The 121,896-nt window shown below is 46.4% G+C and overlaps 2 protein-coding genes, 1 long non-coding RNA gene and 1 other non-coding gene across 6 annotated transcripts; all 4 read right to left on the reverse strand.

The window, feature by feature from the left end:
- Positions 1-40,968: 40,968 nt before the first annotated feature.
- On the reverse strand, positions 40,969-54,382 carry HTR3A (5-hydroxytryptamine receptor 3A). 3 transcript variants are annotated; one of them, XM_044929039.2, is made up of 9 exons: positions 54,200-54,382; positions 51,777-51,943; positions 50,375-50,419; positions 49,139-49,248; positions 47,587-47,756; positions 44,651-44,811; positions 44,134-44,344; positions 43,810-44,031; positions 40,969-41,268 (listed from the first exon to the last, which is right to left on the reverse strand). In XM_044929039.2, exons 1-9 carry the CDS (start codon positions 54,267-54,269, stop codon positions 41,252-41,254), a joined length of 1,173 nt encoding a protein of 390 aa, XP_044784974.1. In that variant the 5' UTR covers positions 54,270-54,382; the 3' UTR covers positions 40,969-41,251. The 3 variants fall into 3 exon arrangements, with proteins under 3 accessions (XP_044784974.1, XP_006060266.2, XP_044784973.2); XM_006060204.4 differs by having other exon boundaries at positions 40,969-41,807; XM_044929038.2 differs by having other exon boundaries at positions 40,969-41,807; positions 43,810-44,344.
- A 6,038-nt stretch (positions 54,383-60,420) lies between these two features.
- Positions 60,421-65,679, reverse strand: LOC123329663. Its single transcript, XR_006545174.2, has 3 exons — positions 65,476-65,679; positions 61,568-61,766; positions 60,421-60,564 (listed from the first exon to the last, which is right to left on the reverse strand). It is a non-coding gene; the product is annotated as an uncharacterized LOC123329663 (long non-coding RNA).
- A 9,680-nt stretch (positions 65,680-75,359) lies between these two features.
- Positions 75,360-118,560, reverse strand: HTR3B (5-hydroxytryptamine receptor 3B). Its single transcript, XM_006060203.4, has 9 exons — positions 118,521-118,560; positions 112,422-112,582; positions 94,258-94,302; positions 93,681-93,790; positions 91,150-91,319; positions 90,484-90,641; positions 79,475-79,685; positions 78,905-79,087; positions 75,360-77,751 (listed from the first exon to the last, which is right to left on the reverse strand). Exons 1-9 carry the CDS (start codon positions 118,558-118,560, stop codon positions 77,519-77,521), a joined length of 1,311 nt encoding a protein of 436 aa, XP_006060265.3. The 3' UTR covers positions 75,360-77,518.
- On the reverse strand, positions 78,448-78,551 carry LOC112579785. The gene has a single exon (XR_003104116.3). It is a non-coding gene; the product is annotated as a U6 spliceosomal RNA (small nuclear RNA).
- Positions 118,561-121,896: the final 3,336 nt, after the last annotated feature.

Raw genomic sequence — 121,896 nt, forward strand, 5'->3', positions numbered from 1 at the left:
ATTGGGAGATATGCCCAAAGGCACACAGTAAGTGGGGGACCTGGAACGTGAAATGTGAGCCCTGGAAATCTGACGACTTTTCCTGGGAGAATGTATCACTGGGTTGTGCCCAGACTGAGGTATAATGTTTGCTTGTCTCTGCGTGTGAGAGTGTGTGCACACCCCTACACATGCACACCCACACATATGCAAACACAATATGCATACATACATGCACACAATGTAATATATGCACACATGTATATAAACACACAACAACACATTCATGTGCACATATGTGCATCATGTATACGCACATGTACACATACACACGTCTTTGCACGTTGCCACTGCATAACCAGAGACCCAGCACCTTTCCTCCTAGAAGGAGTTTCCCTCAGGGAGCCACCTCTTGGAGAAGTAAAGGGGAAACCACTGGAGCTAGAAGGAGAAAACTAGCAGGACAGGAAGCCAAGTGCCTTTGGACAGAGGGAGAGATTATCCAGGAACCAACTGGGCCACCCACACCTCAGATTGTGAAACCAACTCATGGGAACAGAACCAGGCTTCCTGTGATGCTATCCTTGCCCAGATGAGCCTGCTTCTTTCCAGGGCCTCTGGGGCCCAGCTCTTTGAGGGACAGCGCTCATGGCGTTGCCATGCTGCAGTGAGCTCATCCCAGAGTGAGCTTCATCCACTCATTCCAACAGGGGGCCTGATCCTTTCTGTGCTTTGCATGTAATTGACACTTAATGGAATTTGTTCAGTTTCAAGTTCTCCTCTGCTGCACTCTGGTCCCTTCCTCACTGGTCTGCAGCATGGAGCTGGGGGTGGGGACTGAGACTAGGGACTTGCTTGCACCCTTTTCTAGCTGTACAACTGTGACCATGTCGTTACCTTCTCTGGTCAGCTCTAAGGTCCCATCCGGCCTAACTTTCTCAGTCTAATAAGATTCTACTCAGGTGTCCATCAGCCGTGGTCCACTGTGGTTGGTAGCGGGTAACATGAGCAGGGTGTTCAGGGAGGTCACTGCATTTGTGAGCCTCAGAGGACATCGTGTCATCACAGCGGAGGAAATGGTGTGTGAATGGGAGCAAATGCCATCCTGGCAATGCCCCTGTCCACGAGGCTTGATCTCAGGGTCAGAATCAGGGTTTGGGGATAATGCAGTGTGACCATGGAGTTATTTTCTTTCCAATACCTCAAAGGAGTAAAAGGAAATATGAGAACAAAGAATGAAGATAGATAACCCAAGAGAATGGTTCCGAATCACAGCTGCCCCTGCATAGCACTTGGGTGCCAGCCACTGTCCTGACCCTTCGAGAAACCAACTCATTGAGTTTTTTGGAGCAACACTGTGGGGGTGGGCACTAATATAACCCCTATTTTACAGATGAAGGCATTGAGCCCCTAAAGGTTTACGCAGCTGGTTGATGGCAGCGCTAGAATTCAAGACTTAGGGAATCTGGCTCCAGTGTTTATAATATTAGTCATTAAATTATATTGCTTCCCAAAGAACATCTTCATCCAGGATGAAGGAGCCTTTTGGGAGAAGGTGAATCACCAAGTCATCTCTGGTACCCTGATTGGTTACTGCCCACTTCAGAGACAGACCAAGGCCAGGAAGAGGGAGCCCGGACCGCTGAGCGCCTGCTTTGTGCACACTGAAGAATGGGCAGGGAGTGTCCCCTCTGATTTTTGCTAGTCGCCCGCAGGCATCTGCCTTGTACTTCCACATCCAGAGCCTAAGGAACAGCGGAATGCTTTGCCCTCTGAGGCACCTCTCTCCTATCTTCCTGAGGTTTCATTTCCTGCCACCCCCGTCCGTGCCTGCCCACCTTCCCCAGGAGGATGACTGGCAAGACCTCGGCCGCAGAATGTTTTTGCATAAGGGGCCAACACTGGCACATGTGTCAACTTCCCTATTTCTGCTGGAAACACTCGCCAAAGATCGAAGTGGGAGATGAAGGCCCGAGATGGGGTTCGAGCAGAAAAGGCAGCTAGCTACATCCAGGTGGCTGAGCTTCGATAGAGCGTGAAATCGGGTGAGTCATGGGACAATCCCACGTGCAACCCTCGCGGCTGGGGCAGCTCACCCCCTCGCCTTGGGGGGTGCAGGCCAGAGCTGGCTTCATGCCGTGGAAGTAGAAAAGGAAAAAGGGGAACCACAGAAGGGAAAACAGCCCCAAAAGAGAGTGGAGATGAAGATGAGTGAAAGTTCTAGCCAAGGCAAATATTGACTTAACCATTACGGAAGTAAATAAAACTCCCATTTATGTTATGCAAGTGCTATATTCTTTGAATACTTCTGTCTGGAGGAATTTTTTATTTCGCCATAGAAGAAAAATGTTTTCATATTCTCTCCCGCCGCTCAGACCCACAACCCAGCGAGGCCTCGTGCCCCCGAGAGCCATAATATTATTTGTTAACATTTTTATGATGCCAAATGGTCTGTAGGAGAACGGGCGCCATTCTTTAGCTGGGAAACCATATGGCACGACGAGTAATAAATAAGGTATTGTGATAGTTAATGAACCTAATTGCCAGCAAAGGCTTTAATACAGAGACTGTGCTGCTGAGAATTTAGCACCACATTAGGGATGCTACGGAGCTCCCCTGACTTCTGAGGCTTAATTTAAGTTCTATATTGCAAACTCCAGAAAATAATTCCAAACCCTCCTGCTGGAAGAGCAACCTGCTGGTAGACTGTGATTATACCGAATTACTAAAATCGCAATCAATTTTATACACACAGTTAACCCTTGCCGGGAAGGATGCACAGGGAGGAGAGGGATCAAGATTGCAACCCGTTCTACCTGTGGCTCTGGATGGAGGAAGACGGCGAGAGGCAGGTGGTACCCAAAGAAAGGGACCAGAGCCGAGGATCCTGGTCCACGAAGACAGGGAGCTGGGGAGATGCTGCGAGGAGACCTGGGCACAGGTGCAGGGTGTTGGAACTCTCCAGTCTTGCAGGGTCCCCTTCCCTGTGGGACAAGAAGACAGAGGGTCGTGGAGAGAGGGGTCTGTGCTCACCAGCAGCGGGAATCCTGGCAGGAAAAGGAGCTGAGCCATTGCTGCCGTTATTCCATAAGTCAAGGTTATTAACTAGAAAAGATCAAATCGTGGCAGTCAAATAACCTTGCATTGTGGAAGATGTAAATGCCGAACAGCTGCCGCTGAACTTTCAGTGGTGTCTGGTCCCTGGGCGACAGAGGTACACGGCAACAGGAGAGGAGCCGGAGGGGAGGCGCCCACCCCTCCAAAGCCCCCCTCACCCACCCCCGCTTGTTGGAGCTTGCAACAGTCTCACCCACCCACCCACCCTGGCCAGGATGGAGGAGAAGGATCAGGCATAGAAAGAGTCTCGCAGAGCAGGTCAAGCCCGGTGTGTGGGGAGAGAATGCTCCAAGGCCGCGGTCCCCCCATCCACAGCCTACATCCCACTGTAGATGCCCAGGCTATGGTTTGCAGAGCAGCTCAGAAATGTCCTTTCCAGGAGAGCACTCTGCCAGGAGAAACCTAGAATGGCTGTGTGTGCCGGTCCCTCCTGTGTTCAGAGAGAGTGAATGTGGCGGGCTGAGAGGTGGGAGTCGGTATTAAGGATAAGGAGTCTTCCCATAAATCAGGAAGACAGTGGAGGACTTCCTTGGAGGTCCAGTGGTTAAGAATCCACCTGCCAGCGCAGGGGACGTGAGTTCGATCCCTGGTCTGGGAAGATGCCTCATGCCACAGGGGAACTAAGCCTGTGTGCCACAACTACTGAGCCATGCACCACGACTACTGAAGCCCCCCCACCCCCCGCCCTAGGACCAAGAGAGGCCACTGCAATGAGAAGCCCGCACACCACTTCTAGGGAGTAGCCCCCACTCGCCGCAACTAGAGAAAGCCCAGGCACAGAAATGAATATCCGGCACAGCCAAAAATAAATAAATAAACAAATAAGAAAACAGTGGAAGAAGCTTGGGACGGTGAAGCTGGGAAAACCAAAAATGTACCGAAGAATCTGGAAGGTCATTAAGACCAACCAGGGCACAGAGGCAGGCCTGGCCTCAGATGTGAGACCTCTGAAGTGATGACCATGGATGGCCACGCGGATCCTTCCCAAGGGACTTAGGACAAAGCCCATTTTCCTGCTGTGGACTAAACTAGCTTCAGCCTCCTCTGGGTTGTTGGGTGGGCTCTGGAATCCCAGAGGTAGGGCTTATGGGACAAGTCTCCTGAGCTGTGGCTTCAGGAAATTCCGTGCATGCAGCAGAGTTCATGGCTTGTGGGTGACATGGAGGATGAGACGTTACCATCAGGGTTAAGTTTCTGGAGGGCAAGAAGACTGATCTTTGCGGCACCCTGCACACACTTAGGAAGCTGAGTGAGTTAATTCTCAGAGGAGTAAACTGCACGAGTGACCAGGAGAGAAAGTACACGTGTCCATCCACCAGCCAGGTGGTCAGTCTGGGTGACAGGTCCTCCTGGCAGCACTGGTAGGGTCTGAGACCCTCATGATCTGCTGGAGAGGGCAGGACCAGCCTCACGTTCAGCCCTTCTCCTGGTGCAGCCCTTCTGTACTGCCCGGGCTTGTCTCGGGTCTGTGATGCTCAGCCATGGTTGTGGTCCTGAAGTGGAAGCTGTCAGCTGCCTTCTCTATGAATCCTGCCTCCCAGGGTCAGTGATAGAAGCTGAACCCCCAGAGGCTTTCCCCTGTAGGGGTAAGGAATTGAGGAAGGGCCATAGGAACCCCTCAGGCCTTCTCTAACCCTGATGGAACTTCAGAATCAACTAGGGAGACCCCACCATAAAGACCCTAATCTGGCCAATCTAAGAGTAGGTGTTGAAGTTGCTCAGGGGATCCTGACACAGCAGTGAATAGAAAACCATTTCCCTGGATGGCTCTGCACCCTGACTTCATGCTTGCTCTAACCTTCCCACTCAGCTCCAGACTGTAGAAGGAGAAATACCACACTGTCCTTGGTAAGCAGTCGACAGAACACTTGAGAATCTGCTTAAACAGGGAGCAAGATGGAGAAGCAGAAGGAAGGTATTCTTCACTCTGGGGTGGTTAGCCAATCCCTGGGTCAAGGGCCCAAGTAAGGCTGTTGAATTTCCATCTCTGGTGGCCTCTTCAGTTAGACAGATAGACATCTGGAGGCAGAGAGATGACAGTGGCCTTCCGATCTTTCGTTTCTGTAACTTGATGGCATTTCCATATTTATAGATGAGGAAAATGAAAGCCAGAAAGGTTCTGTGACTCTTCCTCAGAAGGGTGGCGTCAAAACTGACTGGACCCCAGGTGTCTTGACTCAGTGTACTCTTTCTAGAGAGAACTTTTTTTAAAAATTTCAAGTTATATATTCTGGGCACTGGGAAGATAAAACAAGAGCAAAAGAAGATCTAGAATTTGTGTTCATATAGTGGATACGAAGGGGCTGGGGGCCCCCAGAGGAGACTCACAGTTCTGAAGGAATAAGATGCTACAGGAGCTTGCCATCTAGTTGGAGATACTCACAAAATTATAAAGCTGTTTATTAAAGTTATTATAGCATAAGATTCGTGGAAGAAAGGACCTTATCAGAGAATGTTTCCTAGAAAAGGACTGGAAGCAATAAGTGCTTCCTGTTAATTGTGAGCTGATCACCCAGCTGTGTGCTAGAGGCTTGGGGAAAAAAAACAAGGATATTGTGCCTGCCCGCAGGGAGCTATCAGTCGAGTTAAAGAAGCGGTGTGCACCTGAGAGGCATGGAGAATCCTGGGGCAAGCAGGCCCCTGAGCCCTAGCAGGGGACCCAGACACTCAGCTCCCCCAGTGGTCCCCCAGTGAGCCTCGCTTTCTCCAGACTCTGAGAAGTGGGGAAAGTTGGACCAAGGTTCCCAGTGGCACAGGGGACTCCCTAGGGGTCCTGGGCAAAGATCCACAGGCCCTGGGGGATAGGCTACATCCTCCAGGTCAGGGGGTGCAGCTGAACATAGGCTCATTTAAAAATATATATATATATATATATGTCCATTTACTTATTTATTTGGCTGTGCCGGGTTGCGGCACGCAGGATCCTCGATTTTCATTGCACCCTGGGGGATCTTAAGAACAAGCATGTGAACCCTTAGCTGCAGTTTGTGGGATCTAGTTCCCTGACCAGGGATTGAACCCGGGCCCCCTGCCATGGGAGTGTGGAATCTTAGCCACTGGACCACCAGGGAAGTCCCTGGATATAAGCTCTTGACCTGGCTTCTCCATGCCACTGCGGCAGGTAGGCAGAGCCCAGGTCTTCTCCCAACAGAAGGTGGTGGGAACCCACCTCAGGCCCTGAGCCCTGTCTGACCCAGCAAGTGCCGAGGAAGAGCTGCCGGGTGCAGATTTACCACTGTACATAAATACACTTTACAATCACAGGGAAGGCTTTCTGAGGAGGCCGTCGAATATTTTATAGTGATGCAGATCCAGTGAAAAGAAGGAGAATAAATAAAAGGGAAGATAATTATTTGATGGAGTTCTCTTAGGATATGCCACAGCAGGGAATACTCGCAAAGAATACAGATGACTAGAGAGACACAGCTATGCAAGAATCAGACTAACCTATAAATTGTCAGAAGCGAGGATGGGAGGAAAGGAATGTGAGCGCTCCGGGTTCCCATCACGCCATCAGCGCTGGGTACCTCACTCCACCTTGCTGGCAGCGGTCTCTGCGCCAGCCACAGCACAGGCCCGCAGAAGGGAGACGCCACCTAATAACTGTCTCTGGAAAATTACGACTGTACTGCTACAGTAGAAGGATGGCGCCGTTTATCTCAGCGCCATCTGCACAGGCTCATTTGTTGCTCCCGAGGCAGCCCACACGCACCCAGCAAGTTTGCAACTCTCCACCACTTGGAGTGCTTTCCTCACGAGGATGCTCGGGGACCCGGGGTGCTCATTCCTCTTCCGGCTCTAGGCGGTCAGCAGGAGAGATGCCAAAAGAGGCTTGCAAGTGGATGCTGCAACATCGGATCTGGACCTCGGGGTGGGGGCCTGGAGTCCAGCACCCTTCCCACGTAGGGGAAGAGGAGCACTGAGCGTCGTTCATTGTTCATCCATCCATTCATCTATTTAGCAAAGCGTACAGAGGGTCTGCTTTCTGCCGGGTGTTGTGATGGACATTAGGGCCACCTGGGTAGTTTGCTTGCTCTTCCTGAAGGATGTGATTCAAATGTCATCAGTGAAGTCATCCCTGGGTTTTTCATCTAATACAGCAGCCCCTCTTTGGTAGCGGACTCGGACCCCAGTAGGAGTAGCCCATAACCAATGACTGGTGGACACAAACCCATGAGCCCCTGGCTTCCTTGCCTCCAGTGGCTACTGCATTGCAATGTGTTTGGTGTTGTTGAAACATAAAACCTTGAGGATGGAGGAGGTCGCTATAAAGCCAGGAATATGTACGTACTTGGTGCTTCTCTAGTGGTTCAGACAGTAAAGGATGGGCCTGCCATGCAGGAGATCTGAGTTCAGTTCCTGGGTCAGGAAGATCCCCTGGAGAAGGGCATGGTTACCCACTCTAGTATTCTTGCCTGGAGAATTCCATGGACAGAGGAGGGTGGCGGGCTACAGTCTGTGGGGTCACAAAGGGTTGGACATGGGCGAGTGACTTTCACCATCATCATGTACGTACTGATGGATCTGTGGGCTTTTAAACTGTGTGTTGAGCTGTTTCCAATGGGTTAGAGGTGGCTTTGCTGAAAGCTTGTGAATGAAAGAGACAATATACAGACATGGAAGGATGCAGTCGTGGTCTTTGCTTGCATCCCAGTCCATTTCTTCATCCGTGTGAAAACAGGCTGCTCTGGCAGCTCTGGGAATCTCAGCACAGCCCCAGCCAAGTCCATCAAGACCATGATTCTGAGAAGGTTGGAGACGCCTCCCTTCCCTCCTGCCTCTGAGTCCTCTACCGACACTGAAATGGAAAACCTCTCTCTTCTCCCTCCTCCCTCCCCTCGTGTCTCTGTACAACCAGCCCAGGAACCTCAACTTCACATGTAATAACCCTCTTTTATTCAGGATAAGGAGAAGGCAATGGCACCCTACTCCAGTGTTCTTGACTGGAAAATCCTAGGGACGGGGGAGCCTGGTCGGCTGCCATCTATGGGGTCGCACATAGTCGGACACGACTGAAGCGACGCAGCAGAAGCACTCAGGATAAAGCATCACTGTTCTTTCCGTTGTGTGCAGAAGCACTTGTAGACTTTCAATTGGGACTTAGTGAGACCACTGGCGGGGAATTGAAGTTGAGGAAATAGGGACCAGAGTATGATGATCCTTTAGTTGGGCTTTTTTCAGTAGGTGATGCAGATACAGTGATGGTGTGAATCAGGGGCTGGAGTGAATCAGAGCTGCCCAGTGAGGAGAATGAACCAGCCGGAGCCCATCCCCGAGGTGGCAAATCCAGCAAGGGGGCCCTTGGAATAATCAGGGTGTGGGTGATGATGGTGCAACCCAGGAGCCTTGGAAGCCACACCGGAGAGGAGGGAACTGCTGACGGATATTCAGGAAGTTTAATTAAGAGAATTCAGTGACTGATTAGGTGTTTACATGTGGGGAGGAGAAATCTGGAAGGAGAGCAGATTTTTTGTGGGAAGGAGAAATGAAGGGCAGAAACAGAGACTAAGAAAGGGAAATGGGCAGGGAGGAAAGGCAAGGAGATAGTTAAAAAGGACCATAGAAAGACGTAGAAAATGACAGAGGCCAAAAGAGAGATGGAAAAGAAGCAATCGGTGAAACGCCTAATAAGACTTCCTTCTTTTCTAAACTTATTTCCAACCAACATTAGACTTACAGAAAAGGTAAAGAAAAAATAGTACAAAGACTTCCCACATACCAACTTCCCCTGATGTTAAGCTTTTATACAACCATGGCACAGCTATCCAGGACAGGACCTAACACTGCCATTGTTGCTACTTAACATTGTTGTTCAGTCACTCAGTCGTGTTCACCTCTTTGGGACTCCATGGCCTGCAGCACTTCAGGCTTCCCTGTCCTTCACTATCTCCTGGAGTTTGCTCAAACTCAAGTCCACTGAGTCAATGATGCCATCCAGCCATCTCATCTCCATTGCCCACTTCTCCTCCTGCCCTCAGTCTTTCCCAGCACCAGGGTCTTTTCCAATGATTCGGCTTTTCGAATCAGGTGGCCAAAGTATGGACTTGACATTGGTACAATGCTAATTGCCAAACTGTAGACTTTATTGGAATTTTGCCAATTTCCTAGTGATTTCTGGAGAGGGAGAAGCATAAACCACAGAACCAGAGAGGGAGATGGGTTTAGACAAAAGAACCCAAGGTCCTCTTCCTAGAGAAAGTTTAGAGGGTGGCCCCATCAGATCGCAGAGGCAGGGACTATCTTAGGGACCTGTATTTGGTGCCTCATAAGTAGTTACTTAATGAAGGGATTCAAGTGCCCTAGGCACAGACCAGTCATTGCCACAGCTATCCACACAAGCAACCAGTCCTCAGTCTTTCTGAAGCTTCTGCAGTGATCAGGATCTGTGGCTTCCACCATAGGCATTTTTAAGGGGCCAAATGCTGAGGGCTTCTTCTAAAGTCAGGCTCCTAGCTTCACTCTCCAGAGAGAGGTTCCTCGGCTAATGCCCTCTGCTCATCTCTTTCCTTAAATGCTTCCACTGGGGCACAATCATGACACCCAAGATCTCAATCCTGTTCCTTTTGAACTTATAATTTAGGGGCTTAGGGAAGTTTATTACTGTTATGGAGCAAAGAAAGGAGTCTTTTACCCTTCACTGGGGTCCAAAGTAAAATCACCCCCTTCATTTGGAAGTCAGGTGGCCTAGGGATGGGTGGCTGCCAATCACCAGAAGGTTCTCCACTCCTGGGCTCCTCAGACATGGAGGGAAGCCAGCCTCAGCAGACAGCAGCTGTGTGAAATGGCAACCCAAACAGGGCTCCCAGGACCCTCTTCTCCATCAACTCAAAAAGCCTGTGAAACTGCCCATGCCCAAGCAGCCTGTTCCATAACAACGGCATATTTGAAGTCTTTGCTACAAAGCCTATTGCTATAGTTCTTTTTGCATTAAAGGGGACCAATCTGCCATACTGTCTCCTCTTGATTTACTTATTTTTCCCGAGGTGACTGAGAAGACCTTAGAATCTCTCGAAGGTCAAGGACAATCCTTATGGAGTGGTGCCAGGGAAGTGCAAAACTTGGATTGGCAGCAGGTATCAGGGAAAGCTGTCACTTGTCTCCAGAACCAAGAGACCATCGACTGCAGGCAGATATTGATGGCCCTTGTGGAAGTTCCAGTCCATCTCAGAACAAACTCTCCCCATTTTCTCTCTTTCTTTCCTTTGCAGGATCTAGAAAGGGAAGGGATTGGGAGCACCTGTTAGCTGAGGAATATTTAGATAAACTTGGATAACCATCCAGATGTTCCACATGTTCAAGCTGGATTTAGAAAAGGCAGAAGAACAAGAGCTCAAATTGCCAACATCCGCTGATCATAGGAAAAGCAAGAGAGTTCCAGAAAAACATCTACTTCTGCTTTATTAACTATGCCAAAGCCCTTGACTGTGTGAATCACAACAAGCTGTGGAAAATTCCTCAAGAGATGGGAATACCAGACCACCTGACCTACGTCTTGAGAAATCTGTATCCAGGTCAAGAAGCAACAGTTAGAACTGGACATGGAACAACAGACTGGTTCCACATTGGGAAAGGAGTACATCTGGGCTGTATATTGTCACCCTGCTTATTTAACTTAAATGCAGAATACATCATGTGAAATGCCAGACTGGATGAAGTGCAAGCTGGAATCAAGACTGCCAGGAGAAATATCAATAACCTCAGAATCACAGATCACCACCTTTATGGCAGAAAGTGAAGAAGAACTAAAGAGCCTCTTGATGAAAGTGAAAGAGGGGAGTGAAAAAGCTGGCTTAAAACTCAACATTCAGAAAACTAAGATCATGGCATCTGATCCCATCACTTCATGGCAAATAGATGGGGAAACAATGGAAACAGTGACAGACTTTATTTTGTGGGGTTCCAAAATCACTGCAGATGGTGACTGCAGCCATGAAATTAAAAGACGCTTGCTCCTTGAAAAAAAAAAAAAAAAAAGCTATGACCAACCTACACAGCATATTAAAAAGCAGAGACATTACTTTGCCAACAAAGGTCCATCTAGTCAAAGCTATGGTTTTTCCAATAGTCATGTATGGATGTGAGAGTTGGACCATAAAAAAAGTTGAGCACCGAAGAACTGATGCTTTTAAACTGTGGTGTTGGAGAAGACTCTTGAGAGTCCCTTGGAAAGCAAGGTGATCCAACCAGTCAATTCTAAAGAAAATCAGTTCTGAATATTCATTGGAGGGACTGATGCTGAAGCTGAAGCTCCAATACTTTGGCCACCTGATGCGAAGAACTGACTTTTTGAAAAGACCCTGATGCTGGGAAAGATTGAAGGCAAGAGAAGGGGATGACAGAGGATGAGATGGTTGGATGGCATCATCTACTCAAAGGACATGAGTTTGAGCAAGCTGTGGGAGTTGGTGATGGACAGGGAAGCCTGGCGTGCTGCGGTCCATGGGGTCGCAAAGAGTCAGACACGATTGAGTAACTGAACTGACTGAACTGAGATAACCATCTCACTTCCAAACACTAGGAGTATGCCCTGTACAGCACCCTCTCATCCTTGCCCTTGAAGACTTCCCATGGTTCCCCCTTTTTTTTTTTCATAAATAACTCTGATCTGCCCTCTCAAGCTGGTGGAAAGCTGTGTGGGAACAACAAGCAAGAGAGAATTAAGGGCCTAAAGCACCTTATTTGGATTTGTCATGTTTCCACGTTTGCTGGGGAAGATTGAAGGCAAAAGGAGAAGGGGGTGGCAGAGGATGAGATGGTTAGCTAGCATCACCAACTCAATGGACATGGATTTGAGCAAACTCTGGGAGATAGTAGAGGACAGAGGAGCCTGGTGTGCTGCAGTCCATGGGGTCGCAAAGAGTTGGACAGGACTTAGGAACAACACCAGCATATTTGACTCACCCCCCAAATAATCACTCGTTGATCAATCTGCATCTTTTTCCCTAATAACAAGGGTAAATAAGAGCTAGTTTATATAAAAATAGAAGTAATTCCATTTAGCTGTTCTGCTGGCACAATGCTTGGCATAAAGCAGGTGCTCAAAAATATTTGTTAACTGAATGAATTCATGAGTGATAAGACAGGGAAAGTTTTACAGTTGGGCAATACTGTGGAAAGAGCATTGGAATTAGAGAGTATCAGGTTCAAACTCTGAACCTACTCCTTCTCATGTGCCCTAGGGCAGGTAATGTGACCCCTCTCAGCTTTAGTTTTTCTCACTGAGAAAAACAAAGATGAATGGCTCCACTCTTCAGTGCAATGGTGAGAAAAACAGATTATGTGTATGCAAGACCATACACATAGCTCAGTGGATTAAAAATAGTAGCGACTTTTATGATTATTTTTTGGTAAAATGGACCACTCAAACTCAGAAGGTTATGGAGAACATTATCAAAAAGAATGGACAATTCTTTCTTAGGATTATCTGAAGACTGTCCTGCCTAGAGGCAAAAGGATGGATAGACAAAAATGTAAGTTGCCTGCCTGCCCTGGGATCCCAGGATTCTGGATTCCCACTGCCTCTGAAATGTGGTTGTTACCTGATGTCTGGGAGAGCCAGGTGTGTGTGTGTGCTAAGTCGCTTCAGTCGTGTCCGACTCTTTGCGACCCCATGGACTGTGGCCCACCAGGCACCTCTATCTGTGGGATTCTCCAGGCAAGAGTACTGGAGTGGGTTGCCATGCCCTCCTCCAGGGGGTCTTCCTGACCCAGGGATCAAAGCTGCAGCTCTTGCATCTCCTGCATTGGCAGGCGGGTTCCTTACCACTAGCACCAGGTGCTGAAGCATAAGAGAAGCTGATATGTCACACGGTCTTCCAGGAGAGGTGGGGTCTGCAGCCCACTCCCTTCTCTCCTCCTCTTTCTCACAGATATATAAAGACAGTCCCCCAGGACCACACCCAACCCAACAGATACCCTGTGGCCAGTGCAGCTTCTGGTAAGGGCTATGGGTCGTCTTAGATGCCAGAACATATTTTTCTTCCAAAGTTACCAGCCAAGTAATCCCTTAGAGGGCAGAGAACATGTCACCTCCCTTTAAAAATACCTCGTTGGCATCCTACATAGAGAAGATGCTTAGGAAGCACTTTCCTGATGACAAAGATGGGGAGCAGGGTGTTTCAACCCAGCGGCAGGTAACATGGGAGGTTGCGGCAGGACGGGATGCACACTGGGCTGTGTGGAGGCAGTGAGTGACACACGAGGCCTTTCTACTTGGTGACTGCTCTAGGACCACAGGTGTTTTTCTTTTTCTTTCCTAAAATTTGTTTTATTGGCTGAGCCAGGTCTTAGCTGCAGCACACAGGATCATCGATGATCGTTGCAGCATTCAGGAGTTTTACTTGTGACATGTGGGATCCAGTTCCCTGACCAGGGATCGCACTGGGGCACCTGCATTGGAAGTGCAGAGTCTTAGCCATTGGACCACCAGGGAAGTTCCCCACAAGTATTTTTCCAAATGAGTGACCATTGGCACCAAAGCCAACCAAATGAGTGTGACATCTCACACTTACCAGCACAACTTCTCTGTTTTACTCACACCTTCTCTTGTTCTCTTTGGATCTCTAACTCCATTGTGTCTCTTCTTGTGCCTTCTTGTTATTTCCAGCCTGTAACTTTGCTAGACCTTTGGTGTCAGCTGCTCACTCAGTCCCACTGATGGTTCATGAGATGAGGTCTGACTTGAGAATCCCTCAGAGCCAAGGCCAAGTGAGAGGCAGCCTCCTGCATCGAGTGTGGATGGGGGCTCGGATGCCAGCAATATCCCACATCCCCAGCCCTCCGGCAGCAACGCTTGTGGGCGTCTTCTCTGTGACAAGGAGATGCTTGTCTGTCATGTACCATAATCTCGTTAACTACAACACCTGGAAAACGTTATGTCTTCTTCCCATTTTCCAGACTAGGAAAGTGAGTCTCAGACAAAGGAAATGAGTTAAGACAGTGGTTGGAGCTTCAGCGAGTACCGGCGTCACTTGGAGGACTTGTTAAAACTCAGATGGCGGGGCTCCAGCTTAAGTTTCCGACTCAGTGGGTCTGGAGTGGGGCCTGTTGACTGGTGTTTCAAGAAGTTCCTAAGCGATGCAGATGCTGCTGCTCAGGCACCAGAGTTTGAGGACCATTGATTTCGCTGCCAGGAGGCAGCAGGCCCGGGATTGAAACCCGAGACTTCTGATCCCAAGGGTGTTCTTTCCTGTCCACCTCAGCTGGCTTTTCTCTGCCCAGTGTCTGGGTAGGATCTCCATCAGCACCCTGAGATCGCTCCACCTGAAAGTGAAGTAGGCCAGCTGGGCCACCATAAATCTTCAAGGCTTCCGGGAAATGGAGTGAAGCAAAAAGCAAGCTCCGGTGAAACCGAGAAGGCGTGGGGGCAGGACGTGGCCCCAGTCGTGGTCCTGGCCCACTGGCCCCTGGGGCATCTTTTACAGAGTGTTTTCTGAGTCAGTTTCCAGTGCCAATATCAGGCTGGGTGGGGAGCCCAGGCCCGCCAGAGCCAACAGCAGCCTGGGCAGGCAGGCGGGGTGGTTTTAAACTGCTACTGTATTTAACTGTTAGCTACGCTCTTCCATTGGCTGCCTGATGGAGAAGGGGGAGGCGGGCAGGGCCCAGAATGAGCTGTGAGAAGTTGTATTTCTCTCCATTTGGGACTCACTGGGGATTCCGCACAGAGCAGCGCCTTGGGGCTCAACCCTGGAGTTTATGTCAACCTCTGTGCTTGATGGGTTCGAGGTTCGTGCCTCGCGGTTAGTGGGACCCAGGAGGCTGGGGAACCCAGCTGCTTCCCACACGCGTCTTGTCATTCCTGCAGGCAGGGATTGACTTTGACCTTTGTGGGTCCCGAAATAGAAGTCACAGCTAGTGTGAGGCACCATAAAGCTTCTTGGCAGCCACACGCTGTCACCCAGCTCTTCAAGACCTCGTCCTAGCAGAGGATATACAAAAGGGCTGCCTGGAGGCAGAGGGATGGCCACAGAAATCTCTGCAGACACCGCCAGCTGGAAACCCCAAGGCCCTTGTGTCTCCTGGCTCTAAGGTGAGGGCAAGTGTCATTACGCCTGAGATCAGGGCCTAATCCAGACGCCCATCCATCTCAGCCTCTGCTTTCCCTCCCACAAGCCTCCAACAGGAATCCAGGCCCACTCCTGCCTCAGAGCAATGTCACTCAACAGAACATGGAGAATACCAGACTGAGGAAACCTCATCCCTAGAAAACGATAGTCACGATCATCATTGCGGTCACTCATTCACGGCGTACTAAGTGCTGGCTGCTGTTCACATACTGACTCATCTAACTGACTCAGTAAATGATGATGTGGGTACAGTTATTATCACCATTTTACAGATGGGAAAACTGAGGCACTGAGGGGTTGAGTAACTTGGCCGAGACCACAGGGTCAGAGAATGAGTGAACCCGGATTTGAACCTAGATGGTTTGGCTCCAAGATCCAGACCCTTGGCCTCTCCTTTATCCTGCAGCCTCACCTCCGCCCCTGCCAACCACTGCGGCTGCCTAGACTGGCCTTGGAACTCCAGATCCCGGGTCCTCCAGTTATGTGGCCCTGACCACCCGTGTTCATGTGGCACATAGAGATATGTCACTTTGTAGGAAATGAAACGGTGGGAAAATGACAATGGGAACAGAGGGTTCTTAGAGAAGCCCAGGGAACAGAGACTGTGGGTGGAACAGAAATCAGCAGGACTTGGGGTCAGAAGACCTTACTTCTCAACCTGCTGCCTGAGTGACCATGGCAAGTGCTTTAGACTCTGACCCCCAAATTCATATGTTGAAGCCTAGTTTGCTTTTTGGAAGTGGGGCCTTTGGGAGGTAATTAGATGGTGGAGGGTGGAGACCTCATGAATGGGACTAGGGCCCTCATAAGAAGAAACATGAGACACTGCCCCTCTCTTGGCCCTGTGAGGACATCGAGAAAGCAGCTATCTTTGGACATGTATCTGCAGACGACTTGATCTTGAACTTCCCAAGCTTCCAGAATTCTGAAAAATGAATTATTGTTGTTGAAACCACCCAGTCTATGCTACCTCTGTTATAGCAGCTCACACAGTAACAGAGAGTTACTTAAGCCCTTTGGGTATCAGTTTCCTTATACATAAAATGAAGAAAACTCGGTTACATGGCTGAATAATGCCCCTCCCACCAAAGTCATATGTTGAATGCTAATCCCTAGGAGAAGGAAATGGCAACCCACTCCAGTGTTCTTGCCTGGAGAATCCCAGGGATGGCGGAGCCTGGTGGCCTGCAGTCTATGGGGTCTCACAGAGTCGGACACGACTAAAGCGACTTAGCAGCAGCAGCAGTACCTCAGAATGTTACTTTACTTGAAGGGTTTGTAAATGGGGGTCTTTAAAGAGATAATTATAGTAAAATGAGCCCTAAGCCAGTATGACTGGTATCTTTATAAGGAGAGAGATTAATACATGGACATGCACAGAGGGAGGAGCATGTGAAGACAGAGGGAGGAGCATGTGAAGACATAGGGAGGAGAATTCGCCATCTGTAAGCCAAGGACAGAGGCCTCAGAAGAAATCAACCTTGCTGACATCTTGACCTTGAACTTCTAGTCTCCAGAACTGTAAATAAACCTCAGTTGCTTGGGTCACCCTATCTGTGGCACTTGGTTCTGGTAGCTCCAGCAAACAAACACAGCTCTAGCAAAAACATAAAAACAGCTCATGGAGGTGCTGGGGGACCTGGATGGCAGACCGGAAGTGAAGTCTCCTGCCACAGTAAGTGCCCAGGTCAGGAGCTGTAAGAGAGGAGGTCAAGTGTGAATACAGAAAAAGAAACCACCTTTATCTGGAGGCATCAGGAATGGGAGATTCAGGATGCTGGGCAAGGAGCAATCCAGAAAGCAGAGGAAAAGGGGCATTGCTGGACATGGAAGGCCTGGATTCCATAGGAGCCAACCAAAAAGGAGTGATTTTTCTAGGGCCAGAGAGGGATCATTTGATGGATCAGCTTCATTCATTTATTTGTTCATTCATTCAACTAACCATTATTGAAGCTCCCAGGAGACAGCAGCTCCTGATTTGAATCTGAAAGAATAAGGAGGAAGCCAGATGAAAGAAGCGGGTGACGACTGTGTCCACGTTAGGTTTGGACTGAGAGGAAGACCAGGTGCAGACCCCACTTGGGTAGGTAAATCAAACAGGGTGTCCTTGCTCATCAGCTAGGAAGGAAGTCAGGACACACAGCAGAGACACCAAAAACCTTCTGTAGGGCAATGGCCCAGAGTTATAGGGGAGGACTTCTGTGTAAATAAGGGTTCCATTGGATTTTCTGGAAGCCTGTCTCATTCCAGACAAGTACATATCTCTAAGTTTTATGGGTTTGAAACGTGGAAGTTTGGAAGGGCTCTCTTTGAGAAAAATAATGCAATTATAAATACATGATTAGGTGCACAGCGAATATTAGAATGAAAAAAAATCAGAGAAAATTATGCATTTTAAAAAGCCAGCATATTAAGCAAACATTAATCTTTGCCTGGTTCTTGTGCAAAAATGAAGTCCTGGAATTCAGCTTCCAATAAGTCACATATCCGTATCTAGACCCAAGACTAGAGCATCGGCTTGTAACCTACACAGCATTCTCACAGGAGATTCCCTTTGCCTGGACCAAGTGCATCTCAAACAGTGGCTACTACATGTACACAGGACACTGAGGCACAGTCTACACTTGATTCAGAGTCTCCAGCTTAGCCTGGTCATGTGTATTCCTGGGCTCTGTGCATGGAACTGGAACATGGAGCTAGCAGGACCTGAATCAGCTAGCAAGCCTTAGACCTGCAGGGCATTTGGGGAACTTTGTGCAAAGACCTAGGGAAGTGGTGGCACAGTCCTTTTGAAGGACAACCAGGGCAAAGAGGTAAGAGCAGGTATGACAAAGTAGTGGAGGGATGAATCGTAAAGGATTTTGAATAAATACTAAAGAGTTTTAATTTTATCCTGAAGACAATGGGAAGTTATTGAAGAAAGCTAAACATGTAAAAGACATACTCAGATTATGTTTGGGAAAATCACTCAGAAAATAGTATGGAAGGTCAAGGAAGTAATCAAAGTTCTCCAGATAACTCTCCCTCTATCTATAAACGGACTTCCCTGGTGGCTCAGACAGTAAAGCGTCTGTCTACAATGCGGGAGACCCGGGTTCGATCCCTGGGTCAGGAAGATCCCCTGGAGAAGGAAATGGCAATCCACTCCAGTACTATTGCCTGGAAAATCCCATGGACAGAGGAGCTTGGTAGGCTACAGCCCATGGGGTTGCAAAGAGTCAGACGACTATACTCTTTCTGTGTAAAGAGATTTATCTTAAGGTGTTGGTTGATAGGATTAGAGAAGCTGAGAATTTCTAACATCTACAGTTGCCGTGCTGGAGATCCAGAAGAGTCAGTGTGCAGATCTGATTGGAAAGCCAGCAGACTTAAGATCCAGGAAGAGCTGATGTTTCAGTCTGCGTTCTGAAGACCAGACAAAACAATATCCCAGCTCATGCACTCAGGCAGGAGTTCCCTTTTACCCACGGAAGTGTCAGCCTTTTGGTCTATTCAAACCTTCAACTGATTGGATGAGGCTCACCCACAGTAGAGAGGGCAATCCACTTTACTCAGATCTAACAATTCAAAAGTTAATCTCATCCAGAAGCATCTTCACAGACACACCCAAAATAGTATTTGCCCAAATGGATAGGCACTCTGTGATCCAGTTCATTGACACATAAAATTAATCATCTCACAAAGAGAAATGACAGAGGCTTGGATGAGAACAGTGGCTACAGCAATACAGAGGAAATTATGGATCAGAAAATTGTTAACAAGTTGAATGGGATTTGGTGGCCAGTTAGTTTTGAAAGATGGAGGAGAGGGTCTGTGATAACACCTGGGTTTTGGTTTGGGGAGCCTAAGTGAAAGGTAGTTCTTTTTACTGTGATAATGTCATCTGGTTGTCCCTTAGCTTCACCAGTTCATTGGGACAAATGCTATCACATTAACAGGATAACGATCAATTTCACTAACTCAAAGTCCCACCTACAGATGGTTGCAAAGTTTCCCCAAAGAACTCCTGGCATCGTAAAAAGTCTGACCCACATTCATGAATCCATCTGAGTCACTAGACATGGACACTACCTCTGCAGAACACAGATCCATTGTGCCTGCCCTCTCATTGGCACCAGCAGCCTCATGGAGCTCTGCCCAGGTATGCAAAAGCTGTAGGGGGTTCATGGCCATGTGGCCCCCTGCTGGGAGGTCAGAGGGGAGCGCTCCTTCCCCTTTGACAATGAGACTGTCATAGACCATATAGCTTTCACAGTGAGATTCTTTTTTTTTTGACTTCCATAGCAGATTTATTCATAGCTCAGAGTGGATATAGCCCAATGTTCATCACCAGAAGAATGGAAAGCAAATCACGGTGTGTCCTTCCAATGGAATACAATGTTTTACATACAAAAGTACAAATTGCTGGGAGTCCCTGGGAGTCTAGTGGTTAAGATTCCAGGCTTTCACTGCCGTGGCCTGGGTTCAACCCCTGGTCGGGGATCTGAGATCCTGCTAGCTGTGTGGTGCTTGCGGCATAAGGAAAAAAAGTACAAGTAGCTGACACACGTGATGCTATAGACTACAGTCACATATGGTATGTGGACTAAAAGAGTCCAGACAGCTCATATTGTATGATTCCATTCATAGAAGTTTCAAGGGCAGGCAAAACTAATCTATGGTTCTAGAAATCAGAATAGTAATCACCTGGGTCAGGGGGCAAAGAGATGGACAGGAGAAAGAGGGACTTTTCTGGGATGCTAGAAAAGGTCTGTGTATCTTAGTCTGGTTGATGATTACATGGGTAACAATTCAAGCTGTGCCTGAAGTTTAGAGAAGTTTAAGTACTTCGTGTTATGTTATACCCTGAGAAAAATAATAATGTCACCCTTGGAGCCCTTGTTCCCCGGATACATACCTACCATCCCCTAGTTTCTGGGGGCTCCTCCAAACCAGCTGCCCTGCAGCACCCAGATCAGTACCTAGATCACTCCCTTCCTATGACCACTGGGCACTTTTGGCAGATGTCCCACTTTTGACATCGTACTGTCTCCATATGTGGTGAATTCCCTCCCAGAGGCCCAGAAGTTCTGATTTGGCCCCTGCTAGCTGCCCCCAACCTCCCACCCCACCCCACCCACTGCACCTGACATGCCTCTATGTGGTTGGAATCCAAATGTGGATGGATTCTCTGTCCACACACACAAGCGGTCCTCAACCGAATGGGTCAGTGCATGGAGGGCGATGCTCAAAGACAGAGTCTTGTTCAAATCTTAGGGTTGGTACTTTTGCGGTCTGGACTTTGTGTTTGCTTGCTTGCTTTGTTGTGCTTGTTTACCCTTTGATTTTGCTTTGGGACCTCAGATGTGGGGGCTCGAGGTAACCACAATCCTCATTCTGTGTCATCACCACCAAATCTGCATACGATCTCACTCTTGTTTATTTCTTCCCCTTATTTCCATACCTAGAGTGACCGTTTATCACACAAGCGAGAACACTTTCGAGAAGAAAAAGAGGGACTTTAATAATCATTATGCTGGGACCTCAGGGGTAAACCAGGATGGCTGCGGGCAAACCAGGATATATGGCCCATGCTCACTCCTGTGTCCATTCTTGTATCCCTCTAACAGCCATTCTGTTTTGTTTAATTTGTGTTTTGCTTTGATATGTTTCTATACAATTGTGTGTTTTTGTTTTGTGAGCATGCATCTTTAATTTATATAACTGATACTTTGCAATAGATCTATTTCTGTTTCTTACCTTTTTCACTGAGCACCATTCCTGTCTACCTCGACGCTGTTTCTTCTAGGGAATGCAATAATCCTCCGTGTCATGCAGCCTCCACAGGTACCCATGCACACACCTGGTGATGGATGCCCAGGTGCCCAGCCTCACCCCATCACAGGACATGCCGTCATGATTCCCCTCATTCAGGAAACCTCAAGGGCTGCTGGGAGAATTACTTTGGGATCTCAGGAACAGAATTGCCAGGTTGTTATTTAAGTAAGTAGTACCAGATTGCTTTCCAAAATTTGCCTGGCTCTTCGTGACTGACGTACACATTTCAGCTCCAGCCCAGCTGGGACGCCCCTGGGGAGAGAAGGCTGAGAACAGAAACCAAAGAAGCACCAGAATTTGGGGAATGAGCAGAGGGGGTGCATATGATGGTGAAGACTGTGACCAAAGTGGTCACAGAGGAAGGAGGGAAAGCAGAAAATGAGATGGGGAGTCATGGTGATGGGGTGTCATGAGACGGGGTGTCATGGTGGCCTGGAACTCTGGCTCTGAGGGCAGACACACTTGACTTTGACCTCAGCTCAGCCACCAACTAGTTATACGACTTTGGTTTTCTCATAAGCACTCAGCCTTGGTTTCCCCACAAGTCAACTGGGTACGACAAGTCCCTGCTTGGACAGGTTGTAACTTAGTCTGTATCTGGCACATAAGCATCCAGGAAATGTTAGGAATGTGGTCTTCTAACAGTTTCTCATCCAAGCACTTATCAGAGTTTGTGGCTATGTTGTCATTTGTAGGATTATTTGATTAATATCTGTATCTTCTATCAAATTGTATGCTGCCTTGGGACTGGAACCCTGTCTATTTGGTGATGACTTTATCCTTAGTAGTACCACAGTAGATGGTGGGGTTTCCCCAGTGGCTCAGTAGTAAAGAATCCACCTGCCAATGCAGGAGACGCAGGTTCAATCCCTGGGTTGGGAAGATCTCCTGGATAAGGAAATGGCAAGCCATTCCAGTATTTGTCCCTAGAAAACTCCATGGACGGAGGAGTCTGGTGGGCTACAGTCCATGGAGTCGCAAAGAGCTGGACATGACTGAGTGACTAATCAACAGCAACAAACCGTGCCTGGTACAGAGGAGACATGATAGATATTTATTGCATTGATGAACCAATGTAAGTAGAATACAGAAGTTAATCACTGGTTGTGATAAGTGCCATGAAGGAAAAGACATCATGAATATTGGAGAATAATTGGACTAAGGGAAGAACACAGATAGGGTAGGGAAATCTCCTCTGAGGAGATGACGTGAGCTGAGGGAGACAGGTAGAGAATGGATGGTCCATATGGAGAGTTGAGGGAAGAGCATTTCAGGTGGAAGGACAGCCTGTTCAAGGGTCCTGAGGCAGGTCAGGGCTTGCCATGTGTTGGGAAGTCAGTGAGGAATCTTAATCGGGAAAGTAACATATTGAGTGAGCACGCAGAGAAGTTAGGAAGCTGTTGCCATGGAAAGATTATGATGACTTGTAGGGTGAATAGATGAAAAAGAGTGGGTGGGTTTGGGTGCACTTTGGAAGTACAAGATGCTGAGTGATCAGGTATAGGGCAGGAGGAAAATACATATATTAAGGTTGACTTGGGCAATTGTGTGACTGGTGGTATCATTTACTGGGACTAGAAAACCTAGGAGGAAATAGGGTTGGTGGTGGAGTGGGAAACTGAGAATATGAAGCTTATATCTCAACATACTAAGTTTGAGATAGCTTCAGATCACAAAAGGGAAATAGTGAATAAGCAGTTAGAGAAATCTGGGGAGAGGTTCTGATTTATTTGGAGTCATTGGCTGATGCGATGGCATTTAAAGTCATGCCATGGTCATTTAAAGTCATGGGAGAGACCTCCCTAGTGTGCAGTGGTTAAGATTCTGTGCTTTCAAGGCAGGGGTCGCAGGCTCCATCCCAGGTCGGGGAACTAAGATCCCACATGCTGCGAGGCTTGACCCAAAAGTAAAAATTAATAAAATAAATTTATGGGAGAGGATTGAATAAACTCCAAAAGGAATAAAGTATTAATAGAGATGGTAAGAAGGCCCTTTGCAAAGCCTTGGGCCTCCAGCATTCAGAGGCTGGTGGAGAAGCCAGCAAAGGAGACTGAGCAGGCATGGTGAGTGACACGAGAGAACCCGGAGCGGGTGATGTCATGAAAGGCAAGAGGAGGGAATGGGCAGCTGTCAGGCTGCTGAGAAGCCAAGCCAGAGTGGGAGAGGGAACAGCGGCCTTTGGAATTGGCAGCTTGAAGGCTGGCAACAGGTTTTGCAGCATGCGGGACCTTTAGTTCCTTGACCAGGTGGAGTCTTAACCACTGAACTGCCAGAGAAGTCCCTGACAATATGGTTTTTAATGACTTAAAAAAAAAACAAACAGGTTTACTGAGATACCATTCGTATGCCACAGAAATTGTCCCATTTTAAGTACACAGTGCAGATTTTTCCTATAATCACTGAATGGAGCAACCACCAACATGATCTAATTTTTGAACCCTTCCATCACACCTGTTAGCAGTCGCTTTTCTTTCCCCTTCCTACCCTCTACCCAATCCTAACTCCAAGCAGCAACTAATCTGCTTTCTGTCTATAGATCTGTCCGTTCTGGATATTTCATGTAAATGGAATCAAACAAATGTGGTCTTTGTTTGTTTCACTTAGTGTGATGTTTCCAAGTTTCATCTGTGTTGTAGCATGTGTGAGTACTTCATTTCTTTTTTTTTTTTGGCCGCCCCATGAAGCATATGGGATCTTAGTTCCCTGACCAGGGATCAAACCAGTGCCCTCTTCAGTGGAAGCACAGTGGTCTTAACCACTGGACCACCAGGGACATCCTCCATATATCATTCCTTTTATGACGAACATTCATATTATTCGCTTGTATGGATATGCCACCTTTACTGATCATGCATCGGTTGGTTGAAATTTGGATTGTTTCCACTTTTTAGCTATTATAAATAAGGCTGCTGTGAACATTGTGTACTAATTTTTCTACGAACATACGTTTTCATCTGTCTTGGGTATATACCTAGGGTGGAATTTCTAGGTCATGTTAAACCTAAGTCATACTATGTTTAACATCTTGAGAAGCTTCCAAACCCTTTTCCAAAGTGGCTGAACCATTTTATATCCTCACCAACACTGTCTGAAGGCTCTAATTTTGTCACATGCTCACCATAACTTGTTACTATCTTTCTTTTATTTTAGCCATCCCGGTGGAGGTAACATGGCATTTCACTGTGGTTTTTTTAAAATGTGTTTTATTGACGTATAGTTGATTTATCGTTGCTGTTCAGTTGCCCCGTCATGTCCCACTCTTTGCGACCCCATGGACTGCAGCACGCCAGGCCTCCCTGTCCCTCACCACATCCTGGAGTTTGCCCAAGTTCATGTTCATTGCATCGGTGATGTGGTCCAGCCATCTCATCCCCTCACACCCTCTTCTCCTCTGCCCTCAATCTTTCCCAGTGTCAAGAACCTTTCCAATGAGTTGTCTTTTCGCATCAGATGACCAAAATACTGGAGCTTCAGCTTCAGCATCAGTCCTTCCAGTGAATATTCAGGGTTGATCTCCCTTAAGATTGACTGGTTGATCTCCTTGCAGTCCAAAGGACGTTCAGGGCTCTTCTCCAGCACCACAGTTCAAAGTTGATTTATAATGTGCTAATTTCTGCTTCAGCTATACATGTATGCATACATTCTTTTTCATATTTTTCCATTATGATTTATCACAGGGTATTGACTACAGTTCCCTGTGCTATACACTAGGCTCTTGTTGTTTATCCGTCCTGCATATAATATAGGTTTGCTTTTGCTCATCCCAAAGTTCCAATCCACTCCTCCCCTCCCCTTCCCCTTGGCAACCACAAAGATCCTTCTTTTACCATTGCTTTGTCATCGTTGCCATAAACCAAGTGTCCATATATATTTGTGTTTATTTCTGGAGTTTCTATTTTGTTCCCTTAGTCTATGTTCCTATGGTTGCCCCTATTCCAATCTGTCTTTATTACTATAATTATGTAAGAAATCTTGAAAAAAAAAACAGTGTTGGAAATCTTCCAGTTTTGTTATTCTTATAAGATTTTCTTCGCTTTTAGCATTTTTACAAGTGCATTAAAATATAATCAGATAATGAAGGCCAGGGACTTCCCTGGAGATCCATTAACACTCTGTTGCTGCCAGTGCAGGGGGCACAGGTTCAGTTCCTGGTTGGGGAACTAAGATCCCACATGCCGTGCAGCTTAGCCAGAAATTTTTTTAAAAAGTAGAATAATAAAAGGATAATTAGTCTGCTGTGGATTGAATTATGCCCTCCCCCAATTATATATAGAAGTTCTAACTCCCAGTGCCTCAGAATCTGACCTTATTTAGAAATAGGGTCTTTGCAGATGTAATCAGGTTAAGATAAGGTTATGCTGGAGTAGGGTGCGCCAATATGTTGGGTGGGGTTCGATTCCAATATGAATAGGGTTCTTATAAGAAGAGAAATCAGACACAGAAAGAGATGGTCATGTGACAATGGAGGCAGAGACTAGAGTGATGCGGTGGCAAGTCAAGGGATACGAAAGGGCAATGACCACCACCATAAACTAGGAAGGGTAAGAAAGGAGTCTCCTCTATGGGTTTCAGAGGAGCATGGACCTGTTGACACCTTGATTTCCAACTTCCAGCCTCCAGACTGCGAGACAGTAAATTTCTGTTGTTTTAAGCCACCCAGTTTGTGAGATTTTGGTAGAGCAGCCCCAGGAAACTAATACAAAGATGTTGTAACAGGCAATTTTATTCTAACGCATTCAAAAATTTACATGAAATAGACAAATACCTAGGGAAACACACTTAGAAATTGATAAAAAAAGAAATAAATGTTTTGAAATCCTCATATCAATTAAAGAAATTGAATCTGTAATTTAAAAAACTTTTCTCCACGCAAAAACACTATAGCCCCAGATGACTTCACTAGGGATTTTACCAAACTTTCAAAGATGCAGTTTTAAACCCTCGGTAATGTGGAGAACTGGCCAACGTCATAAATAGATGTTATAAGATCCCAGGGGAAAATGATGGAGACTTAACATTCTTTCAGTGAAAATGGGATGGCAAAGACAGGATGGATAGAAGAGATTTTAGGGAGAAAAGGCAGAATCAACAGAATTTGTGGATGTTCTGGACATGAAGGAAAGATGATGGACTGACATCCTTGCTCAGGTGTCCTCCTTGGACATCTGAGTCAACAGTTGTAACATTAGCTGAAACAGAGAACATGGAAGGTACAGCTGAAGGAGGGGGTTGGTAGGGATCAAAACTTGACCCATTGAGTTTGAGGGGAATGTTCGAGGATGGAAGTTAGCTAGATGGTGGATATGTAGTTCAGGCATACAGTGTGGGTTGGGGGATACAGAGTTAGGAGCCCACTGTGTGATATTTGAAGCTGTGAGAATGGCTGAGATCTCCCCAGGAAGGATTGTTGTCCGGAGAAGAGGTTAAGGACAGCAGCCCGAGGAATATAAAGACCTAATGGTTGTCAGTCCAGAAACTATTGCAATTAAAAAACAAAGTCAGGACTTCCCAGGTGGTGCAGCGGATAATAATCCACCTGCCAGTGTAGGGGACATGGGTTCAATCCCTGGGCTGGGGAGAGTCCACATGCCTCCGGGCAACTGAGCCCCAGCACCACAATTTCTGAGCCCGTGCTCTAGAGCCTGTGCTCTGCAAGAGGAGACGCTGTGATGATAAGCCTGTGTGCTGCAACTAGAGAGCAACCCCTGCTCACCACAACTAGAGAAAGCCCGCGCACAGCAACGAAGACCCAGAGCAACCAAAAATAAATAAATAACATGTAAAAGGCTGAAAACAAACAAAAAGCCCTCTCCAACTAGGTGGAATGATAAAGAAAAAATGCAATTATGTATAATGCGTAACAAGTGGTCTCAAGGTAGGGTTGGTGGATAGGTGGAAAGGACCTGGATTCACTTCCTAGGGCTGTCATTAAAAAATCACACCCATTGGATGGCTCCAAAGAATAGACACTTATTGTCTTATAGTTCTGGAGGCTAGAAGTCCAAAATCAATTGTCAGCAGAGCCACATTCCCACTGAGGCCACGGGAGAGACACCAGTCTCTGCCTCCATCGTCACATGGCCATCTTCTTTCTGTGTCTCCTCTTCTTACAAGGACACCAGTCAGATTGGATTAAAGGCGCATCCTACTTGAGTATAACCTTAACTAATTACATCTGCAGCCCACGACAGACCCTTTCCATCTTTCTGCTCTGCCTTTCTCAACCTACTGGCTTGGCTTGAGTCTGCTTTCCTCACGATCAAACCTGTCAACGACAGTCCCAGGCCCCACCTCCAGCACAATAATCAGTTCCTAGAATTGGCTGATTTTCCTGGAATCCAGGTAACTAGTGAGTGATAAGAGGGGGCAGTGGGTTTTGATTTACTGCTGAGCAGTGAGAACAGGTTTACCGAGACAGAACTCAGTGTTCCGAGCTCAAGTTCAAACCCAGCCACATCCTGAGCTCTGAGTTACAGATAGGCGGTCATGACTGTGGCGGAAAGCTTAGTACATCCTCATGTATTTTCTGGTCCACACATCTGTCTCCCCATATGTTCAGATGTGCCTAGGGACCATCCCTTTCCACCTACTTCTCTCTCTGCACATTTATTGTGTAGCTTCACGTATACACATAGCGATCTAGAGCCAAGTCCATGTTCTGGCGTTTGCTACTGGAAGACCTCTCTCGGCCCCCATTGTCACAGACGTGAAACACAGATAGCAATTGCACCTCTCACAGGATTGTTGTGAGATCTGAGATCATTGTATAAATAAAAAAGGGCGTATGGAATTGTTATTATGGCTACACTCTCTCTACACATCACATCGTCGGGCCAACTGACAGTTGATTCCCAAGTGTTGGATGAGTACAGTTTTAAAGGTATATTTATATTGAATGATTCCATCTATATGACATTCTGGAAAAGGCAAAACTATGGACACATTAAAAGATCAGTGGTTGCCAGGGCTTGTGGAGGGATGGGGGTGCGGGTGAGGAGCAGGCAGAGCACTGAGGGTTTTTCGGACAGTGAATCTACTCTGTAGGACATTCAGTGATCGATACGTCTGTCCAAACCCATAGAAGCTGCAGCAGCAAGAGCAAAGCCTGATGCAAACTACGAGCTGTGGGTGAAGGATGTGCCAGTGTGAGTTCATCATTTGTAACAAACATACCAATCTGATGGGGGATGTTGATCATGGGGAAGGCTATGTCTGGGGGTGGTTAGAGGGGTACATGGGAAATCTGTGCCTTCCACTTAATTTCACCATGAATCTAAAACTGCTCTAAAATGTCTTAAAAAAAAAGTATATTTATAGCCTTCAACTTATACCCACCTACATATGTCTATACCTAGAGAAACACTTGCTTCTAACATTGCATATAAACGTACACATCTTTCCACGTGTCTACCTGTCTTTCCAGCAGCTACTGCATAAACAACAAGTTCTGCACAAAATCTCCATAGGCAACACTGATATATACAACTTTCTCTTCTTATGTAAATGAGAGGTGTGCCAGTCCTGGGCCTCTAAGAATCAGATGCCCATGTGGAATTAAATGGGCAAGGATTTTACTAAGAGGAATGCCTGTGATGGGGTCTGGAGAGGGAGCAGGGAAGGTAAGGAGAGCTGTCAGACTGCTAGGTGGGAAGTTTGGTCTGAAGTGAAGGAGAGAGAAGGAACGAGGGAAGGAGTCTTCCTGGACTGCCATGCAGTGGAGAAAAGTTTTGGCAAGGCTGTCGGGGAGTCCTATAGCTGGTCGCTCATCAGAGGGGTCCCCGTCTCCCAGGAACAGGTCTTTCTTAGCATCCCTGCCAGGATCGGTCTCTGGTCTGGAGCAGTCCTTGGGAGGTGTGGCCTTGACACCAGCCTCCTCCTCCCGCCACCCCCGCCTGGGGATTTCAGAGCTGCATCTGGAGCCCTTGATCTATTACCCTCGGTGCAGCCCAGGGACGGGGCATTCTCACGGCCGCCCTAGGAGGTGCCGTTTATTTTTGCAGTTGATCCAAATACTCCAGAATAAAAAACCAGATTAAACAGTTCAAACATGGAGAATTCACCTGGGGACTGTACCGGCTGTGTGGTCCTCTCTGCCACCATGGCTTTTCTAGATGGAGCCTCTGCTCAGAGAGGCTCTTCAGGATGGCCTCCGGAGGGCCAGGGCTGTCCAAGAACTAGGTGTGTGTTCTGCTCCAGGCGTGCCTTGGGGAGCTCTGACTGAGCTGCCTCTGCTGCTTCCTGGCTGCCTTCAGGGGGAAGATTCCTTACCCAGGGCAGAGGCCAGGACACTCTTGGGTGGTTTCTTCCAGGACCCAAACCTCAGATCAGGAACAGGGGGAATGGGTAGCACCCCCTAAGGGATTCCCATCATGTCTCGCTCTCCCTGCCCTCCTTTGAGACCGGGCTGCCCATCCAGCCCTGATTAGAGGACAAGGGACCAGGGGAGGCCAACCAGGCCAGTGACATGGCATGAATCACCTTTGCGTCCAAGGCTGGGTCCCACTTATGAAAGCGCAGAGCCACAGTGGCCCAAGCCCAGTAGTGTACAGATGGAAGTCTTATTTATGTGAAAGATATATCTACAGAGGGAGCAATAAACTGCGAAGCAAAGTATGAAGGTTTGCAGCAAATGCTGTAAAGTTTTATATTCCTGAAAACTAGGGGTAAAAGATATAACCATTTAAAGCAAAGTGGATGAAAGGGGCTTCCATGTGATTGTAAAGCATCCTTACAATAGTTAATTGCTAGTTTCTTATTACAGCGGAGAGAGTCAAAATAACCTTTAAAATAGCCATCGTTGGAAAGTGAGAGGGAGAGGGGTCAAGGACAGGAGGGAGTGCTCTGCCAGAAAGAGGGTTGGGGCCCCAAGTGGTCTCAGAGGAAGGACCACTGTCGTTCCTGCAAGGCAGTCCTGCCCCCAGTACTAAGGGACTGGTCGCTGCTCACTCACTGCTGCAGAGAACTTGAGTCATTTCGCCACCCTGGACCACAGCATGTATTTCAGAAGTTAAAGAGTGCATAGTGACCTCCCGGGTCCTCCCAGCTCCAGCGCTGTCCACCAGTGCCCCCACATTCCAGGCACTGTGTTAGGAAGGTGGAGGGGGGAAGGCTAAGATTCTGGGAATGGTGGCGATCATTGCCATTCCTATGTAATATGCTGTGCAACAGGGGTATGCGTGGGTGTTATGGACACTCAGAACTCTCAGAGAAGATGACATCTGAGCTGCATCTTGGGATGGGTAGGGACTTGCCAGGATGACATCTAGGCAGGGGGACTAGCATGTGTAAAAGGCCCAGGATCAGAGCTTCCCGAGTGGTTCTTGAGGTCTGTGTAAGTGTTCCTTCTGGGGTTGTACGGTGCACAACCCGTGCAGCCTGACACAGCCACCCCATGAAGCAGGGGCCCAGGTGCCTGCAGGGGATGGTCGGGCTGGTCCCAAACCCTGTGTGCACCACAGCAGACCTTCGGGGTTGGACCTTTCACCTCCACCCCCACTTCCCACCAGTTCCCTTATACCAGGCCCCTTACAGGTGCTACTGCTAAAATGTGGGCTGGCCTCAGGGGATTTCTGCTTTACTCCCAAACTCTGGGGAAGCCCCAGAGAACTGTCAGGAAGCTAGGGAAAGGCCCAAATCCATTTTCCCCTTTAGCAAAACAATTGCCCTTTCTCTCTACTCTGCAGGAGGGCATATGGGTTTCCTCCTCCACAAAAGGGATTATTAACAAAAAGTAAACTTTTAAGACAATGGTTTGCCTTGGGATTCCTTGTCAATCCAGCCCCAACTTTCAACCCCATGGGGCACATCTCCTGCTAGCAGTGCCCGCTCCACAGTGCACCCCACCCCCACGTTCAAGCTCAAGCATCTCTGAGGGGAAGGCACCCCCACGACCATGTCCTTCGGATGAGGGGGTGCAGGGAATGGGAGCCTCAGAGCCCCTCCCTGCCTGCCTCCCTGCCCCGCCCCCATCCCCTACTTCCTGCTCAAGAATCAGCCCATCCTTCTTCCTGGGGGCAGGGGGCAGAGGCCCAGGGAGGACTCCGTGCAGCTAGCTCTACTGAGGACATGCGGCATTTGACCTGTGACCCCCAACAGGAAATCCTTCCAACCTCTGAGACCAACCTCAGGAGGGAAACCATGACCCCGGAATGGACAGAGGGCAGTGCAGAGGCCTCTCCTCCCCTCCCCCAGCCCACGATGGCTCAACTCTCAAAACTGCAGGCGTGGAGGCTCTCACAGCCAACCAGCCCGCTTAGGTCTCAGCCTTGGCAGAGGACCAGGGGACCCAGAAAAGGGGAGTAAGTTGCCTGCACACCGCCTGCTTGGGACAGCCCATATGTAATTATTAATGTCATGATCTGCGTGCGGGTTGGAAAAGAATTCCCATACATGAGGCAGAATGAGAGGAGAATAAAGTTTATTAGAGAGGGAGATGCTGTTAGAATAGCGGGCTGGCTCAAGGGAGAGCCAAACCCTTTCATAGGCTAGTAGCCAATTTTTATAGCTTCAAGACAGAGACAATTCCTACTGGAACAGTGGCATTAAGTGGTGGTTAGGATGCTATAGGGTGGGCATATTACCTAATATGGGGTCAGGGAACTGTCTGGTTTAGAGCCAAGGCTCATGGCAACAGTTGCTATGGGGCTTGGTCAGTTCCAGAGACTTTTATCCTGTGACCTTGGTACAGGGCTCCACATCTGTGACCTTGATATGCGTGCTGTGCTTAGTCGCTCAGTCGTGTCCAGCTCTTTGTGACCCCATGGACTGTAGCCCACCAGGGGCTCCATAATTAATTGTGCCTCCATTTCCAGTACAGAAACGCTCTGGTCTGGCTGGTAATTACCAGATCATCCTGGCAGAAGGGGACTCACATGGAATCCACATCACCAGCCCCTTCATTCATTCGAATATTGAGCTCCCGCCCTGAGTCTGGCACAGATCTGGTCCTGGAGACACAGAGCTGAGTAAGAGGCAGACAGTCCTGATCTCGGGTGCCCTCAGCCTGCAACAGCTTGGAGTGGGGCTTGGGTTCCCAGCTGGAGATTGAGGCCCAGTTAACGGCAGTGAAAGCACCAGATCCTAGCCCCTAGACCAGTGGTCAGTGACAAGGGCTTGGCCCTTTGGCTTTGCAGAAAAGAATTTCCACAAAAATGGAAAGTAGTGAAGCAAGCAAAGTATTTATTAAAAGGAAAAAAGAGTACAGTGCGTGTGGACAGGCACACAGGCAGACTCAGATGGAGAGTCCCTGAGTCGCACCCTAGTGGTAGTTTAAATCACTTATATGAGGCATTTCTTCTGGTTTTTCTTTGGCCAATCATTTTGATTTCCCTGGGTCACAGTCCATATTTGGTATATCTCAGGATCCTTCCAATTGTGTGTGCCCATCTCTTAGCCAAGATGGAGCCTACCGCTAAGGTTTGTGGGTAGCTCACCTTTCACCTCCAAGGAGCCTTTCCGCACATGCACATGCGTGGTCAGAGAGGTCTCCTGACTTTGAGAATGAGAAATATGTGGTCTGGGCAGGGCCCAGCCTCCTCCCTTAATTGTCTTGCTGTTCTCATCTTGGAGTTTCTCAGTCCATAGGGAATGAATCTCCAATTGCTTTACTCTAGGGGGGCCCACCCGCCTTCTGCCTGAGTCTGGGCTATGGGAGCTCACAGATTCTGGCTGCTACAGCCCCAAACCGACTATGGCACAGCGTGGAGGTGCTGGGCGAAAGTGCTTCACTCTCTTCATTCCCCACCTCCAGATTCCCCAGTGCTGTTTTGGCTGCCTGGGTCTCTCTTCTACCTTACTCCCTGCTCCTTACCCCAACTGGCATTGACAGGGAGGTGAAGAGTAGATTAGAGGAGGGGTTGCAGATAAGGGCTCCCCTTTGCACACCAGATGTCTCTTTCTCCAACCATAGCTCATTCACTCATTTGCCCACTAAATGCCAAGCATGGACTATGTGCCAGCCCTGGGTGAGTGGTGAACAAAACGAGAAATAACCTGCCTTGGGGACCTTATGGGCTGGGAGTCAGGATAAATGCTAAAGAAATCACCCGACAATAAATAAATGAATTACAGTCCTGGAGAGAGTAAAGAAACAGGGTGGGTGTTGAAACAGACATACTGAGTGAGGCCAAAGCAGGGAGAGAAACGCACCGCTCACCTTCATGTGACTTTAGAAGGGGGAACTTCTCGTGGGAATTTGAAGCCCAGTGACAAACCCATCTGGTGGCTAGATTCGAGTTTCACGAGTGAGAGCAGAAAGATGAGTCCTTGGGTGGAAAGGGCAGGGGGTGGATATGCCAGCAAAGAGAAAAGGAGAGAGCACAGAGCTGGCACCTTGGATGAAGTGTCACCAAGCAGAAAGGCACCATTTCCTGGCTCCTAACCTCGGAAGGTCCTCCAGGGGCTGTTCTATCCACCCTGTACTGTGGTCTGAAAGAGGGCAGATCAGGAGAAGGGAGGTGTTTATGAAAGTCTTCGTAGGGAGGTGATTTTGCACCCCATTCTATGTTTAACACCTGTTGCCTCAAGAAGCCCTAAGGCGACTACCTTGGTGGTCCAATGGTTAAGACTTCGCCTTCCAATGCTGGGGGTGTGGGTTCGATTCCTGGTCAGGGAACTAAGATCCCACATGTTTCTCAGCCATGTTTGATTTTAACCAAAACATAAAACAGAAACAATATTGTAACAGATTCAATAAAGACTTTAAAAATGGCAGAATGATGCCCTGCTCCAAGATAACTTCGCCCTAACACCCAGAACCTGTGATTATGTTGCATTACAAGTCAAAGGGTCTTTGCAGATGTGATTAATTGAAAGATCTTGAGGTGGGACTTAATTCTGGATCATCTGGGTGAGTCCATCAGATTCACAAAGGTCATTATAAGTGAAGAGGGAGGCAAGACAGAGACATGTAAGAAAGAAAGATCTGAAAGATATTATACTCCTGGCTTTGAGACTGGGGAAAGGGGCCATGGCCAAGGAATAGAGGCTACCTCTAGACTACAGAAAAGGCAAGGAAACACAGTCTCTCCTGGAACTTCCAGAAAGAACAGAGCCCTGCCAATTCACGTTGGACTGCAAGATAAGGAATTTGTGTTTTTAAGTTGGCAATTTGTTATTTGCAAAACAGAAACAGCACTACAGACATAGAGAATAAATGTATTGACACCAAGTGGAGGAAAGGGAGTGGGATGAATTTGGAGATGGGGACTGACATCTATACACTATTGACACTGTGTATAAACTAGATAACTGATGGAAACTGTGGTACAGCTCAGGGAACTCCAGTGCTCTGTGGTGACCTAATGGAAAGGAAATCCAAAAAAGAAGGGATATATGTACATGTGTAGGGGATCCACTTTGCGGTACAGCAGAGACTAACACAGCATTGTAAAGCAACTATATTACAATAAAAATTAATTTTAAAAAGAATCCACAGGGGAAATGAATAAATAAATTGGTAATTTGTTGCAGCAGCAGCAGCAGACTAATACATACAGCTAGCATGCTGCAAGAGCAAAAAGGTATGGTTGCTGCCCTGGAATGGGTGAAGAAGTCATGCCATTAACTCTGCTTAAGACCAATATCATCTCTGGTTCTTACCCCAGAGCCATTGGATGAGTGTCTCCCAGGGTGCACCTTCTCTAACTACTGACCTCCACCCCCACCTTCCCGGCTCCTGCTCTGGGCAGCCCCTCACTCTCACTTTTCTCTTCCTAGGACCATCGAGGATCATCTCAGAGCCTGTGTGATGTGGGCTGGAGTTGGGGCCCTAGAGACACGGGCAGAAGAGAAACGTGGGGAGTCCTCCACGGACCTGTGTGTGCACGGGTTTTAGCTAAAACAGCTCCTTTCACCATGAGGCACCGATATCTTCATCACACAAGCAGAAAGGGGGAAATAAGCTAGGTGCGCAGCGTGGTGTGTGCTCGAGGCCCGAGCACAGAAACAAAAGAGGCTGCTGCTGAGGGATCAGTATGGGCACAGCCTCTGCCCAGAGCATCAGAACAGGGCACCGAGCTCTCTGAAACATGATCCTTGGTGCTGGCCAAAAGTAAGGGGCTTGCCTTGAGAAGAGGTGACTCAGAGACTCCCAAGGAGATGGGGCATTTGGGGGGAAGTGGGGTGAAGTGGGGGCAAAAAGTGTTTCGTAGGCCCCTCCATAGAACTTCTGGACTTTGCCGCCACCTTGTGGACAGAGTCTAGAAGGACAGGGTTGTGGCTGCCCTTGGCTGAAGTCTCACACCAGGCCCTATAGGATGGTACTTCTTTCTGAGCTTTGAGTCGGGGGTTCTGCAGGGCACATGGAAGTGAATCCTAGGTTCCCATGATTCCGAATGTCTTACTCATGTTGTGTCCCTCTGCCAAGAATCTAGTTATCTTTGCAGACAGGGACACAGGAGGTGGAATTGAAAAGAAAAGATCCAACTCGAATCAGGATAATCCACCCAAGTGTTGCCCAGTATCCACAGGCTTTCCCAGAGAACTTGAAGCTGTGGTTTTAGGAAGGAACTCTGTACAAAGGAGCCTGGGAGTGCTCAAGGGCAAGGCAGAGGGGGTAATGGAGAAAAAGGGACAGGAAGGAACAGGACATAGAGATGTGGCTTCAGCCTGGTGTGGACAGAGCTGGCCTTATACTGAGTGAGTGACCAGCTCACTTTGTTCTGCCCGTTTCTAAAATGGAGACAACAGGAAATGGGAGAAGTTCTCACCCATTCAGAATGTGATGTGAGCAGATCAAGGAAGGGTCTATATGCCACTCAACATCCCTCTACTCCAGCCTCACGACCTCCCTGGGCTTTTTCACAAAGCTGGGAGTGTGAAAATCAGCTTTCTATGAGCCGGTACTAATGTGTGCCCATTTTTCAGATGAGAAGATCAAGGCACAGAAGAGCGAAGTGCCTGTCCAAGGTTTCACAGTGAGCATGTGATGGGGCCAAAATTCCAGCGTGGGGTAGTCCACTCCACACAGCATGCTCATATTGTACCAAATAAATATACAGCAAAAGGAATTGGGCGACCACACTTCTGGTGTCCTAGCTCTGGGTCTCTCCCAACTTGAGCTCTGACAGAAAAATGATGCAGTTTTCTCCCTGGTTTGCCCCTTCCCAACCTAGATAAAGGTCTCTCTTCAAAGGCTTCTAGGAAACGAGGTTCCATTCTTCCCTTTCAGACTCCCAGTCTCAAGCATGTCAGGAATATGGCTCTCAGGAAGTTTCTCCTGCAGTCTAACCTTCACCCATCTTCCTTCAGGTCAAGTCCAGATAGAAGGTCCCAGATAGGAGAGAGAGAGCACGTGGACAGGCTTCTGTCTCAGAGAAGGGTATTCTTGGTCTCTAAAAGCACGGTTTAATTCTCTAACCGTGACAGTCAGGGCCGGCCAATCACAGGCCTTAATGGGAGAGCTTAAATTATAGAGGACCAAGTTAGAGGAAAGAAAAAAAAATCAACAAAACCCACCCAACTCCCAGCCCCTGGTACTGCAGCTGATAGGTAATTATCCGCTGTTAGTGCGCGCTGTTCGGGTTCCAGCCACGACTACCCGGGATGGACAGTGTGGGGACCAGGCCATTGGGTTGGTGTCAGGCCAAGACAATTGAGAGGGGCCCCGGCCAGACCCTTCTCGACGTCTTCCCCCGTCTCCCACCCCTCCACTCCCCTCCAATCAGGGGAGGAGCTGCCCTCTCTTGCCCAACACCCTCCCTGCAAACCCTGGGAGGAGAGAGGGAGTGATTAGCATGGGGCATTGTCCCCAGATAATGGGCCCCAGCTGCCGCTTGCAAGAAGAGACAAAGCGCCCGGCCGCTCCACAAGCATTATCCCCTCGTTAAATCTCTGTTATTAGATTAGATTCAAAATGTATTGATTCAGAGTCTGGTGGGGGCGGGGCGGGTGCTGAGGACGAGGATGTGGCTGCGGAGTGCGGAACCACACCTCTCCAGGGGCGCGCCCTTCCCCTCCCCCTCCCCGCAGCAGGCAACTCTCCCTCCCGGTCTCTGAGCGGAATCTCCCCTAAGCCCAAACCCTGACTCTGAGTTTTGCTGCTCGCCTGGACCCTCGCCAGAGCTGCGGAATGTCCACTCTTGCGGGGATGGGTGGGGGGAGGGGGCTGGGGTCGTGGAGCGCAGATGAACCCCGCCGCACGGGAAAGGCAGCCTCGCTGAGATGCAGCGGTGAGCTCCACGGCTGGGAGCCCTAGACAGGGCTGGGTCGCCCAGGCTGGGCGCTTTCAAGTCCTTTAAGGCAATCTTTTGAGTAGAAATGATAGGTTTGGAAAACAGTGCGGATGGGAAAGGAGGTGAGAACTGGGACTGTTGGTAGGTGAGTGGAGAAGGCTGCAGCAGAGGAGTGGAGTTGAGCTATAGAGAACCTGTCTAGTCAAGGCTATGGTTTTTCCAGTAGTCATGTATGGATGTGAGAGTTGGACTATAAAGAAAGCTGAGCGCGGAAGAACTGATGCTTTTGAACTGTGGTGTTGAAGGAAACTTTTGAGAGTCCCTTGGACTGCAAGGAGACCCAACCAGTCCATCCTAAAGGAAATCAGTCCTGAATATCCATTGAAAGGACTGATGCTGAAGCTGAAACTCCAATACTTTGGCCACCTGATTCGGAGAACTGACTCATTTGAAAAGACCCTGATGCTGGGAAAGATTGAAGGCAGGAGAAGGGGATGACAAAGGATGAGATGGTTGAATGGCATCACTGACTCAATGGACATGAGTTGAATAATCTCTGGGAGTTGGTGATAGACAGGGAGGCCTGGCATGCTACAGTCCATGGGGTCACAAAGAGTCCGACACAACTGAACTGAACTGAATTGGGCTCTTCTCAGAAGCACTTCGGAGAAGGCAATGGCACCCCACTCCAGTACTCTTGCCTGGAAAATCCCATGGATGGAGGAGCCTGGTGGGCTGCCGTGTCTGGGGTCACTACGAGTCGGACACGACTGAGCGACTTCACTTTCACTTTTCACTTTCATGCATTGGAGAAGGAAATGGCAACCCACTCCAGTGTTCTTGCCTGGAGAATCCCAGGGACGGGGGAGCCTGGTGGGCTGCCGTGTCTGGGGTCGCACAGAGTCGGACACGACTGAAGTGACTTAGCAGCAGCAGCAGCAGCAGAAGCACTTGTTTTTAAAGACTTGGGTGGAGAATGAGAAATATCATATGATATCACTTATATGTGGAATCTAGAAAGAAATTATACAAATGAACTTATTTACAAAATAGAAACAGATTCACGGACTTAAGAGAAGGAACATTGTGGTTACCGGGGGAAGAGACAGTTAGGGATTTGGGGACGGCCATATACATGTTGCTATATTTAAAAATGGATAAACACCAGGGACCTACTGAATAGCACAGGGAACTCTGCTCAATGTTATACGGTAGCCTGGATGGGAGGAGAGTTTGGGGGAGAATGGATACACGTATATGTCTGGCTGAGTCCCTTTGCTGTCCACCTGAAACTATCACACCATTGTTGACTATACTCCAATATAAAATTAAAAGTTTAAAAAAAGAGACAATTGGCTTAAGTAAGAAAAAAATAAAGATAAAAATAGAAAAGAGAAAAAAAAAAGACATGGGTAGTTTCTGGTTTTCTCTCTCTGCCTAGCACAGAAAAAGAGGGAAGGAGCAGAAGTGGCTGAGGAAGGAAAAAGGGAAGTTCTGGGAGAGATACAGGTGGAGGGAGCTTCCACGTGTTCTCATATCCCAGGCAGGGTAAAGGTCTGCTTGGGTGGTGCCCAAGATCGATACTGATGGACAGGAGTGAGTAAACCAGGGGATTCTCAGCCCGGGCCTCAGTTTCCCATCCCTGGGCAGCACAGCCTGGTTGCTGGATCGATGAGCTGATAGGCTGTGGCCAGTGGAGCAGGGGATGTTACACGTGGCGGCTCATTCTCCAGGTGGTTAATTGGCTGCCTCAATGCTGGGCTCTGTTGCTCCATTGATTGTGGGTGAAGAGTGGGGAGGAGGAGATGGGGAATCAATAGGTTGATGAGTGTCTTAGTAGCTGTTTGGTTGGACACTTTGTCAATAGCCACCCACTTACTGATCAGCGGCGCATGGACAGTGCCAGACCGTCCAGCTTTCTTTCTCTGTCTCTCTGGCCTGAGACATGAGACCCATGACTGGCCCATGACTGCATGACTTGGCCCAGCAAGTCCAAGTGGAAAGTGGAGTGGAACAGCTTTGATCCCAAGATCAGGCTCCCAAGCATAGGCTGCCAGGACCATCCTGAGAAAGTCAGGATAAACAGGAGCAGCAGGGTCAAGATAAACATCTTTAGCCCAATCTTTGCTCAGCAGAAGCCAACTATTGTGTGCTTGTGTGTGTGCTTAGTCGGTCAGTCATGTCCCACTCTTTGCGACCCCTTGGACTGTAGCCCACCAGGCTTCTCTGCCCATGGAATTCTCCAGGCAAGAAGACAGGAGCGGGTCGTCATTTCCTCCTGCAGGGGATCTTCCCAACCCAGGGATCCAACCAGCGCCTCTTACGTCTCCTGCATTGGCAGGCGGATTCTTTACCACTGTGTCACCTGGGAAGCCCGTCGTGAATGGGAGCCACTCTCCAGCCCCACAGTCTCCTGCTTTTTTTCTGGAAAACCTACGTATCAACAAAACAAAGTAAAATCCTTTACAATATCAAGAGCACATATGTCTGAGGTGGAAGTAGCAGATGAAACTCATCCCAGCTTATATTAGGAACAAACAACTGGTTAGATAATATTTCATGAGTTCCTTCTGCTGGGGAAGCTGGTTAAGAAGCAGCTCCAGGAATCTAAACCAGACAAGCCTGCTTCCTCAGCCTCTAGGCTTTTTCAAACAGGAAGTTCTCAAGGCTCTGCCTTCCATCCAGCCTCCTTGGATGGTCTGAAAACTGGAGATGCAAGAGCTTGGGGTCAAGGGAAGGTGTCGGCTCAGGTATTCTGCAATGAACCCCTTATAGTTGGGCAGCCTGGAACAGCTCATCCTAGATATTTTAAGAAGTCCTTTTCATTTAGCCTGGAAGACTTCAGTTCCTAAGAGACAGGCAGCCCAAGACAGGGAGACTGATAAGACTTGAATGAGAAATGAAGAACCAGAGACAGTCTCAGGCAAACACAGCAGACTCTAAGCCATCATTCTTAGTGGGTTCTAGCATTTCTCTCCTCTGAATACTTGTTAGGTGGAGGGAGTGATGGAGTCTGGATGTTCCTTGTGCATGCCTGCACGCTCAGCTGCTTCAGTCGTGTCCTCCTCTTTGCGACCCAATGGACTGTAGCCCTCTAGGCTCCTCGGTCCATGGGATTCTCCAGGCAAGAATACTGGAGTGGGTTACCATGCCCTTCTCCAGGGGATCTTCCTCACCCAGTGATCGAACCCGTGTGTCCTGCATTACAGGCAGTTTCTTTACTGCTGAGCCACTGAGAAACCCTGTGATGTTCCTTAGCATATCTTTAAACCCTGAAGTGTGATAGAGGGGCCAGGATCTGATATGTAAGATCAGAGACCATGCCTTGGACTCTCCCTCCCTCATGGTCCTGTTTTCTGGTGGCTATGCCAGGGGCTGGCTGCTAAGAGTTCCCAAAGGAGCTAGGTAAGTGCAAGACTTAGCATTCTCTGCTTTCAAACATCAAACCAGTGGGTGCTGGCCGTGGTGCTGATGTTCTTGCTGGAGGAGAGCGGCTCCCAGCTTCCCCAAGAGGCCATGAGCCCACAATAATAACAGGACTATGTAGACCCTTCCATCATCTTTCCAGGGGATTACAGAACTGAGCATCATTCTCCCCACCTCCCCACTGCTAAGTTCATGGTTCTGATCCCCAGACCTTGAATCCCACCTCCAATCGTCTCCTTCAGAACAGCCACCATTTGGTCACCTCTTAATTCCTTGGGCCAGAAAGCACCAAACATCTGAAACCACAGATAATTCCCCAACCTCATTACCACCAGTAACTTCAGACCTCATCTTCCATCCGCCCGGATGCTGACATAGGGTCAATAGGAGAGTTTAGGGATTCATCACATTTTATTATCTCCTTCATCTGATGAGTGTTCAGGGAAGTGGCCACTGGTGAGCAGGGAGACCTTAGGGTTGGATGAACCTAATGCAGAGTAATGAGGCCCATGTGGCAGAGAGCTGGCTTACCTTCCACCTCAAAACAAGGCTGAGGGGGTGAGCAGAATTCCAAAGTGCCAGTTCAGGGAAATGCCCGTGGGGAAACTGAGGCTTGATGTTTAGACAGAGTGAAGTCAGGCCATGTGTGTGTTTCTTCTGATCCAAGAGTGTGTTTTAAAGCCATAATGGGCCTGTAGGGGAGTGGATGAGGGTGGAAGAATCTTAAACACCAAGTTTGGGGGAGGGAGAGTGAAGGCCCTGGTTTGGGACTGCTGAGATGCATTGGCACTGGAAACAGGCAGGAACTGTATATGTGCCTTGAGAACATCACTGGTGCCCCTTGGCCCTGAAATTCCCCCATCCCCATCCCCATCCTAACAAGCGCCATCACCCCCCACTCCCCCCGTGGCCAGGCGCTGGGCTGGACCCACTCAGGAATACTGCCAAATGGACCAGAGTGTGACCAGGGTGATGCTGTAGGCCAGCACCGCCAGCAGGTAGATGCGGAAGAGCAGCCGGTCCAGCACGGAGCCCACACGCAGCCAGTCCCGGGCCACCTCTCGGCTCCCCTCCCGCTTTTCCAGGAAGTGCCGGATGGAGGTTAGCTCCTGCAGCAGCCCGCGCACCGCCAGGGAGGCCTCCCGAGGCGGCGGGGGAGGGCTGCCTGTGCCCCTCGGGGTCTTCTCCAAGTCCCGGGGTCCCCCCAGATGGCTGCAGTGGTTTCCCATGTCTAGAAGAAGGACAGAGCATTGGCAAAGGAGGGAGGCCTGGCAGGCTCGTGTGAACACTGGCCTTTACATTTCTAAGGCCTCAGACATTTTTACAATGTATGATTTCAGACCTAGAGTACGGAGAATAACTTACATCTTTGGGTACCCACCGTCCAACTTAAGCAAATAAAGAAAGCCAATGCAGTTGAAGATCACTGTATATCCTTCCACCTTAGTCACATCCTTCATCCCTTCCCAGGTCAGCAAGACCATGAATTTGATGTTTATCCTTCACACACACATTTTTTTTTTAACCCAAGGGCTTTCCCCAGCCATTTGATATCCATTATATCATTTGAACCTCCTGGCAGCCCCATGGAGAGGCAGACTTAGAGTGATTATTAACCACACTCTTCACATGAAGATGTGAAAGCTCAGAGAGGTTAAGTGACTAGCCTGCAGTGACCCAGCCAGAGCATCATTTAATGGTGAGGCCGCCGAGGTCCAGGTATCTGGACTCCAAATCCTCTGCCTTGTCCACTGCATCATATCACCTCCCTGCACTCCTCTCCATGACTTTGAATCCTTCTGGACCAGAAAATACACCTTCGGATCATTGCCTTCACCAGATGAAGAATAGAATTAGGCATTAGTTTATGGCACGAGCTCATGATGAGATGGTCTTAGGTTAACCAAACATCTTCTACAAAAGGCCAGGCCCCAGCCAGGAGGAGGACCCAAAGGAGGGGAGAAAGGTGGAGGGTTTAAAACACCAGCTTGGAGTCAGATGAGCCTGGGTTCAAATCATGCCTTTGCCAGGTCCTGGCTCTGTGACTTAGGGCAAGCTCTTTGGCCTCTCTATGCTTCTGTTTCCTCATTTAAAAAATGAAAATGAGGATCCTATTGGGTCACCATGAGAATGACCTGTGATAATGCACAGAAAATGCTTTGCACACATCTGGTAAAGTGCTCAAGAAATCAACAAACCTATCACTACCACCACCACCGACAGAAGCATGAGGAATTTAGTATCCCTCTGTGCCCTGTCTCTGCCTCACAGGCGTTTGAAATTCTAAAGGGCCTGGTCTTTGGCTGATTCTAATGAGAGAGCGTTAGGAACCAGGCTGCAGAGTTGAACTACAGGAGGGTAGTTGTCCCATAAGTGCCTGTTGTCATTGTTTAGTTGCTAAGTCATGTCCAACTCTTTTGGTACCTGAGGGACTGTAGCCCACCAGCCTCCTCTGTACACCCCATGGAATATCCCAGGTAAGAATAGTGGAGTGGGTTGCCACTTCCTTCTCCAGGGAATCTTTCCGACCCAGGGATCAGACTCGCGTCTCCTGCATTGCAGGTAGATTCTTTAATGCTGATCCACCAGGAAAGCACTATAAGTGCCTGAGGGGCATCTACTTGACCTCCCTTGGGATCCATCTCAGGTGAGGTCACCCTAAGCCCAGAGGTCTTAGGTTCTGACACACTCAGTCTCTAGGACTCCTAAACCCTCTTCCCCTCCACCCAGGCTGCTGCTGCTTCTGCTGCTGCTGTTAAGTCACGTCAGTCATGTGCAACTCTGTGCGACCCCATAGATGGCAGCCCACCAGGCTCCCCATCCCTGGGATTCTCCAGGCAAGAACACTGGAGTGGGTTGCCATTTCCTTCTCCAATGCATGAAAGTGAAAAGTGAAAGTGAAGTCACTCAGCTGTGTCTGACTCTTAGTGACCCCATGGACTGCAGCCCACCAGGCTCCTCCGCCCATGGGACTTTCCAGGCAAGAGTACTGGAGTGGGTTGCCAGTGCCTTCTCCACCCAGGCTGATGCGTGAATACAAAGTGAGGAAGGGGTTTGACTGATGTCTTTGGCTGAAGTCTGCCATGAATTCTTGGTGCAGGACGGTACCCAGTTTGCAGGCCCTGCCCAGGCTCTCTGGCCTGGCGAGCCCTCCAGAGCCTCCCCCACCGCCAAGTCCCTGCCTCCAGGTCAGAAGTTCCCTTCCACTTGGGACTCTCCCGTTCCTGTCTCACCTGAGCAGTCATCGGTCTTGGCGGCTTGGGAGGTGGCTGCGGGCCTCCGGGCTGTCGACTGCTCCCCTAGGCAGAGGAGCAGGGTGACTCTCTCAAGAACCAGGTGGCGCAGCCAGGCGGGCACCGGCTGCTGCAGGTCCTGTTTGTGTACCAGCCGCACGATGAGGATCGTCTCGGCCAAGCTGATCACCAGGAGAGCCATGCACACGACGAAGTAGACACCTATGCGCCCCAGGATGGGGCGGGGTGGGGGACACACATGGGAGGTAGGAGAGGCGCGGGTCCCTCGGCCCCAGGGAGCTCTCCCCCAGGAGCCGGCCTTACCGATGAGCGGCGTGCCGATGGCCGTGGCGGGCAGCGTGTCGGACACGATGATCAGGAAGACCGAGTAGCCCAGGAGGAGCGTGATCTTGAAGGAAACTCTCTCACCACTGTCCGGAGGCAGATAGAAGCCCACGATGTCCACGACCATGAGGAAGATACTGGGCAGAAGCAGGCTGACCGCATAGAAGAGGGGCCGTCGGCGGATGACCACCTGGATCGAGAGAGGAGCTCAGGGGAGTGGGGGCAGACAGGTTCTGGGCCCAGGAACCCCCTTCTCCCCATCCCAGATCCTCTTGCTTCATGGAGCTTTCAGCCTGGACTGCTGAAAGATGTAGACAAACCCCATATACTGTCTCTGGATCAAAGCTTGTGGCTGTTCAGGAAAAGTGAAGAGACACCGCAGCTGTGTTTCCCCAACCACTTCGTTGAGGATGCAGGGCACCCTGGAGCTGGGAAAGGGCTGCGGAGGTTCTTCCCCATTCGCCTCCTGAAGCCTGCCGGGGTGTGCCCCACTCACATAGAACTTCATCTCTGCGTAGCTGTCACTGCTTTCTATACTGAACTCCTGGAACTGGGTCAGCACCCCCAGCAGCTCCCACTCGCCCTGGTTCATGAAGACGCTCCTGTCGAACTTCACCTTTTCAGGCAGGCGCCACAGGGAGATGTTGATGTCCTGGACTGAGACAGGAGAAACGGGGCAGCTTTGGAGCCCAGGCCAGGGGCATGCCAGACCCTGTGAGGGTGGGGCAGCACCCACGTGGCGTGGCTCAAGTCTCAGCTCGTAATCTTCAGCCTGTTTCTTGGCTGTAAGATGAGGTCATAGTGCACCCTGTACCTGTCTGTGCAGGGGGGCTGTACAGAGGGGACAGGTCCTGGATGGAGACACAGCAAAATGCAAACAGCCGGACAAACTATTACCATGCCTTCTCCTCTTTCTGTCTCTGTCTCTCTCTCTCACATGCACACTCATACTTTCAAGCATTCCTCTAGGTTTCCTGTTAGAATTTCTCCTGTAGGCAATGAGCAAGAGGCAGCTTTTCTCATCCTTGCCTTGATAGAGCTGCCTGCCTTCATATTTATTTATTTATGCAGCTACGCCGTGTCTTTGTTTTGGCATGTGAGAGATCTCACACATGGCTGTGGCAGGCAGGATCTAGTTCCCTGATCAGGGATCGAACCCAGGCCTCCTGCTTTGGGAGTGTGAAGTCTTAGTCACTGGCCCACCAGAGAAGTCCCTGAGCTGCCTGTCTTTCAAGGTGAATTAGGAAAATAAGCAAAATCCTCCCTTACAGAATAACGGTTATACTGCTCCACATTTATACTAGCGAAACAGATATACATGTGCGGCAGAAGACAGCAGTATCCATTGCAGCAAAATGCTGTGAAAGATCTAAATTCCCACCAATCAGGGAAATGCTTAATAAAGTTTATGCAGCCCAAACCTTGAACTCTTCTACAGCAGTCAACATTGATGAGGAAGAACTAAATCTGTACTAACTGGAAAAATGCCCAAGACTGGTTGTTAAGTAAAAAGACTCAGGTACAAGTATATATTGGAACACAGAACATTTTACATTTATGTAAAATAAAAACCCATAAAACATTTCTGGACACTTTCCATAGATGTGTATGTATGTGTATGTATTCAAAGGCTGGAGAAGGATCTAGAAGAACATATTATATAAAATATATATCAGTATATATATATGTATATCATGATACTGATAAAAATTAAGTCTCGGTGTAGGGAGTTGTTGGTAAGAGTTTGGGATTGAGAGTAGAGGTCAAGATTATTTGCAATTATGACTTTTGTTCAAGGGAGTTACGTATTACATTTGTCATTACAGTTAATAAAATCAGGATAGCACTGCAGGATGCCTTTATGCAGCAGAGAGAGGCTCACTTCACTAGACCCTGAAGGCACCTAGCATGCGTCCACTCGGTGGAAGTTTGCCAAGCATCTTCCTTTGTGCTAGGCACTGCCCTGGGGAGCTAATCATGGCCAGAAATCCTGTCCCTGCCCTCTCTAAGTTTCCATCTAGTGGAGGAGTAGACGTTGAAATAAGTCTTTACAAATGAACAGAAGTAGAGAGAAAACAAGAGCCTATAAAATTGGGTGATGGAGGTGCCTTGTTTGGGGGACGAACGGGGGTTTACTGAGTAACTGACATGGACACTGTGATTAGAAGTTCTGTAGAGCGACTTAGCAACAGCAGAGGCAGAGGGACTTTGGGCTTCTCTCTGGTTCAGACGGTGAAGAATCTGCCTGTAATGCGGGAGACCTGGGTTCAATCCCTGAACAGGGAAGATCCTCTGGAGAAAGGAATGGACAGAAGGGAATGGTTACCCACTCCAGGACTCTTGCCTGGAGAAGTCCATGGACAGAGGAGCCTGGTGGGCTGCAGTTCATGGGGTTGCAAAGAGTCGGACATGAGTGAGTGACTTCACTTTCACTTTCTTTCACTGAAGGCCTTCACTGGAGGTCCAGTGGTTACGACGCCACGCTTCCAATGCAGGGGCCATGAGTTCCATCCCTAGTCGGGGAACCATCCCTAGTCCTGCCGCAGGTGTCAGAGGGCAGGAGGGGCGCCAGAAGGAGAAAAGGAGAGGGAGGGGCAAGGTGTCCAAGGAGAAGCAGCAGCATGTGAGTAAGGGAAAAAACAAGGGGTGCTGGGGCCGGGAAAGCAGGCAGCTGGGCTGGGGACTGAGTGGCAGGGGAAGCCCGAGTGGTGTCTGTGCGCAGAGGCCTGTAGACCAGGTAAGAGATCTGGATCATGTCTCAGGAGGGCTGGTGAAACCCTGAGAGTTTTAAGTAGATAGAGACGTGATCAGATTTGTATGACTTTTCAATTTAAAAAACTGGGGGGAGGGGGGCCACACACATGGGATATTACTTCCCCAACAAGGGATGGAACCTGAGTTCCCTGCATTGGAAGCTCTGAGCTTTAACCACTGGACTGCCAGGGAAGTCCCCAGATTTGCGTTTGCATAAGATCTCTCTGGCTGCTGTGAGAAGCATGAATTGGTGTGGGGGTGGGGACCGGAGGGGATGAGAATGAATGGGGACCGACTGCTGGGAGCTACTGCAGTAACCTGGGCAGGAGATGAGGGTAGCTGGCACTGGGGGGGAGGGTCCATCAGTGAAGAAGTGGGTAGATTTGAAAGACACTTCCTGCCAGATCCTACTTGTGACTTGGGAAAAGCATCATCCCTGACCAAGCATCTTGGCCTCAGTTTACACCGTCTCATTCCATCCTTAGGACAGCTGAGGGAGGCTGACAAGGGTTACATGGTCAGTGCCATTTAGAGGATGGGGAAACAGAGGCTGAGCAACATGAACAAATAAGAGGTGAGCGAACTGGAGAAGGGAGACTACATCCCCAGGGGTGCTCCTCATGCAGGCATCCCTGGGCCCCCACCTGTTCTCCCACCTCCCAAAGCCCCTGGACTCACTGGTGTGCAGCCAGCTGGTGAAGGTCAGCGAGCAGTTCTGTACGTCGAAGGGGAAGTTGTAGATGTCCAGGGTACAGGCGGTCATCACCTGGAGGGGCTTGTAGTTCTGGACCTCGCCATGATGCCGGACATAGACATACGGGATGTTTGGAGACTTCCCCACGTCCACACTGGCCAGGGAAGAGGGGTGGGTTTGGGGCTCAAGAAGCAGGCCAAGCCCTGGGTGTCAGAAGGTCTCTGAGCAGTTCGGCAGGGGAAGAGATGCAGAGAGGGTCCAGACAACAGGACAGCCTGGCAGTTTTGTCTGGCCTTGGCGTGTCCAAGCTTCTTATCTTAGGCTTCCTTACCTGCCATCACCAAGGCCACTTTTCAAGCAGTTAAAGAGCATTTCTCCTTTATTCCCCTGGCAATCTAGCCACAAAACGCAAGCCAGGAGTCCATGGACCCCAAAGCCCCGGGCCATAAGGGGAACACCCAGCTGTCCCCCATGTGCCGCCCACCCGGGGTGGGCAGAGCTCAGCTCCCAGGATCGACAGTCTGGTGGCAACAGGCAGGCTTGGTGGGAGAGCAGACCCTTGGGTTCCATCCCTAGGAATCCTTGAAATTAAAACAATCATTTCCAGGGGTGGGGGGTGAAGAATTAGGGCAAGTAACAAAGTCCTGTATGAGCTCATCCCACTCTCTTTGGGCAGACCCCAGGCCAAGCTCCCCCAAGGGAGCCCTGGAGCTAAGCCTGGGGTCCTGAGCCTATGGCGTTCTGTGGCATCAGGCTGAGAGACAAGAAGTCAAGGCCAAGGCTACTTCAGTGTTGAAAATGGAGATCCAGCCTGAAACTAGAGATCCCCAGTCCCTCCAGACTCAGCTCTGCAGGGAGTGAGGCTCTCAGTCAGCTGCCTCCCTGAATTGTGAGCAGCAACCCCTGGACATGGGCGATGCAGTGGGTACTGGGTGGAGGACAGCTGGCCCCCACCACCTTCTCCTTCCATCTGTCTCCCCAGCCATCTTCCCAGACCTTGGATTCAGAAGCCCAGGCAGTGGAGCCTGAAGGATGGGGAGAAGGAATGTTGGCTGCTGGAAATAAAGGCTGGTGGGACCTACTTCATCCCAGGGTGCAATCTGTGCCCACTCAGGCACGTGTGTGGCTTGAAAGTTTGAGTTTCTCCTGGCCCCAAGTCTCCTCTGCCAACCATCGCTGGCACTTTATTCCTTTCAGAAATATTCCTGTCCCCTTTAAAAACACTGTTCCCCACTAGACTATTATGACAATGTGGATTCATTCACTGGCCTCCTTTCTCCCTGAAAAGGGATCCTTGGGTCAAGGAGAAGAGCAAAGTTTCAGCATCAGACATAGAAAAAGGGGAGTTTTGAAAAGAAAAGAAAGGGAGAAAAAGATAAAGGGGAACGAGGGCCCAGTGCAACTTTACCTCCATTTCTGCAGGTCTGGTGGAGCATCTCATATACAACAGCGGTGATCTTGTCTCCTGCCCGCCTGCCGTCCCCAGCGCCCCCCACCCCCGCCCCTGGCTGCCACGCGTCTGATGACAGTACTCACAACTCATTGATAAGGATGTCTGGGACCCAGATGCTGTCTGTGGGGATGGACAATTTGGTGATGTTGTCAAAGTCCTCAGGGTTCCACTGGAGAAACTCATCGGTCCAGTACTAGGAGAGGAGCAGGAATGATCACGGGTGACCCAGTCCATCATGGGCAGGGCGGTCCGCAACTCAGGCCAACTTCACCGCTCAGAGCCCAAGCAACAAGGGGGGCATCTTCTTGGGAGAATCTGGGTGTCAGTGGCACCCAGGTTACTCAGTGGTACCTAAGAATCCCTTCCCCTCTGCACTCACACATCCCTACATGCGAATATATACAACACAGGCAGATGTAGCCTCTCCCTGGGGAAGGTATCCAGTCATTTCTAATGTATAAACCACCTAGCCATCAACTGAGGTATGTGTGCTAAGTCACTTCAGTCATGTCCGACTCCTTGCAACCCTATGGCCTGTAGCCCACCAGACTCCTCTGTTCATGGGGTTTTCCAGGCAAGAATACTGGAGTGGGTTGTCATTTTCTCTTAGACAAATCCCTTCTTGGGTCTTGATGTACACATACATAGACAGGGATAATGGTATGCACCTCACAGGGTAAGGTATGGCTATAGCTAAATTTTGATCACTGCCTCCCCCACTCTCTTGCCAGAATGACTGGTCTAAAATGTAAATGCCACCGTGTCGCTCCTTTGCCTCTGAGTCCTCCTTGCACCCTGCCTGAGCGGTGCCCATCAGAAGCTGGAGGAGTGGGGAAGTGGCTGGGGATAGGAAGACTAAGTGATGGGATCAGCCTGTTTCAATCACCCGGTTTGGTCGTCATCCAATTTGGCTTTCATAGAGGGAAGAACTTTCTAGCAATCAGAGCTGTTTGAAAGCCAAGTGGCTGCCTTCTGAGCTGCCAGTCACCGAGGTGTTTGATCAGGAGAAGCGGGACAAGCGCTTGCTGGAGAGGCTGTGAAAAACCTTGGAAACCGGGGAGGTTGGGGGATTTCTCCTCTGCTGATCTTTAAGCCGCCTCCCGTTTGCAGTCCTGAGGTTAGAGGGGCCCAGATTCAGGAGACCCCAGATCTCATGAGCATGCCTCTCCCCTTCCCTCCTCTCCCCTTTCTTCCCCTCCTTCCCTTGCCCAAGGCCTCTGAGATTCCCAGCTCCTCTGAGACAGAGGTGCGCCCTCAGGAAGGGTTGCCCGCCCCCCAGTCCCAGGAAATGGGGATGGGGGAGGGGCTGGTTTGCTCACCTGCCGATACCAGATGTACGTGGTCAGGATCTGGTTCTTCTCATCCTGCGGAAGGAACGGGAGCTCGGCAAAGGCGGCCCTGTGGGCTGGGAGCCCGCCTTGCACATGCCAACCCCAACAGGAGCTGCTGCTCTGTGTGCCTGCTCCCTTGAGAATGAGGAAATGGGGTGGGGAAAGGGGCCAGCCGGGAAAAAATCGGCCTTTTACTAGGAGACACCTAGGAGACATCAAGGATTTCTTTTTTACCATATGTGTGTGTGTGTTCACACATATATGTGTTCTATTATCTTCTATTCGGTTGTGTATATTTCACATAAACATATATAATATAGTAACATAATAAAAGATAATAATAGAAGACATATTTAATGACCATGAAGAAGGCTGAGCACCAAGGAATCGATGCTTTTGAATTGTGATGTTGGAGAAGACTTCTGAGAGTCCCTTGGACTGCAAGGAGATCAAAGAAGTCAATCTTAAAGGATATCAACCCTAAATATTCACTGGAAGGACTGATGCTTTAGCCACCTGATGCAAATAGCTGACTCTGGAAAATACCCTGATGCTGGGAAAGACTGAGGGCAGGAGAAGGGCATAACAGAAGATGAGATGGTTGGATGGCATCACCGACTCAATGGACATGAGTTTGAGCAAACTCTTGGAGGTGGTGAAGGACAGGGAAGCCTGGTGTGCTGCAGTCTGTGGGGTTGCAGAGTCAGACACAACTTAGCGACTAAACAACAACATAACAACATCATATATATGTATGTCTGTACAATTATATCTGTACGTATGTATCTACACCTATTTCCTATGTTAGCATGACGTCAAAAGGTACAGACCCACATAAAATGAAGAATTCATCACTCTCCCTCCCTTCCATCCAATTCCCAATCTCCCTTCCAGAAACAGCCAGCTGACTCCAGTAGAGATGGCCAGAGAAGTCAGTTCTGCCCACCCTACCCCAGGGCAGCACCTGCATCTCTGAAGTTGCCTTCTTCTTTATCTCAGCCCAGCATCCAACCCCCTACTTCAGCAATTGATTAACTGCTTTATTTATGATTAATTCTTCAACCACGATTTAGTAACACCCGCCATGTACCAGGGACGTGTGTAAGACACTGAGGGTATAGAGGTGAATAGGATGGTCTGCACCCTCACCCAGCTCACCCAGGGAGGTGCAATGTGTGAAGAACCACACGTACGCACAACCCATAGGCCGTAGGGTATGGGAGAGGCAGCCATGCAGGTGACTCCAGTTTTCAGTTTGGGGAGCATCCTGAGCTGTGGTATCAGGGCTCAGGGGCTATGGGCACCCAAAAGCCCACCATGGACTGGGTCTCACATGGTCTCCCACTCAGAAGGTCCACCCTGGAGCAGGGCAGTGGGGCCGGGTGCTCACCACGCTGAGGATGGCGTAGACGATGACGTCGATGGACACAGTGGTCGGTGTCCTCCAGTCCCGCACGGGCCGCACGCCCTTCTTGTAGTTGGCCAGCAGGTGATCTGACAGCCGCAGCAGAGCCGGCCTGGAGGCGTTGGGGGGCTGGGGGTCCCCCCTGTGCTTGGCTGGGAAGGACAGACAGAGCAGCCTGAGTTTGCCCCAGATCTCTGGCCCTGGTTTCAAAGCTAGTAAATGTGTCCCCACTTAATCCCACCTCCCAGAACTCCCAGATACCCCCACAGACTGAAATTCCCATCTCCGGAGAATTTTTTGCCTACAGAGGTTCCTGCCAAAACCCAAAGGTATTCATCAGGGTAGCCCCAACCTCCGTTTATATGAGAAAGGAAGGTGGGCTGTGAGAGCAGGTGGCACGAGGCAGGTGAGGTCTCGAGTCGGCCAAGGATGAGAAGGGTTGAGAGTCGCTGCCCGCCCAGAGGAGGTGGGCCTCTGGGGCCTGGACGAGGGGCTCTGGGAGCCCAGGGAAGCTGGCCCTAGCAGGAGATCCTAGAGAGTATGGCCCCAAGTGCACAGATTCTAAGCCCAGCGGTCTGCAGGGTGTCAGCCTCAGCGGAGGTCAGAGCTCAGTGTCTGCACAGCTCACGGTCCCTGGGACCCCAGCCCTCAGCTGACGAGGAGAGAAGGGTGGGCACCCAGCGAATGCCCTCTCCGACCTGCAAAGCCCACCCCAGGGAGAGCCCGCCCGTCTGCACGCTCATGCAAACTCCCGAGGAGTCCTTGCTGGGCCTCCTTCTTAGTCTAGCTTTCTGGGCTGGTTTGATGGGGTTGGGAAGAGGGCTGGGGTGGGGTGTGGAGGAAGCCAGTAGAAACCAAGCTGCTCCCAGAGCCAGAGGCCTGCAAGGATAAAATCGTGAAACCCCACACCTAGGCCCTCGCCCCATTCTGCGGGGATTTCACAGGAGCACCTCAGCTGTCTCTCTGGGAAACAGTAAGAGCATTTCCTGAAAGATGCCAGAAACACAAAGGGGAAAGACAGGGTTGGGGGGCTCCCTGGAGTACACAGGGCGCTGCTGGGGGCGGCAGGGGGCGGGGCCTTTCACAGCCCAGAGCCCGGTAGGCTGGGCTTTCCCTAGACAAGCCTGCCTCTTCTCCCACCTCATCTACCGTGCGTGTAATCCCTACAGCAAATTGGTCCTGCAGGTTCCCTTTCCTGCCCACCCCCGCCCCCCACTCCCCAATAAACTTTCAGAAAAACAACAGCAGAGAGAGAGGGGAAGATGAGAGGATGTTTACTGAGCGTCCCCTTTGGGAATAATACCAATGAGCACATCGTTCATTTCAGTATCAGCCCCCTGGGCTGCCTGCTACCAGAGCCCACATTACTGATAAAGATGCCCGAGGCTCAGACAGGCAAGTACTGTGCCCTGCAGGCAAGGGAGCTGGGATTCAGACCCAGGTCCCTGCGTATCTTCACTGCACCAGCAACAGCCCAGGTCTTATCGTCTGGGATTCTGACCAGACTGGGCGCCGCAGACCTCAGGGCCAAGGACCAGTGCTGGGAGAGACAGAGCTCCCCCTCAACCAGAGAAGCCCCAGACCACAGTCGTAACTCACAGCCCGGGCCTGCTCGTCCCACTGAGCTACTCCCAACGGCATGAGGAAAACCATCGTGCCCCTAAGCCCTTCAGAGCTGTCCATTTAACCACAACCTAAACTGTGCCCGCCCTGGCTTCAAAGAGCTCTGGCTGGAGAGAAAACCTTTCCACGAAGGGTGGAGGTGGGGGATGACTATTGTCTGCAACAAAGGAAATGGATTCTTTTGTGGCTAAAACTCGTAGTATCCCCAGGAGGCGGGAAAGGATGGGTGAGGGAATGCAGAGAGAAGTTGGGTGCTATCTGAGCTGAGCCCTGGAAGGAACTTTTCTAGAAGACAAAGGCCCAGAGAGCTCGTGCAATGAAAGCAGTGAAGTCAGGGAAGATGACATCTGTCCTGGTCTCTAGTGCTGTGGAGCTGTGTGACCCTGGGTAAAATCTACCCACCCTGGACCACAGCATTCCCGTTTATAATAAGAGAGAGGGGATCAAGACAGCTCCAACTTCCCTTACATCTGCCCTTCAATGAGTCTGGGGGCCAAAGCAAAGAGGAGAGGAGCCCACTAAGCATTTCCCACACAGCAGGCTGTGCCACGCCCCACTCTGCAAGCTCTGCTCTCACCCTTCACTCGAGATGCCCAACTTTCTAGCTATATCCCCAGGGCGTGGAAATTCCCTCTTGCCCACATACGGTAAGGTCCCTGACTTTCCTGTTGCCTCACCCACTCCAAAACCCTCCTTCCTTCAAATTTTGGAGGCGCTAAGCATCCCCTGCGCCACCTCTGTCCGCTGCCTCCCAGGTGCTGCGTGCTGTCCCACCGTCTCCTTACCTTCTCCCCGTGGTGCCAGCAGCGTGGGCAGAAGCAAGCCAAGCAGAGCCCGCGGCACCCAGGGCAGCATAGTCGCTTCTCTCGGAGCGGCCTTCAGGGTGAGCGCTGCAGAGGACCAGCCTGCCCACTGCGTTCCACCAGCCTCATATCAGCCAGCCTCCCACACCTCCTGAGGCTGCAGCCTTACGCTGCCTCTGGCCACCAGGGCTGGGAAGCCGCCAAGTTTTCCTGCAATCAATCCTTCCGCTGGATCAGGTTTCAGGGCGGGGAGGGCAGGGGAGGAAGCCCGCCAGGCTGATGTCACGGGGCCAATGGAGCTTAGTCCTCCCGTTCAGCCAGGTGGCCTGGCTGAGTTCCCCAAGGAGTAACTTGGGGACAGAGGGCTGAAGGAGCCCCTGGAGCAAGGGGACAGTCTGTCTGTTGAGAGGCGCTCTGGGCTGCTGCCTTCGCTTATGCCCCTCGCTAGCATTGAGCCGGGGCTTTTCTGGTGGCTCAGCTGTAAAGAATCCACCTACAATGCAGGAGACCCGGGGTCGAGCCATAAGTCAGGAAGATCCCCTGGAGGAGGGCATGGCAACTCACTCCAGTGTTCTTGCCTGGGAAATCCCATGGACAGAGAAGCCTGGTGGGCTACAGTCCATAGAGTCGCACAGAGTTGGACACGACTGAAGCGACTTAGCAGCAGCAGCATTGAACTGGGGCAGAATGGGGTGAGGTAGGAGAAGCAGGAGGACCATGCTCTTCCTCCACAGGTGACACCGTGTCCCCAGCTAAACAGGTGACTGCGCATCATCAGTAAAGACCAAATATACATTTAACTGCTCTCCAGACACACCTAACCATTGTCCCTAAATGTCCCATTCTGTGTCCTTGGGGCTCCCTGTATGAATCAGTGAGGCACCCCCACTCCCCTGTTTCTTGCTCCAAGTCCTGGCCTGTATGTCCTGGGGGCCTGTGCCTTCCACCGAGCCAGGCACCCCCACCGCCCGCCCCCGGAGACAGAGCTGGGAAGGTAGGAGCATCAAACACTAAACTTGTTCTACAAGGGGCAGCGCCAAAGCTGGAGGGAAAATACGGCAAGAGGAAGATGAAAAGAAGCAGAAGGTAAAACTGTAGAAAAGACCTGGAGAAGAAGGGGGAAAAGGAAGGAGAAAAGGAAAAGATGGGGAAATTTGTAGGAAACAGAAGGAAGAGGAAAATAGAATTAAAAGGCAAGAAGGAGGGGGACAAAAAGAGGAAAAGAAAAAAAGGAGGAGGAGGAGGAAGAATCAGACGCAGCAGGAAGATGCTGAGCCCTGAGCCCGGGGGGGCTGAGTGTAGCTGTTCCTTCCGGAATGGGACCCTGGCTCTTGAGGGTTGGGTGTGGATCACCTCGGGACAGTGAAGAAGCCTGGAGACCCCGTCCCACGAGCCCACGTTGCTGCTGGGACCCTCTGAGACTGCCCTATTGTGTTGGGAGCGGGGGAGAGCATGTCATGGGCACAGTGTGTGGATTTGAAAATTAGCTTCTTAGGTAACAGGATTAGAGCGAGCTGGGCAGGCCACAGTCTCCGATGGAGATGTATTGCCGTGCGTCTCTCTCTGATGGAGCAGCAATCAGGTTTCCCCTGAAGAAATTTCCTATTAATGGATTTGATGGCGCACCAGACAAAGGGAGTTGGAGCCGTGGCCAGTGGCGGGGTGTAAATTGCCTCCGATGAAACCGTGGAGTCACTTTTGCCCCTTTTAAACAAGATAAGAATTAGTGCAAGGCCTTGATGAACTCTCCTTGGCCGGTGGGGATGAGGGAAAAGCAGAGGCCTGGCTAATTTGATTCCTGAGCTCTGCCAGTAGACGGCCAGGCTCCTCCCAGGGAGGGGAGGCAGACACGCAGATGGCAGCCGGCCAGTGTGGGTCATGAAAAGCTCAGAGGCTGCAGGGCCCAAAGCCCCGGGCTTCCTTTGAGTCCGGCAGCTCCATGCACCATGGGAAGGAGGACTGTTTGCACACATGTGTCTGGAGCTTCCCACCCTTTGTTGTACCGTCTCATGACACACCCCTGATCGCTTTTCTTGCTCTCAGTTTCCAGGTTCAAACATTCCAGAGCCCAGAGCCCCTCCAGGACTTGCCTCAGCTTCTAAAACTAGTTACGGATAGAGCTGAGATTCAGCTTTTCCCATTACAGCTGCATGTTTCCCATCTTCCCCAGTAGATTTTTTACTGGTCTGTAAAACTTTTACCACCAAAGAGCCTGATCTTTTAACACCTATAAACCTATAAAAATTCTGCAACCCACCATAACATCTGGCCCCATTAGGGGCCCACCTGCTAGAGAAGGGCTGGGGCAATCGTGTGGCTTCTCACCATCGTCCTAAGTGGGAGATACAGCTTCTTACTCCCCATAGCCATGAGGAGAGAGATTCAGGAAGCCCTGCGGTTGGTTGGACACTCAGGCTTGGCACTTTACCGAGTCCCTGCGAGACCCACCCCTCTCTCCTCTGGGGGAGCATTGAAATGAGCGGAACCCTATGGGCCTTGCCCACCATGTCCTCAGTCTGCGTTTTGACTGTGAAAAAGCTTCAGCCAGAGAATAAATTTAATCAAAAAAGCGAGAAAATGCAGAAACAAGGGAAAATAGTCTAAGAATAAGTAGTCATAGCTTAGTCGTTAAGCATAGTCAATGACCTTTCGTTCCTCCTCAAGGGCTATAGCAACGGAACAACAACGATAACAAGAGCTATGGATATGAGCCATATCCATGAGCTGGCTTATAGCTACTGAAACCCCCACCAGGTGGAAGAAGCTAACTACACGATGACCAGACTGCTGGCTGTACTGCCGCAACTCTGAGAACTGGCCTCAAGGAAATGGGAACAAACGGACCCTAGAAGTGAAGATTAATTGTACTTAAAACAATCAAGATGATGCTGGTCAGACTACCGATGACCAATTTCAAGATGACCGTCAGAGCTGGCTGTACGGTTTCTACTTGTAGCCCCCACCCCAGCCTATAAAAACTCTTGCCCATTGGTTGCGGTGGCTGGGGAGGGGGTGCTCAGCCTTTGAACAGAAGTCTGCCCTTCTCCCCAGGTGCCACATCCAAAATAAAGCAAACTTTCCTCTCCACCAGTCTTGCCTCTTTATTGGCTTTTGAGTGGTGAACAGCTGAATCCCACTTTTGGTTATAGCATGGGGGCAGCCTTTCTACTACCCAGTTCTGGGGACCTGACATACTTTGGCATGGAGGCTGGGCCACTTAGGGGTTGTCTGCTCATGGGAAGAGTGGAAGCCAGGAGGATGGGAAGATGCCTGCCTCAGTTTCCCTAGTCCCCCTGCCCAAAGAGGCAGCAGTGGCCTTTATAGGGAGGAGAGTAGAGGAATCGCATCCTCAGACACTGGAGGGTCTCTTCTGTCTTGGTCTTTCTTTCCTTGATGTCCCATCCCATCCCGCCATGACCCGTTCCCTAATAAGGACCCGATCTGATCCTTGGAATGGCTTGGGCCTGGCCGCCAGCATACCTGCTATTTATCAAGCATTCTATGTGCTAGGCACTATGCTAAGCTCTTTATCATATTTAATCCTTACTTCCTGGGAAGAAAATATTACTCCCATACTGCAGGTGAGGAAACTGAGGCACAGAGAAGTTAAGCAACCTTACATAGCGATTAAATGGAGAGTGTGGTATTAAGTCTTATAGACTCCAAAGCCTGAGCATTTAACCACCTGCTTGCACAGGGTCCCAGAGCATCTCTTTGAGATCCAGGCTGATGGGACTCTGGCTCCAATCCCTGGAATGGATGGGGATCCTCATTCTTACCTTGATGAGTTTTGTTGAAAAGCTAAGCTCCAGAGTCTACTAATTAAAGAAATTTTTATTGAGGAGTATCATAAGTAAGAATATATGATGACTTAATGGACTGTGAAGTGTACCATTTTCACCACTACAAAATGGATTCAGAAATACCACACACTACCATTCAGGTCCCGGCAAAGCCCATTTCTGCAAATGTCAGGTATGGGCTGCACAGTGAATGTGGGACTAGCGACTTCTGCAGTCCCTCCTCACGGTATGAACGTGATGCTAGAGAATTTTACATATAGATAGTTTTAGTTATTTTGGCTGTGCTGGGTCTTCATTGCTGCTCGGGCTTTTCTCCAGTTGTGGCTGCTGCTGCTAAGTCGCTTCAGTCATGTCCGACTCTGTGCGACCCCATAGACGGCAGCCCACCAGGCTCCCCCGTCCCTGGGGTTCTCCAGGCAAGAACACTGGAGTGGGTTGCCATTTCCTTCTCCAATGCATGAAAGTGAGAAGTGAAAGTGAAGTCGCTCAGTCGTGTCCGACTGTTCTTGACCCCATGGACTGCAGCCCACCAGGCTCCTCCGTCCATGGGGCTACTCTCTAGTTGCCGTGTGTGGGTTTCTCACTGTGGTGGCTTCTCTTGTTGCGGAGCATGGGCTCTGGGGCTTGTGGGGTTCAGTAGTTGGGGTGCACAGTCTCAGTACCTGCAGCTCCCTAGCTCTAGAGCACAGGCTCAACAGTTGTGGTGCATGGGTTAGTTGCTCTGCAGCATGGGGGATCTTCCCGGATCAGGGATTGAACCCGTGTCTCCTGCACTGGCAGGTGGATTTTTTACCACTGAGCTTCCCAGGAAGCCCAATGCTAGAGTTTTTAAATTTATTTTTACTTATTTATTTGGTCAAGCCATATGGCATGGGGGAGTTTAGTTCCCTGACCAGGGGTCAAACCTGTGCCCCCTTCAGTAGAAGCACAGATTCATAACCACTGGACCTCCAGGGAAGTCTCTAGAATTCTTAGAGTCTAATATTATTCTGTGGATTATGGGCAAATGGGAGTGAGGCTTCATTAGAAGGATGCGGTTATTACTTGGGTCCTGCCACCTGGGGAAGAGGCTTTTTCTAGCCCTCCAGTCAGACAGGATGGAGATATTGAAGTAAATGCACACTGGGGATTTTTTCTGTTTTGATCCCCGAAGGTCAAGATGAACAAGGAGTGAAGTGTACCATTTACCTGACACTTCTCTCCCCTTTGTTCCTAGGAGGTGGCTGCTTGTATTTGCCACCTTCCACATGCAGACGGGCAAGAAATAGGAATGAAGAAACCAGGCAAGAGGCCTATGAAGTTTAGTGTTTCTCTGGGACCCTGTGAAGCTATTGCAGGGCACTAGGTCTGGGAGGACTGAGCACCCTGTGCCCACAGCACAGTGTCTCAGGCTTCACGCACCCATTTGCTCACCTCCCGCATCCCTTCCCTTAATACGCACTCATCTGGGACTCCTCCACGCTAAGAGGAGGAGAAGGAAGGGACTTTGCTCCGTGTGCGTGGTGGCAGCAGCAATGGCCTGAGAAGGAAGCACCGGGTGCAGTCAAGCCCAAGGGACCACGACGGACTGCTTGAGTCCCCTGCCTGGAGACCTTTCTGCTTCTCGTCTTCGGAGATCAGTGACTCGTTTTCACAAGGGAGCTGGTAACCCTTCCCACAAGCCTTGGTGGGGGAGTGGGTCGTGGGTGTGAGAAACAGCAGAGCAGGCAGCGTCGTCTGGCACAGAAGGATGGAGGTCTCTCTCAAGTCCTTGCGAGGATCCAAGAAGGGGATGGCCCAGCCTCTTGAATATGTCTCCTACCTAAAGATGAAACTTTCCCACTTCTCCTCTCCCCAAACCTCCATCAAATTCCAGCCTTTTTACTTCCTTGAGCTCAAAGCGCATCTTCTGTACCCGCCCCCTCTGCCCCCCACCCCCCCGCAAATATAGTCATTTCTAGGGTGGTCTCCAGGGTAGAAGGTCATCCTGAAAAGGGCATCTAGAATTAGCAAGCTGATAGCAAAGGCAAGCCTTAATGGAGATGGTGATGGGTCATTAGTCCACCTGGCCACCCCAGAACCAGACCTGGGACAGAGGCTTAAGTTTGGCTTCAATTTCTCTCTCACTCAAAAGAAGGAATAATTCCAGGGAGGAAGGAACCAGAGAGCACATCTTATTCCTAGTGAATGGCCATTCATCCATCTGGCCACCCCAGAGCTTGACCTGGGGACAAAAGATGATTTGGCTTAAATTTCTCCCTTACTTGAATTCCTATCCAGGAAGGAATTTGATAAGAGTGGCCAGGAGTGGCCTTTTTATCCATGCCTTTGTTTTTTGGAAAATTAGAGTCTTAATATGTTATTAGCATTTTCTGAGAAATTTTCAAAGAAATCTCACAAACCCCTTTGGGATTCCGAAACTTAGTTTCTTCTAATATCTTACTTTAATTGCACTTCGTACAGTTTGTATCATTTCCTTCCATCCTGTAGAAATGAGTTGCATCTCTATCCATCTTCTCCATTGTCTCTGAGAGGTAGTGAGAACACAGTGGTCATTTCCAGACTCTTCCAGAGAAAAGAAAGCAGAGGCAGAGAATACCAACCATTGTACCACACTGCATGGATTACAATGTGCTTTGATGCACAGTCTCGTTCCCTTTGAAATGCACTTGATCTCTTTGAAATAGGTGACATTATCCCCATTTAATAAATGAAGAACTACCATACCAAGATATTTAGCAATTTGTCCAAGATCACTCAGCTAATAGGCAGCCAGTTCTGCTTGGGAACCTAAGCCAAGCTAGGCTGACACTCATGAAAAATGGGTGCTGTCTTGCATCTTTTCTACTGAAGTAAGAAGCAAAGAAAGAACCCCAACCCACTGTAATGCTTGTCGCCTCTAGGGCAAGTGGAATGTGGATCTAGAAATAGGATAGGCTGGGTGGGGAGGTAGATTTTTCTGTATCTACCTGTTATGCCGTTAAATTTTGTACTATGTAAATATATTACCTATTTTAAAAATGTGGTTTTAAAAAGAAGCTATGGGAAGAATGGAATATAAGCTGGGTAGTCATGGCTCCATCATGACTGTGTGACCTTGGGTAAGCCAGCTAAACTGTCTATACTTCAGTTTCAGCACCTATCAATGAGGATAAGGAATAATTGTCCTGACTACTACATTCACCAGTCTATCGAGTTCACAGGCTTTTTTTATTGGAGTATAGTTGCTTTACAATGCTGCATTAGTTTCGGCTGTACAGCAAAGGGAATCAGCCACACGCATACATATATCTCCTCTTCCTTGGACTTCCTCCCCATTTAGATCACCACTGAGCATTGAGTAGAGTTCCCTGGGTTATAGAGAAGGTCCTCATTAGCTATCTATTTTATACCCAGTAGTGTATACATGTCATTCCCAACCTCCCAATCCATCCCACTCCCCCTTCCCCAGCCTTGGTTCTGTATGAATGTGACTCTATTTCTGCTTTGCAAATAAGTTCATCTGTACAGTTTTTCTAGATTCCACATATATGCATTAATTCATAATATTTTTCTCTTTTTGACTTACTTCACTCTATGTGAAAGTCTCTAGATCCATCCACCTCTCTGTAAATGACACAATTTTGTTCCTTCTTATGGCTGAGCAATATTTCACTGTATATATATGCCACATCTTCTTTATCCATTCCTCTCTTGATGGACATTTAGTTGCTCCCATGTCCACACAGGACTTTTTTGGAGAATAATGGAGTTCAGTAACTATTAATCTGGAATGGGAAAGGCAGTATCAGCATCACTTGGCTGAAACTGTGCCTGCCTCCTCTCCCAGATATTCTGATACCTACTCCCCACTTCCCCATTACACAATCAGGAAAACCATAATTTATAACCAGTCTGAGTTAGAAAAACCATGGATGCTGAAGGCAAGCTTATCTTGAGCTCAGATGTCAGTTGCTCAGCTGACTAGTTGTACGATCCTGGCCAAGATACCTAATCCTCATTTTTCTCATATCTAACTTAGGCACAACCATATTTGTCCTCATAGGCTGTTGTGAGCATTAAATGAGACGGTGGATGTAACGCATGTAGCACAGTGCCCCGGACCTCATATGTACTCAAAAGCTGTATAGTTTCCTTCTCATTACAAATAAAAGGGATCAATAGAATTAATAGCCACCATCCATTCTACTCTCTGTTTATATGAATTCAACTTGTTAAAAAAGATGATTCTACCTATAGGTGATACCATACAGTATATCTTTCTCTTATGGCTTATTTCACTAAGTATGATGGTTTCAAGTTCATCCATGTTGTCACAAATGGCAGGATTTCCTCATTTATGGGTGAACAATAAATATTCCATGTGTCTATATGCCACATATTATTTATATCTTGGCTGTTTCCATATCTTGGTTATTAGACATGGGAGTGCAGATATCTTTCTGAGAGTCTGATTTCATTTTCTTTGGATACATAACTCAGAAGTGGGATCGCTAGATCTTACCACATGTGTGTGCGTGCTAAGTCATTTCAGTCATGTCTAGCTCTTTGCGACCCTATGGACCGTAGCCCACCAGGCCCCTCTGTCCATGGGACTCTCCAGGCAAGAATACTGGAGTGGGTTGCCATGCCCTCCTCCAAGGGATCTTCCCGACCCAGGGATCAAAGCTGCGTCTCTTAGTTCTCCTGCATTGGCTGGCGGGTTCTTTACCACTAGTGCCACCTGTGAAGCCCCAGATCTTACCATTCAGTTCAGTTCAGTTCAGTTGCTCAGTCGTGTCCAACTCTTTGCGATCCCATGGACTGCAGCACACCAGGCTTCCCTGTCCATCACCAACTCCCGGAGCTTACTCAAACCCATGTCCATTAAGTCAGTGATGCCATCCAACCATCTCATCCTCTATTGTCCCCTTCTCCTCCTGCCTTCAATCTTTCCCAGCATCAGGGTCTTTTCCAATGAGTCAGTTTTTCACATCAGGAGACCAAAGTATTGGAGTTTCCGCTTCAGCATCAGTCCCTCCAGTGAATAATCAGGACTGATCTCCTTTAGGATGGACTGGTTGGATCTCCTTGCTGTCCAAGGTTTACCGTAGTTGTTTTAATTTTTTTTTCCCCCATGGACTGTAGCATGCCAGGCTTCCCTGTCCTTCACCATCTCCCAGAGCTTGCTCAATCTCATGTTCATTGAGTCAGTGATGCCATGGACATGAGTTTGAGCAAGCTGTTCTAATTTTTAAAAGAACCTCCATACTGTTTTCTATAGTGACTGTAACAGTGTCCAAGGGTTCCCTTCTCTCTACATCCTCACCAACACTTCTTTCTTATCTTTTGATAGTAGCCATCTTAACAGGTATGTTGTGAAGTGATGTCTCAGTGTGGTTTGATTGGCATTTCCTTGATGGTTAGTCAGGTTGAGCACCTTTTCACGGACCTGTTGGCCATTTGTATATCTTCTTTAGAAAAATGTCCACTCGAGACCTTTTCCCATTTTCCAGCAGGTTGTTTGTTGTTTTACCAAGTTCTATCTGTTTCTCATATTTTAGATGTGAATCCCGTATCAGATATGTGGCTTGCAAATATTCTCTCCCATTTCATAGGTTGCCTTTTCATTTTGTTGTTTCCTTTGCTGTGCAGAATATTTTTACTTTGATGTAGTCCCACTTGTTCATTTTTGCTTTTGTTAATTATGCTTTTGATGTCATATCAAAAAAAAATCATCACCAAGTCCAACATCAAGGAGCTTTTGCCCTGGGAGTTTTATGGTTTCAAGCCTTATATTTAAGTCTTTAATTTTAGGTTAATTTTTGTGAGTGGTATGAGATAGGTGTCCAATTTCATCCTTTTGCATGTAAATATCCAGTTTTCCCAACACCATTTATTGAAGATACTGTCTTTTATAGGCGCTTCCCAGGTGACTGACTTCCCAGGTGCCCCAGCAGTAAAGAACACACCTGCAATGCAGGAGACCCGGGTTCGACCCCTGGGTCAGAAGGATCCCCTGGAGGAGGAAATGGCAACCCACTCCAGTATTCTTGCCTAGGAAATCCCATGGACAGAGGAGCCTGGTGGGCTACAGTCTATGGGGTCACAAAAAGTTGGACATGACTGAGTGACTAAATAACAGTCCTTTACAGGCAGAGATTATTTTTCCCATCTGTTCTGTTGGTTGTTGAATTCCCAGACATAGTAGATGCTCAATAAATATTTGTTGGGTGAATGAGTTAATGGCATTAGCGGAAGGGAAGAAAAGTGGGACTATCTAAGAAACTCCTCCAGTGCTCGGTAGCCCTCGTGGCCTTCTTGGATGGGAGGGTGGGGGGCCTGCCAGCTGAGGTACGAGTGTGTCACCAGTCCTGGAGCTGGGGTCTTGGTGGCCTTCTCTGGTTCTGGGGATGTTCTGCGCAGATTGTCATGATCTAACTGTTGCCACAACTCTGGTCTGCTCCTCCCTTGGACATACGGGACTCAACTGGCTACTGAGCAGCTTGTATTGACACAATAATGCATTTCTTGGAATGGAGAATGATTTGGGCCCCCTGAGCTGCCATTACCTGGAAGAAGGAAAGACTCTGGGCCCCAGAGCCTGGAGTCCTGTGTGAGAACACAGAGAGGTGGACAGTAGGGCGAGGCCAGGCCCAGAGCAACCCCAGCCTCACCCCCGACAAGGGGAGGCAGTGAGGCCTTGAAGCGAACTCGGTTAAGGAACATTCTGCCCACAGCACCCGGTGGAGAGGTAAGGCCCACCGAGAAGCCTGCATGGCCCCCTGCTTCAGAGGCCACCGTGTGATTCACCTCGGTGCTCATGGGAGAGCAGTCTGACCCTCAGATCAAAGCAAGACTCTCAACACAACCCAAAAGCCACAATCTGCCTTTGTACCAATGTCCTCCAGAGTGGCAGATACCTGAGAAAATTCCCTCAGGCCTTAAAAACCATCTAATCCAGCCTCCATCCAACACCCAAATCTCTATGACATCTCCAGCAAATGGTCTTCCAGCCTTTGCTTGAAGACATCCAATGAGCAGAGCCCATCGGATTTTTGCAGAAGCCTTCCTTCTCTTGTCTCCCAGATCTGTTTAGCAAAACCTTCCACCCATCCAGTGCCTTCCTTTGGGACTGCTCAGAGGAAGCCGAACTCCATTTCAAGGTCAGAGTCGTCCCATCATCACGCCGTCTCTAGGCCCCTCCCCTCACTTCTTTCAGCAGAGTGTAGAGCAGGAGGGACACTGCACAGGGAGGGCTGAGGCCGTGTGTGACCCAGCTTAGAGTCCGCAGTGCTGTGCCATGCCGTGTGCCTGGGGCCCCATGGGTAATGGACAGTGTCCCTTGAGTAAGTGGATGAAGCAAAGAATTGGTGCAAGTGTCTAAATGTAAGAGCAAGGAAATGCATCTCAGAGAGAATGTGACGTCAGCAAGGCCAACAATCGTTCACACCAGAATTAGCTCTAGTTCAGGGGATTTTCTCTGGAGTCCCTTACCAGAAGGTTTAGAGAACTTGCTTCAGTTTGTCTTCTCTCTTCTTTCTGGGTTTGGCCTCAAGCCCATCTGGCCTGTGTTCCCTCTGTCCTTACTTCTCTGTCCCTCTTCTTGTGACCGCCTCCCCCATCATCCTGTCCACCCTGCCTTAGACCCTTTGCTCTAGTTCTCTCTGCCCAGGGCTCTCTCCCCCGACATGCCCACTTGGCTAATTCCTCCTTCCTTCCTTCAAGCTTTTGGCTTAATCTTACCTGCTTGGTGAGACCAATCATGACTACTTCATTTAATACCTTCACCTGCTCCCATCCTGCCCTGGCACACCTGATCCCTCTTACCCTGCTGTACTTTTTCTTTCTCTTTTTCCCATAGCCCCTTTACCTCCTAATATTCTATAGGATTGACTCATGTTGATTCTTTATGTTCTGTTTCCACTGATAGACTGTTACCTCCTTGAAGGGAGGGAACTTTGGGGGCTTTGTCAGCTGATATGTCCAAAATACCCAGAACAGTGCCTGACACCTAATAGGGGCTCAATAAATATTTGTTGGATGAATCTCCTACTCAGAGAACCCAGCAAGTCCCCAGGTCTGAATTGTCTATCATACGGCACAATAGGGGCTGAGTACATATTTCTTAATAGTTGGATTGATTGATTACATGACATAGCTTTGCTGCTCTATAGCACGTGTACTGGGTAGGCAGCTGAAGCAAGACATGTGTACACAGGCTCTCCTGCAGTCACCACAGAGGTTGCCTCCATGGCCATGGGTGCCCCTTGTGCCAATCCCAAGCAGATCTGTGCAGTACAACTGGGTTCATGGTTGCCCCCTTTGCTTTCCAACCCATCTCACATGCTCCACGTGGCAAACTGAATAATGGCCCCAAGGATACTCAGGGATTAATCCCTGAATCTTTTGAATGTTACTTTATATGGCAAAGGAAGGTTGCAGGTATGATTAAAGATCTTGAGAGGGTGAGATTCTCCTAGATCATCCCAGTCTGCCTTAAATGTAATTACAATTGTCCTTGTAAGAGGGAGGCAGAAGGAGATGTGATGACAGAAAAGGAGAAGGTCGTGTGATGTCAGAGGCAGAAACCAGAGTGGTGAGCCTTGAAGGAGGAGGAAAGGGATGCAAGCTGAGGAATGCAGGCAGCCATGAGAAGCTGAAAAAGGCGAGGAAACAGACTCTTCCCTCAGAGCCTCTAGAGGGGCCAGTCCTGCCCAGACACCTTGACTTTAACCCTGTGAAACTGATTTTGGATTTCTGACCTCCAGAGCTGTAAGAGCACATACCTGCATGGTCTTAAGCCACTAAATTTTTGGTAACTTGTTACAACAGCCATAGGAATCTACTGCAGGTCAGTCCACAGGCAGTTTCCCTTCACAGCCACCAGCACAGGTATGTTTTCTCACGACAAATAGAACCTCAGACTCTCACAGACTCACGTTTGGGTAGGAGGATGCTGCAATGTCCTGGGTGATGGCAGCCCCGATAGCCTCGTGTTGCTCCCAGTTGATCCATCTCATGCCTTCCTTATCTCTCCTCCTCTGGAGCTTTACAAATGCTTTCCAAAGGTTTTGCTGCTCTGGAGAAGCTTCCCTGGGAAGACCTTCTCCATCTTCCTACTTCAAGTATCTGCTGCTGCTGCTGCTAAGTCGCTTTAGTCGTGTCTGACTCTGTGCGACCCCATAGAGGGCAGCCCACCAGGCTCCGCCATCCCTGGGATTCTCCAAGCAAGAATACTGGAGTGGGTTGCCATTTCCTTCTCCAGTGCATGAAAGTGAAAAGTGAACGTGAAGTCTCTCAGTCGTGTCCGACTCTTAGCAACCCCATGGACTACAGCCTACCAGGCTCCTCCGTCCACGGGATTTTCCAGGCAAGAGTAGTCTAATTAGTTCTAAACGTAGAGTCTTCCAAAAATGTACAGCGCTTTGCATATTTGCTGATATAATCACATTTATATGCTTGCTGTTGCTGGTGATCGTCAGCCTGGAAAATTTCCTCCCCTCTGGGTCCCCATAGGGTATTTCAGGCACACTGAGAGCAGCAGCACTTTCCATAGCATGTCCCCTTATTTCCTGGGAACCTTCCAAATTCTAACGCTCCACTTGTCATTTCACCAAACCAAGGCTGAGCTGACCAGCCCCTGAGTATTGATTCCCCCATGGACACGGATCACATGGACACAGATTCCCACATGATACAGCGTTCCCAGGATAGGGCTTTTTACACAGTAGTCAGCACAACAGTCCTGAAAGGTAGAATTATTATTCCCTCCTTACAGATGAGGAAACTGAGGTTCAGGATACTGTGGAATGTGATTAGAAACCAGATATGGTGACCATTCATACTATGATCCAAATATTCCAACTGTCTCCTTTTCTGGGCACTTGGAAGAACCAATGAGTCAGTTCTTCACATCAGGTGGCCAAAGTATTGGAGCTTCAGCATCAGTCCTTCCAATGAATGTTTGGGACTGATTTCCTTTAGGATGCACTGGTTGGATTTCCTTGCAGTCTAAGGGACTCTCAAGAGTCTTCTCCAACACCAGAGTTTGAAAACATCAGTTCTTTGGCGCTCAGCCTTTTTTATGGCCCAAGTCTCACATCCATACATGACTACTAGAAAAACCAAAGCTTTGACTATACAGACTTTTATAGGCAAAGTAATGTCTCTGCTTTTTAATACACTGTTTAGGTTTGTCACAGCTTTTCTTCCAAGGAGTGTCTTTTAATTTCATGGCTGCAGTCACCATCCACAATTTGAGTGACCTCCCCCTCAAACACACACACACACATGCATACCCTCTACTGTTCAAAAGAAGTGGCACAGGTGATCCCAGACCTGCAGAGCTAAAAGCCCGAGCTCTGCTCAGTGACCTTCAGTTCTCCAAGTTCAGAGAGCAGGGAGAGGCAGCTGATAGACAACAGGGCAGAGCGGGTAGGGGAGACAGGCCAAATGATCAAAAGGATCAGCAGGCTGTTGGGAGCCCCGAAGGCCTGGATCGCAGTCCCAGAGCCATCTCCTGCAGCCCCAGAAGCAGTGCCCCATAAAACCCAATGGATGTTTGAAACCAGAGAAAGTCTGGGAGGCAAGAGAGCTCTCATCTCTCCCGGGACTGGGCCGGAGACATGGTGGCGCAGACACGGGTGGGGAGACAGAGCGTCGCCTCCACTTAAGTGCCTCCTCCCAGCACTGGCACCTCTGGAAGGCAGGCAGTGAGGGGGCGATGGTGGCACGGCGTACCCTCTCACCTGGGGTTCTTCTGCTCCCCAACCCCAATACCAGAGCTTTGATCAGGGGTGGCAGCAAAGTGCTTGTCCCACTGCAGCTTGGCGGGCGGCCTTCCGGGGAAACTGGAGCACAGATAAGCACCGTCATCCCGAACTCCCAGTGCGCATGCTCGGTGCAGGCTTGCTCTACAAGCCAGCACCCAAGCTCGCGTCTCAGGTGTGCCGCCACCGGATGTTCTGATGCGCCAAATTCTGGGGAGTGGCGAGGATGTGGGTGAACAACTTTGCTACCTTCGTCAGAAGGCCAGTCCTTTAGAGGAAGCCCCTCCCATGAGGGAAGGGATTCACACGATGGAGGTGCATGGAGACACGTGACCATGACCTGGCTAGCGGGAGGGCTCAGGAGTTGCTGCACTGAGTTTGCTCCAGCACAAGTGTGCTCTGGAGGGAAAGGGGGGCACCCGATGGCTGGTGCTGGCAGACTGGTTCTCCAAAAACGAGGATGTCTGCTGTCAGGGGAAGGAGGACAGTGGCAGGGGCTTCACTCCCCTCTCTCTTTGGACGGCACACACAGAGCCATCTCCGCCATCTGCCCACAGCCTATAATTCAGCCACCCAGCTGCACTGCTCTGATTGTGGGGAGGGCAGATTACCGAGTGGAGCGCGATGATTGGCAGGTGCCCCGGGGCCCAGCTGTCCTGGTAGCAAAAACGGGCTGCACGTGACACGGTACAGCCCGAGAAGCTCCAGCTCCCAGGACTCCTGTGCGTCTCCTTCCCAAAACGCAGACTGGCCCGCTTTACCTTCATTGTTCTTTAGACCCAGGCTTCTCCAACTGTCGAGTGCAAGTGAATGGTCTGGGATCTGGTTAGAATTCAGATTCCAGTTTAGAGCCAAAGGTTTTGTATTTCTAGCTAGTTTCCCCAGGCCCCTGCTGCTGCTGATCCAGGTACCACGTTTTGAGTAGAAGTCTTTAGAGTTTACACAGCTTTTTTATGTATATGATCTCTGGGCTCACCTAACAATCCTGTGGAAAGATGGTGATAATATTTATTAATTGCTATCATTCTCAATGCCTCTAATGCACAGCACTGAACTCAGCACTTCACAAACCCTATCTCAGTCCTTACAGCACCTCAGCAAAAGAGTTCTTTCTCAGAATTTGCAGATGAGAAAAAAACTGATGTTTTGAGATAATTCAGTAACTTACCCAGAGTCATAAACCCCATAAGGGGTAGAATTAGAATTCAAATTCCTATCTTCTAATGCTGGGTCCCTCCTCTAATTATATATAATGTTGGCAAGTTTAAGCTTCTTTTAAAAACTAATGGTCAAGGATGTAAGCTCTGGAGCCAGTGTGCCTGTTTTTAGCAAAGATCCCAAGAGTCTGAACCCAACTCAGATTTGAACGCTAGCTTTGTTACTTGCTGCCCTGGTGGCTCAGACAGTAGAGAATCAGCCTGCAGTGCAGGAGAGCTGGTTCTATCCCTGGGTTGGGACGATTCCCTGGAGAAGGGAAAGGCTACGCACTCCAGTATTCTCACCTAGAGAATTCCATGGATAGAGGAGCCTGGTGGACCATAATCCATGGAGTAACAAAGAGTTGGACATGGCTGAGTGACTAAGACTTTCACTTTCACTTTCACTTTTTTCTTTCACTTGCTAGCTTGGTGATTTTAGGCAACCTACTTAACCTCTCTGCGCCTGTTTCTTTCACTGAAATGGGGATGATAATCCTAGAGTTCTTAGGAGGATTATGCAGTCAGATTTCTGTCTCTGTGGGTGTGGAACCTGCAGATATGGAGGGCTGACTATAAGAATCTTGAGTATTTACAGATTTTGGTATCCCTGAGGGAGGGGTCCTGAAGCCAATCCTCTTCAGATACCATGGGACAACTGTATATACCATGATATCTCATATATATGTATAATCTTTGTAATAAGCACAGTATTATCTACCTATTGCTGACCTTAAATAGATAGTTACTTCTTCAGCAGTGATGGGTTTATTCAGGTCAGCAAAGAATTGCAGTCTGAGGTCTGGCGAGTGCAAATCTCGTGCAGCAAGGAGAAAAGAACTCTTTTATAAAGAGGAAAGGAAGCTGCAGGGGCTATAGTAAACTAAGCGTCCACTTCGGGAATTGAGACGTCTAAGCGGAGTGGCTTTGCATTGGTTGAACTCTTGCCAGGCCAGGAGAGAATGTTTTTTCTTCTTCCTGTTGGACACTGCTGTTGTCTTGGGTGTGAGAACTCCCCCTTCTGACTTCCCTATTTTAATTGAGGTTCCTGTTTATTAATGTTTATATTATCTATCTAAAGAGATTACAGAGAGACAGCACTTAGAGAAGTGTCTGGCACCGAAATCAGTGATATCAATTACTTGTAAAACGGTGATATGGATACTAAGGATAAAAACCATCATTTAATCATGGCCTTAGCTTGTGTCAGGCATTTTTCTAAGCATCTTAATGTAGTAACTAATTTAATTCTCATAATAACTCTATAATCTAGGTGTAATATTTATCACACTGTATAGAAGAGAAAACTGAGGCCCAGAGCTTTCACGACTTGCCCAAAATCACACAGCTAATAAGTGATGGAGGTGGAATTTGAACCCAGTGGGGTTCACACAACACATCTTGACAGTGATTGAGTGTCTCCAATGTATCAGGCACTGAAAATACAGCAGTGAACACAATAACCCCCCTGCTCTCCCAGGACTGACGTGCTAGGGGTCCTAAAATAATACCCGCTGAGCACTCACCATAGTGACTGGCACATGGCAGAATCAGCTCTGCTTGTTCTCTGCCTCTTTTCTTGCCTGTGGCAGACATCACTAATTGATCACAGTACAGCTGTGATTCTTTCCCACAGAGCTGGCCTGTGGCCCAAAAATCGGTCTCAAGACAGCCCTCCAGGCAGCCTCTGCCTAAGCCTCAGGTTTGCACTGAGACCAAAGCTATGTCAGCTCTGAGTCACTGTGCTAGAGTGGGACAACTGAGCGTTTCTGCCCCAAAGCCCGTGGTGTCAGCACCAGGAGGAGGCAGTTAGGACAGAGAGATAGGGATGCACATATGGGGAAGAGCAGGGAAGCCAAGACTGACCAGGGTGGGCGGTAAAAAGAACGGCCCACAGCCCTCAGTCCCTGGTTCTTGGCCTGGAGCTCTTCAAAGAGGATAAGCAGGGTGACGGGCGTGGACTCTGATCACGGGCTGGTCATCTACCTGAGGTCTGTCCCTCGTGGCACCAATTAGGACTGAAAATCCAACAGGTCTCAAGTGGGCCCCAGGTCTTGGGAGCCTGGTGCTAGGCTCGGGGAGAAGTAGAAGGCAGGGTAAGGGGTGAATAAGGGGCTCCCCCACTCCGGCTCTGGATTCTGTTGCCTGCCACCCAGCCCGCCCACTGCCCAGCAGTCACTTCCCAGCCAGCAGAAAGCTGCGCTGCAGTCCCCACTTTACAGTCTCTGCTAAATGAAGCACGAACTTAACTACATCACCCCTCTCCAACCCTGATAGGATGGGGAGGGGCTGAAGTGGCATGCTGGGCTGCTTCAGCCCCTAATCTAATCACCGGTGTGGGTCATTTCAATTCCGCACACCGGAGTGCGCTGGGGGCGTGGCAGCTCATAAAAGCCTCCATGCTGGTGCTCAGCTAATTGTGAAGCGCTTACTGTCTTGCAGGTGAATAACTCAGGACTGAGAGCTTCCAGCTGCTGAGATGGCATGTGAGCCGGGAAACGGGACAGGGAGAAGCCTGGGATGGGCCCTGCGGCAGGGAGAGAGGCATTGCCTTCTTGGAGGGGACACATTAAGTTGGGTCTCTGCCCTGGGGTGACCACTCACCACCTGGGAGTTGGCAGAGAAGCTCTTTACCTTAAACCCAAAGACCTGAAGTTTCCTGGAACCTCAGAACCACAGACTAGGGTAAAAATTTAAACCCTGCCCCTTTCTACTAACCTTGCCTTTAGATGTAGAATTAGATCCCTGAGAAGTGAGAGGGCCTGGGAGCCCTTAGGGCTGTACCCAGGGGAGGGCTGATGCCTTCGGGGGCAGCTTTGTGCTGGCGGCTCACAGGGCTGCTCTGTGGTTCACTTGAGGACCTAAACCATCCAGCTTCAGGCTGGCCCCTGGGACTGGCTGAGTCATGGGGATATAAGAGGCCAAGGGCTCAGCATCCTTAACTACAGGGCTCCTCTCCTGTAGGACAACTGAGGACCTAAACCATCCAGCTTCAGGCTGGCCCCTGGGAGACTGGCTGAGTCATGGAGATATAAGAGGCCAAGGGCTCAGCATCCTTAACTACAGGGCTCCTCTCTTGTAGGACAACTAGGGGGAGAGGTGGGATGTCCTGGGGGGAAAGTGAGACCCCTGTGGAAGCTGTGGGAGATCATAACAGAAGCCCTTGGAAGTTCTCCTGAGATAGAATGACAAACGGAGGGCTGCCTGCCTAGCCTGGAGAAGGCAATGGCACCCCACTCCAGTACTTTTGCCTGGAAAATCCCATGGATGGAGGAGCCTGGTAGGCTGTAGTCCATGGGGTCGCTAGAGTCGGACACGATTGAGCGACTTCACTTTCACTTTTCGCTTTCATGCATTGGAGAAGGAAATGGCAACCCACTCCAGTGTTCTTGCTTGGAGAATCCCAGGGACGGGGAAGCCTGGTGGGCTGCCGTCTCTGGGGTCGCACAGAGTGGGACACGACTGACGCGACTTAGCAGCAGCAGCAGCAGCCTGCCTAGCCAGGGGCTGTGCTCCACCAACTCTTTATTCTAGACATCAGTGACGTCTCCAAGAGCTGGAGCTGTGATTTTTTGGTGAGTGCTGAAAAGACTTGAGATTCTGGGAAACAGCAGATGGTAGGAGCAATCACAGCTGGGAAAATCCCATTTTTGCTCTGTTCCTCAGTTTCCTTCCTCTGTGAAACAGGAATCATGAAATTGATAAACACTTGGAGAAGCTGAGCTAACAATGCTTTGTAAGTAAGGGCTGCTGGCGCCCTGTCTTCCTCCCACTGCAGAGGGGCCCTCTTCCGGGAGGGGGGCTCTAGTGCCATTTGCTAATGATGGCTTTGCTTCAGGATGCTGACCTGACCCAGGGCTTAGAATGCGTCCCCGGCTGCCATGTTGCGATCAGGGCCGCTGGGCAATTGGACAGAGGAGATCCACACACTGGGGCCACGCTTAGCATCCAGGCTTCACTCCCGAAGGGCTGCTTCTTAGAGGCTGACCTTGAGAACCTGGGAACTATTCCCTGGGCAGGGGAAGCCAAGGTGAACTGCATGGGAAATGAAATGGGAAGTCCCTTGGGCAGCGTCCCCTGCAACCTGAATTGCCAACAAGGAGGCATATAGTGGCTTCAGCCCTTGGCCTTTGGATTCTGGAACAAGGACACTTCTGTGGAATCCAGCCTATAACTGTATTCTGATAGAGACAGTTAGAAGAGAACCTCACGCCGAAGATTCAAGATTGGAATCCATCTGCTGATAGCAGGCAGGCTTTTTATTTCATAATATATGACTTATCTTTCAAAGTGTGCTTAAGTACATTGCTTCATTCTCATCCTCAAAATTCTGTGATATGGGCAGAATAAATATACACAGTCCTGATGTCAAACAGGGTAGGCTGAAGCTCTGAGAGATCAGTCTCAATGTCCCCTGGCTAGGTAGTGATGGAGCCAGGAGCAAAGTCAGGTGCTTTCTCCAAGACAGGTGGAAAGGATGGAGACCCTGTTGTGGGGACTTACTGCAAGCCTTTGCCTCCTCTAATAACTGAGGAAGTGAAGAGAGATTTAAAGATCAATTTAGAGGCTAACAGAGCAGGTCAAGGCAGAGGATGCCAGAACAGGAAGTAGGAAGCGAGGAGAGAAACAGGTGGAGGTTTGCATGGACACTTCCTGTTCACAAACTTCTTCTGCTCCTCATTTCATTAACAGCAGCAGTGGAATTTCATGGACAATTGGCGTTGAGCACTAACTGGGAGGTAATGAGAGAGGGAGGAGGAAGGTAAAGGCTGTTTGAATTTAAATTCTCTTTCTTCGGGGGGATGGGGGCGCAGATTTTTTTTTAAAGGCAATTTCAGTGCTGGAAAAAGTTCCAAGCAAACAGCAGTCCTCTGAAGCAGTGTTGGGAGTGATGCCTGTCTCTCAGTCCTCTGTGTTCTACCTACCAGCTCCTAGTGGCTGTTCTGAATGAGGGATGCTGAGGGCCTGGGTGTCTGACCTTTGGCAGACTCAGTCCTTCAGACTTGCAGAAACACACTAGAAATCTGTCCACCATCAGCGGTGAGCTAGAATGCGTGTCTCTGCAATAGTTATGGCAGAATTACCATGAAAAAAAAATTCTGTATGGACCTGGGCCAAGATGGGAATGAGTTAGAAATAGAAAACAAGATTCCTGTTCTAGGAGTGTGTGATTGATCTGACAAGTGATGCATCTGCACACACACACACAAGGCCATGAAATATCTAAGGAGAGGAGGATGAGATTAGGTACGTCTAAAGTTAGAGACGGAGAAGGCAATGGCACCCCACTCCAGTACTCTTGCCTCGGAAATCCCACGGGTGGAGGAGCCTGGTAGGCTGCAGTCCATGGGGTCGCTAGGAGTCAGACACAACTGAGCGACTTCACTTTCACTTTTCATTTTCATGCATTGGAGAAGGAAATGGCAACCCACTCCAGTGTTCTTGCCTGGAGGATCCCAGGGACTGGGGAGCCTGGTGGGCTTCCGTCTATGGGATCGCACAGAGTCGGATACGACTGAAGTGACTTAGCCAACAACAAAGTTAGAGAAGAGCGGACACAGGTGGGAAGGGTGGGTGAAGGAGGCTGGAGTTTGAGCAGCGTCTTCACACAGGGACATACAGATGGATGAAATAGAAGACTAGAAGTACAGGCTTCGGTGGCAGCAAACCCTCTCCTGAGGAGGCTGGCAGGCAGGCTGGCTTGGCTAGATTGAAGACTCTAATAGAAAACAAGAGGGACTGGCTGTCCAATGATTAAGACTCCATGCATCCACTGCAGTGGGTCTGTGTTTGATCCTTAGTTCGGGAAAAAGATCCCACATGCCATGTGATGTGGCCAAAAAATAATAAAAATTATTTTAAAAAAAAGAAGAAGAAAGCAATGAGAAATGAAGAAAGTCAAACACTGTGGAAGGTTTGAGTTCTAATCTTAGTCTTCAGGTTATGAGGTCATAGGAAATGGCATAAGATCGGTTCACCAATCCAGAATTGACTACTGAGGAGACTGAACCGGAAGTTGGTTAGTTACCCAAGTGCAAGGTGATCAGGGCTCTTCTATCTAGACAAGTGGCTGTGGGCACAGGTGGGAAGCTAGGGGGCCATTGAGACTCTGGTGGCTAATTTTAAGTGTCACCTTAGCTGGGCCACGGATATTTGTTCAAAGATTGTTCTTGATGTTTCTTTGAAGGTGTTTCTTAGATGTTTAAAGTCTTAAACCAGTAGACTTGGAGTAAAACAGATTAACCTTCTGAATGTGGGTGGGCTTCATCCAGTCACTTGAAAGCCTTATAGGGAAAGAGCAACCTCCCCAGAAGTGGAGAGAATCCTGCTAGAAGCCCAGCTTGGGACTCCAACTGCAATTCTTGCTTGGGTCTCTAGCCTGCCAGAATACCCTCTGGATTATGGACCTGGAGAGTCTCCACAGTCAAGTGAGGGTTATGGGCTGAACTGTGTCTCACTCAGATATTTGTGTTGAAGTCCTAATTCCCAGCACCTCACAAATGGGAATGCATATAGAAAAAAGGGGCTTTTAAAGAAGTAGTTAGGATTAAATGAGTTCGTTAGGATGGGCCACTGCAATATGACTGGTGTCCTTAGAAGAAGAGGAAGGTTGGACACATATGTGCACACACAGAAGAAAGACCATATGAGAACCCAGGGAGAAGGCAACCATCTACAAGCCCAGGAAGAGGTCTCAGAAGACACTAACCCTGTCAACACCTCGACCTTGGACTTCTAGCCTCCTGAAGTGTGAGAAAATCCATCTGTTTAAGCCCCCACGGGTCGTGGTATTTTGCTATGACAGTTAGAGCAGACTAATGCAAGGATAGTGGATTATAAACTCCTGGAAACTCCCAAGGTCCATGCATTAAGCTTGCTGCCCCCAGCTCAGCGCCTCACACGTGGTGTGTGTTTATGAGATGTGCTAGGTCTGGATCCCTTCCAATAGGAACGCACAGGGGAGATGGACTCCCCTGGGCTGGTGGGAACCAGAGCTCCAGGAGACAGACATGGCTCCGGGATACAGAACTTTGTGTCTGGTTGGAACAAGGTTCTTCAGGAAGCAAGTCAAGAAGAATGATCTGAAATTGACTTATTCTGTATTCTCTGGTATGCCTAACATAATGCCTGGGGCTTCACGGCCACTCAATACAAGTTTCGCTGAATGACTAACTGAATAAGTAACCAGGACAGGGCTGGGAGATGGAATGCATTCTTAACACCTTTTAAAAACCAGTTTAAACATACACATATGTTTGTATGTGCTTAGAAACGTTCTGAAAGAGGCTTCTAATGGTGGTACCTTCTGGGGAGTGAACTGGGTAAGAAGGGAGGCTTACTTTTCCCTGGATACCTCACGCTGTTTATGCATTTTCATCATGAGCGTATTACTCCTGGGTCATTCAATAGCACATTAGATGATGTGTGTTCTGGGGTAAGTGAAAAGAAGAAACGGGCTGGAGAGCTTTTTAACTCACCATTCCTCTCCTTCCAATATCTCCTGAAAAAATGTTCAGCCTTCCCCAAGTGCCAGGAGAGCCCATGGATGGACACTAGCAACCCTGGGTCTTCCTAGCCGCTCCATGACACCCAGAGGGAGCATAGGGTGACGGCATAGAGCCCCAGCACGACAAGGTAGCTTTGGAAGAGCAGGCGGTCAAAGCGTTCCAGGAGGGCCAGCCACCCAAGCTCCTGTCGGTCCACCTGGTCCTGGGTTTGGAAGTAGCTGCTGATGGATCGAAGCTGGGGCCAGACTTCCTTCAGGGTCCCTGATGGGGCCTGGTCCTCTTGACAGACGGGGGACTCTGCACGAGAGGAAGACACGGTAGGTGAGCCAGGGGACACCATGGCTCCCCCTGCCTTCCCACTGAAGCCAATGGCCTTATCCTTCAAGGAAGGTTGTGGGCAAAAGTGGCCAGTGGGCTGGAAGATTAGGGATTCTCTCCCTACCCACTGAGGGGAGGCAAGGCTGTGCTGAAGGAACCCCGGAGAACACAGCAAGCAGGGTGATGAGTCCAGGTTACATCCTTCTGGGAGATTTTTCTGAGGTAGCACAGACCTCATTGACTTAGAGCTTTAGGGCAGGAATGGTTCTTCTTTAAATTGAGGTATAATTGATATGTATCATTATATTAGTTTTAAGCATACAACATAATGATTCAATATTTGTATATACTGTGAGATGATAATCATAAGCCTAGGTAACACCCATCATCTCACAGTTACAGATTTTTGTTCTTGCGATGAGAACTTTTGGAATATAGTGTCTTGTTGACTTTCAAGAATACAGTAAAATTAATGGAAGTTGCTGTATAACAGGGAGCTCAACCTGGTGCTCTGTGACAACCTAGAGGGGTGGGATGGGGTGGGAGGTGGGAGGGAGGTTCAAGAGGGAGGGGACATAAGTATACTTGTGGCTGATTCACATTGTTGTATGGCAGAAACCAACACAACATTGTAAAGCAATTATTCTCCTTAAAAATAATTAAAAAAAACACAGTGAAAATATGTACCACTTCATGACGTTGCATGTCGTCCTTGCCCAGGGCCCATACTCACCTTTGTATCACTCCAATTTTAGTGTAAGTGCTGCGCAAGGGGGCACTGCGATGACCTGTATATTTCTGCACATTTGGCAACTAGAACCCAAATGTATGCAAACTATTTGTGCATGTGTGTGTGCGTGCGTGTGCAGGCATTTTGCTACTCTGAGGTCGGTGGCTCCAAACTGGTAAGTAAAACTAGCTAAGGGGACTGAGGGGCTGATCTCTAGGCTTTCCAAAGAGCCAGCAGACGACTGTCTTGTCTCCAGAGAGTTGATGTAAAATGCAGGGCAGAGGCTAAGAAGCAGATGTTTCCATTTTTTCACACAGCGATGCTTGGCCTAGGCTCCACCTGTGGGCACTGGGGCTGAGTGATCAAGCGAGACAAACAGGGACCTCAAGGCTTCTCACAAACCTGTCACCCCAGCAAGCGGGGCCCCGGGATCCATTTGAGGCTGGTTGGTATCTGTGTCCCCTCGAAGACACAGGAGGGTCTGCTCCTGCTGGCTGCACCGCTCATTGTAGAGGAATTTGACCAGCAGGATGGACTTGGATAAGCTGAGAACCAAGAAGGCCATGCAGACCGTGAAGAAGACCCCTGAGGGAAGGAGACGGAGGAGGTGGGGTTAGCAGGAGTCTCTGGGCCCCTTGCTTCTCTGTCTGAAAGGCAACATAAGATCTTGGACAGAAGTAATGCCAGACGGGCACCTGGACTTCCCTGATGGTCCAGTTGTTAAGAATCCACCTGCCAATGCAGGTGACATGGGTTCCATCCTTGGTCTGGGATGATCCTACATGCCCTGGGGCAATTAAACCCAGCGCTGCAGCTACTGAACCCACCAGCCTAGAGCCTGTGCTCTGCAGCTAGAGAGTAGCCCCTGCTCCCCTCAACTAAGGAAAGCCCCTGCACAGCAATGAACTTCCAGCACAGTGAAAAATAAAGGAATAATTTTTTAAAAGGCCTGGTGACCCCAGGGCTGCTCACCAATCAGAGGGGTGCTCCCTGCACTCCTTGGCACCTCGTCAGACATGTTGACCCTGAAGACGGTGTAGCCCACCAGCACGCTGGTCTTGAACAGAATCCTGGCTTGGCAGGTGGGCGGGAGGTAGAAGCTGCCCAGGTCCACGAGCATCAGGAAGATGCTGGGGATAAGCAGGCTCACCACGTAGACCAGAGGGTGCCTGCGAATCACCACCTGGGCAGGGATAAGCAGTCTGTTGACAAGGGGGTCCAAGCCAATGGACTAGCCAAGAACACTGCCGCCCCAGCATTTTTACATAATATGAAAAGTCTACATAATTTATTTTTATTTTTTAAAAACTTATTTAGCTGTGTCGGGTCTTAGCTGCAGCACATGTGATCTTCATTACATCATGCGTGATCTTTCACTGTAGCGCACGAAGTCCCTAGTTGTGGTGTGTAGGTCAGTATTTGCAGCCCACTGGTTCCAGAGAGCACGGGTTCAGTAGTTGAGGCGCATGGGCTTAGTTGCTCCAAGGCACGTGGGATCTTAGTTCCTCCACCAGGGACTGAACCTGTGTCCCCTGCATTACAAGGCAGATTCTTGACCACTGGCCCATCAGGGAAGTCCCTCTATGTCATTTAGAAATAGGAGGTTATTTTGTGGTTTAGAAAATAGTAGGGGAATCCTTTAAGCTTTTCTGTATAACTAATATTGATAATATTATTCATAATTATAAGAAGAAGAAGCCACCATTTATTTAGCACCTGCTGTGTGCCAGGCACTGGACTAAGCGTTTCATATGATTTGTCTTCTTTAGTCCTCACAGTCGGAGAAGGCAACGGCACCCCACTCCAGTACTCTTGCCTGGAAAATCCCATGGATGGAGGAGCCTGGTAGGCTGCAGTCCATGGGGTTGCTGGGAGTCAGACACGACTGAGCGACTTCACTTTCACTTTTCACTTTCATGCATTGGAGAAAGAAATGGCACCCCACTCCAGTGTTCTTGCCTGGAGAATCCCAGGGATGGCGGGGCCTGGTGGGCTGCCGCCTATGGGGTCGCACAGAGTCAGACACGACTGAAGCGACTTAGCAGCAGCAGCACCAGCAGTCCTCACAGCAACGCTGGGGGCTCAGTATTATAACCTCCATTTTAACCAGGAGACAGAGGATCCTAGAGACTAAATGGCTGTCCAAATTCATATAGCTGGAGAGTGAGAAATTGTTTTAAAATCAGGTCTCACACCCAAAATCTTTCTTCTTAAACCACTTAGTTTGCAAAATCTTACACTGGTTTTGGTTTAGTCTCTTCTTTCTTGGAATGCACACACTTTAGTACCTGTGTGTGTGTGTGTCAGAGACTGGCTAGGAGCAAATAGCACAATGAAACTAGGAAAGCCGAGGCGGGCTTGACAAGAGGTGGGCGGGACATAAGGTGATCACAGGAGGAGAGCAATCCCCCAGGGACTGGGGCACTGGCTGAGCTGTTCCTACCTGTAGGCTTGAAGGGCCCAGGGCCAGCAATGTGGTTGAACCTGAGGGGACAGAAGGCTGGGGGACGTGTGGCGTCCTCTTAGGAGCCCGAACCGTGGGTGGAGGCTCCTTGGAGTGGGGAGAAATGGAAAGATAAACACCTCACTCGGTCTCTCCCTCCCTCCAACCTCTGGCCATTGCTCCCCCTGCCCGCTACTCCCAAACTGGACCAGGGCTCCCATCTCTGCAGGCCACAGTCCAGCCTCCAAGAGCAAAAGTAGCTGTGAAGTGGGGCAACTGCAGAGATCCACCAGGACCCATAGCATGGCTGGGCAGAGAGCTGGTCCAGTAGCCGGGAATTTTTTTTTTTTTTTGGCTGTGCTGGGTTTTTGTTGCTGCCCACAGGCTTTCTGTAGTTGTGGCGAGTGTGGGCTCCTCTCCAGTCGCGGTGTGCAGGCTTCTCATTGTGGTGGCTTCTCGTTGCAGAGCACAGGTTCTAGGGTGCGTGAGCTCCGTTAGTTGCAGCATGCGGGCTCTAGAGCGCAGGCTCAGTGGTTGTGGTGCAGGGGCTCAGTTGCCCTGCGGCATGTGGGATCTTCCTAGGCAAGGAAACAAACCTGCATCCCCTGCATTGGCAGGTGGATTCTTCACCACTGGGCCGTGAGAAAAGTCTTATAGCTGGGAATTTAAGTCTCATAAAATTACAGTGAGAGCCGCTGCCATTTTGTTATACCCAGCTTCTCTGGGATAGTCATAGTGTTAGTGTTAGTCGCTCAGTCGTGGCCGACTCTTTGCGACCCCATGGACTGCAGCCCACCAGGCTCCACTGTCCATGAGATTTTCCAGACAAGGATAACTGGAGTGGGTTGCCATTTCCTTCTCCAGGATGGTCGTAGGACGTGCCTATAATGAACACAAAATCTATTCTCATCCTTCCTGGAGAGAAACAGGATATGACAGGGCTACTTCCCCCATCAGACTATGGACCCTTTGAGGGTGAGAATAGTAATTTTTAATCCCTCATGGGGTCAAAAATAATGCCTATTTTATGACAGAGGATGGGATGGTTGGATGGCATCATCGACTCGATGGACATGAGTTTGAGCAAGCCCTGGGAGTTGGTGGTGGACAGGGAAGCCTGGCATGCTGCAGCCCATGGGGTCGCAAAGAGGCAGACACGACTGAGCGACTGTACTGAACTGATTAGTAGCTCAGTGGTAAAGAATCACCTGCCAATGCAGGAAACATGGGTTTGCTCCTGGATTCGGGAAGATCCCCTAAAGGAAATGGCAACCCAGTCCAGTATTCTTGGCTGGAGGACCCAATGGACAGAGGAGCCTGGCGGGCTATAGTCCATGGGGTCACAAAGAGTTGGACATGACTCCGGAACTGAAAACACACACACACACACACACACACACACATTCGGTAAATGTTCACTAAACAAATGAATGTTCTGGGCCCTGTGCTGCTAGATTTGAAGGGAAAAAAAAAAAAAACCAATGTCTGAAACCTCCCATTTCTCTGGTTCACCAAACAACTGAATGATTTCTGCATGTCAGAAAGTGGCCAGACCCTTTTTCACGTGGGATGTGATTTATTTAATACTCAGTGTGAGTTTGTTGGCAGGTAATATGGCATCCACTCTGTAGATTTTTGAAAATAAAGTTCAGCCCCGTAAGTAAGCTGAGTAAGTGGGATGTGCCCATGCACCTTCTGGTTCCAAGCTCTGCGCTCTTTCCCAGACAGCCTCCTCTCAGTTTGATCAGACCTCTGAGCTGAATTCAGGGTCTTCTTTCTCACCTCGGCCTCCCTGCCTGGAAAAGAATTGCATAGACGGAAGTCGGAGGAGAAGGTGGTGGGGGAGGAGCCTGGCTGGGTGAGATGAGATGTCACCTTGCTGGTGGGAGTCAGGGCTCCTCAGCCTTTGGGTCTGGAAGCATATCCTGACTCAGTGGAGCTCAGTAAACCAAGGCCATTTGGCCAATTGTAGTCTGACTGTGGTCTTCCGCATTGAACTTAATTGCCTGCAAACATCTAAACCAGAATGACACTCACTGTTTTGCCATCATTTGGTTAAAATACATTTTTACCAAAATGCAGTCAACAAGAAAAACCATGAACTGTCAAAACCCTGCATCTCTTTCCTTGCTTTGTCGTGCTGTGACAGGTGTGGCCGTGGTAGGTGAGTTGGGGAGAAGGGAGTTCAGGGCCAGAGTCCACACGACGTCTTGTGTTGTGGGCCCCACCTGGGCTATGGGGATGGGGGGGCGACCGAGTCTGCCGTCTCTGGAGGGTAAGAGCAAGAAGATCCCCTGAGACTTCATGGTGGACGTTACATAAAGGAGATGAAGAGAATAAGAATGCTACCCCAAAGAAAAGCACAAGCAGGCATGTTGGTTAAGCAGAGAGAGCCCAGACTTAGAGTCAAAGGAAGAGCAGAGGCCCTGAGCCCCTCCATTCCATGTGCTGGTTAAAGGGACTCTGGATGGTATCACACCTCTCCAAGCCTTGCTTTTCCCCCCGTTTTTAAAGAACAGTTTACTTTTGCCTCGCCAAGCATCTTGGGTACAATTGAGATCAGCTGCTGTACTCTTTAAATAAAGTTCCCACGTAAATAGCACATGCTGAGACGATTCCTCTCCACCCAGAGGCAGATGCTGAGAGTGAATAGAAATCTGGGCCAGAACCAAAGAGGAGCAGTGTGGCTCCTTAGGGTCCCTGGTTCCCAAGAAAGTGCAATTTCACCAAACCTCATGTTCCACAAGGTGTCAGGGCAGAGGCGTGGCAAGAACTGAGAGGCTGGGAGGCAGGCTGGCTTCATGCAGTCATAGGGAGTCCTGCACTTAGAAGGGCCCCATGCTTGGCTTGGTGTCATTTTGACGTTCTTAATAATTTTTAAGCAAGGGACCCTGCATTTCCACTTTGCATGAGGCCCCACATATTTATGTAGCCAGTCTCAATGTGAGGATATTCCTCACTGGATATCGAGAGTAGTTCCAAGTAGAGAGGAAACAGGTAGGTACAAGTGTAGACAATTAGCTTGGGCTGTGACATAAAGCAGAAAGTTCTCCAACTCAAAAAATTGTATAAGTTACAAGCTGACATAAAATCGTAAACTTAGACAGGCCTTCCAAAACCACTTCATCCATTCTTCTGCCTTTTAGCAAGGATGAGCCAGTTCTTAAGATGGATCAAACAGTACCTGTAGTTTTGCTTTTCTTCAAGAACAAAGGACCCACCTTTTTCTTTAGGATGATTTGGGGGCAATACTACCTATGGACTAGTCTACTTTTCTCTACAAGCCCAGTGCAGCCTAAAGAAACTCTAATTTTATCCTACAGTTTTGAGAAATGTCTTGTTCCCATGATCTCATTTGATTCTCAAAGCCCTTCACGCTCATGTTCAAGAAACATGAATTGAGCATGAACAGAGGTCAGGCACAATCCTAAATCCTAAATACTAGGGTTAGAACTGCTGACAGGACAGGTCCCTGCTCTTGCCCCCGACTCCTGACCCCACGTCTTATGGGATCAGGAACCAGATTCTGACAGTTAGATGTTTCACAGGTCTGCAGACAGAAGTTTGCCCCAGAATGGACCATACCCAGAGTCTATGCTTGATTTGATGATAACATTTGGGACTTTCTGAGTTTATATTTAGATGATATTTTCATCTTAGAGGGCTTCCCTGGTGGCTCAGACTGTAAAGAATCTGCATGCAATGCAGGAGACCCAGGCTTGATCCTTGGATCAGGAAGATCCCCAATAGGAGGGAATGGCTATCCACTCCAGTATTCGTGCCTGGAAAACCCCATAAACAGAGGAGCCTAGTGGGCTGCACTCCATGGGGTCACCAAGAGTCAGACATAACTGAGTGACTAACACTTTCACTACTTTTTGGTCTTAGAATCAGTACTGAAATGGGTTAAGATGTTTGGGGATGTTGGGATAGGGTGACTATATTCTGCACGTGGGACAGACATGAATTTGGGGGAGTCAGAAGATGGCAGACTCTACTGGGTTGAACGTTGCTGTTTATCACCAGTTCTGTCCAGCTCTTTTGTGACCCACATGGACTATAGCCCACCAGGCTCATCTGTCCATGGGATTTTCCAGGCAAGGATATTGGAATGGGTTGCCATTTTCTTCTCAAGGGGATCTTCCCAACCCAGGGAGGGAAACTGTCTCCTGCATTGGCAGGTGGATTCTTTACCACTGAGCCTCCTTGTAAGCTCCACTGGGTTGAATAATGCTCCCCAAAATTCATGTCCTTCTGGAAGCTCAGAATACAACCTTATTTGGAAATGAGATCATTGCAAATGAAGTGTCCCTGTAAGAAGAAGAGAAGAGACCTACAAAGGATAATACCTTTGTAGGCACGTGAAGATGGAGGCAGGCATTGGAGTGATACATCCTACAAGCCCAGGGAAGACAAGGTTGCTAGAAACCACCTAAAGTTAAGAGAGAAGCAAGAAGCAGACTGTCCCTCAGAGTGCCCAGAAGGACCCGACCCTGCGTACACTTTGATTACCGGCTTCTGACCTCCAGAACTATGAGAGAAGACAGTTCTATTGTCTTAAAGTGGTACTTTGTTATGGCAACCCGAAGAAACTAATCAGGTGGGGACTTCCCTGGTGGTCCAGGGGTTAAGAGGCCAGGCTCCCAATGCAGGGACCCAGGTTTGATCCCTGGTCAGGAAACTAGATCTGGCATGCTGTAACTAAAGGATCCTGCCTGCTGCAACTAAGACCCGGTACAGCCAAATAAATAAAATAAATAAATAATTAAAAAAAAAAACCGGATACAGGCGACTTGGCCAGTAACACACAGTGGGAAAATGCCACAAAATGGACTGGAACATACTGCTTCTCTTTAGCTGTGTGTCAGTCAAGTCCTGGTTCCACCAGTCACCTGTTAACCTTGGTTAAGTTGCTTAACTTCTCTGTACCCCAATTCAACCACCTGTAAAAATGTGGATATGTGGAGTCCCCATCTCGTAGAGATGTAAGGATTAAATACAGAAACTTTTAAAATGGTGCCTCATATAGACTCAATGCTTGGTTTTGTGGTCACTGTTATCATGCCTCCTTGGACAGATTTTGAGGCCCGTGATAGGAACCTAGAGTCTTGTTTTATCCATGCTGGTGTCCTCGGTGCTTAGCAATGAGCTTGGCACAGGATAAGAACTCAAAAGAGGTGCATCAAGTTGTATTAGAGTCTGCTAATAATGGTTCTTTTCGTTCCAATGGGTGAGAGAGTGGAGTGAGCCCAAAGTGGGGCTCCCCTCTTGAAGTCAGTCTTCTGGGGGCCACTTCTCTGCAGCTCATGTCAGAGGCAGTGACCCCCCGTATGCCAGGGGGATGGTACATCACCAGCTCGGCAAGACAGTGCTCTCTGCAGAACTGCCCCTACCTAGAGCCCATCATTTCTAATGGACTAAAGGAGCTGGTGCCTTTAAATTCCACAGAAAGGGAAGAAAAAGCACTTTAGTTTCAGTCCGTGTTCTCCATTAGACACCCTTCAGGTGTTAGCAATATTATGCCACAATTTCATTATCCATTAAAGCCAGGTAATAATAAGTACACAAAGGTATTTGGAGCCTATTGATGTTAATGAAAGAGATCAATCTAATTCAGAATGTGTGTGTGGAGAGCTCCTTGGAGATGGAATAGGCCCCAAGGTTAGCCTCTAATTGCCTCCTTGATGATAGACCCCACCAGTACTCAATTTTGCATGACCGTCTTTATGACATACTTGGAATTTTGACGGCCAGACTCACGCTTCATACAGAAGCCCATTTGCCTCCTCTCCCAAGCCCCTCCCAACATTCCCAATTCAGAAAGAACGGGAAAGTTGCTGCCATTTAAGTAAGATCCTTGTGCAAGAGTGAGAGCTTCTTGGATCTAGACCATGGGTCGAGTTGGTTTAGCAGAAAGTCCATGATTCACCCTGGAGGGTTTCTAGGGGTCCAAATTCTCTCTTTCTCTCTCCTCTCTGGAGTGACCTGTAGAGCTTGGAAGGATCTTCTATCAAGTTTATGAGCTGGATTCAATCGATATCTCAACAAAATTAATCTACTCTAATCTAGAAAGGAAAATTACATCTGAAAAATAGGATACATGAGGCATATTCCTTTCACAAATGCCCCTCTTCATTTTTCTAGGAGGCCCCTGTAGGTCTCCCAATTCCTGCTTGCATGAGCATTTACTCCGAGAGAAGATAGCTGGGGTCAGGCCTCACTATAGCTCCCACAACTGTCTGCCAGTTTGCATCCAATGCGTGTGTGCTAAGTCACTTCAGTTGTATCCAACTCTTTGCAACCCCATGAACTGTAGCTTGCAGAGTCCTATGTCCAAGAATACTGGAGTGGGTTGCCATGCCCTCCCCCAGGGGATCTTCCTGACTCAGGGACCAAACAGGCCTCTCTTATGTCTCCTGCATTGGCAGACGGCTTCTCTACCACTAGCACCACTTGGGAAGCCCTTGCACCCAATAAGAGTTCTCAAGTATCATTTCTACCTCCTCATACTTCTGCTGTCATTCTTTAGAAAACAAAAAAGAAACAAAACACTGCCAGACCTGGGCTTCCCTGGTGGCGCAGTGGTAAAGAATCCGCCTGCCAATGCAGGAGACACAGGTTTGATCCCCGGTCTGGGAAGATCCCACGTGCCACAGAGTAACAAAGCCCATTCATGACAACTATTGAAACTGTCCTCTGGAGCCCGTGAGCTGCAACTTCGGAAGCCCGAGCACCCTAGAGCCCGTGCTCCACAAGAGAAGCCACAGCAATGAGAAGCCCAAGCGCACACCAACCAGAGAGTAGCAGACACGCAGCAACGAAGATCCAGCACAGCCATAAATAAATAGATAAAATTACTTTTAAAAAAAGCACTGCCGTACAGAAATTGAATGTTCATCCTGTTTCTGGGAATCAGCGCCTCCAACAGTGTATTGAAGGAAGCCTCCCCTCCTGTGGCTGCTGGCTCGGGCACCAGGCTGCACACAAATGTGCCTCTGCTCTGGGCTCCCGGTGGAATGCAGCCTGACTCCAAGGTGTCAGCGGTGCTCTCAGATCAACAAGACATGTCCTGGAGCCACAGATAGATTGCACGTTAGCAGGAACCAACGGGCACCCGAAGCATTTGATTCAGTGTCAGCGGCAGCGTGTACATCAGGCCCAGGTGGAACATGTATTTAGATCTTTGTTCCTCCTTCTGCCGTATCTGTCCCCAACCCCGTGCTGGGCAGCCAGGATGGAGACACAGCAGGTGATTAGATTAAGAAGAAGCTGGACTTTTGCTGTCAGGACCCTGGTGAGTCCAACGTGGGCAGGAAACTGGGCTCTGAATTTTACATCATTGCCTAAAGGTTGTTGAAGGACACCAAGGTGACTTGACTGCTCAATTCAGAGTTGGATATCTGGCACGGAGTAAGAGAACATGAGCCATCATTGTGCATGTAGTGGGAACAGGGGAGTCGTGGAGGCTGAGAGAGGTCAAGGGGGTGAAGAACTGACCTGGAGAGTCACTCAGTCTACTTTGTCTTCCAGAGTTGCAGAACTGTTCCTGAGTTCGGCTCCCTGCCTCACCAAGCACGGTCTGTGACTCTTCTCAAGATTCTGCGCCCGAGGGCCAGGGTGGACGGCAACCCCGCTCCCCCCGCCCCCGCAAACAACCCACAGTAGCCCCCACGGCAACAGAACCCTGGGAAAAGCTCCCAGAGCAAGAAATCGGTTCACTGCCCTCTCTGGCTGCCCTCAGCAGAAACCCTGAATGGAGAAGAAGCATGGCATGGAAGACAGCAAAGAAACGCAGACCTGTTCCCTGTAATTCAGAGATGCCTCTCCTCCCTTTAACAATATTTTATGCCTGTGCTCATCATATTTAAAATGGAGCTAGGACACAGAAAAACTTGACCACCGTTGAGAAGACGATATTTAGGGTAGAGGGTGGTGTGTAGCTACAAACGGCGGCTACACTATGGAGAGAGGGGGAGCGAGTGTGTGTGCGCCCTCCCACACTCTGGCTTACCTGCCCCTTCTCCCGTCTTTGTTTTTCTCCTCCGTGCAGTGTAGGTAATGGTGTGTGCAGCCTTCTCCGGAGTGCTTGGTAGGTGACTGTGTTCCACCTTGCACGTGCTACTCCCTCACATTTCCCTTTAATGCTCTCCATTATTCGGGCTGCATTAATAATGTTTGCAGGCTGATATCTTTAAAATTAATGAGGTGTTTACTCTGAGCCAAGAAACTCATTGAAATTAAAAAAGCTTTCTTTTCCGCCCCCCCTCCCTTTCCCTCGGTAAAAAAGTGGACAAACAAGCCACAATGTAAGCTTTGCTAAAAAAACAAGTAGAAGAGGCAAGGACTCAAGCCCTACCGCAAGGAAGGCGTGAATTGGGATTAGGTGGTGCCCAGCATTATACATCAGTCAGGTTCAAATCACAGCTGTATTTAAGAGGCCTTGTTTTAACAAGTGCTTTACTAGAAAACTGCATACCACACCTTTTAACCAATGGAGGGTTTCTGTGCCCTCAATAATCGCTTATTTCACCACCACCATCCTTCTTAGCAGGTAATTATCCATTGTAACCATAGCACCTTAGTGTAGTCTAATTTTTCCCTTCTTGTTCAAAAGGTTTGTTTCTAGGAGAATTCAGCTGTGCTTAATCCTGACCTGTCTATAGTCTCTAGCTCTCAGTCAGATTACCTGGTCTGAAGGACCCTCCCACCCCCCAGCTACCACCACCACTAGCTGACTTTGTGCAGAAAAGCAGGGTTGAACACGAATGACAAGTCTACTGGCTGCAGAAACTTGCTGCAGACCACACGTCAGGATGGTTTGCCGGGAGGGAAGGGGGAACGGTGCCCCTGGACTGCAAAGCAGCAGGCTTCACTGTCCTGCTCCCCACTGCCTGCTCCAGGCACCTAGTGGACACACTTCCCCAGGAACAATGCAGCCAAAAGCATTCCTGGTGGCGCATCTGAGAAGTCTGGGTTCTTATCCGGTCCTTGCTGAGCAGTTGTACTTCTCAGATCTGGAAACCACCAGTGGTCTCTGAGGATCCTGCTGATGACAGGTTAGCTAATCCCTCAAGATACTTAAGTTAATAATATGATAATTTTATGCATTTGCATCTGGAATAATTAATAATTTACTTAATGTCACACAGGACATTCATATTGAAGAGACGTTTTTCTCCTAATTTTGGTTGCTGTGTGTGGGTTTCTTCTTTCTTTTTCCTTCTCAGTAGCAATTAGAAGTGAGAATGTTATATGTGCTGAAAGGTGTGAGGACTCCTGGCAGTGGCTGGTTCGGGGCTCTGTGTCTGAAAACCATCCTCTTTATGTTCATGTATGGAACCACTCCAGCAGGAGTCCAGGATCTATGGCTGAACCTCTGGTCTCAGATGCAAACAGATGTCTGCAGCCATCCGAATCAGCTGTGCTTAGGGGATATGAATGAGAAGATGCAGGAGAGCAGAGATTGCTCAGCCTGATAGGGAAGGTGAAAGACTGCAGAGAAATGGGCAATGGGGACAGGAAGAGGGGTGGAACCTACATTGAACTGAATCTGTGCAAAATCTCCAGCACTGTTCTGCAGGATACTGTAGGTTGAGGACACAGAAAGAAGTTCCCACTCACTGTCATTCAGAAATGCCTTTTGGTCATGTGTAATATCTTCTGTGCTTCTCAGGAAGGCCAGGTCTACATCTTCCACTGAAAATAACAGAAATAGTTGATTTCCCATAGAAACAGGCACCAAAGACAACCCACTTTTCTAATTCCCAATTAAAACCCTTCCTTTTAATTCTTGCTCCCATATGGACAGTCTTACTGAGATGGGGTTCAATATACCATTTTGAATTAGGGGTAATGATGAGGAACAAAAACTTACTGGTTGTGAAAAAAAAAAGCAGCTATGAACTAAGGGTTTGCACTCCATTGTCTATAGAATGAGAATTCTGTAATGTTCTCAATGGCAATGGAGGCCTAATATTGTGTTTTCAAATCAACAGCAGCAAAGGGCCCTATCTCTGGGCACAATACTCTGGTTAGTCTGAATTGCAGCAGGAGCCAAATAACTACAAGATTTTAGATTTATAAAAAGTCAGTTATGTGCAAAAATAAAATCAATTGAGGGACCACATAACATAATTTCACCTTTGTGTGCCCACCCAGCACAAGTGTGTTTGCCCACTAGCAGACTACACCTCTCATGACTTACCTGTGTGCAGAATGCTACTGAAGGTTAGGCTGCAATTCTGGACATCAAATGGAAAAGCATATGTCTCCAAATTGCATGCAGAGACCACCTGGATGGGCTTGGAGTGTTTAATGGTCCCAGATGAGTTCACATAGACATAGGGAAGGTCAGGTGATCTTTCAATGTCCACACTGTGAGAAACACAAGAGATCTTGTGGTTACAGAGTGAGCTTTCATCATTCTAATACATAAACAGAACTGATCATGAGATGGTTCAGTTCAGTGCAGTCGCTCAGTCGTGTCCGACTCTTTGCGACCCAATGAATCGCAGCATGCCAGGCCTCCCTGTCCATCACCAACTCCCGGAGATCACTCAAACTCACGTCCATTGAGTCAGTGATGCCATCCAGCCATCTCATCCTCTGTTGTCCCCTTCTCCTCCTGCTCCCAATCCCTCCCAGCATCAGAGTCTTTTCCAATGAGTCAGCTCTTCGCATGAGGTGGCCAAAGTACTAGAGTTTCAGCTTTAGCATCATTCCTTCCAATGAGCACCAAGGGCTGATCTCCTTTAGAATGGACTGGCTGGATCTCCTTGCAGTCCAAGGGACTCTCAAGAGTCTTCTCCAACACCACACTTCAAAAGCATCAATTCTTCGGCGCTCAGCTTTCTTCACAGTCCAACTCTCACATCCGTACATGACCATTGGATAAACCATAGCCTTGACTAGATGGACCTTTGTTGGCAAAGTAATGTCTCTGCTTTTCAATATGCTATCTAGGTTGGTCATAACTTTCCTTCCAAGGAGTAAGCGTCTTTTAATTTCATGGCTACAATCACCATCTGCAGTGATTTTGGAGCCCCCAAAAATAAAGTCTGACACTGTTTCCACTATTTCCCCATCTATTTCCCATGAAGTGGTGGGACCAGATGCCATGATCTTCGTTTTCTGAATGTTGAGCTTTAAGGCACCCTTTTCATTCTCCTCTTTCACTTTCATCAAGAGGCTTTTTAGTTCCTCTTCACTTTCTGCCATAAGGGTGTGGTGTCATCTGCGTATCTGAAGTTATTGATATTTCTCCTGGCAATCTTGATTCCAGCTTGTGCTTCTTCCAGCCCAGCCTTTCTCATGATGTACTCTGCATATAAGTAAAATAAGCAGGGTGACAGTATACAGCCTTGACGTACTCCTTTTCCTATTTGGAACCAGTCGTTGTTCCATGTCCAGTTCTAACTGTTGTTTCCTGATCTGCATATAGGTTTCTCAAGAGGCAGATCAGGTGGTCTGGTATTCCCATCTCTTTCAGAATTTCCCACAGTTTATTGTGATCCACACAATCAAAGGCTTTGGCATAGTCAATAAAGCAGAAATAGATGTTTTTCTGGAACTCTCTTGCTTTTTCCATGATCCAGCGGATGTTGGCAATTTGATCTCTGGTTCCTCTGCCTTTTCTAAAACCAGATTGAACATCTGGAAGTTCATGGTTCACATATTGCTGAAGCCTGGCTTGGAAAATTTTGAGCATTGCTTTACTAGTGTATGAGATGAGTGCAATTGTGCAGTAGTTTGAGCATTCTTTGGCATTGCCTTTCTTTGGGATTGGAATGAAAATTGACCTTTTCCAGTCCTGTGGCCACTGCTGAGTTTTCCAAATTTGCTGGCATATTGAGTGCAGCACTTTCACAGCATCATCTTCCAGGATTTGAAATAGCTCAACTGGAATTCCATCACCTCCACTAGCTTTGTTCGTAGTGATGCTTTCTAAGGCCCACTTGACTTCACATTTCAGGATGTCTGGCTCTAGGTGAGTGATCATACCATCATGATTATCTGGGTTGTGAAGATCTTTTTTGTACAGTTCTTCTGTGTATTCTTGCCACCTCTTTTTAATATCATCTGCTTCTGTTAGGTCCATACCATTTCTCCGGTATGGACCATATATCATCTGGTCTCCGGTAGTGACCATATATCATCCCAGACTAGCCCAGAAGTGCAAAGACTGAATCACATTGTCCATGAGACAGTCACCTGGCAAACGTGGGTTCAGCGATGACAGCCTCATGGGTCAACTCACTTGCTACTGTTAAAACATAGACATAATCCATGGGGAACATCAAGCATTAGCAATCAAATCTGTATCTTAAAGGGCTTCCCAGGTGGCGCTATTGGTAAAGAACCTGCTTGCCAATGCAGGAAATGGAAGAGATGCAGGTTCAATCTCCGGGTTGGGAAGATCCCCTGGAGGCGGGCATGGCAACCCACTCCAGTACTCTTGCATGGAGAATTCCATGGACAGAGGAGCCTGGTGGGCTACAGTCCATGGGATTGCAAAGAGTTGGACATGACTGAAGGGACTTAGCATGCACACACACACTGTATCTTAAATGATGTCAACTCACGGTTTTGATACTGCTAACCTGAATGCTCCCAACAATACAGCTCCTCTTCAAGTTGAGAGACAAAAAATAGTAACAATGTCTGAAAGGAAGCAGCAACTGGCTTGAGTATTCTAAGCAGTCTACACCCCACAGAAACACACCCCAACACACTTACTACTCATTTATGATGATATCAGGGGCCCAGATGGCACTTAGAGGTAGAGAGATCTCTCTAATCTCATCAAACATGCTGGAGTTCCAGGATAAAAACTCATCATCCCAAACCTGTAGCCAAAAAGAAAATGTCACAAAGAGGTAATGTCAGCCCCATCAAAGAACTGAAGAGGAATTTAGATGAGTAACTCAATTGATCAGCCTGTTGCTACTATCTGTTAGGGGAGAGGACTTCTCATCCAACTCCTAAAGATGTTTGCCCTAATCAGAAACAACAGCCATATATCTTACTCAGATTCTAATAAATCAGGTCTGCTGCAGATGTAAGGAAATTTAAAAGGAAAGATAGTATTTATTCCTGGGACTTCGCTGGCAATCCAGTGGTTAAGACTTAGAGCTTTCACTGCAGGGGGCATGAGTTTGATCCCTGGTCAGGGAACTAAGACCCCCACACACCACATGGTGCAGCCAAAAAAAGAAAAAAAAGGATAGTATCTATTCTTTCAAATAATTACATTTTTCAGCACATCAATTTCAGGAGTCCAGCATGCATAGAAGGAAAAAACATAATCATTTACCTCACGATACCATATGCTTGTCTTTAATTTTTGATTCTGTGTATCCTGCAAAGCAAAAATTAAATACACAGCAAATCTTAGAGAGTCAGTAAATCAAAGCCCAATTCAACAGTATGACAATTCAGAGGAAGAAAATTGCATCCAGGTAAATAATGCTGATTTTAAAAACATGACCTTGACTCTTTAAGATCTGAGTATTCCCAGTTATTTATTACATACACCTGTTGCTATAAGCTTTACTGTATTATCTATGACAAAATGATGCTTTAACTGCACTTGACATGTTAAATGATTTGCTAATCTCTTTCCTACTTTAATAGTTACTCTGCCATTAATCAGACTAAAAGATGATATATAGTCATAGCCAACTCTGGACTAAAAAGATGAGACCAAGCTCTTATCTGTAATTAAGATGTTATTCCTAATCTTTGAATGAGTATTATTAATATTTCAATTGCCATTGGCAGCCTTTCCTGTTGTTTCCTTATGTTTGGATTTCTCTGCTTATAAAACAGACTGAATGAGCTTAATCCAAGTGAGGTATATTTTTGATGATATAAATAGATGTGATTCTCCATTCTGCAATGAATCAGTGATTAAAAAAGCAAAGACCACCCCCCCAAACAAAAAAAAAATCCTCTTCATTAAATTTTTTTCATATTGAATCTAGTAAAAAAACAAAAACATGCTATAGTTACTATGTTCTTAGGGATTAAAAGGAATATTTCATACCACATTCAAACATTAACTCAAAATGGATCATAAACCTAAATGTAAGAGCTAAAACCACAAAACTCTTAGAACAAAACATAGGAGTAAATATTCATGACTTTGAATTAGGCAATAATTTCTTAGATAAGACACCATAAGCACAAGCAACAGAAGAAGAAGTAAATGGGACTTCATCAAAATTTAGAACTTTTGTGCTTTAAAGTCAAATGACAGGAAGTCGATGACAACCCACAGCGTGGGAGAAAATACTTGCAAATCACATAGCTAGTAAGAGGTTTGAACCTAGAATATATAAAGAACTCTTACAACTCAACAATAAAGATAAGCAACCAAAATTTAAAACGAGCATCAAAGAACATAATATAGTGAGAAGGAAACTCATGGAATGTGAGAAAATATTTGTGAATTATATAGCTGATAAAGGGTTATTATCCCAAATATTAAAGAACTTTTACAACTCAAAACCAAAATCCTTATTTAAGAATGGACAAAAGACTTGAACAGACATTTGTCCAAAGTAGATATTCAAATGCCAATAAACACAGGAAATTAGGCTCAGCATCATGGCCATAGACCAAACTGTGTTCTTCCAAAATTCATATGTGGCTGTATTGGGAGACAGGACTTTCAGGAGATAACGAAGGTAAAATGAGGTCACAAGGGTGGGCCCTCATCCAAGAGGCTTGGTGGCCTTAGAAAAAGAGGAAGAGAGAATGATCTCTTTCTCCTCCATATGAAGACACAGTAAGAAGGCAGCCATCTGCAAGCCAGAAAGACTACTTTTACTAGGAACCAAATTGGCCAGAACTTTGATCTTGAACTTCCCAGATTCCCAAACTGTGAGAAATAAATTTCTGTGGTTTCAGTCACCATGTCTATGATATTTGTTATGGCAGTCAGAGTCAGAGCTGGCTTATATAATCTCTAATCACTAGGGAAATACAAATCGAAACCCACAATGAAATACCATTTCACTCTCATTAGGATGGCTACTTTGTTTTTTAAGCAGAAAATAAGTGTTGGTGAGGATAATTGGAATTCTTGTGCACTATTGTTGGGAATGTAAAATGGTGCAGCTGCTATGGAAAACAGTGTGCCGTTCGTAAAAACTTAAAAATAGAACTACTACGTGGTCCAGCAATTCCACTCCTTGGCGTTTACCCAAAAGAACTGAAAACAAGAACTAGGTCAGATATTTGCACATCCGTGTTCACGGCAGCATTATTCACAGTTGCCAAGGGGTGGAAGCAACACAAGTGTCCATCAATGGAGGAATAAATGAACAAAATGTAGTACATACATACAATGTAATATTTACTCAAGAAAGGAAATTCTGACACATGCTACAATATGGAGGAAACTTGAAGACTTTATGCTGAGTCACAAAGTAAGCCAGTCACAGAAGGACAAGGTGATTCCACTATACACTAGGTACTTAAACCAGTCAAATTCAGAGAGACAGAAAGTAGAATGATGGAGTGTTTCCCAGGGGCTGGGAAATGGGGGGTTAGTGTTTAATGGGTATAGAGTTTCCGTTTCAGAAGATGAAGAGTTCTGGAGATGGACAGTGGTGATGATTGCACACCAACGAGCGTGTACTTAGTGCCATTGAATTGTACACTTAAAAAATGATTAAGATGGTAAATTTTATATTATGTGTATTTTACCACAACAAAAATAATAATTTAGGGACTTCTCTAGCAGTCTAGTGATTAAGACTCTGAACTTCCAAAGCAGGAGGTATGGGTTTGAATGAACAGGGAACGAAGATCCCACATGCTGTGTGGCCAAAAAATTTTTTCAAATGACTACTCAATGTTCTGTAATAACCTAAATGGGAAAAGCATCTGAAAAAGAATAGGTATGTATATGTATAACTGAATCATTTTGCTGTATACCTGAAACGAATACAATATTGTAAATCAACTATACTCCAATACAAATTTGAAAAAAAAAATGAGCAAAGGACTTGAATAGATATTTCTCCAAAAGAGATATACAAATGTGGCCAATTAGCACTTGAAAAGATGCTCAACGTCATTAGTTATTAGGGAAATGCAAATCAAAACCACAATGAGATACCACTCTACCCCATTAGGAGGAATAAAATTAAAATAACAAGTGTTAGGAAGAATGTTGAAAATTGGAGCCCTCATACATTGTTAGTGGGATTTTAAAGTTGTGCAGCCACTTTGCAAAATAGTATGGTAGTTCCTTAAAATGTCAAATATAGAGTTACCATATGACCTAGCAATTCCACTCCTAAGTGAATAATCAAGAGACTTGAAAGCAAGTCCACACACTCAAAAACACCTGTACAGAAAAAAAAAGCAAACCTGTACAGGAATGTTCACAGCAGTTAAAAAGTAAAAATAAGCCAATGCCCATCAACTGATGAATGGATAAACAAAATTAGTATATATCCATCCAATAGAATATTTTCCAGCACTAAAAAGTAATGAAATATGATATTTGCTACGATATAGATGAACCTTGAAGACATTACGCTAAATGAAAGAATTTGGTCACAAGAGGCCATTTATTGTAAGATACCATTTATATGAAATGTCTAGAATGGGCAGATCTATAGAGGTAAAAATTAGATTAGTGTTTGCCTAGGGCTGGTGGGGATGGGATGCAGGATGTGACTGCTAACGGTATGAAGGCTCTTTTTGAAGTGATAAAACGCTCTGAAGTTAGATAGTGGTGATGGTTGCACAACTCTGTGAATATACTAAAACCACTGAATTGTATACTTTAAATACATGAATTTCGTAGTTGGGTTATACATCAATAGAGCTGCCATTTAAAAAATATATGAATAGAGAAAAAGGAAACCATTTTTGAAAACATTTCCAGGGAATGTACAAGTAAGAAGGCTGATAGACTACAGATAAATCCATTTCTTCCCATGGGCTTCCCTGATAGCCCAGTTAGTAAAGAATCTGCCTGCAATGCAGGAGACCCCAGTTCGATTCCTGGGTCAGGTAGATCCCCTGGAGACGGGATAGGGTACACACTCCAGTATTCTTGGGCTTCCCTTGTGCTGGTAAAGAAGTCACCTGCAATGCAGGAGACCTGGGTTTGATCCCTGGGTCGGGAAGATCCCCTGGAGAAGGGAAAGGCTACCTACTCCAGTATTCTGGCATGGAGAATTCATGAACTGTATAGTCCATGGGGTGCCAAAGAGTTGGACACGACTGAGCAACTTTTTCACTTTCATAATCCATCATTAAAAGTTGCATCATTCAAAGAGAATAGAGATATAGAAAATCCAAGATGAAAATATGTAAAATAAAATGTGAAATGCTCCTCCTGCTGATTTTGGTTCAAAGGTATAGAGTCATTTAACTAACATTTGTACTTCTGTAGTATTAGGTATAATATCAATTTCAGTAAAACAGTGGAGCTGGGGAGTTATGGCATGAAAACAAATAACAGGTCCATTTTCTTTCCTAGAACAAGATACATTAAATTAATTATCCAGTGACTTATCCAACCACATCAAAGATATATGATGTTTGTGCATGGGGTCAAGACTACCACTGTCCTCAATCCAGGCTGGGTGGGGCTGCTGCTGCTGCTGCTAAGTCACTTCAGTCGTGTCCGACTCTGTGCGACCCCATGGACGGAAGCCCACCAGGCTCCCCGTCCCTGGGATTCTCCAGGCAAGAACACTGGAGTGGGTTGCCATTTCCTTCTCCAATGCATGAAAGTGAAAAGTGAAAGGGAAGTCGCTCAGTCATGTCCGACTTTTCGCGACCCCATGGACTGCAGCCCACCAGGCTCCTGCATCCATGGGATTTTCCAGGCAAAAGTACTGGAGTGGGGTGCCATCACCTTCTCCGCTCTTTGAAGGGGGTGCACCTGGAATTGTGCAATACTCAATACTATATAGGTGTGCACAGGGGGTGGCATAGTTTGAAAGAGAAACAATAAACTTTTAAAGTTCCCCTTCTACAATCAAGAAAGCAAGTTGTTATTGCATAAATATTTCTAGGTACTTTTAGAAAAAAAGGATGGTTCACAGATACAGTAACCCTGTTATAGTTGTTCAACAAAGGCTAGCCTGAGTGAACTTCCTCTACAGATTTTTATGAACTTCAAACAGGTACTTGGGAAAGGCAGGTTTAAAATGGTATACAGTTATCCCTCAGTATCCATGGGGGATTGGCTCCAGTGGTTCCAAAACCTTCTTGGTTACCACAATCTACAGATACTCAAGTTCCTTATGTGTAAAATGGAGAAGTATTTGCATATAACCTCCACACATTCTCCTGTATACTTTAAATCATCTCTGTGCTGTAATTACTTATTTGCTTTGTTTGTGTCTGACTCTTTGCGACCCGATGGGCTGTAGCTCACCAGGCTCCTCTGTCCATGAGACTCTGCAGGCAAGAATACTGGCATGGGTTGCCATGCCCTCCTCCAGGGGATCTTCCTGACCCAGGGATTGAACCCACATCTCTTGTGTCTCTTGCACTGGCAGATGGGTTCTTTACCACTAGCACCACCTGGGAAGCCCAAATCATCTCTACAATACTCATAATTACCCAATACAATATAAATGCCATGTAAATAGTTGTCAGTGCCCGGCAGGCAAATTCAAGTTCTATTTGTTGGAACTTTCTGGAATTTAAAAATATGTATATTTTTGGTCTAATGGTTAGGACTCCATGCTTTCACTTCGGAGGACCCACATTCAATCCCTGTCAGGAAACTAAGATCCCACAAGCTGCTGGGCATGGCTAAATAAATAAATAAAAATATTTTTGATGCAGAGTTGGTTCAATCCACAAATATCTGCAATCTCCAAAGATATGGAGGACTGATTGTACAAAGTGAAAACACTGAATTCACAGCATTTCCCCAAGAAACAGCTTGGAAGAGGGACAGAGGGGACTCCCAGCCAATATCAGCTCTGTGGGGCTCAGGGCGGAGAGCTTACCTGTGGCCAAAAAATCAAAACATAAAACAGGAGCAACACTGAAACAAATTCAATAGACTTAAAAAAATAAGACCTCTAGTGAGAGCTCCAGGTTGGGCACACCTCTTTCTTCCAAGTTTCACTGGCTGAGACAGCCTGAAATAGATCATGTCTCACCCATGAAAGCACAAAAAGACTCCGTTCTAGGCTTAGTTGCTTCCCAGGTGGCTCAGTGGTAAAGAATCATCTTGTCAATCCAGGAGACACGGGTTTGATCCCTGGGTCGGGAAGATGCCCTGGAGGAGAAAAATGGCAACCCACTGCAGTATTCTTGCCAAGGGAGTCTCAAAGAGTTGGACACGACTGAGTGTCTGAGAGTATATAGGCTTAGTTCCAATCAATGAGGGTCCCCTCGTCATAGGGAGAAAAAGTCCGAAATGTAGTTTCCATTACCAAGTAATACAGCTTTTCACTACTCTCTCCTAACAAATACACTTTTACACCTAGGAAGTGTCGGGACCAGTTTCTTCCCCACTGTGTGTCTTGTTGACTCAGTCACACGGCTGGAGAGGAAGGTCTCTATATCCTAATGTTTCCTTTCCACTGTCATTGTACCCAGTTTGGTTCTTGTTAACTGCCATGTTGATGCCTTTGCTTGTTTTTCTCTTCCTGCCCAGCCCTTTGTCATGTTACACATAATAATAGTGTTAAGGATTTTTTTCCTAACATCTTAGAGGGAGTGTCTGGGAGGATTGGTTATTCAGACCTAAAGAACACAATGTCAAAAAGAAGTCTGAGGCTAAAACTGAAGTTTTTTTTTTTTTTTTTTTTGTCAAGACAAACAAGTTTCTCAATGCCAGCTGGTGAACATAATTGGTTCTCTGGTGGCATTATTCACAGCTTTTCCCTCTGTGTATCTCTCTCTTTTTTTTTCTTTAGATACCTTCCATCCTGCTTGTTAAAAGCAAAGGATATTTCAGAGAATTGGAATTCATTAGTCTTCCTAACAGAGGGAGTCTATTTAGATCTAAATTGGTGGTTAGCAAATATACAGATAATTCCCGCACATTCTTATTTATCTTTCCCAGTTCTGAAGACTATAGAAACAGATGCCTCAACGTCTGGCTGGGAGGCTCTAGTCAATGGACTGGAATACTAAGGTATCTGTGATTCGGAATTGACAAAACTCAATAGAAACAAATGGAAACTCTTCAGTGTTGAGTAGATTATCTCTATAATCAGATTTCCCTAAGGTACTCATAATACCCAGAAATTCTAAGACGAGACTGTAGTCTTTCATGTAAATAAAACAGGAGGCAAAACATTATAATGGAAGTGAGGTGCAGTGATGAAAGCTGGGCTGAAAACTCTTCACTCTAAACAAAAGTTGCCAGCAGTTCAGCTGCTGGCAGATGCATCCAGCAAGTTATCTATTCACATTGGGAATGTCCTTGCCTGAGCAGAATCTGTGAGCAATTTTCATCAAGTTCTTCAAACCAGTCATGCCTCTGGAACGAACCTTAGGATCAGCCCACCTGAATGTAATATAGACATTTGCAAAGCATATTAGACTAAGTCATTCATAAAGATGATTCTAGAATTGAATTCACATATCCTAATGAACTGATTAGGCAAATATCTACACAGCTAGCTTTGAAGGAAGATGTGTGTGTGTGTGTGTGTGTGTGTGTGTGTGTGAAGCCACTTCAGTCATTTCCAACTCTTTGTGACCCTATGGACTGTAGCCCACCAGGCTCCTCTGTCCCTGGGATTCTCCAGGCAAGAATACTAGAGTGGGTTGCCATGCCCTTCTCCAGGGGATCTTCCTGACCCAGGGATTGAACTGGCATCTCTTATGTCTCCTGCCTTGGCAGGCAGGCTCTTTACCACTGAGCCACACCTGGGAAGCCCGAAGTAAGATATATTGTCCTGAATATTGTGGTAAATAGGATCATGAGTTTGAAAACCCTTTCCTCCAGTAGCTAGTTTTAAATAGTTTTCATTATTATTATTATTATTATTACTGCTGATATAGGTTATGTTTAAATCTTTATTGAATTTGCTACAATACTGCTTCTGTTTTATGTCTTTTTTTGGCCACGAGGCACGTGGATCTTAGCTCTCCCCGGTACTGAACTGGCACCCCCTGCATTGGAAGGTGAAGTCTTAACCACTGTATCACCAGGGAAGTCCCTCAAGTAGCTATTAATACATTAGGGTGTGAGACATTTTGGGCTTGCCAGATGGCTCAGTGATAAAGAATCCGCCTGCCACGCAGGAGATGGTGGTTCAGTCCCTGGGTTGATAAGATGCCCTGGAGAAGGAAATGGCAACCCACTTCAGTGTTCTTGCCTGGAAAATTCCGTGGACAGAGGAGGCTGGTGGGCTGCAGTTCATGGTGTTGCAGAGTTGGACACAACTTAGTGATGAAACAGCGGCAGCATAGCACGTGTCATTTTAACAGTCAACCATGTGCATGAAGAAATATACATACATCATTGTATTCAAAGGAAGGAGACATTGCTGCCAGACTGGAGAACTAAGTAAAATCTCTTTTAGGAGCTGAGATTTGAGGGCTCTAATCTTTTGTAGATGGAGAATGATTCATTCAGTTGAGGAAACAGCAGAATGAACAGCATACAGGCAGGACCCAAGAAGTTCAGGTCCATTGTAACATTGAGTACACGTAGAAGATAAAGTCAAGACAGGAGATAGGGATAAAACTAGAGGGATGGAATGTAAGATTTTTCCACATTTCAGAAGACAAGTTTTCCATATCCAGTAAAATTATATGTCTAACATATTCTTGTAAAAAAATAGTATATTTCACAACAGTGGAGTAAAGCATTATCTTTGAAAAAATAATAGTGTTCTCCTTACCTATCATAATGGATATGATTTGTTTTCTCTTATTAGGGTAGGAAGAGTTAGACCAAAAATTCCAATTCGATATCGTCAACTAGTTCAGACAAGTGAAACATTTTTTAAAAAACCACTATTTCAAAAGATATTAATAATTCTCATCTCTTGATGTGATTGTCATGTAAGTGATCTAAAATTGTCAGTTGCCCTGAGGTATTAGGTAGGTAACAAGGACTGGAGTGGCATGAATTGTATTGTTCTCGAAGCTTTGGCCTACAGGGCATTTCTTTGCACTTATGTGGACAGATTTGGATTTCAGATGTCATGTGGGCAACTAAGCATTGCCAGACCAGAAGCTCCAAGTTCACTGTCATTGATGGAGTGATGCATTAAGTTCTTGCAGAGGCCTAGTGTTTTTATAGTTTACAGCAATGATAATCCCAAGCTTTAAGGGTGTCAAATTATTTGGTGAATGTGAACTAATTTGCCCTGGTTTTCAGTAATTCTTTCGGTGATTATTGCTTTTTTTTTTTCATAAACACTAAACTTCTAAAAAACAAAACAAAACTCAATTTGATATGGCTGTTCCAAGGGAAAATATTAATATAAAGACTTTACTCCTTTCCCTTTTCTCCAAATAAGCCTGTAAAGGAAAGTCTGAGCAATTCTACTTTACCTTCATCAATATGAAGTCAGAAAGTAGAAGGATGAGGAGAGACCTAGAAACCTGTTTTCGTCTCTTACTCAAAGCTGATGTTATCCCTGTGTTGGAGTCTCATGTAACATGGTTCATATCATGTCTTTTTCAAATCATGCTTTTCCTATTGGACAATGTCCAATAAAAAATACAGACATAATAACCTACTGACAACTAAATACCGAGGACTAATGAAATACGCCAAAGCCTTTGACTGTGTGGATCACAATAAACTGTGGGAAATTCTGAAAGAGATGGGAATACCAGACCACCTGACATATCTCTTGAGAAACCTATATACAGGTCAGGAAGCAACAGTTAGAACTGGACATGGAACAACAGTCTGGTTCCAAATAGGAAAAGGAGTACATCAAGGCTGTATATTGTCACCCTGCTTATTTAACTTCTTTTCAGAGTGTATCATGAGAAACGCTGGGCTGGAAGAAGCACAAGCTGGAATCAAGATTGCCTGGAGAAATATCAATAACCTCAGATATGCAGATGACACCACCCTTATGGCAGAAAGTGAAGAGGAACTCAAAAGCCTCTTGATGAAAGTGAAAGAGGAGAGTGAAAAAGTTGACTTAAAGCTCAACATTCAGAAAACGAAGATCATGGCATCTGGTCCCATCACTTCATGGCAAATAGATGGGGAAGCAGTGGAAACAGTGGCTGACTTTATTTTTTTGTGCTCCAAAATCACTGCAGATGGTGATTGCAGCCATGAAGTTAAAAGATGCTTACTCCTTGGAAAGAAAGTTATGACCAACCTAGATAGCATATTCAAAAGCAGAGATATTACCTTGCCAACAAAGGTCCATCTAGTCAAGGCTATGGTTTTTCCAGTGGTCATGTATGGATGTGAGAGTTGGACTGTGAAGAAGGCTGAGCGCCGAAGAATTGGTGCTTTTGAACTGTGGTGTTGGAGAAGACTCTTGAGAGTCCCTTGGACTGCAAGGAGATCCAACCAATCCATCCTAAAGGAGATCAGTCCTGGGTGCTCATTGGAAGGAATGATGCTGAAGCTGAAACTCTAATACTTTGGCCACCTCATACAAACAGTTGACTCGTTGGAAAAGACCCTGATGCTGGGAGGGATTGGGAGCAGGAGGAGAAGGGGATGACAGAGGATGAGATGGCTGGATGGCATCACTGACTCGATGGACATGAGTTTGAGTGAACTCCGGGAATTGGTGATGGACAAGGAGGCCTGGCATGCTGCAATTCATGGAGTCACAAAGAGTCAGACATGACTGAGCGACTGAACTGAACTGAATATCTCTTAAGTAGGTGAAGATGCAGCCCCATAAAATTGTCTCTAAAATTCTAGATCAACATCAAAATAAAAAAGAGATTTAAGGAGTTTTCTATTGGAGCATTGTGTAAGACTACATTGTGGAGAGTAAGAGTGGGCATTTTCTGCCATTTGATTAAAAAGTATTTTCTAGGATCCTGGATATAGTGCTTTTACTAGTGTGAATGGGAAAGTAAAGCTGGATAAAGTGAAACTGTTAAACTAAATGGGGGATTTTTTGTGTGTGCTCCATTTAAATGCACCTGCTTATGATGAACTAATGAGTAGGGGTTTATCTAAGCTAGAGAAAAATTATGCTAAAATAACTTACATCAGATAAAAAATAATTTGAACTCTGTTATAACAGATAATTTATACTTTTACTTTAAACTATTTTCCATCAATTTCAATACCTGAATCTCAGTCAAAAAATCTGAGTCTGTAATTCATAGCATAGCACTCAAATATTAACGTAGAAAACCACCTCCATTAAAATAAATTAAAGAGAAATTATTGAATTATTTTAACAAAGTACATTAAAATAATAACATTGTATTGTAGGATACATTATGTATGCAAATGTAAAGGGAACAGGTATGTGGAATTTTACTGTTGTAAGTTTTGTGTATTTTATGAACTATAATAACATTAATTCTAAGTACATTATATTAAGTTAATGATGGGTATGGAAACCCCTAAAATAACATCTAAAAATAATACACAGAGGGACTCCAAAAAAGTCAAGTTGATTTTAAAGGAACTAAAATCAAATATTAAAAAATATTTAGTTTATCCCAAATAAGGCAGGATAAGAGGAGCAGAAAACAGATGAGACAGCTAGAAAACAAATAGTAAGATGGTATTCATAAATGGATAAAACACTCCAATTAAAATGCACAGATTGACAGGTTAAAACAGCAGTACCCTGGAACTCAGCAACAAAAAGGAGTGAACAATTGGGTGAACCTGAAGGGAATTCTACTGAATGAAAGAAGGCAACCTCAAAGGGAACATACTATATGGTTCCACTTATATAATAGTCTTCAAATAATACAATTATAAAGATGGAGGAGAGATCCAGTGGTTGCCAGGAGTTGTCAGCAGAAAGGACTGTGTCTATAAGTGAGCGGTGTCAGGGAACCCTGTGGTGAAGACCGTGTAGATCCATGTGGTGGTAGTGGAGGTTACACAAAGCTACACGCATAGTGAAATTACAGAGAAACACACACACAAATACACATACACACAAATAAGTATATGTGAGACTAGAGAAATCAGAATAAGCACCAATGTCAATTTTCTAGTATTGCTGCTATACCAAATTCATGCAAGATAAATACAGGGGGCATTGGGTGAAGGGTGAACAGAACCTCTCTATAAATTTACTTGCAACTTCCAATAAATTTTTAATTATTTAAAAGTAAAAAGTTTGAAAAAAGCAAGACCAAACTACTTGCTCTCTCTAAGAAATGACTTTAAATACAATGCCACAGATACTGAAAATAAAAGGAAGGCAAAATATATACCATGCAAAAAGTAAGCATAAAAAAAAAGCTTCAAGATAAAAAGTATTACCAGAGGTAAAGAAGGGTATTTCATAATGGTAAAAGGTTCTATTTGTCAAGAAGACATATATCTTAAATGTATATGCATCTAATAACATGACAAAGAGACAAACCATCATTATAGTTGGGGATTTTTATACACCTCTCCATGAATTAATAGAACAACAACAAAAAACACTGACATTGTAAGAACCCTTAGCAATACTATAAACATGTTTACTGAATTTATATTTATAGAACAGTGTAACCTTCTAGTCAACATTGTACTAGAGGTTTGAGCCAGTACAATAAGGAATAAAACAAAAGGTATAAAGATCGGAAAGAAGGAAGTACAACTTTCATTATCTACAGGCAACATGATCTTCTACATAGGAGATCTGAAAAAAATCTACAAAAAGGCTCAAAAATTAATGTAATGGTAGGGTCAAGGCCAATATATAGAGATCATTTATATTTTTGTATGCTAGAAAGAAACAGAAACCTACAATTAAAATACCATTTATGATAGCATCAAAAATGTGCATTACTTAGAGATTAAATTTAACCAGATATGTACAAAACTGAAAAATGCTAAACATTATACAAAGAATTAAAGAACTCAACAAATGGAGAGATACAGTGTTGTCATGGATTAGAAGTTAAGATTTTGACTCTCCTTTAATTGATCTATAGATTTCATGTAACCTCAATAAAAAATATGTCAGTCTTAAAAATAGTAATGAGTGAACTAATTCTTAGGTGTGTATGGAAATGCGAAGCACCTTGAAGAGTCAAAACAATTTTAAAACATAAAATGATGTTTGGAAGACTCACACCACCTGACTTCAGACTTCTGTAATGTGCAATAATTGACACAATATATTGATGTAAGTAAGGAGAAATATATTGACTAGCTGGACAGAATAGAATCCAGAAATAGACTAAAACTGTACAAAGAACTCATGCAACTCAATAATAAGATAGCAAACAACCCTATTTTTTAAAAAGTAAAAGATTTGAATAAATACTTCATTTAAAAAGATAGATAGTTGACAAATAAGCACACAGAGAGATGTTCAACATCATTAGTCTTTAGTGAAATGAGTTTAAAACCACATTGAGATACCACCACCAACCTAACAGAATGGTTACCGTTTAAAGAGATGGACAATATCAAGTGTGGTAATCACGTGGAGGAACTGAAACACTCATAATTTGCAGGCGGAATGTACAATGATCCAGCCATTGTGGAAAGCAGTTTGACAGTTTCTTGTAAAGGTAAAATTGCCTTATACAACTCACTCGCAAGTATTTACCCAACAGAAGTAAAAACATACACAAATATTTATAGTGATTTTATTCAAAATTGCTGGAGCTCAGAAATAACTCACATGTCCAACAGCTGGTGAATACATAAACAAACTGCAGTCCATTTGCACAATGGAATACTACTACTGATACATGCAACAACACAACGTGGATGGATCTCAAAGGCGTTATTCTAAGTGAGAGAAGCCAAAGGACAAAGAGGAAAACACAATATGACTCCATTTATATGAGAAAGGCAAAAACACAGGGAGAAAAATAAAATCTGTGGTTACCAGAGACTGGGGTTAGCGGGGGAAGGGATTGGCTTTAAAAAGATGAGTTTCAGTCTGTATAATTTATACCTCAAATTTTGAAATGCATCACAATTTCATAGGATGCAGTTAAATTCGTGTTTGAAGGAAAATTTATAACTTTAAATGCTAAAAGTAGGAACGAAAATAGGTTTAAACTCAATAATACAACTTTCCATTTTAAGAAACTAGACAAAGAAGGACTGATCAAGTGCACAGTAAGCAGAAGAAAGGAAATAAACATAAGAGTAGATAGACGTGAAATAGAAACTGAAAGGAAAATTCAAAAGCAACATTTGGTTCTTTAAAGAAATAAATTGATAAACAGTTTGGCAATATTGGTCAAGGGAAATAAGAGAAAACACAAATTGCTAATATGAGGAATGAAAGAGGTAGCATCACTGATGACATTTAGACATTAAAAGAATTAAAAGGGAATATTATGAAAAAATAAATTTGCAACTCTGATAAAACAGACAAATTCCTTGAAAAATATAAATTCCAAAAGTGACACAAGAATAGAAAATGTGAAAAATTGTATATTGTTAGTGAAATTGAATTTATATTTAAAAACCTTCCCACAAAGAAAACTCCAGCCCTAGATGGTTTTACTGGTGAATTCTATCAAACATTAGGGAAAAAAATTATCCATATTACACAATTCCTTCAGGAAATTGAGGAGGGAACACTTTTCATCTGGTTTTATAAAACCAATACCCAAAACAGACAACTACATTACAAGAAATAAAACCATAGCCCAACACTCCTCATTAACATAGATGCAACCTATCATAAGTAGGAATTCAAATTCAGAAATATATAAAAAGGTTAACATATCAGGATCAAGTAGAGTTTATTCTAGGAATGCAGGAGTGGTTTAACATTTGAAAATCAATCAAAAATAATTTACCATATTAACTGCATAAAACAAAAATCATATGACCATTCAAATTGATTGAGAAAAATATTGGTGTAATTCATAACATTCATGATTTTAAAAATATCTCTCAGTGTACAAAAATAGGAGGGGACTTCTTCAACTTGATAAAGATCATTTATGAAAAATCTATAGCTAACACCATATTTAACGGTGAAAGATTTTTCCCTGAGGATGGAACAGATACAGATGTCTGCTCTTGTCCCTCCCATTAACACTGGTAGAGGTCTTGGACAATGCAGTAAGACAAGATAAGAAGAATAAAGGGCACACAGATTAAAAAAGGAAGTAGTAAAACTATTTGCAAATGAAATGATTGCATATATAGAAAATATTAATTTTAAAAGAACTACTGGAATTAGTAAGTGAATTTTTCAAAGTCATAGGATACAAAGTCAACATACAAAATTAATCCAGTTTCTTTATAATAGCAACAAATAAACAGAACATTTAAAATTTTAAGTAATATTTATAACAGCATCAAAAATACTATGTAATAAGTTTAATAGAAACATGTACAAAACTTCTACGTTAAAAATAATACACTGCTGAAGACCCAAATAAATGGAGAGAAATACCATATTCAACAACTGGAAAACTCAATATTGTTAAAATATCAATTCTCCCCTTAAATTTCTCTGTGGATCTCACAGCATTCCAAACAAACTCCCAGCAGGTTTTTTTAAGTAAAATGTGATAAGTTGAATATAAAATTTATTTGGAAGTACAAAGGTCCTAAGAAGTCAAACTATCTTAAAAATGAAGAATAAAGTTCAAGGATACATACTATCTGATTTCAAGATAATAAATAGTCTGACACTTCTCAGTTAACTTAATTTTCAGTCAAGATACCAAAGCAATTCAATGGAAAAAGAGAAACTTTAAAAAATGGTGCCAGAACAAATTCTTTCTAAATGTAAAAACAAAACACAAATCAGCAATAATAAAAACCCTGACCTATACTTCACACCATTATAAAAATTAATTTTCAACATATCATAGAATTAAATATAAGGAAACTAAAAACCATAAATCTTGTGAAAGAAAATATAGGAAATGTTTTGATGAACATGGAATAGATTTCTTAAGACAATATCCAGAAACACATACACACACACAGAAGTCGCTCAGTCGTGTCCGACTCTTTGCGACTCCATGGATTGTAGCCCACCAGGCTCCTTGGTCCATGGGATTTTCCAGGCATGAATACTGGAGTGGGTTGCTGTTTCCTTCTCCAATATCCAGAAAACATTACCATAAATAAATGAACTGGTAAAATTGGACTTCATTAAATTTTAAAATTTTGTTCATCATAAGCTCCATTAGGGAAATGTGTAGGCAAGCCAGAGTGAGAATAAACATTCGCAATACATAGACGACAAAGGACTTGTATTCAGAATATACAAGCAATTCCTATACATCTATAATAAAAAAACAACAACCAACACTATAAAAAATAGGAAAAGACTTAAACAGATACTTCACAAGGACAGATACACGTGTGGTCAATAAACACATTAGAAAAGAGTCCCTATTTATTAGTCATGGGATGTATTAAAAAAAACCACAGTGAAATACTCCTACATGTTTACCACAATGGCTAAAGTTAAATAAAACCGATAATACCTGATGTTGGTGAAGATGTGGGGAAATGGGAACTCTCATAGCTGATGGGTGGGAGTTATAATGTACAATCACTTTCTAAAACAATCTGGCAGTTTCTCATTAAATATACATCTATTCTATGAGAAGTGGTGGTTATTCCACATCTAGGTTTTGCATATGTACAGCAAAATACTTGTACAGAAACGTTCATAGCTTTAGAAATAATATACTAAAACTGGAAACAACACAAATGCTTATCAACAGGAGAGTGGATAAACAAATCACGGTATAGCCATAACCAAATACTACCTATCAATAAAAAAGAAAAGCTACTATGTACAACATGAATGAACCTAGAAAAACATTTCAATATACATTAGGTTCAGATAAATATTGTTTGATTCCACTTATATGAGGTACCCAGAATAGCCAAATTCAGAGAGTCAAAAAGTACATTGGTAGACGCTAGGGGCCAGGGGGTGGGGTGGGGTGGGGAAGGTATATGGGGAGTTAGTGTTTGATGGGGACAGAGTTCCAGTTTAGGAAGGTGAAAAATTTCAGAGATGGATGATGATGAAAGTTGCATAATAGTGTGAATGTCCTTAGTGCTACTGAACTGTACAGTTAAGTATCATTAAAATAGTATGTTTTATATTACTTGGCTTCTACCACAATAAAAATATTAAAAAATAAATAAACACAGGGAAAAAAATTATGCTGAATGAAAAATCCAGACACAAAAAAGTACATACAGTAAATTTTCATTCTTATGAAGTTCCAGAATTGGCAAAAATAATCTATGATGACAGATATCAGAATGGTGGTTTTCCCTGTGGATGGAGGGGATGGTGATTGGAAAAGAAATGGGGGATCTTTGTAAGGTGATGGAAATGTTTGATATATGGATAGGGATATGAATTATGTGGGTGCATGCAATTATCAAAACTCATTGAACTGTACACTTAACATCTGTGCATTTCAGTATGTTATATTATACAATATTATGTACATAATAAAATATAATATAAATAATATATAATAATAAATAATATATAATAATAAATAATATATTATAATATTATAATATATTATTATATAATATTATGATATATAATAATATAATATAAATAAAATAAAATATAAAATTATTATGTATATTATATATACAATATACTATCTGTATATTACTTCTCAACTGGAAAAAGATTTTGAAAAGTAAATTGAAAAAAAATTTTAAACTATGTTAACAAGTTCAGTAAAGTCTGATTTTAAAAGAAATCAAAGTAAATCTAGAATCTATTAATATTGAAGACTTTGTAATTGAGTAAAAGGAGAAAGGAGCATAGATAATTATACAGTCTATTGCCTACTGAGGGTTTACTAAGATCTCTAGTAACTACATGCATTTTCTCATTAATTCCCACAATAACCCATTTTTCAGCCATGGTAGGAAAGACACGCTTTAATAAACAAATCTTTCTACCACCCTTAGCAAATGTCTTAGGTATAAAGTCCCTTAAAAACTCAGGAAACCAAGACATTTTTTTTTCTCATTTTAAAATTGCAAGCAGTAAGTTGTAGAAGTTGTTTTCATAAACCTACTGTTACCACTAAGAAATGCGAACCACAGAAAATAATATCTATTGTCATTTCTGGTTGCAGCAATACTTGTAAAATATGTGTGTGACCTATGCCCACAATTCTGAAAGCATCTTAATTCCGTGAAATTCCCATTTCTAGACTATCTGCCCCTCACAGTGTAAGTTGGGGTCGAGTTAGCATGATTTGCCTAATAAATAGATAACCCAGGCTCACTGCTAAGATGAATCTTACACTAACTTCTCTATCGGCTCAATGAGAGTCTCAAGAAAAAAACTTCTCTTGCATAAATAGCTGGTAGTTTTACAAAAGAATCATGGGACTAGGAGACGGTAGGATGGTCCTTACCACGTCCAGCACGGCGTGAACAGACACGTCCAAGTATACAGTGGTGGCCTGGGTCCAGTTGTGAACTGGCCTTACTTCCTTCCGATATGTCTGTAATAGCTGCTTGGTGAGATGATGCAGAGCAGGACTCCTGGAATGAGGTGTATCTATGGCCAGGATTCCTGAAAAAGAAAGCTATCACTGTGAGGGTGAAAATAAGAACTTAGCATCTTCAGGAGACTTCAGACTGCTCAGGGCTTGGTCACTCCTGAAGAATATAGTTTTTAGCTCACCCCAATCTGCTGAAGTTCACAACCAACTCATGGACATTTTGTCAGACACATTTAAAATACGCTGATGATACAGAAAACAAATTTACAGTGACCAAATGGGAAAGAGGCTGCTGCTAAGTCGCTTCAGTCGTGTCCGACTGTGCGACCCCATAGACAGCAGCCCACGAGGCTCCCCCGTCCCTGGGATTCTCCAGGCAAGAACACTGGAGTGGGTTGCCATTTCCTTCTCCAATGCATGAAAGTGAAAAGTGAAAGTGAAGTCGCTCAGTCGTGTCCGACTCTTCACGACCCCATGGACTACAGCCTACAAGGCTCCTCTGTCCATGGGATTTTCCAGGCAAAAGTACTGGAGTGGGTTGCCATCACCTTCTCCGAGGAAAGAGGGGGTTGGGATAAGTTGGGAATTAGGGATTAACAGATACACAGTATATAAAATAGGTTAAAAAAAATCAAAACCTGAGGACCTACTATACAGCACAGGGAACTATATTCAACATCTTATCATAACTTACAATGGAAAAGAAGCTGAAAAAGAATATATATGTGTAAGTAAAAGTGCTCAGTCGTGTCCAACTCTTTACAGCTTCATGGACTGTAGCCTGCTAGGCTCCTCTGTCCACGGAATTTTCTAAGCGAGAATACTGGAGTGGGTTGCTATTCCCTACTCCAGGGGATCTTCCCAACCCAGGGATCAAATCTCTTGTGTCCACTGCAGTGGCAGGTGGATTCTTTACCACTAGCGCCACCTGGAAAGCCCGTACGTGTGTGTGTGTGTGTGTGTGTGTGTGTGTAAATGCGTCCCTTTATTGCACACCTTAACACTGTAAATCAACCATACTTCAATAAAGAATAAAAACATTAAGTCAGCTGATGGCCTAAATGCCCAATGGAGAAATCTCATTGTAAAGATAAATAAATCAACTCCATCTCTGAGGATGCAAACTTGCTCTACGTTTCTGTTTTTACAGCTATCTTGCATCTTGAAGACAGCATCCTTTCTTTATTCCTGTATCACCCCCTCCTGGTACACAGGAGAAAGCTTCCGATGCACTTAACCAGCTTCCTCCTTGGATTTTTCTTTCGATTTTTCCATTTATAATTCAAAAATCACATAAAAAACCTAAGCAGAAACAGGGACAAACCACTTGAATCCAAAGAGCTGTGTGGATTTCTAAATAATGGATCAAGGAAAATCCAATTCATATTTTTCTCCTCAAAAATCATATTTGTTCTCTCACTCAGTCTGTCTTAAAATGCACTTGTTAGAAAATGAGATCTTCATTTTGGGAAAATTCTCTGAGGTTCCAGGGAACAACCATTTCCTGTGACCCAGGAATCTTGATTTGTGGAGGAGCCGTGATGAGTGTCGAGGCTGGAGAGGCCAGGGGAAAGCAACTAAGAGAAATGAGCACCAGCAATTGGAAGTGACAAATCTGTGAGGGCTTTCTCGAAATTGCAAAAAGATATTTTGTTCACCAGCTTTGCCGACCCCTGGGGGATTCAAAGCTTCCCTCAGTCATTGGACTGAAGCAAATTGCACACCCCCCACCACAGCACGGGCGAACTCTATCCGTGGTGTCCTGCGCGTGAATTCACCGTGACTCTCTGCGGTTTTGATGGTTATTTTGATGAGCTGCTGAAGGTACGCAGGCTCCAGCAGGAAACTGGAAATGAGGTACCTTCCCCGTGTGCGACAATCCTGTTTATACCCATCTCTTTATGAATGATGCCGTGTCACTTGCCGCCACAGGCAGCAATTTCTATGATTTATCAACGTCAGTGTGACCAAAATGCTAACGATGGTGCTGGAGGGGACGTTCGAGACTCATTGTGGGCAGTGGAATATTCACTTTCATTACCATCCGAGCTGGGAATCTAATGAGCGTTTTAAACTCCCTAAGTATTCATCCAACAAGAAGCCAGAAGAGGCAGCCGCTCTTCAGGCATGCAGGAACTAAGGCGGGTGGCTCACATCACGCATCATCTTTAGATTTTGTGAACTGCGATGGTCAAAGATGTGGTATGAGTCTCTGTTTTGCTGTTGTTCACTGGCTAAGCTGCGTCTGGCTCTCTGTGACCTCATGGACTGCAGCACGCCAGGCTTGTCTGTCCTTCACTATCTCCTGGAGTTTGCTCAAACTCCTGTCCATTGAGTTGGTGATGCCATCCAACCATCTTATCTTCTGCCCCCTTCTTCAATCTCTCTACTTGGGACTGTTTCTTGCTGGTCGACCCCATGGGAAAGACTTCTGGACCCCAAAGAAAAATTAGTCTGGTGTTTTTCCTGTGAATTTCACTTAGGGCAACTTCAGTTTTACCTCGCTTGGAATCTCCCAAGTCCCAGCTGGGAAAACACTGAAATGTGTGTGTTTCAATACAGGAAACCACCCGAGACAGAGTTAATAATTCTGAGAAATGAATGTTCTCTACACCCTCTGCTCATAGGGCCTCAAATTCCCCTCTGATATCTTTCCTGTGGATATAGGTCCCTAATGGATAAACATATTTTCAAGAATGAATCAAAGTCGTTGGGTAAAAAGAGAAAGTTCTGGAAGCTGGAAATAAGAACAAAAGAGAAACCGGGAGTGATAGGAGAAAAGAAGCAAAGGGAAGCATGGCTAAATAAACTACAGGGGGAAACAGTTCTTTGTTTAAAATGGGAAGAAATAATAAATTACATTTCTACTATGAATACAAATTTGCCTGAGGAGAAAGATCAATTACAGGAGAGAGATTAAGGATTTAAGTGACCATTAATTAACAGTAAATTATGCCCCTTGAAAGCTAATGTGACATTCACACAAGCAGTAAATGACTCACAGTTCAGTGATGTTTCAACAGACACTGATGGAAGCTATCAACAGACCCAGAAAAGATACCACACCAGCACTGCCTCCTTGAATGCTAATAATCAGCATCAAACAATGCACTTGCAAGATTTCTGAAAAGTAGAATGTGTCACGAACTGAGTTATGAGGCACTTCTAGGTAAAGAGAGGTTTTAAAAAGATAAGAATATAATAGAATTATTCCTTTGCTTTCCTTATTTCAATGAGTTACATACATACCTATCTTAAAGTGTTCTGGGCACTTTGATGAAAAGAGCTGTTTCTGGTTTATGAGTGTACCACCTTTAGGGTTGTAAGAGACTAGTACTGCAACAGGCTGGGACCTGGGACCTAGGGTCCTCTGCTGTAGTGTTTGCACCTGGGCAAACGCCTCCTGGAGAAACAGAATACAAAGACGCTATAAGGGACTAAAAATAACCATGTGCATGTGTAGTTGGGGCAAATTATGAACAAGACACAAAAAGACCAAAATCCCAAATGCCACTTCTGAAGAGTGGGGAGCAAAAGCAGGGTACTGTGTTTGTTCCCTGCTTACAACACTACCAAAGTGGTAGGCAAAACACCTAAGCCACACCTCTGGCTCGATCACAGACCCGCCCCTAGCTTCATCCCATGTAAAGAGCCAGCTCAGCTCTGAGTGTGAGCTAGAGAAACTGTTACTTGTTTAACTTCTCCCTGCTGTAGCAGGGGCCCCAGTAAAGACTTGCCTGAATTTCCTGTCTAGTCACTGATCAATTTCTACTGAACAATAGATAACAATACATATATCTGAGAGGTTACAAGGTTTAGGTGTGTGGTATTATTAAATACCTAATACTGATTAAATGACTTGCTGTGTTCCAGGCACTGGGCTAAGAGCCCTTTACGTAAATTATCTCATTTAACTTCTACAAGAGCTTTATGAGAGAGGTACTCTACAACCCTGTTAGGACTCATTTACAGGTGAGGGACTCTAGGCTTGGTGAGGTTAGTACTGCTGAAGATCACACAGCTTGCAAGAGAAGAGGATGGAATTTAAACAAGGCGGATCTGGATCCAAAGACCAAGCTCTTACTCTGATACTACACCGACCTGGCTCCCTGAGAATACTGGGAACAGCAGTGAGTAGCCCTTCAAAAGAAGACTTGTATACGTCCACTACCATGTGTAAAACAGCCAGCCAGTGGGAACCTGCTGTAGAGCACGGGGAGCCCAGCTCCACGCTCTGTGATGACCTAGAGGGGTGGGATGGTGCTGGGAGGGAAGACTAAGAGGGTGGGGCTTTATGTACACACATGGCTGATTCACTTTGTTCTATAGCAGAAACTAACACAACCTTGTAAAGCAATTATACTCCAATAAAATAAATAAATCAATCAAATTTAAAACAAAAAGGAAGAGTTGCATGGTGTACAGTTTTGGAAAAGAAACAGCTCATTGTTATTTTCTGGGTTTGTGTGTTTTGGGGTCAACAATATCTTAAATTTGCATTGCACCTGATGATTTCATAACGCTTTCTTATTTGGCCTTCATGAATATGCAAAATAAAACTTACAGGGAAGCGGAATCTCTGAGGTACATGGACTCACCCAGGGTCACATGGCTGGTGAGCAGTGTGGTAGGACCACGAGGTTCTAATTCAGGCCTCCTATCCTATTCCAGCACACTGCCTCTGGGTTCAGCTCTAAACTGGTGGTTTGTTAAGTGCCCTTATATTTATAAATCAACCTGATATTAACCCAGTAAAATTTTCAAAGAGTAAACTTTTCTGCAACGAACGTTCTCAGTATGATTTATGGTCAAGTGCTGACTATGAGACGCTATTAAAACACTTTCTCTGCCACATTTAGAACAAAAATCAAGCGTAATACAAAACATTAGAAAGAGAAATCATTAAGAAGAATTTCTTCTATTTTCAAAACCTTCATTTTTCTATTTTATCTTGCTTCGTTTAATGTTGACAATTATTTTCTGCTAAGAAACCCATTTGGCATTTAATGAAATTTCCTCTGTTTTCATTTTTATAATTAAGATGCTTTTATCCTTTAAGTTCAACATCCAGGATTTTTAAACTTTAATGATAAGTGGCTATTTTTCTTCTCTATCCAATAAAAAAATCATTTCCAGCTGCTTGGCCACCAAATTCCTTCCTCATCTCTGTAATTGACTCATTCCACATTCAGTTATATTTTAAAACATGGAAATTCAGATATGAGCTCTAGGAGAACCCTCAGGAACAAGGGGTGTTGGGAAACACTAGCATGAACATAAATTTTTGATTTGTGTATGTTTTCTAGGAACCAATTGTATCTTAACTCAAATGGTTCAATATGGTAGAGTTAATACTGGCACCATGGAAATTCAATTGCACAAATGTAGGGGGGAAATATATATATATACACAACATATATGTATTTGTTTCTTAAGTATATTTTTAGGGGAACTGTACATTCAAAACATGCAAGTTTCTACAGCTCTCTTTAGAGAAACACTCCACTCCACATCTATACAGACTTTGTAGGACTAGATGTAAAACCCTAACACCAAAATAACACTCAGTGCCTGTAGCTAGGATGGATCCAAGGGACTCTCTCCGTGGGCTTCTAAAGACCAAGACTATTTTGGATAATAAAAATATACTCTTCAGACATAAAAGTAAATCTGAAACAGAATGCCCCAAACTCTCAACATCAATTGTTGTAAAGAGAGCTTGATTTCTAAGGAAGGAGAAATTTATCCAACAACTGTAACATTTCAGAACATACTTTTAACTTTGTGGAAAGCCGCACTGTGTGGCCCTATGGATATATGCACCTATAATTGTAGGAGCAAAGTCACAACAAAGTGTTGGTCTCCTTGTAGATTCACAGGCCTGGCATTTTACAGATGGTAAATAAAAGCAAACACTTGTGAGGAGGTACACAGCACAACGTAGAAAGGCTTGTCTCTAGGTTCTAGGTGTTAATGCTCGATGCCTAGTAAAATCACTAACGCACTCACCCGAGGCAGCTGCCAGGACGAAGGGCCACAGAGGAGCCATTACACCTGCCAGTATTCCCCAGGCACGTCCTGAAGTTGAGAAACACGACTTGCCTACTGGATAGAACGTCACTCAGTCTTTCCTAAAAGAGCTCCTTTCTGCTCTATTCTTCTCTGTTTGCCGGTTCATGCTGTCCTTGCCGATGCTGTTTTGTAAACACTGAAGGGGACCAAAGGCAATACCAACACCACACAAATGTTTTGGAACCGATGCCATTGCAATACCCCTTAACTTCTCCATTTGGTTCTGCCCCAGGATCAGATCGTGGCCAACATTTCAATTTCCCTGACAGGAGATAGCTAAGTGAATAATGTAATCTAAGAGGAGCCCCTAAGGAGGGGAAATTCCACACTAATATGATTTCCTTTACAGCCTTTACCTAAGGCAATGCTCTTGCTGACATTCAGGACACTAATTTCATTAATAATTGAGATCCAAATAGCTGTTCTAAATCAGACTTATGCAGAACATCTTCAGCATTTGACAATGATTATTGGACTCTTGAATTACACTAAGCTAATGGAAGCCTGGTGTCATCAAATGAACAGCAACTGCAAACAGTACAGTGGGAACGGTGTGTTTTGTTTTTCCTAATCCCCTTTCATTAAAAGAAACATTGATTTTTTTTTTGATAAACAGAAATGCTTCTTAAATTCTCACTGCCCACAATTCAGAAAGTAACTACATAAGAGGGCATGTGTATAGGCTTATTAAAGATGAAACTACAAAAGTTTAATGTTCATTAAAAAGTTTTTTTTTCAGTTTTGATTGAGCCCCATTCACTGTTAATTATTAAGGAAAAAAGATGCATCATTCCACATAAATTTATTTTCCATTAGTAGACTCCTAGATGCTCTAGAAACAAAAATTAAATTTCATACCGTTTCCAGCATCTGCCTGCTTTTTACTCTAAATCAAATGTAGAGCCCACTGGTTTGAGATAAGTTTTCATGGAACAAATTGAGAGGGGAAATATATACCTGATCCCTGTTCTCCTAATTATTTGATCCCTTTGTTTAGAATCACGAAGCTGTCTCTCAGTGTAGCCTGATTGGTTTCCCACTGTTGGTGAAAGAAGCTGCAAACATGGAAAGGGAAAAAACTAGGATGAATCCTGTAGTGTTGAGCTGGTTTTGGAAGTATCAGAGTGAGCCCTTGGTTTTCAACACGTGTCGCTAAATACAGAAATAAACACAAATGTAACGGTGCGTGTGTGCCTCTGTTCATAAATGCATATGTCCCCAGCTCTGTCCACTAGAGGGCCTGGGAGCAAGGACACCCCAACAGCAGTGAGCACGCCTAACACCCAGAACTTGGTCTCTAATACCTGCAAGGAAGAAATGGAGAAATGTGTGAGTCAGGGCTGGGACAGGAAAGTATAATATAAGAGCCTTGAAAACCTCCTTGTAGCATAAAAAAGTGCTAAAGAAATTATGGGAATGGGATACATGGACATAGCCAGCTTGAAGGGGCTCTCTCTGGCCCAATCTATGATGACAGGAGCTTCAAAACCAATAATGATGGCAAAGAATTATAACCTACAAAATAGGATATCAAATATTCTGCAAGTCTATCCTGATTTAAATAAAGAGATGAATGTGAAGAAGGGAAAGTTTTTCCTTTAAATTAGAATGCCAGCTAATAAATGTAGAAGAAAGAATGGAATCTTTATAGTGATAACTAATTTACAGAAGAAACATGAATGGGTGATGAAAGCCAGTTGGTGAAAGTTTGATGAGGAACAACAGGACATTGACACAAAATACTTATTAATTACAGAGATTAAAAAAAAAATCTACTAGTGGAGAAGCCTGGCAGACAACACCTCAATCAAATAATGAAAATTAGCATCACCAGTTATGAGTTGTGCACCAGGAGATAGGATCTGAGAAGATGCAATCTTCTGTCTTCATCCTGCCAAAAATTCATAACTTGAATGTATCCTGGAGGAAACTCCATATTTAGGGACATTCTACAAAACAGTAGGCATGTAATCTTCAAAAGAGTCAAGGTTATGAAAGTTAAAGACTGAGAAACAGTACCAAACAAAAGGAGATTAAACAGACCTGACAGTTCAATGCCATGTGTGGTTCTTAAGTGGATACTTTTGTTATAAAGAACATTTTGGGGTGAACTAGTGAAACTCAACAGGGTCTGTAGTGACATAATGATGATAATTTCCTGATTTTGATTGTATTGAGATTATGTAAATTAATGTCCTTGTTCATAAGAATAACTCTCTAAGTACTCACAGGTGAAAGGTCATCATGTTTGCAAAGAACTCTCAAATGGCTAGCAGGGAGAGGGCAGTGAGTTATTTCTACTACGCTTCTAATTTTGCTGTGCATTTGAACATATTTCAGGGGGAAAAAAAAAAAAAAGGAAATGTAACCTAGCAAAGGAAACAGAATGAGTTTCAGAAATAACCTTGAGAGAAAGAAAGTGTTTGGTGCAGAGGTAAAGAATCTGTCTGCGATGCAGGAGACTCGGGTTTGATCCCTGGGTTGGGAAGATCCCCTGGAGGAGGAAATGACAACCCACTGCAGTATTCTTGCCTGGAGAATCCCACGGACAGAGTCTGGAGGGCTAGAGTCCATGGGGGTCACAAAGAGTAAGACACGAGAGACTGAGCAGGCCTGCACAAGAGATATGATCACCAAGGACTGGTCAGGGCCTCAAAGTCCCATCACTTTCCACAAATGCTCTGAACTGTTGGTTCCCACCTAAGAGATGAATTAGGACAGGAGAAAGGCAAGCTGCATGCAGCAGTGCACTTTGTCATGGGCAGGGGACACAGAAGCTTGCCTTTATGCAAAGGTTTAATTGAGACGGTAATCAACATTATCATCCTGCCACACACTTTAGTAAGCCACGGCTCTAAGTCAACCCCTCTGGGACATGCTTGTCCTCCCTTCTGTCTCGCCTTCTCATATACCCATCTGTTACTGGAAGGCCATTGCTAATGATGTGTAATACAGGTACATTATGACCTTCATTAGTTAATTTAACAACAGTCTGGTGATCCTGCCTATTACAGCTTTAAACAGCTTTTTACTGGCTGATGAATTCTGCTGAGACAGGAAAGGTTTGTATGAGTGACTTGTCTTCGAAGTAGTTTGCATCCAAATCCTTCCTGATCTTCCCTTGATCTCCCTGCTCTGCACCACCAGATGGCTCACAGCTTTCTTTTCCCAACCATACTGTCCAATTTGGGTTTAGTTTATATATTCAGTGCCTTTACATTTGGTGTCTGTCCCTTGCTCAACCTTTAATTTTCCATGGAAACTGTCTCTTCTCACTGACTAAATTCAGCACTTTTTACTCACATTGTTTCTT

Source organism: Bubalus bubalis, chromosome 16, assembly GCF_019923935.1.
Source record: "Bubalus bubalis isolate 160015118507 breed Murrah chromosome 16, NDDB_SH_1, whole genome shotgun sequence".
NCBI classification, from domain to species: Eukaryota; Metazoa; Chordata; class Mammalia; order Artiodactyla; family Bovidae; genus Bubalus; species Bubalus bubalis.

Excerpts from the sequence above, each read along its gene's own strand:
- HTR3B (XM_006060203.4), bottom strand. The coding sequence starts at position 118,560 with ATGGCTCCTCTGTGGCCCTTCGTCCTGGCAGCTGCCTCGG. Across the intron at positions 91,320-93,680 it reads GATATCATCATAAATGAGTA|TGTGGACATTGAAAGATCAC; the intron begins GTAAGTGTGTTG and ends TGTTTCTCACAG. Across the intron at positions 79,686-90,483 it reads TTGCACAGATTCAGTTCAAT|GTGGTGATTCGCAGGCACCC; the intron begins GTAGGTTCCACC and ends ATCCCTGCCCAG.
- HTR3A (XM_044929038.2), bottom strand. The coding sequence starts at position 54,269 with ATGCTGCCCTGGGTGCCGCGGGCTCTGCTTGGCTTGCTTCTGCCCACG. Across the intron at positions 44,812-47,586 it reads CACCAGCTGGCTGCACACCA|TCCAGGACATCAACATCTCC; the intron begins GTGAGTCCAGGG and ends CTCCTGTCTCAG. Across the intron at positions 44,345-44,650 it reads ACGCAGAGATGAAGTTCTAT|GTGGTCATCCGCCGACGGCC; the intron begins GTGAGTGGGGCA and ends CTCTCGATCCAG.